This window comes from Euprymna scolopes, chromosome 18 (assembly GCF_053919585.1).
Source record: "Euprymna scolopes isolate OS-2025 chromosome 18, ASM5391958v1, whole genome shotgun sequence".
NCBI classification, from domain to species: domain Eukaryota; kingdom Metazoa; phylum Mollusca; class Cephalopoda; order Sepiida; family Sepiolidae; genus Euprymna; species Euprymna scolopes.
Genome location: NC_136499.1, coordinates 43,210,521 through 43,354,699, shown reverse-complemented (window position 1 = coordinate 43,354,699; position 144,179 = coordinate 43,210,521). Strand labels below are relative to the sequence as shown.

The 144,179-nt window shown below is 34.5% G+C and overlaps 3 protein-coding genes across 5 annotated transcripts in view; 1 reads left to right on the top strand and 2 right to left on the bottom strand.

Moving 5' to 3' along the window:
* Positions 1–45,415: 45,415 nt before the first annotated feature.
* Positions 45,416–96,405, bottom strand: LOC145297591 (uncharacterized). The gene is made up of 3 exons (XM_080143641.1): positions 90,610–96,405; positions 55,783–55,866; positions 45,416–45,575 (listed from the first exon to the last, which is right to left on the bottom strand). Exon 1 carries the CDS (start codon positions 95,789–95,791, stop codon positions 91,127–91,129), a length of 4,665 nt encoding a protein of 1,554 aa, XP_079999767.1. The 5' UTR covers positions 95,792–96,405; the 3' UTR covers positions 45,416–45,575; positions 55,783–55,866; positions 90,610–91,126.
* Positions 96,406–97,545: 1,140 nt separating this feature from the next.
* Positions 97,546–116,785, top strand: LOC145297596 (purine nucleoside phosphorylase LACC1-like). Its single transcript, XM_080143654.1, has 3 exons — positions 97,546–97,727; positions 101,051–101,736; positions 115,811–116,785. The coding sequence occupies exons 2-3, from the start codon at positions 101,062–101,064 to the stop codon at positions 116,387–116,389; spliced, it is 1,254 nt and encodes a 417-aa protein (XP_079999780.1). The 5' UTR covers positions 97,546–97,727; positions 101,051–101,061; the 3' UTR covers positions 116,390–116,785.
* Positions 116,786–129,283: 12,498 nt separating this feature from the next.
* Positions 129,284–144,179, bottom strand: part of LOC145297592 (nucleolar protein 6-like) — a 94,688-nt gene continuing 79,792 nt past the window's right edge. For all 3 annotated transcript variants that reach the window (XM_080143643.1, XM_080143642.1, XM_080143644.1), the window contains exons 18-23: positions 141,917–142,069; positions 139,971–140,068; positions 137,405–137,622; positions 132,794–132,979; positions 131,695–131,796; positions 129,284–129,607 (exon numbers count right to left, since the gene is read on the bottom strand). In XM_080143643.1, coding sequence (XP_079999769.1) covers positions 129,449–129,607; positions 131,695–131,796; positions 132,794–132,979; positions 137,405–137,622; positions 139,971–140,068; positions 141,917–142,069 — 916 coding nt within the window. In that variant the 3' untranslated portion in view covers positions 129,284–129,448. The remainder of the gene's footprint in view (positions 129,608–131,694; positions 131,797–132,793; positions 132,980–137,404; positions 137,623–139,970; positions 140,069–141,916; positions 142,070–144,179) is intronic.

The following is a 144,179-nucleotide window of genomic DNA, read 5'->3' as shown; positions in this document are numbered from 1 at the left end:
TGTTTTTCCAAACACTGGGCATTTTTCTTTTTTCATTTCATGAATTTTTCCACAATATGTACAGTTTTTTCTTTCTGTTTTTATCATATACATTTTGCCATTATTTCTTCGTAGGAGTTATTTTTATTTTGGTTGTAGGTATGTATTAATTCCTGCTCTTCTGTTCCTAGTTTTTCGAATTCACAGTATTTACTCACACTTCTTAACCGGTGTAAATATTTTACTATCGGTTCATCCGCTTCCTGCTTCATTGCCATAAACTTGGTCCTTTCAGCAATCACCAATCTTTTCTTCGGCCTTATGTTTCCCTTAATAACCTGATCTATTTCTTCAAAAGTCATTTCTTCTAGTTCTCGACGGTAAACCATTGAAGCAACCTTCATAACTGCTTCACAACCAGCGCTAGCCATGAATAAGTCGATGATTTCATTTTCCCCTCCACTGTTTTTCTTGTCTTTCAACTTTTTGCATCTCGCAGTTGCAGCGAAGCAATGAATCCATATATCTATGTATTCTGGGTCTTCAAGGACCAGAGAGTATCCTATCAGCAACGCCATTGATATGTCATCTATAACGCTAAGTAAGCATTCAACAACCTCCTGTTCTAGTCTCGAAAGACAAAGGATACCCCTGTAGGGGCATCTGTGCGGGTATTTGTGAGGCAAGGGCTGTGCAATCACCAACCACACCTCTCCTAAATCAGCACTGCTTGAGTCCAGTGACAAGGAGAAGTCCAGGACGACTGGAAATAATGCCAAGATGAGCGGAGAGCACAGACACCACCTAGAAGTCCTAAATGGTCACCCATTTTAGTACTGACCAGGTTCAACATTGCTTAACTTTGGTGATTCAACGAAAACTTGTGTATCAATGTGATTATACCGTTCAGTCATTATTTTTGTAATAAATAATTATAATTGTTGATCTAAACATCGTTTTCATCCAATTTATTTCTTCACATTTGCGTCTTATCACTCATAAGATATCACTTTATTTCGGTTATCTTTTGCATGTTGCGTTTGATTAAAATGTTTGGTTATTTGGAAGTAGGTAACATTACAGTTATCACAGAAAAGATGAGGTAGCTGTATTTGGATGGATGCATTTTGAAAGTGTGAAGAGGAATCCTATCACTGAATGTTGACAAACTAAAACCTCGATTTATTGTTGGTATAATTGATTCGTTGTACAGTTTAAGTATTTTTTTTAATTTGGTGATCATACTTAACAAATTTGGTGGTTGTCTTTTCATATTTATAAGTGGTTTCTTAAAGAGTGTGTGAGTTTGTTTTGTTTGGCGGCATTTCAACCTCTGTAGTCCATTTAATGCTAAGAAAAGGTTTAATTTTTCTTGTTTTTAGCGTGAGTTTTTATCTATAGTTTTACCTGTTATATTTTGTTGAGAAGATTAGCATGTTTTGAGAAATTTATTATTTCTTCTGGCCTGTTGTTCTTAAGTATTATTGGAATCAACACACATTGTAGCAAGTTTCAATCACAAAGGAGACCAAGACAATGAATAGGAAATAACTCCAACTTGCTTGTTCTTTCTAGCAACATTTATGGCCTCATTCTCTCTTTACCGCTGTGGCATCCCTCATGTGATTGTCTTCTCGAGCGTCCATCACACCTCGCACGTGATCGCAAGCATTCTCTACGTCTCTCACAAGATCTCAAACATTATTTCTTTCTCTTTTTTATAGTCCCTTTTTTTTCTCACTGGTGACGTCACTTTGCATGTATTTACATCCACGCATCCATGCTATGTTACACCTGAAAAGGTTCTTTAAGTTAGCTGCCTGGTTGTATGTGGAGTATATTTGTTTGAATTTGTCACATTTTGTAAGAACGTGTCTGATTGTTAGGAACTTTACATATTACATTTTTCTGAGGTCTTCTCCGTTTAGATGGTGTGAATGAATAATGTGTGTGTGGGGGGGAGGGTGTATTCCTAACATAGTGTTGCTCAACCAAGAGAAAGTTGATAGTATGCTTCTTGAACAGACAATGAATTCTGCCATTTTGGATTCAGGAACGAGTACCATCGTATGTGGAAAGAAATGGCTAGAGTGTCTTCTTGAAACTTTGCCTGAGGACTCAAAAAACGAAATTTGCTACGAAGAAGGCACAAAGTCCTTTAGATTCGTTAATGGAATAAAAATAAAATCGCTAAAAAAGATAACTCAACCATGTGTCATTGCTAAAATGAACGTTAAAATAGCAAGTGATGTTGTTGATGCCAATATCCCTCTGTTATTAAGCAAGATGGCAATGAAAAGGGACTCAGACGACTCAACTTTAATGACAATACTTTAATGATGACAAAGCGAAAATGTTTGGCAAAAGAATAAAGTTACTGTGCACCACTTCTGGCCACTACCGCATCTCTACTTGACCGGAGTAAGTTACAATATATTTTATTTCTGAACAATATTAATAAATAAAAGTAGAAAAATTTAAACTTACCAGCAAATTGCATCAACAATTCAGCCATCCCAGTGCACAAAAACTGTGTGATATTGTCAGTAATGCTGGTTTAAAAGACGCTAAATTTATGTATATCTTAAGGAAACTTCCTCTTACTTGTCAGACCTGCTTCAGATATAAAAACCTGCACTTCGACCTGTTGTAGGATTTCCCTTAGGAACTTATTTTAACCAGACTGTAGCCATGGATATAAAGGAAATTAATGGACAAAAAGTACTAAACTTGGTTGACAATGCAACCAGATATAGTGCTGCTGTCAGACTTACAAGTAAGGAAAGCTCTGATATCTTTACTGCTATCTTCAAACACTGGATTGCATATTTTGGTGCTCCAGAAGCTTTTCTTACTGATAATGGCAGGGAATTTGACAATAAATTCTTCTGAGACATGGCTCAAAACTTGAATATTGTAGTCAGTACCACTGCTGCACAGTCTCCTTGAAGTAATGGATTAAATGAAAGGCATAATGGTGTTCTGGGAGAAATGGTCAAGAAAACATTAGAAGACGTTCAGTGTAATTTTGAAGTTGCACTATCATGGGCTGTCAATACCAATAATGCACTTCACAATTCATATAGCTATAGTCCTAACTAGCTGGTTTTTGGTAAAAATCCTAACCTGTCTTCCCTTTTGAATGATCAACTTCCTGCACTAGAAGGTGTGAGTACTAGTCAAATTATTGTTGACAACCTCAATGCAATGCATGCTGCAAGAAAAGGTTTCAAAGAGTGTGAAGACTCTAAAAAATTGAGATGAGCCATCAGGTGAGGACCACTATAACTAATCAATACAAAAATGGTGACCTTGTTCTTTTTGAAAGAAATGAATCTGATAGATGGCTTAGTCCCGGTGCAGTCATAGGCTGGGAACATAAACAAGTACTGGTCAAACATGGAGTGACATATCTTAGAGTACATCCCTCATGCTTAATTTTATATCCTGATACGAGCGACTTGTTTCGAAGAGAAGTATTGATTTTCCCTTGCTATATTCTTTCTAATTCATTTCCATTTTAAGGATTTCTTCCTTCATAGAATGGACTAGAAACGACACACACTCAGAATAGATGGTACACCGATTCTAGACTTTTTCGAATCCAAATAGTTATCATAAACTTCCTCATAATTAATCAAGGAATTAAATTAATTAAAGGAGAAAACTTGAATGCCTATTAGACATTGTTCTCGAGTGTCTAGGGCCTTTCTGTAGAAGAGTTCATCAGAAAAACCTGACATGAAAATACTTTGGTTTGCAAGTAAACACTTACTAAATATTCAAAATCACATAATATTCACGGCCCAAATAAGATCTTGATATGGCTAACCTACATTGGTTTTTACGAGGTATGGTACATCTTCTCCAAGTGATGCTACCTCAAGTAATAGCACAAAGCTGGATATTCCATTAGACTAGATAAATTCTTGTCCTGGAATCCAGTAAGATCAAGAAACCACAAGGAATATAGACTATAATATTTTTTAATGGTCAATTGTGGAGAGGAAAAATTATGTTCTTAACTTCCTTACTAACTCAGCATTTGAATGGTAAAGGAGAATTTTAATAGAATATTTGAATATCTATGTATTTCATAGAGAGATTAAGTGTAAGCTCTAGGAAAGGGATCCCTTGAATTCTGAGAGCTACGATGAAGTAAAATAAAACAAAAAAGAGAAAATCAAACTCCATACCAGTGATTGTTCCTCATTTTTCGGCTATCAATCATTCTATTTAATTAACCCTTATCCTCGATTGGCCTTGATGAGTTGATAAGTTGCAATTTAAAAAATTAATGTCAAAAAAAAAAAGAAAGAATGTGGATCAGTACCTAAAAAGGAAAGAAAAGTTGACAGTAAAGGCATTTGGTGGTTTGCATTATTTCGATTATTCAGACTACTGTTCTCATCGTGAGTGTAATTTTCACAACGTTTTGACCAATGTAATCTCCAACCTTTTTCAGGTGTATCTTGTCAAACTCAGAAATCTGCATGGAATTTCAAACGGAACTCTTTACATAATTCACTTATTTCATCAGCCATGATCAGGTAAAAGTCTTAAGCAATTTGCAATTGTATTCTGAGTACCGCTTGCATTGAGGATTGAACCATCAACCTCTAGAAGAGTGTCATTTAGAACTGAATTTTACTTTGTACTTTATTTGTTACTTGTCTGGGTGCCTGGATGCCTGGCATTACCTGGATGTTTAGACGTGTGTGTTGAACAAAAAAAAAAAAAAGTGGTAGTAGGCAGGCAGAGTTGAACCCACGACTCAAAGGTGAAAAAAAGTGAAAAGCAATCTGACGTCTTACCACTACTCCATGATGCGACCGGAAGTTAAAATTAGGCAAAGCCAATCCAACCGATACGATGACTTGCAAAATTGCTCACAAAAAATCGACCCCTCCTTATAGAAAACTGCCCAGTTGAGGATGAAGGAATTACTGTTTTTGGCCAATTTTTCGATATTTGTTGTCCAAGACATTGAGCTTCAAAATGATACACATCTCGTCAAAATCGATCGCCTCTGTCAAAAGTTTTAGGCAGATATACATACATACATACATACATACATACATACATATGTAGGGGACTAGGATATATAAATACCCCAATCCCGTTACAAAAGAATAATGAAACGAATGGGAATTGAAGGAAACAAAGACTCAGGTAATGGATAAGATAAACGTCGTTTATTTGCTGTTGAAAGAAATGAACATTTTAGTTATAACATGTCCGCGCGTATGTAACCAATGTCCGTTGCAGGACTGGTGTTGTAGCAAGAATAGGAAATGTGTTTTCATCTCAAGTTCGGGTCATTATTGTTTGTTCGCGCGTGGGAATTGAAGTGAGTGTTGTAGTGGAAATGAGAATCCAGCGTGTAGGCAAGGAAGAGGATTTTAGAGTTGTCATCAGTTAGTAGTCAGCTACGCGAAGGTGTTCTTAGTGGCCAGTAATAGATGGAGAGAGAAAGAGTGAGAATGTATACATACAGTCATTAGCTCGTGCCCCATACATAGTAGGAAGTGGACATGAGGTACGCGTGCGCGCGCCGAAACGGCGGCGGCTTGTAAGCCCAACCTCTCTCGTTGAGAGTTGGTTCTTAAGAGGATTAGAAACAGCTTATCGCCTTGTTTTTATACTCGTTTCCAGAGTGTATTTTGCGCATGTGTATTTCCTTAGAAAGCGGAAGTGACGTCGTCCATGTGCTGTGTTCGTGTTCGCGTGTGTGAGTACATGTGTATACGTAAGTGTGTGTGTATATATACGTGAATGTGAGTGTATGTACGCGAACGTGAATAAGTGTACATGTTGGGACGTGGGCGCATATGTTTGTGTGCGCGTATGTATATGACAGCTTGAAATATGAATGTGTGTTTTGTGTGAGACTTGAAAAAGGCTCGTACACATACATTTGAACAGACAGGTGAGATTTATATTATAGATGTCACAAATCCTTATTCAAATAATACAAATTATCAATCCTCATGTAAAAATTTTAGATACATAAGCATAAGTGGTAGTTGGTCTAGTTGATGAAGATATCTAGTTGATAATGAGACAGCAGAGGTTAATTTTGAGATTGGGGTGTATCCAATCCAGTCGAACATGCGACAAACCTCAGCACTAACACACTTTCTCTTTCGCTATGTTTCGTTCTTTCTTCCCCCCCCCCTCTCTCTCTTCTCTCATTAAGTCCAACGATTGAAGTCAAAGAAAGCTTCCTCAACATATGTTGAACCCCTAACAACATCTAAGGAAGAGACCAGACTACAGATACAGATTAGAGCTTTAGATCAAATGGGTGGTGCATCATCTCTCCTCCCCCCACTCTTATTGACATGGAAATCTCCCCTTCTGAGGCCCTCCCTCCTGTTTCAGAAGTACCTTGGCTTTAATGGAAAAGACCCAACCGCCTGAGAACAGGAAAATGGGGTGATCAAAATCTGCTATGACCAGATGGGGGCTACAAAACTGAGACAACCATTTGTGAATATGAAAAAGAGGGCCATACGATGAAACACTGTCTTGTCTACTGCACAACCGGTGCAACTTGAAAGATCTTGCAGAATACAAAAATAATGCAAAGGACTGCATAAAAAAAGTGGGTAACTGTTGTATGATCACGTTTCAAGGACACACAAAGAAGAACACTACAATAATCACTTTCTCTTTTGCTAAAGCTTTAATAGGATGTGTACATAATTTATACATGCATTTAAAAGAAAGTGAAACATATATTTTACACTCAACTTTCGTTCATTATCATTTTAGTCTTTTATTTCTATGGAAGATCCTTGACTGACTGGTTCCTCCTTGTAAAATATTTACAGCGAGAACTCGTCTTTCTACCACAACAGGAGAAAAACTTTACTTTTTTCTTCCACATGCCTATCGTCGGATGAAATATCCATAAACAAAGCTTCTTTCCACATTACATGGAACACATTACCATCGGACTGCTTCCCTGCAGATTACAACATGGTCGTCTTTAAATGAAATGTCAAAAGATTTCTGTCATGAACTGTCCCCACAAGTGTTCGAACTTGGTCCACCTCAGCAATCATTATTAATCCTCTCATAAGGTTGTTCATCTCTAAACTGACAATCATTTTATTTCATCAACCCTTATCCTCAAATGGCTTTTAGCCTTGATGAATGATGGTCCATTAGTAACAAAAAAAAAATATTTTTTAATTGTTTAACAACAATAAGTAGAGACAGAAAAGGTAATGTATCATGAGTTGTCGTTCTTAAAGCATGAAACGCTAAGACAAAATTACAGCCGTTGCATGCAACTTATTACCTTGCCCTAGAAGTGTGTGTGTGTGTGTGTGTGTGTGTGTGTGTGTGTGTGTGTAGGGGAGTCGTTTTTTGATAAAATAAAAGCAGGACCTTAGTAACGTATTGTTTCGTCTTAGCATTAAACTCTATGTGTTTCCATTCTAATAGTCATAACTGAAACGATTCGAACATATACATGTAGTGGAAAAAGCAGTTATCAAAAGTAACGCCAAAGTATATCCATACATGATACACCGACTTTACTTACGTTGTGTTGAATAAACAAAAGTTAAAAGTCAAGAAGGGAAAAGATAAGAAATATCAAAAGGTCTAAACGGAAAAAGTATTGCTTTTTGGTCGTATGTGTGTAGACTTGTTATGAGTGAATTCATGAGAATGTAAGCTGTCACTATATTTTTAATACTTTGACTGTCATTACTGACAGTTTGTTTGCCCTCCAAGTGTTATAGTATAGTCGACCTTAAGTGCTAAAAAGTAGAAAAGAAAAAGGATAGGTAACAAAAAGAAATAGAGAATAGGGGTTTTTAGTAGGCAATAGGAAGATAGACAAAAGAAACTTGACATGGGATTGTTAGTCAGGTTGTGGCCATGACTAATAGAAGGATCGAACAATGAACCCGAGATATATTTAGATCTGGTTTGTGGGTATCTTAGAGAGTGGCTATGGGTTAACAAGAATAGAAACAATTGACGGACAACAAAGTTGGAGTTAACGATAATATCCGGTTGGGAGTGTTTAATGACAATAATAGTTAACAACACAACGATCGAACGACGACAGTCAGAGTTGAGAATTGAAAGTTGGACGTTTGAACAGTTGAAGACAAATCGTGATTTGAGCCAGGTCAGGAAAGATTTAGGAATCTGAGATGAATTGATCAAGTAACAAATTCGACAGAATGAACATGTAAACACTAGCATTTAGAGGGTCGAGGATGTCACACATGAAGCCAGAGTCCAACAAATATATGCATAAAGTATCGGAATTTGTGTTTCTTTTGTGTCCTGTGTTTTAATTTTATTTGTATACTTGTGATCCTGTGCACTCCCATTCATGGCCATTAATGCGTAAAAGACGACAACACGACAACATAAGTACAGTAGATGAAGAAGAAATCAGCGGCACACAATGTTGGGATCGGTGCCTTGTGAGTGGAGTCTAGGGATGTATGTTGCAATTGAAACGGTTGCATTTACGAATGATTTTTCCAAATGGCAACTAGAAATAATAAAACGCTTATCTTTTGGTAATTATGTTTTTTCACTGACAATCTTCCAAAGCTCATTACTGAGTAAAAAATGTCTATTCAATATATATATATATATATTTTTTTTTTTAATAAAACGAACAAAGTTAGATTATTTAAACAATAAAACAATATACCCTTAAAAAAACATCTGCAGAAATTTGAATGTTTATACCTTCAAGTTTCAACATAAAATTCAGTGCATATTTAGAATTACACTTCCATATATTACACTTTTCCATAAAAATAAAAAAAAAAATACAGAAAAATTTTTATGATGTACATACTCGTCACGGAATAAGGATTTCATATTCCAAAAATCACATGTATTTGGCTAGTAATTTTTCTAGTTGGCTAGTAAACGAAAATATTTAGTTGCCAAAGGTCAACTAAAGATAAATTTGTCCGTAGAACCCTGGTGGGGGCCTCATAGTGTCATACAAGACTATGTATAACGGTATGTTGTAAATAAAATAGATTAATCTGGCAAGTTTAGTCTTTAACTGTCTGTCATTGATGAGACTGTTTCGATTCTCGCTTATATAGTCGACATGAACTGTTTCTCGACTTTAAACTCTTTGTGATTGGTTAAAATCTGATCATGGCAACGAATCAAAGTTGAGTATTTTGAAAGAATTGACCAATCAGTGTTAAGAATTTAAACCAAACAAACCTCTGATGTTTACTATGTCATTCTTTGGTGTTGTTATTATTGTTGGAACAGTGGTTCTAGGTTCCAGAGTTTTATTTTATGAAATTAATAAATAAAAAAATGAACATATAAACGTTTGTGTTGTTTCATGACCAAGAAAGAAAATCTTCGTGGCAACATACACATGGTAAGGTGAGGATTTCATGTGTTTTTAAATTTTCTTCGGGGAGGAATTGTAAATAATCGTCTCTATGTACAAATACTGGACCGTAATAAGTTAAAAGAAAGAAAAGAGTTGAAAAACGTTGAAAGGTCTACAAAGAAAGTGTTGCTACATACGTGTACATGTGAATTAGTTCATAAGATTGATAAGCTATCGCTATATTTAGAAGTAAGTGGTAGGGGAACTTGGGGCAAAACGAAATACTTAAGGGGAAAAGAACTGTCGAGTCAAAGGTAGCATTGACATATAAACCATATTCTGTGTACTGAACATTCAAATTATTGGAAAACAATGCCACAACAACAAAAAAAGATGAGAAATTATTTTCAAAAGAAATACAGATGATTTATTCAGCTAACTGCATTGTCCCGTTTTGCCCCAAGTACGGGGTAAAACGAGACGGATCTTGGTGTGAATAAGTCAGCCTTCACAGAGCGCACGAATGAAGATTGGGGTCTTGTTGCATTCGTCTAGACCTGCACAGCTGTAGTGTGTGGGGGTCGCCTGGCCTTTTTTTTGGGAACTGACTTCCTCCACAAATAATAAAAATAAAAATAAGAAATCTTATGTGCAACACAAACGGAGGTTTATTTCCGGAATAGAAATAACAAACAATAACAAGTTAAAACATAGTTCTCAGTATTTCAGAGTTCTTTTTTTTGAGTTCATATGAAAGATGGAGAGTCTCTTTTTTGTGTGTGCTTTGAATGTTCAAATATGTAACATTGACAATATTAATGTTCGTCTGTTAAAAGAGAGTATTAATGCGCGGAGCAGTGGAAATGAAATAATTGATGTTTGCACGCGTGGTAAGTCCATATGAGAAAGCGTTGAATGAGTCGGAAGAGTTTAAAGAGACGAAAGAATGCTCGAAAGGCTAAGAGACTAAAGAGATAGATTTTGTGTTTGTGCATGTTTATATTCGGTTTGATCGGCTGCAAACGAGCTCTAGAAAATCAGTTTTAAAATGTGTCCTAGGAGGAATTCCATTGGACGGAAGACATCACATGGGGTGCTTTTAACTAGGTCCGCACCTTTGGTATATAAAGGTCACGCCAGAATTTGCGTGGGTGTCATTTTTCATTTTTTTAACGCGCCGAACAATCAATTGCACTGCGCGCCTAAATTGTATTTAACGATTTTAAATTTGAATATTAAACTGTGCCAACTGGCACAAGTGTGCCATTTCCTACAGTCCCCTTGACATGCTACCCAGCTTTCTGCACTCTCAGAGTACAGTTCGTCACAGATCAAAATAGATAAATTTTGAATACTTACCCCTTTTTGATGTACGGGGCTGAATAAAACAATGGTAGACGTTGGCGGCAAGTCGTTACCATGTGATCTCTTGATCAAACTCCTCACGAAAGAGCTCTTTGTGTCTTTTAGATTTTACTAAGAAGCACATCAATAATTAATATAAGTGATAAAACGTGGTTATAAATCTTATAAGTGACAAAGGAAGAAAATGGAGGATATTAAATGCCATTTATGTTATGAATGGGTCACCAGTTAGCAAATGCTAACTAAACACATTAACAGAGTGTTTTGAAAATAAAAAATTTATGGAAAACAAGATTAAATAACGAAACATTGATATATTAATAGGATAGCGTGTGTATTATTTACTTTGTCTGTTACACTTACATCCGATTGAATGTTGTTTAATCGTTATGGATTTCCATTTCTTGTAATAAATAATTTTTACCAAGAATTCTTCATAAGTTTTGGTTTCGGTTATAGCTGATGACACTCGAGTCGTTTATTTTTTTTATAAATAATTTTATCAAGAATTCTTCATAAGTTTTGGTTTCGGTTTCAATTATAGCTGATGGAACTCAAGTTTATATATATATATATATATATATATATATATATATATATATATATATATATATATATATATATATATATATATATATATATACAGGAGGCACGTAAAAACCCTGGAGACGTACCACCAAAGATGCCTCCGAAAAATCCTCAGAATTAGTTGGAAGGACCGACGCACCAACACCAGCGTCCTGAGTGAGGCTGACATTCCCACTATCACCGCTACTGTTGCTCAACGCCAGCTCAGATGGACTGGTCATGTTGTCCGAATGCCGGATCTCCGCCTCCCAAAACAGATTTTCTACTCTCAGCTTGTTGAGGGAAGGCGTGCCCAGGGTGGCCAAAAGATGAGGTATAAGGACAACATCAAAGCAAATCTAAAGCGGTTTCACATGGACCTTAAGACATGGGAGGACGTGGCTGGGAGCAGGTTGGCATGGAGGAGCGCTGTCCACAAAGGTGCTGCGCTTTATAGTAGTGACCTAAATAAAGCTGCTGAGGATAGGCGCAAGCACAGAAAGGACAGATTATTAACCAGACACACCCAACCCCACCCCACCACCACTACCTTTATCTGCCCAAATTGCACAAGACAAATTGGGTCTAGGATTGGGCTCTATGCTCACCTGAGGACCCACAGAAGCCACAACGGAGGACAGTCTTACTCGGACACGAGTGACCGCCGATGATGATGATGATATATATATATATATATTTTATTTTTTTATTTTTTCATAAGTTTTAGTTTCGGTTTTGATTCAAGCTGATGCACCCAAGTCATATAGATATATTGTTTTTTTGTTTGTTTTTTTAAATCACAACTTTATAATATATAAAAAATCGATAGAACATTAACTCTATAATAATATATACGAATTCAGCAAACATTAAAATATCATATTTAAGCATATTTTATGACTGGGCTACACCAGGCGTCCCTGCTAGCTTAATTAAATACTTTTGCAGTTTTAGCAGAAGAGCTACTATAATATCAGAGTGTCTCCATTTACGCTGAACATCTACAGAATGCCAACATCAGTATATTACATATGAATTAGGCGTCTGTGGAATTTCCACATGTCCCGTTAGTTTATATAACTATGATTTTACAAGGAAATAAAAGAAATCATTTTAGTCAACAAGTGTTAATTTGGACAAGTCTATGCAAACTCCTGTCTGTGCATAAGCAGTTTGGTTTGGTTGTTTAATTTTACAGCACATCAACCCCTTTTCAGGTTATTTATGCCAAATCTAATAATTCTGGAAAAGGGCTTTATGCTTCTAGATTTTTATATTTTCAAATATTTATTTATGATGTTTGTTTGGTTATTTTGTTTTATGGAATGTTAGGTTATTTAATGTCGAATCCAATAATTTTGGAAAAAGTTTTTATGCTTCAAGTTCTTTATCCCTTCAAATATTTATTCATGGGGTTTGGGTTGGTTGTATTGCTTTATGGCATATCAACCCTTTTCAGATTATTTAATGCAGAATCCAGTAATTTGGGGGGGGGGAAATTATGCTTCAAGTTCTTTATATCTTCAAATATTTATTCATGGTGTTTGGTTTCGTTGTTTTGTAGAGGAAAATTGTTGCTTTTGTTTTTGACTTAACAGAACATGATTGAGTTCTGCAAATGAAAAGGAAAACACAATAACATCAATGTTTGGTGCATTTTAGGTGAGGAAGCCAGTATCTTCAGACAGCCTGATCTATTAGCACCAGATCAGTGCATAAGCAGACATGAGGCCTAAGGATGCGTATGTCTGTATATTTGCTAGTGAGAATATGTGTATGTGTGCAAGTAATAGGCAGCATGGCACTGTGTATGTGTGTTGGTTTACCTTTGCTATTTGCCAGATTCATTAGTGTGGAAATAGATTGTGTGAGATGAAGAAAAACTGTATGCTTTGTTTTTGATTCCCACTGGCTAAAGGCCTAAGGTGTGGGGGGGGGGGATGAGCAGAGGTTCTGTTTTTCTTTTGATATCTGCTTACCTAGACTTGCTCTCATTAATTCATTTGTTCCGCTTCGCTTCTATCGAGACTTTCAATTTCACATTGACATGTTATATTTTGTATTTAAATCAAATAAGGCTCCTATTCGTTCAAAATTTTTGTGTGACTTTGTGTGAAAACTTTTGCTTGGTTTTGAAAGTGAAGAATATAGCATATCTGAACCAGAGAAATAAAGAGAGTTGCTACTCAAGCCATTAGATTTTTGGTTTTCGTTTGAATCACATCAGCCGTTGCTATAAGTCTATGACTGTAATTAGCATTGTTTTGCTGAGATGTCTGTATCCAGAAGCTATGCCAGTTTGTTTGTGCACCAAAAATATGTGTGGTAGTTAGTAACAGTGTTGTGGATTATATACTTTCTGTAACTAGGGGAGTAGAAAGTGGACTTTGGGTTTACTTTCAGAGGTCTCATAACCCTCACTTCCCTTTTGTCACAAAGACACACAAAATCCAGGAAAGTCACTCCACAATACATTTTAAGAATACATTGGATATTCAATGCAGAATCCCTGAAAAAGATCAATTGTAAAAGATAAAACATTATGCAGAAATAAATCAGAAATTTTATTTACATTTAAAAAAGTAAACGTTTTATGCTTATATCAAGTTAATAGAAGGCAATGCAATGCAGAGGTGTAACGGATCAGCTCAAACTAAAGCAACTTAAGATTTATAACAGTGAAATGCTCATTCCACCTGTTTATTAATACACATATTATGCATATATGTATGTTTTTTATATGCTTATTACATTAGATTATATCATTACTTATAATAATATAATAATAATTATATTATTACTTATAATAATATAATAATAATGATTATAATAGAAAAACAGAGTCCATTCTAACATTAAATAACAACTTTATTGATTATCTTCATTAGTATGCTCGTAGAAAAACGGTTAGTAGTAGAAACGTGAGTCCATGTGTATGGATGGGGATAAAACATTAGATAGTCCTGTGGGAGAAGGATTTCATGTATGTGTGGTTGAAGCTATCGTTCGGTGGTAGCCATGATGGATTCTTTGTCTTCTTCTCTTGACTATCAGACCAAAAGTCCGGGTTGGTTCTGTTGAGTCCCAGGAGAGAAGTTGGGAGACAGATCCGAGCCCTGTGAAGAGTGTTGCTGGTCTAAGAGCCAGAATGAAAGAGAGAAAGAGAAAGAGAGTTGCCGTGGTTTAATCTTTATGACCTTCGTCATGTCTTCAGCTCGCCTGATACAAGGCGCTCCAAAAGTCTCAAATCCTCATATCTGCTTAACTATAATATGTTCAGTAGTAAAATGAAAGTGATGTCATTTTAAAGCTAAATGCAACACGTTTTATGTAATTTTGCTATTGATGTTTAAATGAAAACATCAGTAGCAAAATTACATAAAACGTGTCGCATTTAGCTTTAAAATGACACCACTTTCATTTTACTACTGAACATATTATAGTTAAGAAAGGGTTTTGTGTGCTTAAATTTGCAAAAACTGAATCATGGGCATGTGTTCAGTATGCATTTCACAAAAAATTCAGAAAACAACCTGGGAATTATTTTCCTTGGCCGTTCTTTTTCTTTTCCCTTCTTTTAAATCATCGTGAGCCCATGTAAAATCCCTGCAATGTTCGGAGTTAAATAACGCTTCCCAAGTTTAATCGGACTTCAACTTTTTCATTACACAAAGAATGACATTTTTTCATCTGCCATGCTATAATAAAGTCTAGTGTGTATTTATACATATTTAAATAAATATATGTACTTCTGTCTCATTATGCAAAAAGTTAACGAGTAAAATACATGCTTTTTTTTTGTTTGTTTGTTTTTCTAGCCTCAAATGAAACAATTTCAAGTGGTGAGCAGAAGTGAGAAAGCAAATAGCAAGTCAGACAACCACATCAGACTTATCTTGCCACTTGAAATGAATTTGGAAAGATATTCTTCACTTTTGTAATAAAAAAGTCAAAGGTGGGCATTTTTTTTTATTTAGGTCATCAGAAATGCTAATAATTTAAACATAATTTAAATTACTGCTGTAATTCTATGATTTTTATATGAATATATTAGTAATATATATATAGACAAATAGCAAGTGCGAACACTGACGAGCCATAATTATTTTCCCATAATTTTTGATGGAAGATATATATTAGTTTTATTATAATTATTTCTTTAGCATGTATATTACATTTAAAAATAAAAATTCTTTTCATTCTAAGAGGGGGATAACCTTGAAAAATATAAAAGTTATTTCCCTTTCCATTTATATATCAATCTACCTGTAAAGCTGAGGTTTTTTTTTTTTTTTTTTGCTTCTCTCTCTCTCTCTCTCTCTCTCTCTCTCTCTCTCTCTCTCTCTCTCTCTCTCTCGTCCTAACACTGATGTTAAACTCCTACCTTTTCTATTTAAAGAGTATTAAAATTAACTTTTTTTTCTTTTTATTATACTCAGTCATGGATATACGAGTGATTACATGAAGGTTAACTGATCTTCATATTTCTTTTGAAAAACGAACGTTAATTATGTAACTATTAATTTTTTTTAATGTTTTCTGATTAGATGATTAGTTTTCATTAAACTATTAAACTAAATTCTGTTTATGCATGGTTTCTACATTCTGCATAATTACATAGAATTTAAAACAAAAACGTTCTAACACATGGAAATGTTTGCACACACACACACACACACACACACACACACATATATATATATTAGTGACCTTGGCAGTGTGTGTGCAAAAAGTCTCTATCAAACTCTTCTCTGAATATTTGGTCTACAGATTTTAAATTTGATATATTAGGTAATTGGACCTGTAGCACATTTTTGGTTTGGTTTTTAGCTGGAAAAAATTGCTCTTAAAGGGTCAAAATTAACAAAAAAACAAAACAGTTGATATCGGCAGGTGTAGTTGACTAAACCTGTTTGCATGCCAAAAATCTACAATCATAGATCAAACAACGTTATTTTTTAACTATTTTTATGTGTATGAGCATGGCCAGAGGTCAAGAAATAAGGCTGGAGAATTATATGCTCTGGGTTCAATTCTAACTGATGGTACCCAACTCATTCATTTTTTAAAAATTTTCTAAATCACTATATATTGAGTACAATATATTAATTGATAGAGGTTTTACTTTATAATAATAAATACAAAATCTACATGAATTAAAATATCATATTTAAGTGCATTTTACAACCGGGCAATGTCAGGCAACCTGCTAGCATATATATATATATATATATATATATATATATATATATATATGTGTGTGTGTGTGTGTGTGTGTGTGTAAGAAAGAGAGAGAAAGAGATGTATGTATGTATGTATGTATGTACGTATGTATGTGTGTAAGCCCTCTCCTCTTTGGTTAGAGCAGGTAGGAGCTGCTAGAAAGGACTTATCCTGCCTTGATAGAGTTCAAGATAGACTTCGTAGCCTCGTAGGAAATGTCCTTTTTTCTTCCCTGCAACCTCTTTCTCACAGAAGAGATGTTGCGAGTTTGTCTTTGCTTTATTGTTATTTTCATGGCAAGTGCTTGACTGAGCTTCAATTTACGGTCACTCCCCTCGCCAAACTTTCACAAGAAACACTCGTCTAGCTGAAAACACTCAATGTATATATCAATAATTCCCCCCACTCTTTATCTGTGCCTAAACCTAAACGTAGATTCCATGAACAAAGCTTCTTTCTTAGAACTGCACGCCTGTGGAACTGTCTTCCGTTTTCCTACTTTCCAGCTGATTACAATATGGTTGTCTTCAAGTTCAATGTAAACAAGTTTTTGATGAGCCGTTCCACTTAAGTTAACAAATTTATCGAATTTCCATTACTATCGATTACTATATTGTCCAATTGACTACTGTACACTCGGTAACCCTTATCCTCGAGTGGCCTCTGGACCTTGATGAGAGGTGATGCCTATGTAAAAAAAAAAAAAAAAAAAAAAGAAGCACGATTCTGAATATTAAAAAGGAAATACCTTTGAAAGGGAAATAACTTTGTCAACTCTACAAGAGGTACTGTAGTATCTTTTCTGGTGTCATGATGAGACTATTCTCCCAGGTATTACCCATTCATTTGGACTAGGGACAATGTAGTATATATTCATATACACTAGCAAAAATGTGCAACTACGTCTCGAGTACCACACGGGAATCACCACTTATCAAGGCCCAGAGGCCACTCGAGGATAAGGGTTACTGCGTGTACATTAGTCAATGTGGTTATAGTGTAGTAAACATAGGTAGTGGAAATTTTGTAAATTGGATTACTTAGGGGAATGGTTCATCAAGAACTTGTTTACATTGGACTTGAAGATAATCAGATTGCCTGCTGCTGCTGCTGCTGCTGACCCAGCATCAGCCGCTCTGTTACATATTTTGATTATTCAGACTATTATTTTCATAACATTTCGAATAATGTAGCCTCCAACTTTATCAGGTGCATCTTGTCAAACTCTGAATCTTTACTTAGAATTTGAGAATCTATACAAAATTTTAAACTGAATCTTTCTTATAAAAAACATGACTAAGCCTTATCTTAATCACCTAAATAACTTAAATGTTTTTTTTTTTCTGATTTTTTTTTGTTTTGTTTTTCAGAATTGATACTCTGAGATTTTTTTTTTTTTTTAAGTTAAATCATTCTTTTGCTTTAACATGTTGGCGGAGGGGTAGGGACTACTATTCAATATGTTATGGTAGATTGTTCTTATTCCCGTAACCATCGTCAGGTAGAAGTCTTAAGTAAGTGATTTTTATTTTATTCTTAGTTAATATTACCTATAATGAGGAGTGAACCTTCAACCTCTGTCACTTAGAAGTCATTGTTACTCAACACCTTTATCCATTGTGTCATGTGTCAATTTTGTATAGATTCCAAAGTTCTGAACTCCAATCTCTGGTCCCCCCCTCGCCAATCCTTCAATAAAAACACCCGTCTAGCTGAATCCACTGTGAAAATTTTCCCCCACTCTTTATCTGTGCCTAAATCAGAACGTAGATTCCATGAACAAAGCTTCTTTCTTAGAACTGCACGCCTGTGGAACTCTGTTCCATCTGCCTGCTTCCCACCTGACTACAACTTGGAGTCTTCAAGTCCAACGTTAACAAATTCCTAATGAACCGCCCTCTTAAGTAAACACTTCATTAAATCTCCACACCAACGTACTGTACTTGCAATAACCCTTATCCCTGAGTGGCTTCCGGGCCTTGATAAGGGGTGACCACCGTGTAAAAAAAAAAAAAAAAAAATCATGGTGTTGTCTCACCTTCTGCTTGACCTTTATCCTCGAGTAGCTTTTGAGTCTTAATAAATAGTAGCACCTTAGTAAACAGAAGAAAAAAAATGTGTATACTAGTTAGAATTAGTTGTCACACAAGCAGACAATTTGTTGACAACTTTGCCCAGCATTCTTTCTTCAATGGCATATTCAAACAAGGTCTCGATTCTACCAGGTTTGCATCAATTTTTGATGCCAACCCAGCAGCATGATACGTTTTACTTTTAGAGCTAAAAAGGCAATCATTTAGGACATCACTTTCAGCTGTCAAGAACTGTGGAACTTACTATCAATGCTGGCACTGCAACTCAATTTGCCGAACCCAGAAAAAAAAAGAAAAAAGAAAAAAAAAAAGAGAATTGGCAGAAACCAGAAAAAAAAAAAACAAAAAAAAAACCGCTAATTATGTTCTGAATTTTGGAGATGAGGATTGATAATTTGTATTATTCGTACTATTGTTCTCATTTTGAGTGTTATTTTTACAACGTTTCGGCTGATGTAACCTTTGACTTTCACCAAGTTTATTGTGTCAAACTTGAAAATCTGCATGGAATTTGGAACAGAAAACTTGATTTAATCCACGAGGCAAGCATGCTCTCATTTTGTCAGCCATAGCTGGGTAGAAGTATTAAGTAGTTCACAACTGTGTTCTTAATATCGCCTACACTGAGTATTGAACCTTTTAATCTCTAGAAAAGTGTCACTTAGAACTGAATTGTTACTAAGTACTGTGTTACAGCACAGGTCCTTGTGGGCGCAATCAAAACAACAGTGGAACAATCAGCAAAGCTTGGCAATGGGCACATTTCTTCTGTGGTTAGGAAGAAAATAATTGTGGTAGATCAGAAGGTTATTTGGTAGTTAACTCATGGTACTTTTCTGTCATGGAAACTGAAATGTCAAATAATGCAGTGATTGAGTGAAAATCGTCACCATGTGTAAAATTTCTGCCTTGTGTTTTTTTTTTTTTCATGTAATATTTACGTTTATTTACTTATATATTGAAAATAAATAGAATAGATAACTTTATTTATTTATTTATTTATTTTTTTTCAAGATTGCAATTTCTTTTTTTCAATATTGCAAATGATTTTTAAAATATATTGTCTGAATAATAAATTAAATACTTATTTATGTACATTTGTTTTTTGAAAAACTAATGTGAAAACCTGAACCGATTAAAAAAAAAAAAAAAAAAAACTTTTTAGGAAACATCATCTACTGGATTCATATTTATTATATAACTGGCCTGGGTTCCCAGCGTTGCCCGGGTGTTTGGAGGTGTATGTTGAGCAAAAACAAAAAAAAAGGTGTAGTAGGCAGGCAGGCTCGAACCCGTGACGCGAAGGCAAAAAAGAAAGTGGAGGTGTGTGTAAGGGTGTTGGTTGAGCAAAATAAAAAAAAGGAAAATTGTGCACAAAATAAAAAAAATAAAAAATAGGAGTAGTAAGCAGGCTCAAACCCGTAACACGCCAGAGGAAAATGAGATGAAAAAAAAGCAAACTGTCTTACCGATGTGCCTACCATGGTTGTGATGTCACTGGCAGTCGAAATAACGCCTTTTAAGCGACGTCGTGAACGCGAGGGTTGAATGACTTGCAAAATATGTAAGCGAAAAATCGATCCTCTCTGTAGAAAAGTGCCCAGTTGAGGGTGAAGGAATTAATGCTTTGTGTCAAATTTTCGATATTTGTTGTCTGGAGGATTGAGCTTCAAAACGATACTGATCTTGTGAAAATCTGTCATCTCTGTCCAAAGTTTTAGACAGACACGCAAACATACATACATTCATACAGGTGAGATTTATATTATAGAAGATTTTTTAAAAAAATTTATTAATATTTTGGATATTTGTAATTTAAAGTAATCTTGGAACTGTTATCATTTAATTTTTTTTTTAAATATTCATATTTTAGGAATTATTAAATATATTCAAAAAAATTATTAAAGAAATACATAACAGTAAATAAACATATTTCATAAAAGTAAAAAAATATATTTAAAAGAATTTTTCACGTATATTCTGATATGTTAATACTGAAAAGAAACGAGGCAGATGTTTTACGCATGGTGACGATTTTCACTCAATCACTGTGTTTTTCACCATTTTGGTCTCCATGATCGAAGAGTATCGTGAGTTAAACTGCCAAATAACCGATTAGAAATTAATGTGCGAAATGAATGAACGTAATAATCCTAACCCCTTTTCTTTGTTTGTTTGGTTTACTCTTTCTTCTTATTTGCTTTTCACTTTCTTTAATGGCAATTTGGCATTGGATTTTTTTTACATCGAAATGCAATTCAAATGAATGCTAACAAGCTTTAATTGCTGCCCTTTTTCTTTCTCTGCTTCTTTGGAATTCATTCTCTTCATCATTTCAAAAGCAAATTAGTTTTCACAGGAATGTGTTAATTAAAATATTTTTCAACCAATAAAATCGTTTCAAACTCCAAAAGTAACAAGTTTATGTCAAAATAACAAACCGATACAAACTTAGAAACTCCCATAAAACAGTAACAGGATGAACTGAAAATAAAAATTTTTCCATGGTGACACTTGCAACATGCCTTAATACTCAACAACATCAATAATGTTCATCTTAAGAATAGCTGACTGGAGTTCCTCATGCTGAAATGCCTTTAATACTACATCTTCAGTGAACTCAGCCACCCAGAAGATAAACTCACACACACGCATATGCAACGAAATTTTGAAATAACTTTTCTGATACTTTTTTTTCTTTACTTTTCTTATTCAAGAACTTTAAAACTTTCAATACTTTGGTCTTTCAAAGTATATTTTACATTTTTACAGTAAAATTGTTGATATTAATATATTTTGTTTCTTAATTCATGTTTTCTCATTTTCATTCCAAAATTCCTGCTGTGGAGTTTGCACTTGCCAACTGGTGACCCATTCATAACATTCATGTTTTATCCATGTTTTTAATTCGCTAATTTCACGACATATATGTTAATTATATTTTCCAAATGGATCGATTAGCAGAATACATCAGTTTTTCCATTGAAAAAAAAAAAAAAAAAAAAGGAAGGAATGGAAAATTATAAAGATGTAATAAAATAATAACATAAAAAAATATGACTGGACATTTATTTCTGGTTCGACTCTCAACAAACGTTTCTCATTAACTCAAACCCACGTTATAATTTAAGGAGATTAGAAAGGTTTACTTTCGGCAATCTTGTAACTCTCGCTTCACTTATTTTGTCCTTTGGTTTGCACATTTCAGGAGTGTTGTTTCTGACAAAGGGGGAAGAGTTGTTGTTTTCTGGATCAGAATCTATTCCATCTAACACTTATCATTGGCAAGTTTTTGACTTTGAAGTACTATTTTATTTAACTGCTTATGGCAACCGAGCTCCACATACAGGCGAACACACGAACACAAAGCTGGTAACATTAAGGTAAACTTAATTATCGCCTTTTAATTCTGGCAATGCCATTCTTTGCCACAAGGGGGCAATATAGCCTACTTCCACATCCAGTTCATATTGTTCTTACTCTTTCTTCCTCGAACTATGCAGATTGTGTTAAAACTGCTCTCCTGTTTTGCACTCACACAATGCACATTTGAACTCTCACAAAATACTCTTGAAATAATAAGTAATATTTTTTCTTGTACCTTTTTGGTAATGAACTGCTTAACATTGCACTTGTATCCATTCTGTAAATACAAGTACATTGGTTGCAAATATAATTTCTGCAAATTTTGTGTACTCAATTCTTGGCAAAGGGAACCATGCAACTTTCTCTTTATTCGTCTACTTAACAAAAATGGGCACCATTTGCCCGCTATATCTTTACATCAAGTGGCTTCATGCTTTGATAGTAGTAGGAAACCCTTGCTGAGAGTCGAACCAGAAATAAATGTTCATATTTTTTTTATGTTCTTATTTTTTTACATCTTTATAATTTTCCATTCCTTCCTTATTTTTTTTTTTTTTCAACTGAAAAACTGATGTGTTCCGGTAATCAATCCACTTGGAAAATATAATTAATATATATGTCGTGAAATTGGCAAATGAAAAAGATCGGTAAAAACGTGAATGTTATGAATGGGTCACCAGTTGGCAAGTGCCGACTCCACAGCAGGAATTTTAGAATGAAAGTGAGAAAACATGAATTAACAAACAAGATATATTTGTATCAACAATTTTACTGTAAATATGTAAAATATACTAACCTCCTAAAATACACTATGTCTTGATTTTTCTAATTGCCACTGGATCTCTGCTGTTATAGTAAAAATGGTGGATCAAAGACTGTGATAATGTGATGAACAAAATACAAAAATATGCACAACTTTAAATCTTTTGTGTTCTGAATGTCATGTGACTATTGTCACATGACAATCTTTATTTCACTTTTATCGTCATGACACTCGGGCTGAAAAAAAAAAACAAAAAAAAAAAAACAGACAGCATATCTATTATTTAATTGGAATTCATTATTGAGATGACTATTATTTATTAATTTATTTATTGCAGACTGTTATCCTCATCTTTCTTAATTGTTTTACAAAGTTTCAGACAAGTATTCCTCTGCCTTTCATCAGGTGGTAACCGCGACGGGATAGGAACTCCGAATCTCCTAACTGCATTCTCAGCAATTACTGCCATCCATAGTTGTTGTCGTCTCACCACGTTTTTGGCCAAGTAAGCATCTAACCGGCTTTGGGTAAGATTGAAACCGCTATCATCAGACAATTCTCACCTGGAAAGACATTGAATCTCTACAGTTCCAGTTGAGAATTGTCTGAAGATAGCGGTTTCAATCTAACCCAAAGCTGGCCAGAGGCTAACTTGGCCAAAAACGTAGTGAGACAACAACAACTATGGATGGAAGTAATTGCTGAGAATGCAATTAGGAGATTCAGAGTTCCTATCCCGTCGCGGTTACCACCTGACGAAAGCCAGAGGAATTGTTGGCCAAGACGTTATGAAACAACAACTAAGAAAGATGAGGATAATAGTCCACAATAAATAAATAATCAGCATATCGTCCTTTTTTTTCACTGATTCTTTCAATCTGATAGATGGGAGGTGGATACCTTATTCATCTTATCGACACCCCTTTACGTATCCATGTTTTCCTTGCATAGATATATCTCTCTCACTTAACAATTAACTCCAAATCAATACATATGAGAAACTTTCTCCTTTAATTCTTGATACCAGTGTGCAACATCTTTTCTTTCACATCATATGCAAAAATAAATATTTTTTGAACATGTTTAACCATTTCAGCCATCAGAAGGATTTTTAGGGGAAGTTGTTTGTAGGCACCGCTAATAAAATAATTGTCGAACACAAAAGCACAGAACAAATAACAAAACCCTTTTTAAAACAAAACAACAAAAGGATTTATTTGGACAGGAGAAAGTTGAAAAAGTTGGACTGTTTCCGGTTTGAAAAGGAATGAATAGAAGGTTCTTTGGGTCTGTCAGTAAAAAAGGTTCTCTTTGTGAAGTCCTAGGTTGGCAGCAGTTATTTTCAGTGAAAATCGTCGAAGCTGCCATGTCGAGTGGACAGGCACAAAGGAGAAAGAGAGATGTCTGGCTTTGCTGTTAGTCGGGTTCTCTCTGCTGGTTGACTGTGTTTTCCAAAAGAAGCAAAAGAAGTTCCTTAAAAGACAAATGAATCAAAGCACCTTGCCAGCTGATTGGTCAGTCATTGGCCAAATCACTCAGCGAGGTGAGGAGGGTATTGATTCACAAGAGAAAATAGATCATTTGTGTCTGCTACAGATTTCTATTTCAGCTACTCTCCCATGAAAAATGGCTCAAATATAATTTTTGCATTTGCAAAAGTGAAAAGTGGTAGTGCCTCTTTGCAGGTCTCGGACAAGTAGGTGACCATCCTGCACCTCCACAGTACGCCCTCTTCTCATTCAAACATTTATTTATTTTTTCTATACATACAGAGATATATTACTCCCTTTAAATCTAAAACTTACACCGCTTTATACACAATCATCCATAAGTTGCTTTTTTTTTTTTTTTGTAATGTTCTTCTGTATTTGGGAACAAAGATTCAACTCAAAGTTGGACACTTTATAAAACTACCAGTGATGGTAGCTAAGTGGTCAATGACACAGACTGAAAACCTGGGTGTGCCAAGTTTGAATCATGTTCCTTTCACAGAAACACTTATCAAACCCACACTTAACCTTGTGTCTAATCTCTTGAAGGGGAGGTAAATAAAATAATGTATGCTAGGAGCAAACTGTGATATTTGTTCTGATACTACACTTCATCTTTTCTGTTCTTGGTTAGACAGAGATGATAATTGCCAACCCAACATCATGGAACTCTTGTCTTTTTAGAATGGGAGAGCTACTCATTTAGAAGTCCTTCGAGACTGAGACAATGCTAATTTTAGTCTGAATCTGGAGTCCTCTTTTTTTTTTTTTTTAGAAAGTTTAATTTTCTCCACATGAAAAAACTGACCTTGTATCTAACTGCCCTCGTGGAGCGGCAACTAAATAGGGGATTCACTTTAGAAAAGTATAAAAAAACAAGTAAAAATAATAGAATTAAAATCAGGGTTGTGGAGTTGGATAGTCATAGTTTTTGGAAGGAGTTTGACTCCTAAGAATGCTTGGAGTCAGGGTTGTTTTTAAAAATCAGAATCCAGTTATGACTGAAAATTTGAAAACTTTTGGCTTGGAGCAAAGTGGGTAATTCAGAATTTTAACTCACTGTTTTTAAGGAAGTAACTTTATTTTTGTAGAATTGTAAGAAAAAAAAAGATATTTTTTAGCAACAAAGTTTTATAAAATTAATAACAAAAAATGTAAAATGCAACAATATTGTAATTTTCTTAAACAAAACATTTGAGTAATTTGCAAGAAAAAATTTTTTTTTTTCAACTACTTTAGTAAAAAAGAACCAAGAGTTAAAATTCTGAATTGCAGCAAAGTATAATATCTCTTCTGTCCTTGGTCAATAAAGGAAATTCTTCTCAACTGCGACAATTTTTATTTTTGTTCCAATCCAAAATGATCGTGTTAGGAAATTGGATTTCCACCCCACATTAAAAACCGACCTTGTATATAACTCTACCCTTATGTGGAGGTAAGTAAATAGAGACATTATATAGTACTGGTTCTTGTAAAATGTTTTCATTTTAGTTCAGTTAGTCTTCAAAGATCACAGGTGTCCTCGATAAATCAATCAAGTGAACGATTTATTTATGAGTTTTATTTTAGCAGACGTCACGTCTTGCAAGTTTCTATTTGAATATTTGGTTGATTAAATATCCTTTTGGCAGGATGCCCTGACAAGTCCCTTCTACAAAGAGATCGAAGACATGATGCTGATATCTAGTAGTTATTTGCGGAAACAAATAGCAATTAGAGAAACAGCCTAAGAAAAAAAAAAAAAAAAAGAATGTGCTGATAAAGTTAATGAAATTGGTTCAGCTTTTTTTCATAAAATGAACAATAACCGTGCACGCACGAAAATTGTGAGGATCTATGAATAAAAATAATAAAACTCCTAACCGGATGTTGACTTGTCGGGTATTACATACAAAGTGTACAAAAGCATCTCGGCACATTGGCTCCATGCACCTTTCTGGTTAGAAAAAGTAAACCATTAAAAATTAATCTGATGAATGGGAAGCATGCATACCTAAAATAAAGTGTGAACAGCCAGCATGTTGGGAGAGATAAGTAGCCACGAAGAAAGAAAAGAGACCAAGAGAAAATAAGAGACAGACATAGCGTCAAGCGAGAACAAAAACCTGCTTTCAAGGTTAAAGCCAACATACTTCTCTGCTAAGGATTACTACAAAACCACCAAAAACTGAAGAGTAGATATTTATCTTAAGTAAAGGTCATTATTCCCCCAGCAAAAGGAATAAATACTCTTACAAATATTTGTCTTTCAATTTCAATGTTTCTTTTTCCTTTCCAAGCATAAAACCGAACTTTTTAACACTCAAATTTGAACCAAACTTTTATTATGTATAAAAGCTACCTCAAACGTTAAATGTTTCTTGTTAGTCCCGTTTTTTTTTTTTTTTTTTTTGTATGGAGTTTTTATTGCATGTTTTAACACAAAACAAAACCCATAAAATAAAGGCATAATTACTTTATCTCAAAATCCACATACATTGCAAGTGAATGCATCGTTATTAAAAAAATAAAAATAAATTTACATTTACAAAGCTGAAAACTAAAATACAAGCAAAAACGATGACATTATATTCAGCAATATTATTTGTTACAATTAATTTAACAACAGAAAAAAAATTACACCACTAAGTCATAATTGCAGTCGTTTTGATTTTTTATTTTTATCACAAGTTTTAATTAAAGGGGAATAACTCATGACCCTTTAACGTGTCTAAATATTCGGTGAGTAAGCCAAAATTCTTCACTGTAGAAGTCTTCTTAGTTCGATATAAAAAAGAAATCTTACAAAGAAACGAAAAATAATTTTGATGACTGAATTTTTCTTAGCACAAGAGGAGGAGAACTAACATGTTTACGAATATATTAAAAGTAATTTTGAGGACTTTGATTTTTTTTTAATTATTAAATATGATTTAGTACACAAAATTAATAAATTATTAGTAAAGACAAATGATAATTAATAATTAAAGGGAAATAACTCATGAACTGATTTCTTCGCTTCAATCTATCATTAAAAAGAAAAAAAAAAAAAAAAGAATTGCCACTCTGAATAGTTCCTTTTCCAGACTAAATATTTTTACGAAAAAAAAACAAAAAAAAAAACAAATCTTCATGACAATAAATAACATAACAGAAGAAACAAACAAAAAATAGGCTGCTTTGAAGGAAGTATTAATATGTTACAATTGAAGAAACGCCAGTGAAATGAGTGGGATATCATGACATACATAGAAAATTCAATAATTTTATATATATATATATATATATATATATATATATATATATATATATATATATATATATAAAATAAACAGTACCAATTTATATACTAACACGGTGCCTGTCAATTTCAAGTGAGACCACTCACTATGCTTTTTATTTCATATGCAAACAATTCTCAACATAAAAAATTACAAGAATACGCAAAGTAATTAAATTTATGTAAAATTAATTCTCTAAATTTTTTTTTTCATTTTTTCTTAAACTTTTTCTTCTAGGGGATGGGACATCCAACCAGATGTTTGACATTTACCCCTATTTTAGTGAGTCCAACCAAGAGATCTTTTCAGGATTCTAGCCGTCCCTTTCAGTGCAATCGTTTGTATTTCACTTGCACTTGGTTCACCGGGTATGCTTGCTATGTACTTTTTAAAGTTCTTTTTCATAAGCCCAGTTGCTCCTATGATGACTGGTATAATTGAAACGTCTTTTAATTTCCAATTTCAAAATCAAGATATAATGATTTAATATCATTAATTTTGATCCAAATCTATTATACGATTTTGATTTTGGGGTGAAAGTGCGCTGGTTGACCACCGGAAGACTTATCTTTAAAAAGATGCTTATTAAGGTTTATTAAAATTTTTTTAGATGTATTCAGGCTTGTTGTGAACGAATATCACATTTAAAATTAGTCTAATAGTTTTCTCTGGCTGCCACTATTCCAAACTTTGCTTATGACGGTAAAAAGTGGTTACTGAGCATGATCAGTAACAGTTGAGGGTCAGTTTTCACCTGTAAGATTTTCTTTCCAATTCTTTTTTTAAGTCTATTTTGTTCCCAACTTAAAACACACACACGCACATTTTTACCATCATTACAAACTTAACATTTTTTTCCAATTTTATACAAAGAATTTCCATTTATTATTAACTTTTCTACAACTTTAAAAAAAAAAAATTATTTCCTCTCCAGATTAAAAAAAAGTCCATATTTTCCAACTTAATAAAAAAAAACAACAACATATTTTTACCATCATCACAAGTTTAACATTTTTATCCAATTTCATACCAAAAATTTTCATTTTTTTAAAAACTTTTCTACAAAAAAATTTCCCCCCAAAAAACTCACATTTTTATTAATATTTACTTTTTTTTATGCATTTTTTTTTCTTTTGCACAAGCTTTGAGTATTATTATTATTATTATTATTTATTTATTTTTGTTTATTTTAACCGTAGCTATAAACTAGGAAAATGTGGATAGTAGAAAAGGGTTACAAAAGTAAAATAGCTGATAAATTATCTGCCCTTAGATTGTTTCATGTAAGGGAGATAATTTGAAAACACTTTAGATCCTTGTATTATGTTGATTAATTGGACTATTATTCTCATATTGAGTATTATTAGCACAACGTTTCTGTCGCTGCGACCTGCGACCTTCTTCGGATGTTGAAAACATGCTTCTTTTTCTCTACTAAGGAAAAGCGGATTGGCTCTGCATTACAAGAATTCGAACTGTGGGTTTAAGAGTGGGTCCGTAGATCAAAGATCTTTAGATCCTTTTTAATGGATTTTTAAAAAAATGTGCAATTTAAAAATTATATTTGGTTTATGATTTTGGATTGTGTGTAAAACTTTAAATATGCTAAAAAAAATCAATAATTTAATTATTTTATTTAAGTTCACCATTTATAAGATCAAGTATTTTTCCAGGGCGTTAACTAAAAGTAAATTAATAGAATAAATTAGCAATAAAATTAATTTTTTCCCGTTAAGATTTTTGTTCCTTAGAAGCACTGGTTGAGTTTGAATAAAATAAAATACATATTATATACGTTTGAAGCCAAAACAACGCATTATTACAAAATAAACAGACATTTATTTTGTTTGAAATTTATATTGAAATTCATAAATATATTTCGAGGCAAAACTTCATCTTCAGTATGTCTTTCTTTTTTTTTCTTTTTTTTTTTTTTTGTCATGAAAGACATCATATTGATTCTAGTTGATGATGTCCAAGCCATATATTTTTGTTTTTAAACTTTTGAAGTCACTATTCTATATTGGGTACAATATAATAATCAATAGAGAATTGGCTCTATGATAATAAATGGGAAATTCGCATAAATCATATTTAAGCATATTTTACAATAGGGCAAGGCCAAGCGGCATGCTAGAAATTGAATAACTTGTGAATTGTTTCCGTCTTGTCATTAGGAAACTCGTCACATGATAATCTACAGCAAAACCCTTAAATCTTGAGCTAAATAAAAGATTTTTTTTTGAATTTTTGAGATGAAGATTGATAATTCATATTATTTGGATTATTCAAACTACTATTCTCATCTTGTGTATTATTTTCACATTTCGGTTGATGTAACCTCCCACCTTCATCAGGCGTATCTTGTCAAATTCAGTAATCTTTCTGTCAAACTCGGGAATTTTCATAGAATTTTGAATGGAACATGCTACTGCATGGATTAAAGAAAGGTTTCTGTTCGAAATTTCTGTTCAGATTCCAGTGTTTAGAGTTCGACAAGATATACTTGAAGAAGATCAGAAGTTACATTGACTGAAACGTGAAAATAACAATGAAGATAGAAAAAGTAATCTGAATAATCCAAATAATTCACAAAAGCCGTTTGATTTTTATGATAATATATTTAAGCAAACATCAAATTACAGATTTTTTCTTTCATATAAACAGGCTTAACAGCAGAAGAAATATAATCTAGTGACATTTAGTGAAAAATCCTCGGAAGTATGTCACAGGCACAATGATTTAAAGTTCTCGATGTTAATGAAAAATAAAAGTAACAAATTCAAATAAAACTTAAAATAGCCGAATTAACAGAAAATGGTTTGTACCGATATGCATAAGGTCATGAAATAATTATGTATGCATAAAAAATTATTTTTTGAATTATTTAATCTAATCTATGGTTGCAAGGAACAAACCTCAAATAATCACAAAACTTTTATCAACAAATTTTATCGTAGCAAATAATCATCTAATTTTATACTATTTTGAAAATACATTTTTAAAGATTAATTCTGAACGAAATTTGTGTTTGTGTGTGCGTTTTTTCCTACAGGAAGAAAGATGAGAGTATGTACATAAAACCTAAAAGTATATTTATATATAAAGTTTTTCTAGGAAGACAATAAAAATGGTCCTGAATTATTAAGAGCATTCTTATGGAAGCTATGAGGACAGAAATCTTAAAACTTTAAATATATATCCTATTTCAATGAAATTTAAATCATATGCATGAAATTGGAAGGCAATAGAAGTAGTCTCTGATTTCTATGTGCCCCTTTGTGTACTGAACCCCTACATACCCTCTAAAGAGATCTATGGGACCAGAATCCCCTTAAACCTTCAAATATGTATATCTGATTTTAAAGAAATTTAAACCATATGTATAAAACACTTATTCAGAGAGTGTTCCAGAATTCCCATTTCTTCCAACTATATTAGGGGACTAAAAGGGGAGAGACAGAAAAAGGAAAAGAAATATGGTATTATGAATATAGTGAAAAAAGTACATAGTAGTGGCCTCCATTCAATTCTGAGCAATGTTGCATCTTCCTGCTAACATTAATAAAAACGTTTATTAAAACAACTTTTAATTGCATTTTTTTTTTTTTTAATACAAATACCTTTTTTTATATGGCATGATTACACTGACACACCGGTTCCCATTAAATCACCAAAGTTTAGCACATTGAGCCTTGTTAGGGCTAAATAGGTGACTATTTGGGAATACCAGGTGTTGTATGTGCTCTCTGCTTATTTTGGCATTGTTTACAGTCGTCCTGGACATCTCCTTGTCACTGGAATCAGGCAGTATCGACTCGGGAGAAATGGGATTTGGGATTAAGAAACTCTTGCTTTATAATTTCATATGCAGGCACTCTTACAAGGGGTATCAATTGCCTCTGGAGACAGAACAGAGGTCATACAATACCTTTTTAGTACACCACTGAAAAAATGTTGCAAATAGGCAGTGTTTTAAATGAGCCAAAATTAAAAATATGCATTCAAATATACGACTTAAATAAATTTATATCTTTAAAAAAAAAAAGAAAAGAATCTTAGCAAACCTCAAAATATTAACAAGATTTTGTCAAGTGTTAAAATATTATCCTAGTCTTATATTTAAAGTGGCATTGTCACCCATACTGATAAGATCCTTTGATGCTCGCACCTATACATTGACCACTCACTGGCGAAATGGAACCTTTATGAAAGAAGATGTAATTTTTATTATAGAGCACTGAAAAAGAACCTCTTCTTTTATGAATGAGTTTGAGCTGAAGTGGTTCCTTTTTGAAAATAGGGGAGCCAGCTCAAATTTTGGGCATGTGAGTAGGAGCAGCTCAAAAATTAGTAGAGTGCATACAGCTCTGCACAAGTTAAAACATTTAATCCGGTATACAGAATTAATAACACCAGACAAGTTTTAAAGCCTAAAAAAATAAAATGATTGGAACCAAAAGAGACAACATTTTAAAAATTAATTATTTATTTCTGTTGTGTTGTGTTCAATTGAAGAACACATTTCACGTCGTCATAAAAACTAAAAAAAAAAAAAAAATTATTTAACCTCATTTAAATGAAAAATGAAAGAGTTGTTTTTTTACCAGATCATAATCATTAAAAACATTAATGCTGTCATTCTGTATTTATTAGCATTATAAATAAATACATAAAATAAAAATATTATGACCACTTTATCTAAAATTGCAAAAAAAGCCCCCCCCCCAAAAAAATAAAAACACAATTATATTTTAAGTCAGATTTTTATCTTTTGATAAATAATTTGGTTTCAACAATTTGTTGAATTATATTCACAAATGATAAAATCAAACTATTTCTTTTAATTAGAAATTAAAAAAAAAAGAATTTAGCTTGCCTGTTTGTTTCTCTTGCAATCCCTTTTTTCTTTTTGGCAGGCTAGTGTTTGAATGTTCTGTTTGAAAAGTGTTAAAGTGTAAAAAGAAATTTGCGTAGTCATGTAAAAAGAAAAGAGTGTAAAAGGAAATTTACCGTAGTCACGAACGTTTTCGACTTCCATAAATCGTCCTCAGATGAGTGACAAATTAAAAATCGTGTTGGTGAATTTATTGAAAAGATGATTAAAATCAATTAACATCAATATGAAGGAGAAGGCACGCTTAAGTGCTTTTAATGATTTTAATCGTCTTTTTAATAAATTCACCAACGCAATTTTTAATTCATCACTTGTCTGAGGACGACCTATGGAAGTTGAAAACGTTTGTGACTACAGCAAATTTTTTTACACTTGAACAGGACGTTCGAACACTATCCCGCAAAAAAACAAAATGAATTGCAAGAGAAACAAACAGGAATTGTCGCTGCTCTTCAATGAAACATGTATTAGAGAAAAATACTGCCCAAGTATACTAATTACACACACACACACACATATATATTATACGCATATATCTATAAAAGTGAGAAGTGTGTGTGTGTGTAAGGACACTTCTCAAACTATATACTCAACGAATTTTTGATCTACAGACTTGAACTTGGATATATAGCATATTCAGAAATGTGGAAAACTTTTTAATCGGTTTTTATCTGGTGAAAAAGGTTGCTAAGGGGTAAAAATCAGCAAATTGGTACATAAAGGTCGTCAGAATTATTTGTTTATCAACTATTTTACGACTGCGCATGTGCGGTTGAGAAACATGACAGCTTCTTTATGTTATGAATAAGATATTTTTGAAAAACACTTTGTATATGTCATATCAAGCTGGTGTAATGATTATCATATTTGACTCAATGTCTTTAGGTTTTGGTTTCGATCTCAGCTAGAGTATTTTTTTTTTTACTTACAAGAAGTGAACTGTTTAGAAAAAAAAACATAATATGCACATGCATCAGTTTCTGTATTAATTAAATAATAATTATTTATGCATATCTTATGACCGGGCAACGCCGGATACATCTGCCAGTATATCTATAAAAGTGAGAATATGTGTGTGTGTGTGTGTGAGAGAGAGAGAGGACATTTCTTAACCTATATACTCAAGGAACTTTTGATTTACAGACATGAAAATTGGTATATAAGGTATCTAGGCATGTGAAATACTTTTTAAACAGTTTTCATCTGGAAAAAGGGCTTCTAAGAGGTCAAAATTGAAAGATTGATACTTGGTGTGGGGGGGGGGGCATCATCGGATTTTTATCTGTTTGTCAACTGTTTCATGAGATTTGAAAACACTTTTTAAAGATCATGGCAAGTTGGTCTAATGGTTATCATACATGACTCATTGTCTTTACGTTTTGGTTTCGATCTCAGTTTGTGTATTTTTTTTTTACCTACAAGAAATGAACTGTTTAGAAAAAAATATAATACTTGCATGCACATCAGTTTTTTTCCATTTTTTTTTTTTTTTTTTTTTAAAGGAATTTAACATTACGTTTAATACTGGGCAACACCAGGTACATCTAGTATATATATAAAAGTGAGAATGTGTGTGTGTATGAAGACAATTCTCAAGCTATATACTCAACCAAATTTTTGATCTACAGACTTGAAATTTGGTATATATAGTATTCAGACATGTGAAAAATTTTTATTGGTTTTCATCCGAAAAAAAAAAAAAAAAAAGGACTGCTAGGTGGTCAACAATTGAACATTGGTACGTGGAATCATCAGATTTTTATCTATTTGCTAAATGGTTCACGAATATGCTTGTGTGAATGGTTAACATTACAGATTCCTTATGGTAAGAATAAGTAAGTTTAAAAAACACTTCTTGAAGATCATGTCAAGCTTGCCTAATGGTAATCATATAAGTATATTTTTTTCATTTTTTTTTTTTACTTACAGGAAGTGAACTGTTTAGAAAAAAAAACATAATACCCATATGTACATGTCCCAGTTTCTTTCCGTTTTTTTGTTTGTTTTTTGTTTTTTTTACTTCATCTTTTTAAAGGAATGTAACGTTACGTTTAATACCGGGCAACGCCAGGTATATCTGCTAGTAAATATATATAAATTCACCTGTCATCTCTTTTTTAAAAAATGGAATCACCCGATCGGTGAAGACAAGATTTAAGCAAGCAAGAAAGGAAGAACGGCCGGACTGTCCACAGTTTTATAATTATATAGATGCAATGCATTGTGTCACAAAAAATGTTCCAACCTTTCACTGCTATGTGTGGTAAATGTGGCTAATTTCTATGCACTTGTCGAAACCCAATTTCCATGGAAACAAAACCAAAAAATTGTTGCAGGTGTTGGAAGAATCACTAAATTCACCTTCCTAGACAATGCAATGGATTCTAGTTGGTAAACTGACACAGCTATAAGATGATGTATAGAATCTTCAAGGAGTTGTCGATAATTTTACAAAACGTGAGAATCCCATCATAAGCAGCATAAAATGCACATGCCCGACCTGTACTTTTGTACGGCTGTGAGATTTGGTCAATGACAAAATGTCAAAATGGCATAATCCTGGTCGCAGCATATTAGATGAAAAAAAAATTGCCAGTTTCACTGTTCAGGCCTCCATGAGAAAATGTGTCATAATGACATTTATACTAGTGTGGTATAAGTCATAATGACATTTATACTAGTGTGGTATAAGTCATAATGACATTTATACTAGTGTGGTATAAGTCATAATGACATTTATACTAGTGTGGTATAAGTCATAATGACATTTATACTAGTGTGGTATAAGTCATACACCATCTACTATGATTATGCAATTCCTACTGCAATGTACGTAGAAAACAGAGTTATTAAACCTGACAAAGTGATATGGGACAAGAAGGGGAAAGAAGCAACCTTAGAAGTTAGTGTCTCTGATGATTCTGGGTTAAAAAGAGCTGAGAGGGGAAAGATAACAAACCAGGGTCCTATGTACGATATGAAAAGAAACTGGAAATTTGGAAAGATTTCCATCATTGCCAGTAATTACAGAAGCAACCGGACTCATGGAAAAGAATTTCAAAAACTATCTGGCAAATATACCTGGTAAACGAAATGCAAGAGATTCAAACAATTGCACTGAAACAGACAGTTAGAATCTTAAAAACTACTGTCTATAACATGGTCGTTTTTAAGTCCAATGTAAACAGGTTCTATATGAGGTTCCCTCTAAAATAAATTAACCCATCCAATTTCCACCATCAGGGTACCCATTAATCCTTATTCTTGAGTAGACTTCAGGCCTTAATAAGCAGTGACTATATGGTAAAAAAAATCCCTCGGTTGGAATGTATGCAGGATGCCCTATCCCCAGCTAGAACAAAATAGTAAGGAAATTGAAAAAAAAAAAAAGGGAGGGATACAGAGTATGGTCATGTTACCTGCCATCAATATATGGTATCAAAAAAGATGCTCCAACCTTCCAGTGCTGTATAGCAGATGCAGCTAATTTCATTTGTGTAAAACATGTTGTATGCTTCAGTCGCAAAGTGGACAAGAATAGAAAAAAACTTGAACTTGCTTTTTCATCGTAGCGACATTTATTTCCTCATTGTTATGGCCGTGACGGCACCCACATAATCGTCGTATCTCGTGCGATCTCTCATATTATTCAAGCCTCTCACAATATCTTGAACGTTCTCATGTTCCGCCCTCCACGTCTCTCTCGTGATCGTCCTTTTTCTCCTTTTTTTCTTTTCTTTACCAGTGACGTCATTACACATGCATTTGCATATTGCCGTCCACGCTATGTTACATTTACAGAACTGTTATGTTAAAATCAAAACAATCATTGAATTAGAAAAATAATAAAGTATCGTTAAGCAATGAGGCATCCTTTTGTACAGCATTATGCAAATTAATAACTTCACTACTTAGATCACATACGCATAAGCAATATATAAAACAGAAAGGATGCTGCTATCATGTAAACTGGAATTAATGATATTATGTGTCTTCATCTCATTGTTAGTGTAAAAAATAAGCCCAAATTTTGTATTTATTCATACACACACACATATATATATATATATACGCTGAAGAGGAGTAACGCTCCGAAACATGCGTGTCCGTAGATTCCTGTTTTTAAAAATAATAAATAAACAAATAAAAAATACGTCCAAATAAAAAATGGGCGACTTTCTAAGAAAAACACCGGATCGCTGAGGTGGAGACGTTACCTTTAATATCGATGCCAATTGGGTCCTCTATGTTGGCTATCAAAGGAGCTTTTGTAAATCATCGCACTCAGTTCTTTCTTCTGAGCACTATAGGTATACACTTTTCAGACTGATATGCAAATAGGTATGTCGCACACACATGCACACAAATGTTCATCAATAACACACCGGTTATTTGCCCTTGTCTTAGTTTTCAATGTATCTGACAGGTGGCATCTCTACTTCCTGTTTCACATTCTCTATCTCTCTCTTGAATCGCCGATGTAGTCAGACACATTTTCTGTGCACTTCGACAGGTGATACCTTCATTTTAAGATCAAACAAGGGTAGATCCTTTCTCAAGGTAAGAAGACCAATGTCTACAACAACATTAACAAACTTGCATGAACACTAGGTACACACGCATTCACAATGAACTATTCAGTAACTTTCCTGTTCATACATATACATACAATGAATATACAAACATTTCAAGTCAAAGAATGATTATGTGTGTACACCCCCCCCCCACACATACTCTCTTGTGGCTTCTACTTTGTCCATTAAATAAACATATTCTTTGTATATATTGTAACTCAGTATTTGTTGTCTCATTTTGGAGGTCAGAGTTTTGAACTTGCATTATATTACCTACAAGATTGTCAACCATGTCACTCCTACAGCACCATAGCATTTTTTTAAAAATTATTTGGTGCCATTTTTCTCATGGTTTTATTTGTATATGTGGTAATACCAAGCTCAAACTTATTTCATCTGTGATCCTATCACAGTGATAGTATCTATCTTATCCTATATATAGGAATAACAGTACACTTTCAAACAACTTGTACTAGATGTTTACAATAAAGAATCTATATATTAATACGATAGCGTGTATGTTATTTTGTGTGTTATGCTTGCATATTTTCTTCCGAGTGACTGTCATTTAATTGTTATGATCTTCCATTTCTTGTAATAAATGATTTTACCAAGAATTCTTCATAAGTTTTGGTTTCGGTTTCAATTATAGCTGAAGGAACTCAAGTTATATATATAAATACATATATTTTTCTTTCTTCATAAGTTTTGATTTTAATTCAAGCTGATGCACCCTAGTCATATGTATATATTTTTGAAATCACAACTTTATAATATATAAAAAAAAAAATCGATAGGAAATTGACTCTATAATAATATATACGAAATCTGCTTAAATTAAAATATCATATTAAAGTGTATTTTACGACCGGGCTACGCCAGGCATCCCTGCTAGTTTAAATAAACACTTCTGTAGTTTTAACAAAAGAGCTACAATATTAGGACATCTCCAATTACGCTGAACATCCATAGAACGTCAACATTAATATATTACATATGAATGAGTCCCCTGTGGAATTTCAAAAGGTCCCAGCTCCAGCCCAAGGGAGGTAACTTCATAAAAACAAAACAAAAAAAACTTTTTTCCTTGGAGTTGCCCTTCCCTTGCATTATGTTAAAAAAAAAAAATATGTGTAGGTATCGATCCTCTGTTTCATAAAACATTTTTCACTAACATTAACAATTAGTATAGATATCCCGAAAAATTGAGTCATAGGAAAGCCTTTAAATATATCTTAGTGACCCTTGAAGATTGAACCTTCTTTATGATCTATGGACCCACCCTCAAACCCACGGTTCGAATTCTTGTCATCCAGAGCCAACCCTCTTTTTCTTAGTAGAGAAGAAGGTCGTAGGTTGCAGCGACCGAAATATTGTGCTAATAGCACCCAAGATGAGAATAATAGTCCAATTAATCAAAATAACACAAGCAAAAAAGAAACTGTTGGATATTCATGAGTGAAAGTTACTGAAGTGTACTTGTAACAAATATAACTCAGTTGTAGAATCAAACAAAAAAACTGATAATGTAACAGAGCCGCTGATGCTGGGAGCTGCAGCAGCAGTAGTGTATGACATATGCAAATTACCAAGTCGTCTCTGTGATGTGACATCACAGCAGAGACAATAAAAGACACATGTGGCAAGGACCAAGAGGAAAAGCATTGGGTGTTTTGAGGAGCAATGTTTGAGACGTGATGAGAGAAGCACATGTTCGAGACACATGAGTGATGTCACAGCAGAGACGAAAAGTCACACACTGCTGGAGAAGGAGAAATGAACTGTTTAAACATTTTAGAAAAAAATGTGTGGTTGGAAATACCAGATATAAAGGCTTTTGTTAGAAAAAAAAAAGAGAGTGAGTCAAGTTTCTTTCATATCCTCAGTTTCTTTGAGAGATATATATATATATATATATATATATATATATTTATTTTTTTTAAATAGGTGTCACCACTTTGCAAGGTCACTCGAGGATAAGGGTTAAAGAGTGTGTATAGTAGTCAATGGGATAATATCATAGGAATCGTTAGTTATGTAAATTTGGTAGATTGGATTACTTAAGGGAACAACTCATCAAGAAATTGTTTACATTGGACTTGAAGACAATCAGATTGTAGTTAGCTGAAAAGCAGGCAAACTGAAGACAGTTCCACAGGTGTGCAGTTCTAAGAAAGAAGCTTTGTTTATGGAATCTACGTTTAGGTTTAGGCACGTATAACAACTGTTACAGCAATAAAAATATACAGTTTGTTTCAACATTAAATATTTGCCAGATTCGTGATAGTTATTAGCTATGTTTTTTTCTTGTTTTTGATTTTTGAGCGATTATAGAGACTATACATTTTGGAGGCTATTTTGGGGGGGGGGTTTAACTTAACAGAATTGACACTACTTTTGTTTTAAAGTAAAAATAAATGCTTTAAATAATGTTAAAACAAACAAAAAAAAAAAAACTTCTCCAGAAAGGTAGAAGAGTAACTTATCTTGCCTTTGGTAACATTTATTTGATGTTTCTTTGGATTTTTTTTTTCATCCTGTTTTGTTCTTGTTTTTTTTTTTTTACGAGGGAGTTACCACTTATCAAAGCCTGAAGGTCACTCGAGGATAAGGGTTAATGCGTGTAAGGTGGTCAGGGAGACAACGGCCTAATGATCAGTACTGGTGGAAGTTGGGTGGAATTTGATTATTTAAGGAGGCAGTTCAATAGGAACTTATTTACATTGGACTTGAAGGCGACTATGTTGTAGTCAGCTGGAAAGCAGGTTTGCGGCACACAGTTCCACAGGCAGGCAGTTCTAGGAAAAAGATTTTGTTCATGGAATTTATGTTAAGGTTTAGGCACAAATAGAGAGGTGGGGAGTTGTGTGTGTGTATATATATATATATATATATATTAAATTGCCTTAATTACTTTGGAAAAAAGAAGGTTAAGGGTAACCTTTATGTAGAAGTAGATCTGAAGAAATGTTCTTTTATTTATCATAGGTAAAAGCCATTCTCTTCGAGTGCTAGAATGGTGGAAGTATAAATTTGTTTTAGTGCGCGTATCAGAAGACATTAGAAGAGATCATCAGAGAAGGCAGTGAATACACAATTAGTCAACAGCTTCAAGAACCATATAGACAAACATGTGAAGATGGATGCTGACACGAGACAGTACTAGTCTTCCCGCATTTTCAATCTGCGCCAATCCTTACTAACAAAAAAGGATTATATCAGGTAAACATCAAGATTAACAAGGAAATGCATCAGACTATTCATTCAAGAGTCACATCTTCCGCTTAGTGCGGATTGCGAACCCACGTGACTTATTTTTCGTCATTCCTTCCGATCCAGTGCAAGTTGGTTGATGGACGCCCAACTGTTGAAAGATATCCAATCAAAAGCATTTTCTCTCCACCTTTTACTTGGCTTTCCTCCACCTCTTTTACCTTCTAAAATACCCTCAAAGCATAACTTTGACAGGCCAGTGGTTGATCGTTTGATATGGCTAAAAAGTTAAGGGGTTTACTTTTAATTTTATCAAATAGAAGGGGTAGGGAAGTAGTTTGACGGAGGGTGGACATTTTGTTTTTTTTTCGATCAGGTGCTATCCCATAATGAAACGTATTACGTGATTTTGAAACACCTCAATGCGATTGACTAGTCGTTTAATTCATGTGATACAATCCAGGCCATGTAAAACTATTGGGAGAGCATAAATTAAATAAACTTTTACTTAAACAGTTATCGGCACCCTTTTGATTTTAGAATGGTTCTGTGTTTTTGAAAAGCCACCCAACCCAGCCCGATTCTGTGTTTCAATGTCGTCTGTGATCACTGGAGAAAGACTAAGAATGAAAACATAATACCATTTAGCAGTGGCGCCTCATAACTTTAGGTTTTGAGAGTGCTTTTTCAAAAAATTTCAAAACGTTAAAAAAATAACACAAGAAAACCCACCTGGTATTGATCGAGAACAAATGAGGACACCTGGGTATTATTACTCCCATTCCTGAACCATATGTTAACATTTTTATGCTCCTCTATATTTCTTTAACTCATCCTTTTACTCTAATTTTATTTTATGCAGTTACAACTCTCTATTCTCATTCTCCACTACTTCCTCTCTACTATTCCTCTCCTCTGCCTCCTCCTCCCAATTCTCATCTTTGTCACCCTTCCTCCCACCATCTAAAACATTCAATGCACAAACAAGCAAGACGATCAGTGTCAGTTTTAAATAGATTTTGTATTTCCAATCTATTCACATTATAAAGTGAAATTAAATCTTTTTAGAATTAGAACAAAAAAAAAAAATGGTGGTCTCATTTAGGTCATAATCTAGTCTTGATAATCGCTCAAAATTTGAAAATTTAATAAAATACTGGTATAACATTACATTTTTGTATGGTGACATTTCTTGGGTATATTTCTACCAGTATTTTATTTAATTTTCGATATTTTTGAGTGATCATCTAGGCTAGATATGGCCGTAAGGAGACAGCCATTTTTTTCATTCTAACTGAACAAATTTGATACTACTTTTATTTTTAAGTCAAAAAATGTTTCAAAACAAAAAATTATCCCGGTAGGTAGGTAAGTAGGTAGGTAGGTAGAAGTGTAACTTACCTTGCCTTTGGTAACATTTGTTGTATATCTATTTTTTTACCCTGTTTTTTTTTTTTTGTTGCTATTGTTAAAAATGGCCAATGTTTAAACTAAAAAACATCTTAAACATATAAAAATAAATGCTAAAAACCAGGATTTAAAAAATCTAATTTATAAAACTCACTATGTCTGTCTGTCTGTCTGTTTCCAATTTTTCAAAGCACAAGGTCACAGAGTGGCACAAGGCGAGTCAAATGATTGCATTTTTTTGGACTGTTCTTTTATAGGGTTTTAGTTGGTAAAAATAGCTGGTAAGGAGTACAAATTGAAAAAAAAATTGGAATTTGGCAAGTGTAAGTCAACTTAAAGTGCTCTTGTACACATGTGCAAATATACTTTTACATGTTAAAGTCTGTTCAGTTTTAACAATTTCTTATCTGTTTGATGATAGCGCAAACAGTAAAGAGTAAGGTTAGAGCATTAAATTTTTTGTTTCAGTTCTAGCTGATGATGCCTAAGTCATTTTTTTTTTTACTTTTGAAGTCACTACTAAATATTGGGTACAATATAATAATCAATAGAGAATTGGCTCTAGTATAATAAATATGAAATCTGCATAAATTTAAATACCATATTTAAGCGTATTTTACAACTGAACAACACTGGGCGCCCTGCTAGTCTAGAATATAAAACAAAATCATTTCCATTTATCTGTTTACGTCCAACTAAAACTGAGAAACTACCAAAGATACATGTACAAACCTTACATTTCAATTTAATATCACCCCAAGCTGGTGATGGTCGATAAAATCTATACTCTAATATTTGTTTGTCTTGAGGTTTATCAGGGACAAAATGAAGTAGGAGGATCAGAAAATAAATTTCTCCTTTTGTTCTTACTGGTAATTGTTCAAAAAAGAACACTGAAACTAAGTCAAATAGTCAGCTGCTTATTATCTTTTCTTTTTTCTTTATTGCTTCCTTTTTTCTTTCTTTCAGTTGCCAAAATTTATGCAAGACTGAGAAAGAGAGAGAGGCAGTCAGAGGGAGAGGTGTGTTCAGAAAGTAATATGTGTGTGAGAGAAAGAGAGAGAGAGTTGTAATTATTTTCTTAGCTAGGATTTTAGGCAACACTGGATAACCCTGTTAATTCTATAATAAAATAAACAAATGCTGATCAGAATCTCTTACGCTTTTTCATTAGTGTTTTCAGCAATTTCTCAGTTACAATGCTAACCCTAACCTACTGATTTAGCGCTTATCTATATGCACCCTCCTCTCTCTAAGTAACTTTATTGCTGTCATCACTGTATCAGATACGGTTCTTTCGGGCCTGTAGATTCGGTTTAATTTCTAAAAAGTAAAAAGTTGTTTGTGTTATTGGTTATAAAATATGGCCCACTTAAATATAGTCTGATCTTATATCATAATTAGGATCATTTAATTCATTTTTATGTAAATTATAAAATTATTAATTCCATCTACTAACTAACTAACTAATGAATTAATTTTATTCAAACAATTTTCACTACATAAATATATGCAAATAATAGGGGGGAAATTAGTTCAATCCAGCGACTGACACCCTTTCTAACTCAACAATAAACAACAACATATGCAAATAATAAATAAAATATTTATCAATATTCAAATTTTATTTTTAGCTGCAATATTTTAAGTCTAAAAAATTCTTATTTTTTACTTTACTAGAATATCTTGTTCTTTACTTTTTCAGGTTGAATTTCTTGTCCTTTACTTTTCCAGGTTTAATAAAATCTTAAGAATATTACTTTTCATGCGCGCGTTTTTCCATATAATACAATATGGCCCACTTAAATATAGTCTGATCTCAGTCACACTATTTTGTATATCATATGCAATGTACATAGATGTCAATGCGGAGCATATTCAGCATTTCTTAAAGCATGTAAGTTTTAAAAAAAAATAAATCAGCAAACACTGAAAAACGTACTACCATTGCCTCATTATTTCAATCAACAAGTATTCGGGCTATAAAATATGTTGAAAAGATAAATAAATTAGACATACATCAGTAAAAATAATATTCTGCAGCATTTAAATTGTTGCTTAGTTTGTTGCAATTTGCCTACAAATTAACTTTTGTTTATAGTTACTTCAAGACTATTACCATACAAGGCCTCCACGTGAACTCTGCAAATTAGTACAAAATTATTTGTACTTCTTATATAAAGTGGATAAAATATACAGTTTTACATGCATTTTTAAACTTAATGTAATCAAGTTAATATTAATGTGATTATTATTTTTCTCCATTTTTTTTTTTTTTTTACCTGAAATAAATCTAATGAGATAAAATAATAAGTAAAAATAAAATGAAATCTTTTTCAAATAAAACAACTTTTTTCTTCCACTTTAATATTTTAACTTTATCTTATTTGTAAGAGCATGATTAAATTGGTATTTATGTGGTCATTTAGTATATATATTTTTTAATCTTTAAATAAATTTGGTAATATAAATATATATATATATATAAATAGAAACAGGATTGTTGATTTAAAAGAAAGCTTGGCAATTGAATGTATTTACTGATCCAAATAACTTCTTGGTTTTGAAACCCATCAAAAGTTAAATGATGTTACTGAATCTGAAGATCCTGCGATATAACATTCTTCTTAGTTTCCTCTTTATGTATTAAAGTTCTGAATTTTTGAGATGAGGGCTGATTGTTTATATTATTTATATTGATCAAACTAATGTTCTCATCTTGAGTTATTTTTGCAATGTTTTGGTCGGATTGTCCTTTGGCAATCTTCGGGCATGTTGGTTGTTGTTTAGAAAGAAAAGAAGAAAGTTACAGGTTTTTGTATTCTGTGAGTTAATCTCTATTTTATAGTTTTAGTTTCAGATTTGTGAAAAAATTGGTTGACAAAGGGGAGGCAACTCTAATAAAGATCGCTAGGGAATTATCTCCCTTTCATCTGCAAAATTTTAATGATATACAATCCTTGTTTTTTTTTTTATAATTAGAGACTTCAAATGCTACCAAAATCTAGGCTTGATCTGCTTAGTAATTTTTTTGTTTTTTTTAGCATATGTGTTGCCTTCTTGAGTTGCCTAACCCTTCACATTGCATCCCCATCAATTATTTTGACCTCATTCCACAAAGGGAAATATGTTCCTTTTTCATTCCATATGTGATCAGCTTTCTTATGTAGCTTTATTATTTTTGGACAAATGCACATTTTCTTTTAGTTAAGTTTATTTTATTTATTATGTATGAAAAATTTCTATTAAAAAAAAAAACAACATTATTTTAACCATTCATTTTCTTTTCCATTTATTTAATTTATTATATTTAGAAAATATTTTACTTTAAGTAGTAATTATTTCTGTAAATAAACATATTTATTAAAAAAAAAAAAAAAATTTCTGTAAATAAATATATCCCAATGAAAATTATCAGTTTTCAGATTAAGGTAACACTGTTTATTTCTGACGAGTTTCAAAACCAGAAGTTGCTTAGATCAGTAATTATGCTTGACTGCCAAAAGCATTAGTCAAAAACTCTTGGAGTGTGATAGAATTTTACTTTGCATGACTTCATTTTTTTTTTTTTTTTTTGTAAAATATATATATAAAAAGGGTTCATTTATAAAAATAAAAATAAATTAAAAAGGCATTATTTTGCATTATGGTATGCTAAAAGCAGTAACCACATCTTCCTTCCTTTCATATTTTGAAGACTTTTTTCTTCCTTTTTTTTTTGGTTGCTTTTCCTTTTTTTTTTCATTTATAAAGGTATATTCCATTTGGTTATAATGGATCCGGGAATGATTTGTCTGATATCTTCATTTTTTTTTGTTGTTGAATACTTACAAATAATAAATAAAATAAAAACAAAAACACTCAAGAACACTTCCACACAACAATGGCTACATTGCCTCCAAAAAACATATACAGTAAGTTTTTCACTTCATGAGTGATTTCAAATCCATAACCTTCACCCACCACAGCATGCCATGAGGCGCCAAACTTTTTGTCCATTGTTTCTTTGATCATTTTGGCAGCAGTCTGAAATTAAAAAAAAAAAAAAAAAAAATGATAAATAAATAAAAATAATCTATTTCTATTTACTTACTTCCCCATGAGGGCAAAGTTAGACCCATGGTCGGTTTTTTAATGTTGTGAAAAAAAAAATCCAGCTCTCCAAAAAGGAGCATTCTAGATTGAAACAGAAATAAAACATACCTCAATCTACAAGGATTTCTCCTTCACTGACCAAGGACAGAATAGATAAAATGTAGCATTAGAACAAATACGAGATTTTGTTTCTACCCACCCCAAAATAATTTGTTATAGTAATTGTAAAAAAAAAAAAAATAAATAAATTTATTTTTTTCTCAGGTGCATCAGGGATGGTTTTCAGTAAAACAGTCTTCATTGCCAATATGGGTTCTGCATCATAGTTTCAGACAGCAATCACCACCTGATTCCAAACCTGTCAGGCTCACTTCTTGAAAGCTTAATGCTATGCTCATCAACATTTCCAAAATTTAGGAAGTGACAAATTCTAACCATTCTTCTAGAGAATGTTTGTCAATGAAAATAACCCTTACTCACTCAGTTTCTATATAATCCTTTCTCTCACTTTGTCCTGTTTACGATATATATACTAGTTGAGTTACCCATCCTAACTTGGGTCCATAATATTATAAGAAATTTTTTTTATAATTTTCAAGAAAAAATGTGAAAGAAAGGGAGATAGTGATCAGAAAGAGACGTTTTCAATTTAAAAAAAATTTAACTGGCACTGCAAACTCACTATTTCATATCAAAATAGTTTAACCCAAGATAAATGGGTGACCCAACAGTCTCTTTTTTAAAATTTGCCGAGGTTATTTCCCTTTATTTAATAGTTAAACACATTTTACAAATTTCACGTTTAGATTCATTTTTAGACGATTTTTATAGTTAAAACTGTTTGCTCTTTTTGACTTTCAGTTTTTGTTCTGCAGACGGGACGATGGTAACAAGCAAGATATGGTCCCTTCTGATTAATGATTATCTTTCTCTCAGATAAAGTGAATGTCCCACTCTCTTTCCCACATTAAGAATGGTTTAACCATGTCTAATTATCCAGCCAAATGGGCAGCAGAAACCGGAAGTCAAAAAGAGCAGACAATCTTGACTATAACCAACTATTGCTTAGCACATTTGAACATAAATCAAAATGACTCATGACACATGTTATTGTGTTGCGAACGATTTTTTTATATTCTGCAGCTAACACAAGATTAACAAACGTAATCCCTATTGTTTTATTCGTGTTTTGTAGGGTAAGTACAGATGATGGATGCTTTTCTAAAAGCAAACCTTTGTTTTCATTTTTTTTTTAAATAAAATTGTAACCACATGTAGAATTTGCATCATCAACCTGGAACTCCCATCATGTTCAGAACATTGACTGAATTGAAACATCTTGATACTGACTTCTTCTTCCACCATTTCTATTTCTTTTAATTCTCTTACTTCTTATTTTTCTATTTCTTCATTTTCTTCAATCTTCAATGCAGGCTATGCTAGGTTTATAATTGCAAATTAAGACTTCTAGCTGGTCATGGCTGACGGAACAAGAGTTTGTTACTCCTTTGAATTAACTAAACAGTTCCGTTCCAAATTCTGTCCAGATTCCAGAGTTTAATAGAAAGATTCCCAAGTTTGACTAGATACACCTGAAGAAGGTCGAAGGTTAGAGTGACTGGAATGGGAGAATAACATTCAAAATGAGAACAATAGCCCAAATAATCCAAATACTTAAAAACCGTTTACTCTAATGTACTCCTGAGTATAACCTTGAAGTAAATCCTACACAGAGGCTCTAGTTTTGGAATTTTGAGGAATATAGTCTCATCTCTTAGGCATCATTACTTCCAGATTCATTGTTGCAGAATGATGTGATGTCAGAGTGGTAGCTTCCTTCAGTCTTGACAGACTATGGATACCCACTGTAAGGCTGCCTGCATGTGAAATTTTTGTGGCAAGAGTTGCGCAATCTCAAACCATACCTCTCCTGATTCGACATTGTTAAATACCAATAGCAAGTGGAGGTTCAGGATGACTGGAAACAATGCCGAGATAAGCGGAGAGCACATAAAGTACCTAAAATTCCTAAATGACCACCTATCTGGTACTAGCCAGGCTCAACGTTGCTTAACTTCGGTGATCTGATGAGAATCGGTGTGTCAGCGTGATTATGCCGTAGTCAAAGTATGATTTTAGTGGTCGACAGAAGTCAAGAAGTAATGTCGTTCTGGTAGAAGTTAATGTGATCACTTCTCCAGCTAGACTTTACAGGTATCAGATGGGTAGGGAAGAGCGAGTGTTAAAAGTAATTTTGATAGCTACATAACCATGTCTAATTGTTTCAGTTAAATATATTCCTCTCTCTTATGTGCCGATATTATGCCGCCTAAAAACACTTGAAAATACTCCAAAGAAAGTGAAATGTGATGAATATTTATTAATTGATGTATAACACCTATTGTTAAATTTCAGAAAAGTTAGAATTATCTGAATTTTCACAAAGGTTTTTTTTTACTCCCTTTAAAACTAAATCAAACTAAATATTGGCTACATTATGTTCCCTTATACCTAGTAGGTGTGTTACAAAATTCATAATGATCAGTTAATTAGTTTAGGAGCAAATCCTGTATATACAAAGATATAAAAATATACACATAGGGAAATCCGGGACAAAACAAGATACTCAGGTGAAAAATACCTGTGGCGTTAAAGGTAACATTGCCATATAAGACATATTCAATTTACTGAAAAGTATTGTAAAACAATGCAAAAATAACAAAATAATTTTTTTTTTAAGAAATGCAGATGATTTATTCAACATCCATAGTGTTCAGTTTCACCCCATGCTTAAGGTAAAATGAGGCAGGTCTTAGTCTACGTACCTCATAAATTAAAATTGGAGTGCTGTTACTGTTCTCATCTAGACCTACAGTGTACCCATCTCCTACAATCCCATTGACAGACTACCCAGCTTTCTGAACTCTCATAGTACAGTCTGTCTGTGCGTCTTATTCCTGGCACTGGCTCTGGGTTGGACAAAGGTAATATTTGGCTGAGCTGACACTTTTACCTTTACCTTTGGCTTGCATATTTGGCACCGTCATCTTTTTCTTCATCAAAGATTTCTTATACAGAGATGTGAGAGTAAGAGTCTTCCCTTTTGGCCATGACACTCATTTGATGATGTTTGCGTTGAGAAAAGGGATGATGGCTTGTGGGAAAATGCCAAACGCTGATTCCTTTTGATTTTGTGCTGTAATGGAAGGGCTGGAGGCTGAGGTAGTTGGAGGGCTGGAGGTTGAGGTAGTGGGAGGGCTGGAGGTTGAGGTAGTGGGAAGGCTGGAGGTTGAGGTAGTGGGAGGGCTGGAGGTTGTCCCACTGCTTTGTCCTGTTTTACCTTGACACATGCTTGTTCACAAAGCTTCCATACCACATACTTTCAGGCTTAAAAAGGTCAAACTGGTGAACCATTATAGGTCCCAGAAATATCTATCAGAATGCTAATTCGGTGCAATGTACAAACCAGAAGTTGGTAATTGTGCATATTACGAACCGGATTTCTTGTAAATGTCCGCTCGGGTTTGACCAGCACCTTATGTCGCAGTCAGAATATGCCAAGCATCGTCAAAATGCTTGGGAATCCATTCATATTGTTTTGTCTTTTTTAATAGTATTTTCAAGTTAAATTTAATTTTATGATATTTTTGTTTATTAAATTGTTAGGTGAAAGTACAAGATAGTTACAATATACCGTCCCTATGTTAAGAATGGTTTTCTAAATAATAACTTTATTTCAATGTGGTAAGATAGATGCACAAGTACGCACAATTGTTGGTTCAGCCATACTGGACATTTACGAGAAATCCGTAACGACATTCGGTTCGTACAAGGCACCAGTACCGATTTAATGCTTGCTTGACAAATTTGTATCGTTTTTGTTACGAACACGGTTACAGAAGAACCATAAAAATATATAAGTTTCAAATACATATCTCTTTTCAATGGACAGAGCTGAATTAAACAATGCCAGACCTTGCCGTTAACATGGTACCACGTGATCTCTTAATCAGACTCCTTGCAAAAGAGCTTTTTCCTTCGGGACAAGATCAAAGTGTAGTATCTGTTCTTCAAATGCTGCACTTCTATTTCTTGTTCTCTTTCGGTGGAGGAGAAATCCTTCACGACTGAGACAATTTTTATTTTTGTACCTTTTCTCCACGTTAAAAAACGACCCTGGTGTCTAACTCTGTCCAGTGGGGAGGCATAGTAAATAGGTACTATTAGTATTTCATTCTACCCCACTATTTGGTTTTACTCCAGGTTCCCCTACTTAACTTTTTATAACTAGCGATATTGTAATAAGTGGTAACACAAAAAAAAAAAAAATTATAACTAAACTTGGTCCAGTTCACAAGGGGAAGGACAATAAAACATGAGAGGAAGTGCTTAAAATGAATAAGAAGCCCTCCCACTACCTCAACCTCCACCCCTCCCACTACCTCAACCTCCACCCCTCCCACTACCTCAACCTCCAGCCCTCCCACTACCTCAACCTCCACCCCTCCCACTACTTCAACCTCCACCCCTCCCATCATCACATCATCAATGCTTTGAATATGTTTTAATTTATGTTCACATAATAAATATTTTTGTCTTTCAGGTGTGAATATTCAACAAGGTGTTAATATGGAAGCTTTGGAGTATAGAGCAGTGATCAAGTTTCTTACTTTGAAAGGCAACACACCACATACAATTTTGGAGCAAATGACATCAGTATACGGACCGGCTGCCCCATCGTATAGTGTTATTAAGTACTGGCATCAGTATTTCAAATGTTACCGTAACTCCCTAGAAGCAGTCATTATTCCTGGCCATCCGCATACAACCACTGATGCCAACATGATCCAACAATTATTGGATACTCAGGAGATTACTGCATCTGAAAATTAGTGGAATGAGTCAAGTTTAACGTAACATCTGCAGAAAACAGAAAATCATCCATGAATAAGAAAAGGAGGGATTAAACTGCGTCTTAACAGCAGTAAAAACAACAGCAGCAGTTGCCGAAATATTTTATGTTTATTGGTTGAAATACTTAATACCGATTGGTTAATTTGTTCTATGGCATATCAACCCTTTTCTGGGCTACTTAATGCTGAATCCAGTAATTTTGGAAAAAGTTTTTTTTGCTTAAAGTTCTTTATATCTTCAAGTATTAATTTATGGTGTTTGGTTTGTTTGTTTAGTAGAGGAAAACTTCTTTTTTTTTGCAGCAGAACATGATTGAGTTTTGCAAAAGGAAAGGAAAAAGAACACTAACATCAACTTGGTGCACTTAAGGTTAGAAAGCCGGTATCTTCAAACAGCCTGATCTGGTATCAGCAGGACTGATACTAGACTTTAACCAATCAGAAAGAATCACTTTGGTAGCAGAGCACATGCTAGCATTACCTACATAACAGAAAACCCAAACATGGCTAGCAGTGAGAGACTAAACTTGCCACATGAATCTATCTCAGTTACAACAGTGTTATCAAGTGCTACATATACTCCTTGCAGGAAAACTAAATATCACTTTGCTTGGCTACAGGCTGTGATTAAATACCTGATCGCTGCTCATAAGCAAATAATTAAACATTTGTACAAACCTCTGAATTTGTGCAGCATGTAGGATCCGGTCATGGGTAAATAATAATAATAATAATAATAATAATAATAATAATGATAATAATACTAAAAACAATGGCTGCTGTATCTAATTATATGCTGGAAAGTGTCAAAGTGACAAGATTTTTTGTTATATGCAAATGAGATGCTACTGGGTTGAATAAAAAGCTTATTTTTCAGAGAGGCACGAACTTGGTGTCGTGAGTTTGGACAGCAGCATGACAAATCTAACATGAAAATTGTTAGTTGAACGTATGGAATAGTTAACAATCTAGTTTTGAAAGTATAGAATAGTTAACAATTGAATATTTAACCATGCAGGCATCTCAGCAAGCAACATGAGGCAGCCATGGACTACTAACTTACAAGTCCTCACACGGAGACAAAACACTATCTTCATCTAGACATTTTGAACTTATTAACTGTTTAAAAGGCATGCAAACTCAAGGATTATCAAAATAAGCTAATACCTTTTTATTGATTTGTTAAAGTCCATCTTTGTTGATATGTATTTTATAAACTTTCAAACTAGAATACAATAGAATACTCATTCTGTCAAAAGTGACAGAGAGAGATTTAAAATTTTTTGAAACTATCAATCAGGCATAGAAAAAATAGGCAACATTTTTATATCAAAATAACATTTAAATTCAAATAATAAGCTATTTATACTACCAGTTTAAATGGTTTTTTATCAAGGGAGGTAACTCTTGAACAACTAATCTTTCCATACACCCATCAAACAAAGATACAAGATCCTCAAAATGTTTGCATTATATAAATGCAATTTCTTATGTTGCTTAAAGATGAATATATGTAAAGATGAATATATTTGAATAAATTTGTTAGTTTTTAAAATTTATTTTTCATGCTATTAACACTTAAAATTACCTTTTGGAAGAGGCTCAAAATGTGTGACAGACCTTGTGTTGGTCTAACTAGACACTGCGTCAATATTACACACTTAATATATAAAGTAAAGCTAGTAACAAACAATATAGATTTATAATAATCTGGTTCAATTAAATTTTTAAACCCTAATCATCATCATCATATCCAGTTTAATACCTGTTTTACACGCTGGCATAAGTTGGACGGCTTTAAGAAACTGTCTTACAAAGTAATCTACCTCTAACTAGGTCTTTACTTATCTTTCTTTCTCATTCATTTTTAGTGCTTCCTCTCAGGTTTTATTGCCCTTCACCCTGTGAACTGGACCTGCTAACTCAACTGTCCTACATCTTCTAACCGAAGAACTCTCATCCATTCTTTCAATGTAGTCATAATATTGAAGTCTCCAATTCTGTGCACATCTGTCTATACTGCCCAGATTTAATCTTCCTTAGAGGTCATTAAAACTGAGCCTGTCTTTAAGGTTCGTATTACACATCCATTGTATTATTTTCATGCTATTTCTCTCCATGCAACACATGTCCTCAAGAATAATTTTTAAAAATTATAAGAATGAAAGCAAAACTCCCTGATAACGTGGCATGAGGATACTTTTCCCTACCAGTAAACCCTGAATAAATACTCAAATTCAAATAGTATTTGCTGCCCAAATAAGATCTACTTGGTATGGATAACCCACAGTGGCTTTTATGAGGAACTAGCTTGGGTGCCCGGTGTTGCCCGGGTGTTTGGAGGTTTGTGTTGAGCAACTACAATCTATGGTAGCACATCAAAGACCGTAAACGACCAAATTCTCTCTGATTCGCTCTCCTCTGATCTTGAGCATGTGGTACAATGGGGAAAGAGGTGGCTGGTTTCTTTTAATGCATCTAAAACCAAGCTTCTATCTCTACATCATCAACACTCTGATGCCAATCTGGCATCAATTGAAATGAACGACTCTCGTCTGTAGGAGGCTTCATATTTTGACAAGCTTCTGGGCTTGACCTTTACTTTCGACCTGAAATGGAACACGTATATCAAATCCATTGCCAAAGTCGTTGGAAAAATGGTGAGATTCTTCTACCGCTTCAGTAGATATCTCACTCCTGATGCAATTCTCTACCTATATAAAAGCCAGGTACGGCCAACGATGGAGTACTGTTGCCACATCTGGGCAGGAGCTGCTAGAAGCAGCTTATCCTGCCTTGACAGAGTTCAAAATAGACTTCGTAGCTTAGTGGGGGATACCCCTTTCTCTTCTCTGCAACCTCTTTCCCACAGAAGAGATGTTGCAAGCTGGTCTCTGCTTTATTGTTATTTTCATGGCAAGTGCTCATCTGAGCTTCAATCTACGGTCCCCACCTCACTAAACTTTCACAAAAAACACTCGTCTGGCCAAAACCACTATCAATAATTTCCCACACTCTTTATCTGTGCCTAAACCTAAATGTACATTCCACGAACAAAGCTTCTTCTTTAGAACTGCACGCCTGTGGAACTCTCTCACAATTGCCTGCTTTCCAGTCTTTCTTCAAGTCCAACGTAAACAAGTTCTTGATGAACTGTCCTCCTAAGTAATCTAATTTACAAAATTCCCACAACTTATGTTTACTACGTTATAATCACTAATGTATTAACCATTATCCTCGAGTGGTCTCTGGGCCTTGATAAGTGGCGATTCCTGCATAAAAAAAAAAAAAAGAAAGAGGCAGACTCGAACTCATGATGTGAAGGCGGAAAAAAAGTGAAAGAAAATTTGACATCTTACCGCTACTCCATGACGCAACTGGAAGTCTAAAGTGTTCAAATTTAACATAGTCAATCAAAACAAAAGATGACTTGCAGAAATGGCATTGCTTTTAAACCAACCACGAAAGCAAATTAGACACAAGGTCATTTTTAAATAGATAGGCGACCTTCGTTGTTAACTCATAGATATAATGATTTATAGGTGATATAAAAAGTTTTAAGAAGTTGTGAGCCGACCGACCGCTTCTCGGAAAAAAGCCTTTTACAGACATACACAAAAAGCGAACATACATGCATGCATTTTTGCTTTTATATTTATAGACTAGCGGGGGGGGGGGTACCCGGCGTTGCCCGGGTGTTTGGAGGTATGTGTGGTTTTGGGTAAATCAAAACACCCGGGTGTTTGTGTCGGGGGGGGGGGGGTAAAATAAAAAATAAAAATTTGGTAGGTAAGTATGAAGGATCGAACTCGAACCCTTGAGGCAAAGTGGGTAATTAAAGTGTGAAAATAAACGTGCCACATTAACCACTGGGCCACCACAAAACACTAACGGAAACACGTTTGAATTTATTTAACTATATTTAGAATTAGCAGGTGCCCGTTTTTAATTACGTAATGAGGTCAACTTTGACTGCGGGGTAGTATTTTATTTACTGCGGGAACGCTTTTTTAATTTTTTTTTTGTTTCCCAAAGATGCTGGGGGGAAAGCAGCTCCCAATAAAAAGGGGATTGTCCAAATTGAATAGCAATTGTCTGATATAAGGAAAAACTCAACATTGATAAAATCTGATTGCTTTCGGACATTTCCAGCGATCGCGACTGGAAAAATACAGCCAGAATTAGTGTCGCTTTTATTATACGAAAAAGCCTAATCCACATGCGGCAAGCGAAAAATGTTGAATATTTATCTTTTCAAAGTCAAGCAAATCAAATAGACAGGCGACCTCCGTTGTTAACTCATAAGATATTATGATTTATATGTGATATAAAAAGTTTTAAGAAGTTGTGAGCCGACCGATCGCTTCTCAGAAAAAAGCCTTTTACAGACATACACAAAAAGCGAACATACATACATACATACATACATACATACATACATACATACATACATACATTTTCGCTTTTATATTTATAGACAGATTTAAGATTCAATGCTGGCTAAAGAACTTCATTCCAAAGTTTCAAAATTTACACTTGAAGAGCACCCGTCCCAGTATGGGTCAAACTTATTTTCTGAAGAGAACAGTTTAGCAACACATTTATGTTCCCTTACATAAATGGAGGGAACTTGAATGCCTATGTAAAGGGAACTTGAATGCCTACTAGACACTGTCCTCGAGTGTCCAAGGTTAGTATCTAGTAAACATTCAAGTTTTATCCACGTGTCCAAGGTCTTTCTGTACAAGGGTTTGTCAGGACAACCTGGCATAAGGATAATTTTCCCTCCAAGTAAACCTTGACTAAATATTCAAAATGACAGTATTCAAAGCCCAAATAAGATCTCCTAGGTATGAGTGGTCCTGGATATGACATTAAACTATAGCCGATGGTGAGGCCCCAGCTTGTAGGCTTTGCGGAGTGTGGAGTCACCCTTTAATTGCCATTGCTCCCAGGTCCACTCTGACCCGGAGTGGTAGTACCTGTTAGGGTCCCAACTATGGGTTAAATAGAAACCGACTTAGAAAAAACAAATATATTCTATTAAAACATTTTTCTTCAAAATCACTGGATTTGGCATTAAATAACCTGAAAAGTGTTGATATGCCGTAAAACAAAAACAACCAACCAACTAATCAACATAGGTATGGTTAACCCACAGTGGCTTATGCAAGGAACGGTGCATCCTCTTCAATTCAGAGATATATACAACACAATATACTTACTTCATTATTATTTGAAAACTTTTCACATGCAGTTACACACAATTCCATAGTTTCTGTCTTCATTTCATCCATCATGTCCGAATGCTGGTGAAAAGAAAGAAAAAAGACATGAAATACAACTGGTCTAATAGATTTGGCATCTACGAGGTGACCCCCAAAAGAATGTCACCCACCCATGGAATCGTTAATAAAATTCAATCATATTTGGTACAAACGAACTTCAACTTCAATTGACTACCAATTTTAAGTCATGAATATCTAAAAGGTTTTTGTTTGATTGCTGTTCAATGATGTGTGGGGGACATTTTGGTGGTCGTCTCATCAGTATGTGCACGATTCACTCGTTAGCTAATTAACCAATCATTATGAACTTTTGAAGAGATGTGAACATGTGCAATGATGAATGTTTGATGAAATTGCAATGCATGTGGAATTGTAATGGATGCAAATGATGGGATTGTGATGAAGAAAAATATTTGACTCAGGGGTTTGAACATCCAAAAATTTGATTTCACCGCTTGGAAAAGTGATTGCCTTTTTTAAGTGGAGGTTCCATGCTGTGATTGTGAGCCACTTTAAATCACACAGAATTAATATCCACTCCAAATAACAGACACAGTGGGTTTTTATATCCACAGATTAAACAGCCCATAGTTCTCAAGTACTTATGCTGTTTGGCCTATGCTCAAATGGCAGATCATCTATATATATATATTCCCGTAAAATGAGCAGAAGGAATGCAGTTATAGTTTGATCTCTGTTGGTTTTTGAGATAGACTGTTTTTTTAAACGAGGGACGGGGGGGGGGCTATTGGAAGAGATGTCTGACTCGATTGCAAGTCGTTCGTCTTGTAGAGAAACCAAGTATCATTGAAAATAGAAAATCGTTATTTGCTTAAAACAAGAGTTGTGATTTTGTATAGAAAGAAAATCCTTTTGTTACAACAGTAACCAAAACCACATAATTAACACTAGTGGAATGGAGCTGTAAATGGATGGTAACATTTAATGCTACTAAGACTAAGCTGCTTTCCTTTAATAATTACAAAAGGTCTTTCCAACAACCGATAACCATGAGTAAAAATATGCGACCTGAGAATTCTTCCTTCAAACTCCTCGACTTAGCATTCACAGGCAATATGAATTGGAACAAATACATTTAGGACATTGTGAAGGCTACTGCAAAGAAGGTGGGTTCCCTCTATCACGCTAGAAAATTACTCACACCTGAGAATATCCTGTACCTTTACAAAGCCACCATTCACCCATACATGGAGTACTGTTGCCACATCTGGGCTGGTGCATCTCCCACTAGCTTCTCCCTCTTAGACAGGATCCAAAAAAGAGTTTCTAATCTAATAGGTTTCACACTGTCAACTAAGCTACAACTCTTGTCCTATAGCCATAATGTTGCATCCCTGTGTCTGTTTTACAAGTATTTGAATGGAATGTATTCTGATGAACTCATTCCACCTGTGTCCCCTCAACATACATACCTCCGACAAATCTGATTAGCAACAAAATCACACCCTTTCATTGTTGAGGTCCCTAAATACCGAAAAGCTATCTACTCTAATTGTTTTTTCTCTCCGACTGCTATACTTTGGAATTCCCTTCCTGTTATCTGCTTCCCCTACATCTCTCTCCCTAAACATGATCCCAAATAGTGGTCCCTTATGTCCAAGTGGCGATATGCCTTATTTGGGGTGAATATGACTAAAAAAAAAAAAATGGTTATGTTGAAATCAAGTCCCAAATTTGGACGAAGACAATGATATTTAGTTTAATTTAATTATATGAAAATGGGGAGAAAAGGGGTTAGAAGCCATTTGTGAAAATTTAGGTACCTCAGATTTTTATGAAATTTTTAACAATAGATCTTAGACATCAATTTATAAATATTTCCAAAACCTGAGTTTTTGTATTTTAAAGAGTTTTTAGGGGACACAATCTCCTAATTGAAAAGTTAAATGTATTAGATTTGTATTAACTTTCATCGCGATTAGACTTCAATAAAGCAAAATTCCCTGAATTTCAATCTATTCTTTAAACTTAAACCTTATATTTTAGACATTTTCTAGAATAGTGTAATGGTTTTGATCAAAATGGGAATAAGAATTCTAGACATAAGTCTTTGCCAAACATGGCGACTTTTACAGTAAAACATACCTAGGATTAGTATTTAATGCAAAAATGAGCACAAAGTTAACCATATTCGACCATCAATTTGACATAAACCACTCATGGGTTATAACTTTAAACAGCCTAGTATATATATTTCTTGAATTTATATAAAAAAAATGTATATTTTTGAAGTATAGCCATGCTTTACTTGAGTGTGTTGCTGCCATTGCTCAAAGAAATTAATTTTTAATCTTTATCAACAGAATAGATGCCACAAAACCACAGCTGCCTTTATGACTTCTATTCCAGCAATCAAAAGCCAACCTTATTGCAAAACATTTTGCCACAAATTCTACTCTCTATGATCAAGACGAATAACTTCCAGAATTTCTCCGTATCATTGAATATACACTCAGTTATATATATATATATATATATATATATATATATATATATATATATATATATATATATATATATATATCACACACACACACACACACACATTTGAAAATAAGCGTCAGTCTTTCAAGAGCTCTTTCGGCTATCATCTCATCAGGAGAAAATCGCTAACATTGAAATAATATTACTGACGAAAAAAAGAGCAATGGAGGATCTTTTATAAATTAAAGGTGCCAACAAGGATGATTAAAACCAATAATTTAATAAAGCATATAAAAAGCGATTAAAATAGCACTGCAAAACGGAAAAAAAAAAAAAAGGGTAGGTGGTCAAACTTACCCCGAAGAGATTTAACGCTTTTAACTATTCCTTCTGGCGGCACAATGAAGGTTTATGAATTGCGATAGTGACAGATTCTAAAAAAAATTTTTTAAATCGCTTTTTATGCACTTTTTAAAATTAAATTATTGGTTTTAATCGCCTTTTTAAGCACCTTTAATTTATAAAAGATCACACATTGCTCTTTTTTTCGTAAGTAATAATATTTCAATGCTATCAATTTTAATCATGAGATGATAGCCAAAAGAGCACTTGAGAGATTTCCGCTTATTTTCAAATGTATTTATAAATTCTGTACCTCCAAACATATATATATATATATATATATATATATATATATATATATACACGCACACGCATACACATAAACACACATTCTGAGTGTTTAAAAAAATGTACTCACACTCTTATCAATATTGTCTGGACAATAATGGTCAGCAATTTGGACATTTGCAAACATAATTCTTAAATTACATTTCTATTCTGTATTTGTGATGGTTTTATTATCATTTGAAGCGAGAGAACATTTTTTGCGACACCCTATATATATTAGGTTGACAAGAAAGTCTTTACAGAATTTTTAATTTTGATTTCAAATGATGTATTTCCAAATAATTTTTCGCTTTAATACGTTTACTTTATATATAATTTTAAAGAGCGTTTTTTGCTCTATTTAATCGTTTAAATTACAATCGTTTTAAAATAATTATGTCCTCTTTTCAGAACATTGCATACAAGATGGTAAAAAAAGAAAAAAAAAGCAAATTCGCACAGTTTTCTTATTTCAATTCAAGCTAGGTCAAAAAGCTACTGAAACAGCTTGTGATATCAACAAAGTGTTTGGTTCAGGAACCACTAGTGAACACAGAGCACAATGGTGGTTTAAGAAATTTTGTGGCGGCGACAAGAGTCTTGAAGATAATAAACATAGTGGTCAGCGATCAGATGTTGACAATGATCAATTAACAGAGGGGTCTAAAACCAATAAAACAACCACCTCCCCACTGTGATAGCTTAACCACGCAAAATTGTACCCCCTCCTTCCTTCCCTCACCACACCTTTCTCTAAAACCCCTACTGCTCACATTCACAAAGTATACACCCAACTTTCTTCCAGAACGTAAAGCACACACTAATATCTTATAAAAACTAATGTAATTTTGACTCCTGTTTCAATATTGATTCTTTTTTAGTCTGATGAAGTGTTACCCTTGAATTGGGATTTCACTGAAATATGCATGCACCTATGTAACAAATAATATTTGTATGATAAATAAACTAATATATATATATATATATATATATATATATATATATATATATAAGAGCAAATAGTTAATAAAACATGTTAAATAACACTTGGAAAAAGAGTTAAAAACATATTTAATCTGAAAAGGAAACACTTAACAAGTGGATAGTCCTTAATCCGCAGAGTTTCGAAGAAATACTAGCAATAGCAATAATAATAATAATAGCAATAATAATAATAATAATAATAATAATAATAATAGCAGTAATAATAATGATAATAAATAATAATAATAATATTAATGAGAATAATAATATTGCTCCTAACAGCCATCCTAACACTAAAAACACTCATTATCCCCTCCAAAACAATCGTTGTATTTTATTGTTTTTTTATTGTCCCACCCTTTGAACATAATGAACAAAATTCAAACTATTTAACTAATACAAATCAGCAAATTAATATTAATATCAGACCTCGAGCTTTTAATAGAGTATGGCGCTACTTCAACATTAATTAAGAAAAGAATATCAAACCACATTTCTTCTTTTAACAACCATAATTCTAATAATAACCAAGGTACTTCTCTAACCACTTTAATTAAAAAACTTAACTTTAATAATATCCCCTTTTCAATCAAATGGATTATCATAAAAAAAGTTAAGTCTTATACTCCAGGCTCTAAGTCATGTCGCCTCTGCACAACCGAAGCTATAACTATAATTACTTCTCCTCAAAGTAACAATATAATAAATTCTAAAAACGAACTGATGTCTTTCTGTAAACATAAGTCCAAATTTAATTATGGTAATTTTGAAATTACATAACTATTACTTTAACCTTTCAGATATATATAATTTTTTCTTTAACATTATAGTTTTTTCTACAAACTTTCTTAATACTTTATAACTTAATAATCCTTTATTTTAATTCTTTATTTCTTCTTTGCTTGGCCAGTTTTAAATCTGCAATTTCCGTTTTAGTCTTTAAATATTCCTATCTATCTAATATATCAATCTACTTACACATTCATATCCTGTATGTATATTTACTTATATTTTACTATATGCATCTACTTACATACTTACTTGCTTTATCCGGAATTTGCAGATACCGGCCATCCTCTCCTCTTAAAAATTTTTATTTTTTATTTTATGTTTAATATTTATTTTTTATATTTTTTTAATTTATTTTCTTATTTTCTATTTATTTATTTATTTATTTTTTCCATTTAGTGTCTTTTAAGAACTTTTGCTGACATTTTCTTAAGTAATAACCTGTACATTTCAGTTGACCTCCTTTTTTGCCCTATATTATTCGTACCTTTTAACATTATCCTGTCTGGGTCATTTTGACATTTGCTTTTCTAATTTATATTTAATTCTATCACCATTTAATTTCTCTCTCTCTCTCTCTCTCTCTCTCTCTCTCTCCTTCTTCTTCTTTACTGATTTTTTTAATTACACTGTTCCCGGCAGCCGTGTTAAAAGCATATCTTATTTTTCTTTTATTATTATTGGAATTTTTCCCCCCTTTTCCTTGTATATATTTGTGAATTATTCCACGGATTTCAGCCTTTCGGATTATTTTGAACCATCTTCCAATTACACGATTTCCTTGAATTTTACTTGTGCGAATGGAAAATTAAATTAATTTTCTTGGACTTACATTTTTGGAGTTTACCATCATTGGATACCTTACCTTTCACCTGACTATCCTTTCACGTGAAATCACCTTTTTCTTCACCATATTCCCTCTGCTTCACTTTTTGTTAAAAATTTTATAATAGTTGCTTACAAGAAAAATGCCTTCCATTTCTTTGGAAAACCTTGTTGGTTTGCTCAATATTTAAAAATACTGTTTATTAGTGCTTGGTATTTCAGTAAAGACCTATCAGCTTTATGCATCATAAGATTGCTTGACTGTAATAAATCAAGAAATTGCCAAACACCTAAGCAAAAATAATCTACTTATTGACCAGCAATATGGATTTCATTCTGCAAAGTTAACTGCTACTGTACTAACTGCATAGGACCAATGAATCTCTTTACAAAGGCTTCGTTTTTAAAGCAAGAGATTTCAACATCAAAGACCTTTGATAGGGTCTGGCACAAAAGGTTTCTTCAAACTGAAATGCTATGGAATATCTGGCAATATCTTGACAATTCTTTCTTTCTTATAAATCTATTAACACAAATTTAATATATATTAACAAAATATATATACAGTATAATCCTGTTGACACACAAGTTAAGCAATGTTGTATCTGGTCAGTACCAGATGGGTGGCTATTTGGGAATACTAGGGGCTGCATGTAGGAGGGTATTGACACCTTGCAAGAGCGGCAAAAACCTAACATTGTGATCTCCACTGACAGCGATATACATGTGATTGGAAATGGCTTGTGAATTTCATACTCCCGTGAAACTTCCTCCTTTGGAGGAAGCCAGTTCAACCTATCTAGGGTGAGTGCCGTCAGTATAGAGCGGTAAAAGTAGCTGCTGATGGGAAGAAATCTGAAGTAAATAGTATCATTGTCAGTGTGCCTCAAATACTGATAAAAATCTGCCCAATAAGTGTCACTGTGATACTTTGTGATACTTATTGATGGATTTCTATTAATATTGTCTAGTTTTAGACTTTTCAGCCATTACTGACACTCCGAAAATGGCACGTTCTTGTCGGCCATGTTAATTGTAAGTTTAACTTATCAACCCGGCACTACTGCTACTTGTTTTTCGAACCAAATAAAAGCTCTAAAATACATTAAAACACACAAAACTTATCCAAGTAAGTAGAAGAGTAATTTATCTTGCCTTTGGTAACATTTTTGTATATTTAAATATTTTACCTTTTTGCTTCTCTGCTAAATACCCCAAAATCACATTTGTTTTAGACCCCCCCCTCTCCCCGCCCTCAGAAAAACACCCTTTATTAACCCAAACACTAAACCTAAGTATAAGGTGGCCATAAAGTCGTGGGTTGCAATATGTTATCCGAAGTGAGTTGAAATAAATCGATCGTGAACCCAGGTTTTGTTTTGTTTTGTGCAATTGCATTTCAGCTGTTGTAACTCTTGTTGCTGGATTCTACCTTGTCAATGTGAGCAGCTGTACAGGCCATTCTATATAAGAACATTTTCTTTTTTTTTTCATGAAAATTATAGCACAACTTTAAAATAATTGTTTGTCATTGTTCAACAGTATAATCTAGAAAACTAGTAATTTGGTAAAACCACAGTTTAGTGGCCTGAAGATAATACAATGAAAAATTGTGTAAAGGCGATAAATATTGATTTATCTTGTTTTTGTTAAATATCAATAAAAGAGGAATCATTTTGAGTTAAAATCTATTTAGTATTATGCCTTTCATCTTTAGAACATGCTTGAAATGTGCACTTATGCTGAAATAATCGCTAGGAAACAAACAATGGAGTCTTCATACATAGGGAAGTTAGCGATTATTTCAGTATATGTACACATTTAAAGCGAGTTTTTCTTAAGAGTGAAAGCGTGATCTATATAAATAAAATAGCAGATGTGTGTGTGTCTGTCTGCTGGTCCGTACGAAAATATTTGACTCAAACTACTGGTCACATAACACCGAAATTAACAGGAAATAGTAATCATATACCAAGGATGGTTTACAACAAGTAAAATTCTTACTTAATTTTTACTTATTTCTGCACATATTCAAATTCAAGTCATTTAAACCGTTTTTACCTATCTGCCAATAGCTACATCAGTAGGAGACATGGTTGGAGCGCTAAAAACGTTTTGGTTTCAAATATAGCTGATGGCACCAAAGTCATTTTTTTTTTTACTTTTGAAATCACTACTATATATTAGGTACAATATAATATTCAATAGAGAATTAGCTCTGTAATAATAAATATGAAATCTGCATGAATTAAAATATATTTAAACATATTTTACGACCCGGCAAGGCCGGGCACCCATCACTAAATTTTGTCTCGAAATCCCCAACATCTTAGAATGGTCTAGTGCCTAATTTATTTTTGTATTTTTCAGAAATAAATAAATTTTGGTGTGCATATGGAAGCAGTGCCCCCAGCTGTATTCTTTTTTTTTTTACGTCTTTCTTCAATTTTTTTTTCAGCAAATTATTATCAAATGGACACTAGTCTACCAGATTATCAAAAAAAGAAAAAAGTCAATATTTAAATATTTGTAGGGATGTTCAATTTCTAATGCAATGTTCTAGTAAATCCATCACCTATTTTAGAACCACTCAACATTTTTAGGTCAAATTACGTGAATTTAGACTTTTTTCCCCCCAAGAATTTCAGCCTTTTAAATTTCGCTTTCTCCAATAATTTATATAGTATTCATTATTATTTTCAAGTTTCGTCACCCGACATTTACAATCTAAGGGCAAGAGTACCAACTAAAGACTTACCTTTAAAAAATTGATTTTTAGGCGTATTTGAGTCCGTATTCTGTATTGCGCAAAAGCAAACATGGCAACCAGTGAAAACAATACGGAATATAGACCTGAATATCCCTAAAAAAGTCAACTTTTTAAAGGTAAGTTTTTTTTTTTTTACATTTACAGCATCTCCAGCAAAGTTTATCAATTTTTGTTTTTGAATATTTCTGAATAGACATGGCATACCCACATAAACACAACTTGTTCTGTGCAATTAATCTTTTGTATTGAGCATATTGTAAACTTGTATCCTTAAAAAAAAGTTTGAATAAATCCAACCTCGGGTTTTCTGAAGAAGTAGCCATTATAAGAACTTGAATTCTAATCTTTCCCACATACACGTAAGGCAAACTGGAAGCCAAATTCTAAAAAAGGCCAAAAAGAATTTTTGAAGGTTAAACTGCTTAAAAAAAAAAAAAAGAAAAAAAAAGCACTCTTATCAATATTTAAATACCGACTTTTTTCACATATTTTTTTTATACATCTGGTAGATTAGTGGGTACTGCTATAGTTTATCGCCAAAAATGGAGATGCCATTTTTTTTCGGGCACCTGTCATCAGAATCAAAGGGAGAAATCAGTATTTTAAACTATGACCGAAGCAAAGCATGAAATAAATTACAAAAAAATTAAACTAGATAATGATTACTTCCGGAAAGAAGTAATAACTACGTGTGCCCAATCTCTCATGTTAAGGACGGCTTCCGTATTACCCCCTCCCCTCTCAGCCTCGAAAGCCGTTCTTAACATGAGAGATTGGGCACACGTAGTAATTACTTCTTTCCGGAAGTAATCATTATCTAGTTTAATTTTTTTGTAATTTATTTCATGCTTTGGTCATAGTTTAAAATACTGATTTCTCCCTTTGATTCTCACGACAGGTGCTCGAAAAAAAAATGGCGTCTCCATTTTTGGCGATAAACTAGTAGTACCGATTAGTATCCATTCAATAATAATTCGCTGACGAAATTGAAAAAAGACAAGATAAAAAAAATACAGTGGGGCGGGGGGGGGGCGCCGCTTCCATACGTGCCCCTCCCCTCCATCCCCTCATTTAACAAAAAATAACAAAATAAAACAATATTTATCGCCTGTACGTAGTTTTTCGTCGGATTATCTCTAGATCACTAAACTGCGGTTTTACCAAGAATTTATATTTTGGGGGTAATAAAAAAAAAAAAAAAAAAAAAGATTGTTTGTTTATTTTTGATTCGTCACCTCGGTGGCATTCTTGAATACAAACGGATGACGCCGAAACGGTGAACATCGTGACACACACTGCACTTGCAAACAAGGCATACAAGTATGAAAAGACGGAAGCTGATAACTTTATAGAATCGCTCCCGTTTCCAATCTTAGCAGTAATTTAAAATGTGAACGTCTGCGATGGATTTAAATAGAATATTCATTTTCAATGGAGCATTGCTCCAATCCATTGGAGCAAAACAAGTAGAGAAAAATATCAGTTTGAAACTAGGAATAATTATGCAAGTGGAAAAAAAACTGAGATGGATGGGGCACTTTTGTAGTTTAACATTCCTAAGCAAATTTAGAAAGCCATTCTCAACATGGGGAGGGGAGGTTTTGTTAATTCTTACGTTACACGGACGGAATTCTCCTAAAATGAAAACAATTTGATTGTGGGTGTTAAACTGCATTAGTGCAAAAAAATATACTTATTAAATATGAACTTTATTTTTTCCAATTGTATTAAACAATTTTAGATTTTTAAGTAACGTTCAATACTGAAAACTTAATAAAATAAGGTGCTTGTACAAAGAAAGGCGACAGATCGATTAAAAAAAAATAAGATTGCAGAAGCAGGGGACATAACTCAGTCTTATTAATTTAGAAAGTATATTTTAGATTATTTTCAATATTTTATTCGTTTCGATATAAATTTACGAAAACATAACTGGAAACTATTCAAATTTTAATTTAATTAAAATACTCTTTTTGCAGTTTGTTTTTTGAATAAATTGGTACTTATACACTAATTTATTTAAAGGAAAGCCATTCTTAACATGGGGAGGGAGGATGCTTAATCTGTACCTTTCAAACATCTAAAAAAAAACATCTTCCATCACGATTTATCTCCCTTGTTTGATCTGCCGCCTTTCTGTGTACAAGCACTTAAAATGAATACAAAACATTAAATCACACAAACATAACACTGATGGGGAGGGGGTCTGGTTGATGGGACTTTGTGGGATGTTAAGATGTTTTTAATTTAGTTGGTGACATGCGAATAATTTTGATACAAAATTAAGAGAACTTATTTTTTTAAATTCTTTGTTTTAATTTATTGAGAAATTATAAACTTGAAAACTCATGAATTTTTAATTCTTTAAAAATAAATCTTTAGTTTAAAAATAAATAAACAAATAAAAAAATAAATAAATAATACGCACTGACTGTGCAAAGAATAACAAACCAGGAAGTGAGACTGACTAGTCATAAATAAGGTAAAAGAGAATAAAAACATTATTTCCAATTGAAGATAATTTTAAGGCTATTCTTTCTTGATAATAACGTGAAGTTATTAACTTTTGTAAATTTAAATATTTGTGAAAATTTTATTAAATTAAGGTCTTTCTGAATAATAATAATAATAATAATAATAATAATAAAATAAAAACAATTTGAATCATTCATTAAAAATGAGTCATATTTTCTTTCATTCCAAACGATTATAGTAGTACAATGTCTTAGTACAGAAATTAATAAATATAGAAACAATTTTATTGATTATATTTAAGCAGTTAGCTTTCTAAATTGCTGCTAAATTTTATCAATTAGTTTTGACTGATTTTTTGCAAGCGGTGAAAGGGCTAATTAATCACCCGTTTTTTTTTGTTTTTTTTTTTTCCGCCAAATATAGAATAGTTAACAAAGCCCACCCCACCTCCCCCATGGAAGGAATGGATTTCTAAATAACGTTATTATTTCGACGCAGTCCTCAAACTACAGAAATATCCCGTTTAATGTTTTGGTTATTTTAAAGCCATGTCTCTCGACTTGATATTTGAAGAAGAAAAAAAACTGTAATTTTATTAATAGTGTTTTATTTCGTGATGAAAAACAAAAATGATTATTTATACCCTCGGCCCCCCCCCCCAAAACAACAGAGCATTCCTTTAGACGGTTCCTGTTGATTTTGCGGTTTGAGTTTCGTTCTGTGCAGTTCTAGGAGGTCCACTTTCTCAGGGTTCTTTGACAAAGAGTTAAGTTATTGCTAATCGCCCGAGGCGCCCTCATCGGGGAATGTCGACAGGGCTGGGGCTGCCCATGTACTTTTTGCAGGCCAGAGTGCCCATCTTCGGGGGCGCTGACTTCTCAATCCCACTTTCGATCCTGATGTTCAAGTTCTTACAGTGAGACAGAAAGTCTTCACCGGTTGTTAGCTCACTGGCCCGCAGCAAGCGTCGGAGGACGTAGCTTGAAGATAACCACATATTTTAATTAGATAATTTAAAATTAAAATTGAACAAAATGGTTAATTTTATGGTTACCAATTTCTAGAAACACACACTGGTCACAAGTCAGTAATTAAGAAAAACCAACCAACCAAACAAAAACAAGCACCTGCGGTTTCGGCTGAATGAAAGAACATCACTACAGCAAAGTTAGACACAAGATACTAGCAAGGGATCCAGCTCCCCTAAGAGGAAGGGTTAACCAGAGGAAGTACTCTTGGATGGATGCAAAGTTTGCCGGGTGCTAGTGCACTTATTGATCCGCGCTTTTTTTTAAATAATATATTCAAGTTTAATTAAAGTTTTATGATATCTGTTTTTATTAAATTGTAAGGTTGAATAGGTACAAACCACCCTCCCTATGTTAAGAATGGCTTTCTAAATAACGTTATTATTTCAGCACGGATCAATAAGTACTATTTGCCGTTATCGGTCGCATTGGTATTTCTCGGTAGATGACATCTCAGGTGGCCAGCAATAAACTAATCACTCTCTCTTAAATGAGGGAGGGGGTTATGCCTACGAGGATGACCCCCCCCCCCCATGAGGCAGAAACTGATATAAGCCTAAACAGCCCGAGGAATCAGCTTTCATCTCACTTGTTGTGTAGGTGATGATGATTCATTTATACAATTCGTTTTAAAAGATTATTATTTTACATTGAATTCAGCATTTAACGTAGTCAACAAGCTACTTGAGCATAATTTTGTTCAGTCACAAGAGATCCTGCTTCCGCGCATTACCTCCTCCTTTAGAAAGGGGAATTGATTTATCGCTAGTATCGAAGTATGTTGTCGGGGCCGATCGCGACAAATTTCGCACTCATCCAAAATACAATAAACTGAACTATCTAAGGTTGCTTTTTTTTGGGGGGGGGGGTATAAAAATAAGTCGCAGACGTCAATAACATTTAACAAACATGAAAACCTTAAACGCTAAATTCTAATTATTTTTTTATGGAAAGATTCGCGTGGTTGAGAGTGGGGATGGGGTAAAAATAAATGACCCCAAAGTGTTTTAAGACCTTTAAAAAGGTAAATTTGTAGATGACCTCCTCCCCGCCTCCCTCCTACAAAAAATTAGATTCAATTTCTTAAGCGATTACATGTGAACAGTGAACACCTCGAAAAACTTGGACGAGAGAAAAAACAAACAATTATTTTAGACTTTAGTGTATGTGTGAAGATTAGTTTCGTATATATATATATATATATATATATATATATATATATATATATGTAACTTAAAATAATCCCTGACCCTATTCCAGATTTTTAGGACACTGTACTAAGGACAGTTAACCAAATTTTTTAACACCAACATTAAGCCCGAAAAAGGTTGTAAAACCATACGTGTCGTGAAGTATCACCTAAAAAAGTGAACTCTTGCCTATACCCCCCCCCCACACACACAATCATGCAGGATTTATCTTACACGGCAGAAAAAATCGGTTAACTGTCTTAAAATGCTAGAATGGCCCTGGAATAGGGAGATCATATTACGTTAAATTTATATGGGAAACTGATCCCCCACACTAAATTTTAAAATAGTTTTTCTGTCAAGTTTTTCAGTGCGTTCACGCGTAATCGCTTAAAAAGTAGAATTTTTTCTTTTTTTTTTTTAGGAGGGTGTAAATGCAAAAATAAATAAAAGCAAATAAAATACATACCCGTATTAAAGGATAAGTGTGCGCTGCCCTTTTTGTTTCTGGTTCTTTTTTTTCTTCGGCTGTCTCAGCCATCGTTATTAGTATTTTTTTTTTTTTTTTTTTTTTTTAGTACATTCGTTCCACTGAGTTTAAATCAATTTGATTAAAAAGTATATTTAGGGATTCCTGGCTTATGGTGTTACTGTTACGTTGTTCGTTAAAGCCGGCAGAAAAAAAGTGTTTTAATTTAGAGGAAAGAAATCGTATATGCTCGCGGGGTCAGGTAAAATTTCTCCTTTTTTTTTTTTAATTTATTTAAAAAAAATTTTTTTTTATTAACTTACTTAAAGAAATGTTTCGAAGAAATAACCACTTGCCAACGAACAAGTTTGCATTTTTATTTAATAAGTAACCACTGGCGACCGTTGTTTGTTATGTTGTGCGCGCATGAGAGAAAGAAAAGGCGAGTTGGTTCAACCTGCAGACAAGCAGCGGCTTGTTTTTTGACTAAGAGAAGAGGAACAACAATATTTGTTGTACGAATCCATTAGCTGGGTTCAGGAGAAAAATTGATGTCCCCCCACCCCCCATATTTAAAAACTTGTCATTTTAGGTGACTGTCAAAGGGGAATAAGTCGAGACGAATAACGATAAAATGTCCCTCTGAAATTTATCAAGAAATTAGAAGGAAATCAGTTCGATACCTAACGATGTTGTTGCAATAAATTCGGACCTGTTTATGTCAAAAGTATGAATGAGTTAGATTGTTGCAGGGAAACATAAATATATTCTAAAGTTTTTAAGTACGCAAACTTGCAGAGCCATATTTTTTTTTTAATCTTAATTTTTTTTTTTTTTTTACCTCGCCTCCCTTATTTTGTCCTACTCTATGGCATGTTTTATGGACCATTTAATTTAATAATTAACACATAATCGGTCAATTTCAATGTAGATAAAAACAAAAAAAAAAAACATACAGTCAAAGTTTAGCGTAAACTTTATATATATAACAGAATATTAGCTTCGAGGAAGAATGTTCAAATTGAATAGTTCATTGAGGAAATGAAAGGAAAAAAAAAACAATATATATATATATATATATATATATATATTTGATATTAAAACCCCCTTTTTATATTAGTATTTATTTGCTTCCCCACGAAAGCAAAATGTAACACAAGGTCGTTTTTAACGTAGGGGAAAACCAGCTCCCCAAAAGGGGCACTCTGGTAGGGACCAAAGATAATAATTGTCTCAGTATAGAGGGTTTCCTCTCCATTGACCAAGGAAAAATTAATTTAAGTGTAGCATCAGAACAGATACTACACTTTGAGGTATCAAATCTTTTTATTTAGGTCAAAAATACAATATAAATTCAACATGAACAAAAAATTTAGGAACAAGGCTAACTCAAAAAAGGGGAAGAATGGGGATCGTTGGTCATCCTTGTCACTGTAGAACTAAACAAAAGGTTCTCTTACCTAGTATCCTCTTTCACCATAACACCGCATTCACCCTTTTGTACTGGGGGGGGGGATGTCCTACTTATAACCCTATTGTTTAAAACATTTTTTATTAAGAACAAAGAAATAACAATAATGATACAATAATTCATTTGTGTCGAGGGCAGGAGAAGAAAAAGCGATTATTAAAACCCTCCCAACCCCGTCTAATGGATAGACCGCTCGTTTCATTTCGGTTTGTAAAGGAATCTGAGGCCCTGCGAGACAGTCTCTAGGTGAGGGTGCTCTCTAGATGGGACGAAAGGAGAAAAGAAAAATTGGCAGGTCGTGGGGGCGGGGATGTTAGTGATTGATTTCTTTCTCTCTGAGATGGGTGAAATTTAGAGGTGGTCGTGGGGGGGGGGAGAAAAATTGCAATTAGGAGGGGGTGAGAATCTTGAAGGCTTCCTAGTCAGGGAGGGACGGGGCACTCACTCGGCTAGCTAAGAGGCTAAAAGTTAGATCATACTTGACGGAACTGCATGTTCCACACCTAGGCAGGGAACACGTATTCAAATTTGGCTTCTTTTTTGTGTATCCAGACTTGCTACATGTATCCAGCTTCTGTCAAATACTGCACGATGCAGCCTTTTTCTATCACATCTGATCTTGATCAGAAAAAAACACCCCCGACTACCTTGCAGTCGCGACGCCCAAATCACCATTCTCACCACAGCTAAGATCGTAATGTAAACCATTTGTCTTTTCCGGTCCCATGATAGCCTCATGTTGTCAACCATGTTGGATGCAGTAATCGGGTGAGGATGCTCAGGATTGATGCAAGTCGTCATCTCGCTGACATATGACCAGTACCAGCGGAGTTTGCAGCAATCAAAGAAGATGTGATCAATCATTTCTACGATCGTTGTTCCACAATGGGGACAAGCAGATGACTAAAAAAAAACTGGAACTGCATAGTATGTTGTTGAGGTCAATCACCAGGTCAGAGAGAACTCCAAATTGTTCAAATGACTCGAACTTGGCGCCCAACTCTACGTGGAGCAGATCTCACTCTGCTACCAACCCAAAAGCGCACATTGTGAGACGCTAGTGCCCTCCCCCATCACTAGATCCTTGTGAAGTCCTCTATGGGTAGCAGTCTCACGGTTGCTGGACCTTGGTAGTCATTTTAGTGTGGCTCAGCACTCTTTTAGGAAGGCTGATTCGCCCCACGGCTTGCGACGGCTCTCGTCAGAGGGGTTGAGAATGAGGTAAGGAAAGGCGGCAGTAAATGCTGGGTGCCACAGTTGATCTTCTTGAAGGTAGTGGCTCAGGAAAGCCAGCCTCTCGGCGTCTCGATGACACTTCAAGTCCGGCATTCCCAAGCCTCCCTGACACGGATGTTGAATACAGACCTGTCTGCACACCCAGTGTTTTTCCTTATCCCAAAGAAATAACGACAAGAGTTCAACAAGAGCTTTTATGTGTTTTGCAAGCAGGGGAAGTATGGCAAGTCGGTAAAAGATGAGAGGGAAGATGTATGTGGCACATGTCTTGGCTCTACTCTGTAAGGAAAGTTTCCTAGGAAGCCACATGTTGACCACAGCCTTCACCAATTCTTTTCAAGCTGGAGACCCGGTCTGAACCACACACTGAGGATCCGAACTGGGCTCATCCATCTAGCTGAAGGGCACTGGGAGGTTTGCGTTACCACTCTAGGCACCCAACCGCAGTCCGACAGACATGCTGTAGCCCCTGTGATTCTTTTGTATTGAGCGAGTGCCTCTAACACGATCTTGATGTCTCGGAAGTTCAACACATAGACCGTGACATCATAGGTAAACACAGATACTCTGGCGGCTGGGCTGCCAGGCAGAGCTATTCCGTGCAGGGCCAAATTTGCCTCCCCATGTCTCAGCTTGCAAAGCAGCAGTCCAAAGCCAGAACGTAAACCAGGCGCAACAGCGGACAACCTTGACAAACCAACTGAGAGATAATAAAGGGTTTCGAGCTCTTTCCGTTGACTTGTATGACAAATTATTTATATTAAAATGTTTTAATAGAAAAGAACGTTAGAACATAAACAATAATTTAAAAATAGGTCTGACCTCTAGAGTTTGACGTAGTCTAACGTAGAGGTCATTTAAGATGATGTGGATCTTAGGAGAGAGCTTGAAAGACATGTATCAGTTAGTCAAGAGTTAGTAGTCAGAGAGAGCAGATCGAGTTGGGAGTCAGAAAGCAGACGGTCGTGGACAACAATGGCTCCAAGTAGGTGAAAAATGTCAATAATAAAAGTCTAGGATCTGTGTTAAAGCTTTCCAATGGGGAAAGCATCCAGAATAAAGCTGCTGTAAATACTACCAATGCTTTGAGTTGTATGAATCTTCATTTGCACTTTTCCGAGGATCCGGCAAATTGAGACCAAAGATGGACCACGTATGTTTCCTAATTGGCCAGATGTTGAAACCCCAAATAAGTGTTATTGCCTTTGTGTTGCAAAGTATTTATGTATATTCTTATCTCATCATAATCTGTATTTAAATGTACATACACATACAACAAACTCTAGATTCAAAGATCACAACGCTAGGCAGTTATAGACGAACACATTATAAAAATTACTATTTTGTCCCGATTACCGTAAAAACACATGTTAAATGTCCATATATTTTCTCAAGCATAAAAACGCACTTGTGAGAGTGATCTTTTGATTTTAGCTTTACTGGTAGTTTAAAATTATTATTTTATTATTACTACTAGCAGTGGAATACCTTGTTTTAAACAAAATCAAATAAAAAAAAAAAAGAAGGTAATTGAAAGTAATCGTTTTTGGCATCGGAAAATGGGTACACATTTTTTTTTTAGTTCCAATACAGATTCCGTTACCCTAAAAAGTTCTGATTTTTCCAACTCCCGATTTCAATTCTGATTAATCGTCCCAACACTAATAAAAATGTTTACAAAATTGTGGGGATTTCTATCCCTGCTAAAAACTTCAATTTTTTACCCGAAAAAATGTTGAAAATGCTAAAAGAAGAAAAAAGAAAAATAGATGTTAAAAAAAGGTGGATTCTATATCTTTATTTGAAATTCTGATAAGGAAGCATATCTTCCAAAAATAAATTGAAAGAAATAAAATTATTGAAACTCATCAATTTTATTGAATGACATTCTTCCCAGATGTAAATAATTATGTGATCACCAAGCGAATTACTCGGAAACTGAATATTCACCCTCTCCTTTAGTTTGGTCGTTACATAATATAATAAAATATTTCTTTGTCCCTCAAACTCCAATTGCATCATCTCTTACGTTTTCAAATGAGGCCAACTTTTGTTATTGTTTCAACCTACCATTGTCATCGTTCAATTCAGCCTGCTCTTTTTTTTCTTTTCTTTTTTTTACTCATATTTTTTTATTACATTTTCACCCCAAACAAGGCACGTTGCCACTTTGATGTAGGAGGCTACTATCAGGGACATAAGCCACAGGGGTACTATGTAGGGAGTTGGGCAGCAAGATGTCGGTTCACGTTACACTTGAACTTCTGCATGTCAGTACAGTTGGGGAAGCAGGGACCCGGAAGGGAATTCCAAAGTCTAGCGGTTCTGGGGAAGAAACTTCTGGAGTAGAAGGCTCTCTTACATCTAGGGATCTCTACTGTGAAGGGGTGGGATTTAGCTGCTTGTCGGGTTTGTCGGGGTATTTATGTCGAGGGGGTGCAAGTGCTTGCAGTTCGTCAGAGCATTCACCGTTAAAGTACTTGTAGAAAAGGCAGAGGGATGCTACATTTCGTCGATGTTCACCCCTAACAAGGCATTTCGCCACTTGGACGTAAGGGACTACTATTTGGAACCATACCTAGGAAAGATTAACAAGATATTAGTTTACATTACATTTAAACTTCTGCATATCAGTATAGTCAGGGAAGCAGATAGCAGGAAGGGAATTCCAATGTCCAGCTGTTTTGAGGGAAGAAACTATTAGAGTAGAAAGTTTCTGGCATTTAGGGACCTCAGTAGTGAAGGGGTGAGATTTTGTTGATAAGTAGGTTTGTCTGGAATATGAACGTTGAAGGGGCACAAGTGCAACGAGTTCATCGGAGCACATTCCATTAAAATATTTGTAAAACAGGCACAGAGATGCAACATTGCGGCGATGGGACATGGTTTGCTATTTTTAATAATTCAAATTACAAATTTAAACAATGCTTTCTAAGGCAAGGAGACATTAGATATGACACAGTTTATGAATTTTCAAATGAATAATAAATAGTGATAATGGTTGTGGCCCAATTGGTATATCTTGTCCATTATATAAAGGCAGTTGTGTGTGTATTCGTGTGTATTTCTGGTTAAAATTTAATGACTACAAAGCAAATACCTAGAAAGTTCGTATTTTCTTGACTGGCGTTGTCCTGAATTAATAATATCTAAAATTTCAGAAGAATATTCATTCTTTGATCCTAAATTGATGCACATTTCATCAGGAGGGGGGGGGGGCTCGGTTTTCCCCCCAGTGTATGTACTAACTAAAGGGAAATAACTGTTTTTTTTTTAAATCAGAAGTTACTTTTCTTATGCTGATCATTCCTCAATGATTTTATACAAACGAGTTGTGCGTGTGTGCGTGTGTGTACGTGCGTGCGTGTGTGTGTGTGTGCGTGTGTGTCCATGTCCTCAGAGAAGGAATAGGTTAGAAGAGAAAAAAGAGAGAGATAAGGAGAGAGAAGGGGGAAAACAGAGGATGGGGGAAAGAGAGAAAAGATAGAAAGATGGATAGAGTGATAGAAATTTTAATAAAAATATTTTGCATTCGGCAGCGCCAGGTGATCCTGCTGGTCATCTATAAAAGATAAGGCAATCAACTAGATTGCAAGCAGATTGACACACTTCGATTTGCTTTGTGATTTCATGTACAAAAAACAATTCATGTATTACCCACCAATATATTTGCTCCTCTTTGATCTCAGCGAAAATCTTTATTGAAGTAATAGTACCTGCTATATTTTCTATGGATGCAAAAATTTCACACAGACACCAAGCATTAGCATCACACACATAAACCAGCCACAGGGAAGGAACGGCAACAAACAGTATCATCCACTTGATCAAAAATCTCATTGAAATACTTGGCAAGTAAGTGATGGATGCCCTTTTATCTTGCCTGCAACCTCTTTACTACAAAAGAGACGTTGTGAGCCTAGCTTTACTCTATTGTTTTTTTTATGGCAAGTGCTCGTCTGAGCTTCAAACTTTCACAAAAAGCACTCGTCTAACTACAACCACTACCAACTATTTCCCCTACTCTCTATCTGTGTCTGAATCTAAATGCAAATTCTATGAACAAGGCTTCTTTCCTAGAACAGCCTGCCTATGGAACTCTGTTCCTCTAGCCTGTTTTCCAGCTGACTACAACATGGTAGTCTTCAAGTCCAGTGTAAACAAGTTTTTGTTGAGCTGTCCCCTTAAATAATCAAATCTACACAATTCACACTACTAACGATCATTACGTTGTTGTCTCAGTGCCCACTGTACACTCATTAACCCTTATCCTCAAGTGGCCTTCATGCCTTGATAAGTGGTGATTCCTTTGTAAAAAAAATATGATTTAGCAGCATGACTAAATTGCTATCTCTACTCAACAAACTTTCTATTTGTACAAAATAAGAACAAAAGACATGCAACTAACGCAAATGCAACTCAAACACCCTGGTGCTACCAGATCAGGCTGTCTGAAGATACCGGCTTTCTGATCTAAAATGCACCAAACATTGATATTATTATTTTTATTCTTTTTCCTACCATACCCTGTCCTGGACATGACCTTAAACTATATCTTATGGTGAGGCCCCAGCTTGCGGGCTTTGGGGAGTGTGAAGCCACCCTTTAATTGCCATTGCTCCCAGGTCCACTCTGACTTGAAGTGGTAGTACCTGTTAGGGTCCCAACTATGGGTTAAATAGAAACCGACTTGAAAAAAAAAAACAAATATATTCTATCAAAAAATTGTTCTTCAAAATCATTGAATTCAGCATTAAATAACCTGAAAAGTGTTGATATGCCGTAAAACAAAAACAATCAACAACCAACCAAACCCAAAAACAACGATATTTCTCACTAAAACAACCAAACCAAACACTACAAATAAATATTTGAAAATATAAAGAACTTGAATTATAAGAAAACTTTTCTCAAAATGACTGGGTTTAGCATTAAATATTTCGAAAAGGGTCATTATGCTGTAAAACAAAATAACCAAACCAAATACCATGAATAAATATTTGAAGATATAAAGAAGTTACCAAAATGACCAGATTCAACTTTAAATAAATCGAAAAGGGTTGATATGCCGTAAAACAAAACAACCAAACAAAACCCTGTAATAAAATATTTGAAGATATAAAGCCCTTAAAGCATAAGATATTTTACTAAAACGATTTGATTCAACATTAAATAGCATGAAAATCGTTGATATGTCATAAAACAAAACAACCAAACCAAACACTGTAATTAAATATTTGAAGATATGTCATAAAACAAAAGAATTTTAAACATAAAAACTTCTACTCAAATGACCAGATTTGTAGTGAAATAATTTGAAAAGGGTTGATATGCCGTAAAACAAAACAACCAAATAAGACGCTACAATGAAATATTTGAAGATATAAAGAACTTTAAACATAAAAACTTCTACCAAAATGATCGGATTTGTCATTAAATAATTTGAAAAGGGTTGATACACCATAAACCAAAACGACCAAACCAACTCGCATATGTGCATTCAAACATCCTCCAGCATCTGTCACTCAATAAATGTTATCATGATTTATTTCTCTTGATCACTTGTGTTCTGAACTTTTATTTGCTTGTCATGTAATTTACAAGGTCCTCAACAAGTTGAACATTTTGTAAGTAGGTATGTGTACTCAAACTAGATTTTTTTTTTTTTTTTGTAAGATCAATGGGTTCGTTTTTAGTTTTCCTGTTCATGTTTTTTAGCAACAAATGATCAGGTTGCTCTCAAAACAATTTTTTTTTTAAACAAAACAGTCCGTTCGTTTATCAAATAAAGATACGAGATGCCTCCAATAAGTGTCCAGAAATATTTCTACAGGCATTTAAAATTGTTGCAGATTCTTGAAAATTCAGTATGTCATTGCTATATCTCTTGTGAGATGACTAACCAATTTTTATGATTTCAAGTTCAAATCAACAACTACAGCAGGAATTGGAATACATCCTACAGCTGGTGAACTTCCAAAATGCAATCTGATTGTAAGGACACTTTAAAAGAACGATATGTAATAAAATTCTGTTTTAAACTTGGAAAACATGCCACAGAAACATATGAAATCCTTCAGACTGCTTTTGGACTATCCTGTATGAATCAAGCATTAGTTTTTGAGTAGCATAAGAGCTTCAAGGAAGGCAGGGAGTCTGTAAGGGATGATGAGAAGTGTGGGAGGAATAAGGAAGTCAGAACACCAAAGCTGATTGACCAAATAAGGAATTTCATGGATCAGGACTGCCGTGTATCTATAGAGACAATAAGTGCACAGTTTAATGTCAGTGTGGGAACTGTACACACAGTTATTTGTAAGGAACTGAAGATGCGGAAGATTTGTGTATAGTTTGTCTCAAGGGTGCTCCATCCTTGTCACAGACTATTTGACCAAGTGGGCATCAAAACCTCCACCTCATGATAGTCCAGACCTTGCTCCCTGTGACTTTTGGTTATTCCCCAAGCTCAAGAAAAACCTTAGAGGCCATCGTTATGAGACAATAGTGGGGAGATGAAAGAGGCTGTGATGAGGGTCATTGGCACACAAGAGGAATGGGGTCTTCCAGAAGTTGTTGGAATGGTACAACAAGTGCATTGCAGCCAGAGGAGATTACTTCGAAGAGGACTAGAGTTTCATGTGTGTACTATCAACAGAAGTGCCCATATGAAAAAAGGGAGGAAACTTATTTAGGGCACTTCGTATTATATAGTTTATAACAGCAACATAAGTATCTACTAAGAGATATGTGAAATATGCGTTTCTTTTTTGGGGGTGGGGGGTGGAGGGTAAATTTAATTGTTAATTGATAAAATCAATTCGAAATTGGATTTTGGTTAGGCTGGATTTTTTCTGAATTGAAGTCATTTGCATCCTGTTTTAGTTAGCTAACCATAAGTCGAGAATGATTTCAAAGCCTTTTCATTGGTTGTTTGAGATCATCTGATCATGTGGCTTTCTGCTTGATCTTGACTACTTCCTCCTCTCAATCAGGCAATTTCAATCAATAATGATTTTTTTAAACTTCTGATTTCTTTGCATTTGATAATTTTAGGGTTAGCAACTGAGGTGATATTCCAGCATATTCCGAGACATTTCATTGTTGCATTACCTCCCCTGTTTTCTGAACGGTGATAGATGATTTAGCATCCCCGACAAAACATCTTCCAACGGATACTTTAACTGAAGAAATTTATCACATTCTTACACGAATTATTATTATTATTATTATTATTATTATTATTGTAGTTAGTAGGAGTAGTAGTATTTATTATTATAAGTAATTTGGTGAAAGAATGATACTTTTCTGTAAAAAAATATGTTTATTTACTTTTAATAATGTTTCACATAAAAAGAAAGCTAGCAGCTGCAAGAAATAAATATTACACATCTATAATATAAATCTCACCTGTCTGTTTAAATGTATGTATGTATGTCAGGTCATTTCATATGCTACTGGTACCATGTAACTCAGTACTACCTGCCTCATAGTGGGGTCACCGGCGACTAAACTGGTTCCCCCACCAGACTTGTTTGGTGAGGAGGGTGGCTAGTCTCCCTGAAGGATTAAAAACAAGACTTTCCAAAGGGCGAATGAACCCTTTTTCGGGGTCAATGGCCAACTAGCACCGTGTGTGTTTGTGTGTATGTATGTATGTGTGTGTTGGGGTGGAGAGGGCTCCCATAAGCCGTGGTGAAGGCAACCTTTCTAGGAGAAGCAAATCTCTGATTTAAAAAACCATAAAGCGAGAGACCAGTATCCGCATTAAGCTAATCTGCAGTTTAACTTGTTGTTGGCTATCTTGCTCTTGCTTGTTGCTGGATCTCAAGATTTTGAACCGAGACAGAGACTTAGCTGTTGTACAAAGCTAAGACTCTGTAACATCATCTTTGTATAGACACTCCCGCAGGCAATTTGTCTATTAAAATGCTCCTGTGGTGATGAAAGTCAATTTTGGGCTCATGGACTTTAAGGGTCTAAGGGAGTGGCACTCGTCTGACAAGACGTTGCAATCATCATATATGTATGTATGTATGTTTGTATGTCTGCCTAAAACTTTCGACAGACGTAACGGATTTTCACGAGATTGGTATCGTTTTGAAGCTCGACCCTTCAGATGCCAAATATCGAAAAAAATGGCTAAAAACATTAATTCCTTAATCCTAAACTGGGCACTTTTCTACAGGGATGGGTCGCTTTATTCGCCGATATTTTCGAAAGTCATCCCCTCTTTTCGATTGACTTAATTTAAACCTACCTCACTTCCGGTTTGGCGATGGGCGTAACAGCAAAGACATCACTTTTTTTTTTTTTTCACATTCTTTTCCGCCTTCATGGTATGGGTTTCAGCCTGCCTACTATTTTTTTATTTTTTTTTTTTTGCTCAACACACACCTCCAAACACCTGGGAAACACCAGACACCCAGTCTAGTTTATTAAATAAAAGTAAGAATTGTTCACATTGGTCCACTTATCCAAATCATCTATCACCGTCTAGAAAACAGGGGAGGTAATTCAACAATGAAATGTCTCAGGGAATATGCCGGAATGTCACTGAGGTTAAGTAAAATTGTGAACATGATGTGGGCAGAAGCTAAAAAACGATGTAGTTGGTAGATACGACTCTAACTTTGATCAAAACCAGATTTCACACATATATATGACATTCTATTCAGTGTCATTAAGTCTGGATATATTTATTTTGTGCTTCTCCAGAATAACCTCAATTTCTAAAATAAAAACAAAACAACTCTATTATGTACTTACCTGTTAGGGTAAAAAAAAGACTACATCAAAATTTATGCAAATTCATTCAGTATTTTTGTTTTTAAAATATAAATCCTCGTACAAATTTAGAAAGCCATTCTTAACATGAAGAGGTAGGTGATGTGTTTAGTTTTCTCTTGCTGGAATTAAAGTTTGAAGTTATGTCTTTTGTATATTAACCTTAATAAAGTCAAAAATGGCTGCCAAGAGCTTTCTTTCACTGATAAAATTTTATTTTATTTTTTAAAAACAAAAATACCGGATGAATTTGCATTATTTTTGGTGTACTGCTTTACATGTAAGAACACAATAAATATATATATATATATATATATATATATATATATATATATATATATATATGCATGTATATATAAAAAAGGCTTCCTTCAGTCTTGACAGACTATGGTTACCCACTGTAAGAGTGCCTGCACATGAAATTTTTGTGGCAAGAGTTGCGCAATCTACAACCACACCTCTCCGTAGTCAACATTGTTGAATACCAGTGACAAGTGGAGGTTCAGGACGACTGGAAACGATGTCGGGCTAAGTGGAAAGCACATACAGCGCCTAAAATTCCCAAATGGTCACTCATCTGGTACTAGCCAGACTCAATGTTGCTTAACTTCGGTGATCTGACGAAAACCGGTGTGTCAACATGATTATGCCATACATTATATATATATATATATATATATATATATACGAGCAAACAGTTAATAAAACATGTTAAAAAAACACTTAGAAATGAGTTAAAAACATATTTAATCTGAAAAGGAAACACTAGATAAGTGAATAGTCCTTGATCCGTGGAGTTTCGAAGAAATACTTTCCTTCTCATCAGAGGGTAGGAATAAGCAAAATGCTTTATATATATATCTATAATATAAAGCTGAATGTCTGTGTGTGTGTGTGTGTGTGTGTCTGGTCACGAATAGGCTTCTATATGGTTGATTATTTTAAAAAACTGATTACATATAATGATAGAAGATATATCGAGACACAGGAATGGGTATGTTTGATCTGGCAGAACAGTGGTTCATTAAAATTGTGGGGTCTGCGTTCGTGCCTGGTCCACAAAGTATGGAAATAAAAAATTTAAAAATTTTAAAAAAAAACGTTTACAAGTGTTTCTGATATAGATGTACATAAGAATACTTTGATAAGTATGTTTTAACTTAAGTAGGGATGGTATAATAAAATTGTGGGGTCTGCATTCGCGCCTGGCCTCGATAGAATGGAAATAGGCACAAACTTTAATAAAGACTTTTCATATCTATCTGTGTAAGTATACTTTGATAATTATGTTTCTGTTTGAAAAAATATGGTATAATAAAATTATGGGGTGTTCGTTCGCACCTGACCTTCATAGAATGAAAATATGTCACAAAGTTTAACAAGGTTTTTAATATAGATCCACAGAATATTGTGATAAGTGTTTCAGTGTGAACAGGTATGGTATAATAAATTATGGGGTTTATCTATTTTATTTTTACTTTCATTATATTTTGCCATTCTATGGAGGCCAGGCGCGAACGCAGACCCCACAATTTTACTATACCATCCCTATTTAAGTTAAAACATACTTATCAAAGTATTCTTATGTACATCTATATTAGAAACACTTGTAAACGTTTTTAAATATGGAATAGTGGGCTTCATTTTGCCTTGGAAATTGATTCTCATAAGCATCAATCTGAACTATAAAAAAATTATTATTTTTACAACATGGAGATGATATAGACAAAATCTGTATGGTTTTCATCTGGCAATTGATGCTGAAGATGAAGCTATTCATGCCCTAACTTGTATTTGTCTAAGTATGCTCTTGGTTATTCTCCAGAAACACATGTAAGATTCGTTTTGCTCCAAAATTGACGTTAAATCCTTCTATGATATAACTTTGATTTTTAATTTCATTTATTTATATATATATACTAGCAGTTCAGCCGGCTTTGCTCGAGCCCTATCATAACTTTATGTGCATATGTATGTATTAAAAATTTGAATATGTACGGTAATACCTTTCTATATAATAGGTTTTCTTAACTACCATAGAGAAAAGTTGGTAGAGACTGCAGAGGTCGAATTTTTTTTAACTTTGACCCCAATTATGACTCCTTAACATTTATTCTTTTGGGCTCAAATCAAATTTTAAAGTTAGATCCATGTCCAAGTAACCTATATCTAAAATTTCAAGTGTTTAGACCCAAAATTAGCGAAAGAGTTTGGTAGAGTTCTCGAAAATCAAATCGTTAAACTTTTACCCCCTTGACAGCCAAATTTCTGTCCGAAAACTGATTAAAAAGATTTTCCCAAATCTCAATACCCCTTATGTCAAATCTTGAGTCTGTAGACCGAAAATTGACAGAGTTATTTTTTAGGGAAGTGTACACAGACAAACAGACAGACACAGACATTTTCACTTTTATAGATATGTAGATAGATTGCATTTTTTAAAAAATAAATATTAATAGGTTTAACTAATGAATACTGAGCTTCATTTTGCTTTGGAAATCGATTCTCACAAGGATTGATCTGAACTATAAAAAGAATTGCTTCCTTATATTCCCGTACACACACACACACACACACACGCGCACGCGCGCGCACACACACACACGCATGTAAATATATTTGGTAGCAGTATCATTACGATTTTAAATCATTTGAAGGAAGAGGAAGAGGAGGCGGAAGAAGAAAAATATTATTTCAGTTTTTGGCTAATCATCTTCAAAGAATTCCGACTTTATCTCTAGATAATTTATTTCCCTGCTGATGATCGCCTGCCAAAATATCCAACCAAAGGAATCATTATCAGGTCTCATGTTGATAAAATATCTGCATTTCTCGTTATGCTTTGCGAGTGTGGAGGGAAAGGAGTGAAGGGGGGAGAAGTTAAACAGACATACAGACAAAAGTTGACAGACTGAAGAAAGTCTTAGATTTGAAAAAGAAAACAAACAGTAAAAAAGTAACACAATAAAGTAATTTTTAAGAAAAAAGTTACAACTTTATACATATACTAGCAGGACCCGTTAACCGACGTTTCCCGGTGGAAGCATGCCCCTCCCCCTCATAAAAAAGTTTAAGTACAGCTGTTGTTGGTATTGCCCAACCCCCAACCCCCTCATGTTAAGAACGGCTTTTGGAATAGACGCTCCCAACATCCTCATGGTAAGAATGGCTTTTGGAATGGACATCCACAACCTACCCCTGTTAAGAACAGTTTTCAGAGTAAACACCCCATTTTATGTGTGTGTGTGTGTGTGTGTGTGGTAGGTGCAGGTTGTCAAAATATCTGCTCCAAATTTAATCTTGATAATCATTGTCATGATCTCCATGCGCAAATAGTCTGAACCAACCTTGAATTTTTGTGTGTGCAGTGTTGGTTGAAAAAAATGTAAATGTTAGGTACTTACATATTTTTTGTTACCGTGCTGAAATAATGATGTTATTATTTTGAAAGCTATTCTGAACATGTTAGAGGAGTGTGTTTTGTAAGTAATCTGTGCTTCCACCCTAAAATTTAATAATCACATGGTGTTCAATAATAATGTTATTAAATTTTTCCTGTATAAAATTTCTGAAGCCTTTATAATATAGACAAATTGTTTATGTCAAAATGTAGAAAAATACTTATGTTTACATCAAGCGAGATATCTGTGTTGACCTTCAAGATCCCCTTTTAGTTATAGGGTATGCGTAGGTCCAGAAAAATAAAACAGTAAAAGAAAAAATTAACCTTTTTAGTGACATGCAATATGGGTTCTGTTCTGCTAGATCTACAGCAGATGTGCTTGCAGTTATATCTCATAGGATTAGCCAATCTCTCGACTAAAGTATCCTTTCCAAGGCAATTGCTCTGGACATATCAAGGCCTTTAATAAGGTATGGCATAAAGGTCTACTTCACAAAATCTCCAGCTATGGTATAGCTGAAAATGTCTTTTCAATTATTAAATTATTTCTCTTTGATAGGTTCATAAGCGTAGTGGTTGATGGGCAGAAATCAGAAGCTCATAGAATTAATGCTGGGGTCCCTCAGGGGTCCATCCTGGGTCTAACTCTCTTCCTGATCTGCATCAATGATCTTCCAAATCACATCCTTAGATCATTCGTAGACATTTATGCTGATAACACTACCATCTATGGCAGCACATTAAAGGCCGTAAATGACCAAATTCTCTCTGATTCTCTCTCCTCTGATCTTGTGACTGTGATACAAGGGGGAAAAAAGTGTCTGGTTACTTTTAACGCATCTAAAACTAAGCTTCTATCTTTATATCATCAACACTCTAACGTTTACTCCTGATCTGAAATGGAACACGTACATCAAATCCGTTGCCAAGGTTGCTGGAAAAATGGTGGGGTCCTTCTATTGATCCAGTAGATATCTACCTGCTGATGCAATTCTTTACCTATATAAGAGCCAGGTACGTCCAAGGATGGAGTATTGTTCGCACATCTGGGCATGAGCTGCTAGAAAGAACTTATCCTGCCTTGACAGAGCTCAAAATAGACTTTGTAGCCTAATGGAGGATACCCTTTTCTCTTCCTTGCAACATCTTTTTCACAGAAGAGACGTTGTGAGCCTGTCTCTGCTTTATCGTTATTTTCATGGCAAGTGCTCATCTAAGCTCCAATCTATGGTCACCCCATCGCCAAACATTCATGAGAAACACTCGTCTAGCTTAAACCACTATCAATAGTTCCCCCCACTCTTTATCTGCGCCTAGACCTAAATCTAGATTCCATGAACAAAGCTTCTTTCTTAGAACTGCACACCTGAGGAACTCTCTTCTGTTTGCCTGTTTTCCAGCTGACTACAATATGGTCGTCTTCAAGACCAATGTAAACAAGTTCTTGATGAGCCGTCCCCCTTAAGTAATCCAATTTTAACAAATTTACACTTCTAACGATTACTATGATACTATCCCTTTGACTACTGTACTCTCTTAACCCTTATCCTCGAGTTGCCTCTGGGTTTTGATAAGTAAATGATTTTTTTTTTCAGTTTTATTTTTTTTTAATTTTAAATTTCGCAACTGTAGTTTCTATAAAATAAGTTTGTGGTTAATCACATTGATTAAACCTAACGGTATTTTTTTTACAAGAAATAGTATTAAAAAAAAAGTCATATTGCTTAATATTCAAAAAACTACCTATTTGTGTACAATGAGAATGCAGTATATTTTTGTTTCAACGCAAATAGGTCACAAATAACGTAGGTAGATGATAATGTTTTATTTTATTCGGAAAACTGCTTATTTGTGGACAATTTATATGCAATCTTCTTTGTTAAAACGCAAGTAGTTCACTAATAACGTAGGTAAACGATCATTTTTATTTTATTGATTTCGCAACTGTATTTTCTATAAAATAATTTTGTGCTTAAAACGCAAATGCATACCCAATGTCTTAAGTAAAGCGAAATTTTATTTTTTTAAAAATAATTTCTCCACTGTATTTTTTATTAAGTAAATTTCTGCTTGTCGTAGGTAAATCAATGTTTGTTTAAAAAAATAATTTTGCAAATGTATTTTCTATAAAATAGTTTTGTGCTTATGCGAATAGATTACTGCTCCTCTCCCCAGTCATTTTTGTACAAAATAGTCATAAAAGATAATAATAATGCTCAAGAAACAATTATATTGATTAAGAGCATATCTGAGAAAATTGACCACATCCTGTCTGCTCATCCTTCGGCTAACATTCACATTTGTGGTGACTTCAATGTCCACAATGTGGAACGGCTGATCCACTTGAACAAGACAGACAATGAGGGGAGGTTCTGTCATGATTTCGCCACTGCATATGACCTCACCCAGATTGTTCATGAATCCACCCGTATGCCCGATACTTCTGGTCAGTATGCTAGCCTTCTAGACCATTTTCTCACAACTTCCCCTGAGCTATGTCCATGTTCCGTTCTGTCTCCTCTGGAATCTTCTGACCACTCGGTTGTATCAGTTAAGATAAAAACGAAATGCAATAAGTCTTCAGACGTACCTCTTCACTGTACTTTATATTGATACTCTACAGCTGACTGGGATAGCTTCCGTACATTTATATCTGATCTACCTCTGAATTCCATGTTTAAAAAGGATGTATCCTCTATAGTATCAGACCTGACCGAATGGTTAATCATAGGCATAGACCGATTCATACCATCCAAAAAATTCCAACAAAAACCTAACAGCCAGCCATGATTCTCCCCAGAATGTGCTGCTGCCATTGCGCACAGAAATCACTTTTTCCATAGCTACCAATGTAATAGATGCACTGAGACTAAAGTTGCTTTCAGGACTACCAGCAACCACTGTAAAAGAGTAATAAAAAATGCAAGAGAGCTATATGCTCAGTCCGTTAAATCCAAAGTAGCTGAGCAGCAGCTTGGTTCCCACCAGTTTTGGCAAATAGCAAACAGGATCCTGAACAGAAGCGTGCATTCTATCCCAACCATCATCAATGGATCTGAGGTCATCTCGTCAGCATCAGACAAGGCCAAACTATTTGCCAAGAACTTTGCAGCTAATTCTATCCTATGTGACGAAGGCCATCAACTCCCCATATTTCCTCCTATAACAGACAAGACGCTATGCAACATATAAATATCTGTGTGTGATGTCGCCAAGCTAATTAAGAACCTTGATTCCAGTAAAGCAACTGGCCCTGACGGCATTCTAATTATAGTACTGAAAAAGCTCCAACCAGAACTTGCCCCCATACTTACAAAACTGTTTAAGCGTTGCCTTAAAGAGAAGTGCTTCCCAACACCCTGGAAAACCTCATCAGTATGCCCTGTATTTAAGAATTCAGGTGATAAGTCGTCTCCCTCTCAGTACAGACCAATAAGTCTCCTGTGTGTCATGAGTAAGTTGCTGGAATCTATATTAAATAGAGAAGTAGCTAACCACCTCAGCAGAAATAAGCTACTTAGTGACATGCAATATGGTTTCCGTTCTGCCAGATCTATAGCAGATGTGCTAACGGTTATATCTCATAGGATTAGTGAATCTCTTGACAAAGGCTTCCTTTCTAGGGTAATTGCTCTTGACATATCAAATGCCTTCGATAAGGTATGGCATAAGAGCCTACTTCACAAGATTTCCAGCTACGGTATAACTGGAAATGTTTTCTCAATCATTAAATCATTTCTCTCTGATAGGCTTATAAGAGTAGTGGTTGATGGGCAGAAATCAGAGGCCTGCCGTATTAATCTGGAGTCCCTCAGGGATCCATTCTGGGCCCAACTCTCTTCTTAATCTACATCAATGATCTCCCAAATCACATACTTAAATCATTTGTTGACATCTATGCTTATGACATGACCATCTATGGCAACACATCAAAGGCCGTAAATGACAAAGTTCTCTCTGATTCTCTCTCCTCTGATCTTGAGCGCATGGTACAGTGGGGAAGACGTGGCTGGTTACTTTTAATGCATCTAAAACCAAGCTCCTATCTTTACATCATCAACGCTCTGATCCCCATCTGGCAACAACTGAAATGGATGGCTCTCGTCTAGGGGAAGCTCCATGTTTTGATAAGCTTCTGGGCTTGACCTTTGCTCCTGACCTGAAATGGACCACGTACATCAAGTCAGTTGCCAAGGTTGCTGGAAAAATGGTGGGATCCTTCTACCGCTCCAGAAGATATCTCACTGCTGATGCAATTCTCTATCTATATAAAAGTCAAGTACGTCCAAGGATGGAGTACTGCTGCCACATCTGGGTAGGAGCTGCTAAAAACAGCCTATCCTGCCTTGACAGAGTACAAAATAGGCTTCGTGGCTTAGTGGGGGATGCCCTTTTCTCTTCCCTGCAACCTCTCTCCCACAGGAGAGACGTTGCGAGCCTGTCTTTGTTTCAGCGTTACTTCCATGGCAAGTGCTCGTCTGAGCTCCAATCTCTGGTCCCCCCTTGCCAATCTTTCATGATAAACACCTGTCTAGCTGAAACCACTGTCAAAAATTTTCCCCACTCTTTATCTGTGCCAAAACCAAAACGTAGATTCCATGAACAAAGCTTCTGTCTTAGAATTGCTCGCCAGTGGAACTCTATTCCGCTTGCCTGTTTCCCACTTGACTACGACCTGGATGTCTTCAAGTCCAACATAAACAAATTTTTGATGAACCGCCCCTTAAGTAAGACACTTCATCAAATCTCCAATACTAATGTACTGTACACGCAATAACCCTTATCCCTGAGTGGCTTCCGGGCCTTGATAAGTGGTGACTACCTTGTAAAAAAAAAAAACTTATTGAAAAACTACTTATTTGCGGACCATTGCAATGCAGTATTTGTTTTAATCATACTATTTCCCCTAAAGATTACCAGAAGTTCGGTGTATTAAATGTATAGTAATGATATATAAGATTTAAAATAAAAAATACCAAAAACCTTTGGAAAAATTAGAACTACTTCCTCTGTAGATGATGACGATCATCATGATGCCTTTCCTAGGATGCAATATATGGTTGTAATATAATGAATAAATGTGTCTATGGCGGCGGTCCAAAGTTAGAGAAGATGGCTGATAATAGTTCAGCGATAATAAATTTGTATGTGCCACCTGTTCTTGCAAACCTATGCTAATTTGGTCCAGAGGAGAATTTCTGTGCCTCTTTTATTATATATATATATATATATATATATATATATATATATATATATATAAATTCAGATGTGTTCAAAAGTCAAAACTAATGAAGACAACGAGGTTGTTAAATAGTGCTCAATAAAAAGAGCGGAATATTTCTTTTATTAGGGGTAAACAGTTACATATGGTCGCTACAAATAGCCATCTGTTTCAGTCAAAGAGACTTCATCAGGCGACCTGGAACCTCACGATGCAAAAGAAAAAAATTGAGTTTTTGTTTCCTTCAATTCCATTCGTTTCATTATTCTTTTGTAACGGAATTAGGATTTATATAACCTAGTCCCCTACAATACACATATTGAACAAAAAATTACCTTGACGTTGCAATTAAAAAAATGATATAAATTTAATATTATGTTTTTTTTTTTTAAATAGCGTTTTTTCGAATTAATATATACTATAATCAGCTAAATTGCCAAGAAAAAGAAACCTCCTAAAATTAATTAATTTTTAAAAGATTAAAACAATTAAAATTCCATTATTTCAAAATGTTCGGTTACAACATAGATTTTTAATTAATTGTGTTTAATTTTTTTAAATATTAAGTTTTAATATAAACATGACTCTTGTCAGCTATTTTATCGCCAGATTAAAACCAATTTGAAAATATTATTGCACAAATATTAAGCACTAGCAGTATTACCCGACGTTGTTCGGGGGGGGGGGTGATTTAATGCCATCTTAATGATTAATTTCTGTACATTCAGTATTTTTTTTTTTTGTAATCCTTAAATTATTTTAGTAAAGTTGGTTATATTGACGTCTTACTGATCAATGTAGCTTCCACATCTGATTTGTCCCCTTAGCAGCTATTCTTCCAGCTCAAAACCAAATACTATGGTAAGGTTTTGGGAGCCATGATTTCTTTAACTCTATGCGAAAGAAACCACAGGTTCAATATTGACCATCTATTCGTTTTAAGAATTTATGTCGTTGTAGCTGTATAGTTTTACAATTAGTCAACTATGGCAAAAAATTCCTTACCTTATGTTGCCGGGCATAGTACTTATGCTTGGTTGATGAGGTCTATGTTTTTTAGACCAATGTCTTTGAAACTTCTGAATCACATTTTCACTAATATGTGTGCAGACTGTTTTGCAATTTCTTCAGGATCAGTTGTTTGTTCAATGGACGTTCAAAAAACAGAAAAATAATTTACTGTTGTACTGCTAAAATGTTATTCCATAGCCAATACAATTGTTTAGGGTTGATCAGAATGAATCTAATTATGCAGAGTTGGCAACCAAATAAAGACGAAAGAATTATAAGGACCGCAAATGCTTCTGAATATATTTAAGGGCACTCTAGGTTTTGCCAAATTCATATTTTCACTCTATTTCTCTTTCCATAGAGGTTACTGTGTAAATACATGAAATTGTTTTCATTTTGTTACAAAAAAGAATCCAGGTTAGTGAATTCTTTACTGGGTGCTGGCAAAGCTTTAGAAGGAATAAACACGGTTAATAGAGAGGAGAAATTGAGGTGTAAAATTGTTGAAAAATTATAAAACCTCTTTGTAAACAACATTTTTAGCAAGTGTTTTAGGAGAAAACACAAAGAGTTTGGATTGTGAGCCCACACGTGAGGCAGCTACATAGAGCTGACCGTGAGAAAAACATTGCTCCTGTAAATGAATGCCTGCAACGTCAAAGGTTTGGCCCTGGGATTTGTTGATGGACATCGCGAAGCACAGTTTCACAGGGAACTGTGATCGCTTGAAGTAAATGCCCAGGTCTGGATTTGATGGATATAGGGGTATCCTCGAAATTAGCACTGTCTCTCCTTTTCCACAGCCAGTCAATATTTTGGCCTCGATAATATTAGGTGACAGGGATGTTACCACGAGGCGGGTTCCATTACATTGCTTTGGTGGTATGAGGTTACGAATGAGCATTATAGGAGCTCCAACCTTAAGTCGGAGTATGTGGGGTGGCAGGCCAGGTGGTTCTAGGGAGTTTAGCAACTCCACCGTGTAATCAGCCAGATCAGCAGTATCAGGTGTGCGGTCAATGGATTTATAGACACGTTCCTCTCCCGGGATGAGTTCCAAAAGTCTGTAGTTAATCGCATTGACGGAGGCGTTTTTTGGAGCCAGAATCGCTCTCGTGGCGAGCCAATCAAAGTCCCTGTAGTTTTTCTGAATGTTCTCGAAAACTGCCTGGTATAGGTGGGTTGGCGTTTCAACGATGGTTGATATGTGTTCAACATTTGTGTAATCTTCAGTGTCTGTGGGAGTACGTCCTTCACCAAGTTCCAGAAGTGCATTAGAGAAATTAGCAGCATCTGAGTTGCGGCTAAGGTGGACACGCATATTTGTTGTGAGTTTTAAATGGTGAACTTGATCCCACAGTATCGACGATTTCAGGCATGCTTGAACAGCATCAGCGCGTGTCCCTTTTGGGACAACAGGAAGTGTTTGTCGGAAATCTCCACACAGCAGAACTGTTAATCCACCCATGATGTTGTCACAGTTGCGTAAATCTTGAAGGGTCCTGTTCAATGCTTCCAACGCAACTTTGTGCGCCATCGTGCATTCATCCCATACGATGAGTTTGCATCTGCGTAACAAAACAGCTTTATCCGAATTCTTTTCGATGTTGCATGTTGGGAATTCAGTTTGTGTGTAGTTGATGGGCAATTTTAAAGCTGAATGTGCCGTTCTGCCATCAGGGAGTAAAGTTGCAGCAATTCCAGAGGTTGCAACAGCTATAGCGACAGCTCCACTCCGTCGCACATGGGCAAGTATTAATTTGGTGACAAAGGTTTTTCCTGTGCCACCAGGTGCGTCCAAGAAAAATATTCCTCCACGGTTCTGTTGAACATTTTCATTGATCATATGGTAGACGTTCAGTTGTTCAGGCAACAGTTTAGGCTCATTCTCAGCAATGTACGCATTAAGTTCTGTAGGTGAGTAGCATATTTCACGCAGTAAATTTAGGCTCAAACTATTCCCTTCATGGCAGATGGGGGCAGGTAGGCCATATGATGGTAAAGTGGAACCACCAATTTCCAAAAGGAGGTTTTCGAGGCAAATTAGCCCTTCATTGTAAATCACTTGGGAGTAGTCTTGCTCCACCGATGTATTCTCAAGTTGGGCTCTTCTGGAAATGTCTTCGGTCATGAAGTTACGAAATTTCATCCATAGATGTTTTGGATCGCTCAAGTCACACCATACTATCATAATTGCAAAGAGCGACCGTAGAGCATGGGGAGATTTGAATAGACTTCCTTCTGTCATGGCGGCATCCCACTGAGAATCGTTTTCAAGTAGTCCCAACTGGGAGCATGCATCACGGAAGGTTTCACACAGGACGCCATCGACAGTTTTTATGTCATCAAAACTTATAGGGCCACGGACTTCGTGAAGGAGAAGACGAAGATGGAAGCACTCATGTTGACGTGGTGGCACTGTGTAAACTCGCCCGAGACAGGAATCATATTTAACCCCTGGGAAGCCATCGACAGGGTCTCCACACTTCCTGCGAGTCCACTGTTTGTTATTCCAAGTGTAGTAGGAAGGGATCTGTGGATACAAAAGCGTCTTTGCAAACTCATCATGGCCGCATAGTTTGAAGAAGGCAGTAAGCGTAGTTTCTGGTGGATGCTCCACCACCTGATTAGCAGTGCCGGCAGAAAAGTAAACTCTTTGCCCATTTTCAAGGTGAACAGCGAGTTGTATAACTGCAGGATATCTTTGGTGCAAGGGAAATGAGTAAAAATGCCATACACCTTCACCGCAACACAGGAAACGTCCAATGACATGAGCAGATGGCTCGTCTCGAGAACCGTCGCGCTGAACAGCAAACGCTGCAGCATCGCTTCCCTTTTTGATGTATTTGCAGATATATTTAATGGATTTCACTGAGTGACAGAACTCCACATTGATGTGCGATTGGAAAATTTTCGTCAGCAAGGGACAGTACGGTACTATCCATCGGTTATCAACAGTGCTCCGACCGACTATCATCGTATGGCCGCCATCACCTGGACTCCGTCGCCTGTAAAGTGGGTAACCATCACCTCCTGTTTGTGTAGCATTGACAAATCTCCGTGGGTAGCCGCAAGCGCACACTGATTTCTTTTTACAGCATGATTGAGCTTTCTGGCCAGGACCACAGGGTCCATGAACCATCGTTGCTTTGACAATTTCGTAAAGCTGTGGGTCTAATCCAGGATCGGGAATCTCGGCTGAGATAATTTTGTCAATATCAGTGGATTGAATCCGTTCACACAGCCAGATTAAGATATGGGCATGCGGAAGGCCTCTTTTTTGCCACTCTACAGTGAATATGTGGCACCTTACTCGGCCGTAGACTTCACCCTTGACTATAAGATCCATGAGTTTGCACAATTTAAGCCGGAAAACACGGGCAATGAGATCAGGTCGGTCGTAGTGTTCTTGACCCAGAAACAGTTCATCTCGTATTTCTTCCCATGATGGATTGCAGGTGAAGGTAATAAACAAATCCGGTCGGCCATAATAGCGGACGTACGTCATTGCGTCTTGTGTGCGGGCATGCATATAACGCGGGCCACCGATGTATGTGGACGGAAGAATTGTCAGTTTTCCAACAGTGTTAGGGTCAGTTTCATTTCTCATGCCATCGTGCAGATGTATGTATGAAGACGACCGAAGCTGTTTTTGGTGAACCCGAATATATAGGAGCCTTTCAGATTCCATTTTTGCTGCCATGTCGACTATGTATTGTTGCAGAAGAGGTCCACTCCGAAGGAGAGTGTTGAAATCGTCGTCGCGAACCATCAGTCTGTATGCGTAATATGCTCTGCATGTAATAGTTTTGGGATTGATGGTCGTTTGTCCCAAGTTTTGTTGACATGGTATGTGAAAATGGTATCCATCGTCACCGTAAGGAAATAGTAGGGGATATTGTAGTGCGTCGTATGATCGATGCATTTCATGTATTCGCTGTAGACGTCCACCCCTAGTATGAATAACTATGTCGCGTTTGTTGTTGTGCTCACCCTGGATGACTGCAGAAACCTCGTTGCAAGTGGGAGCATTGAAGCGACGCTCATGTTCTCCTGTAGGACGTTTGTCTGCGTTAATAACGATGGAAAAATTAGGCAGAGGAACATTCTGTAGTGCATACTTGAAACTTTGAATATATGGGTTCGTTTGGTGGAGCATGTCTTGAAGCTGCAAAACAATACTGAGTTGTCGTCGATCCGAACTGTCGTTTGTCTCGGCTGTAATAGCTAGTCGGTTTTCAGCTTGTTGGACGTAGTCACTTACGAAGTAGAGTTGTAAAAATGATGGTTGTACGGTCTCATCAGGTAAAAGGGACCCTATTAGATGGTAGACTTGGCCTTGCACCTTAAATGCGGGATTCCAGCCGCTTTCACGGACAATGTTTGCACCAAATGATGTCATTTGGAAGTAGCAGTTGAAAAGTGGAATGGATTTCCGAAAATATTTAGATTCATCAGTCATGCCCAAAAGTAGGTCTCGCAGTGGTTGAGGTAAAGTCTGTAGGGATGGTAGTTTAACTTTACCCGAAGAGCAGCATAGGCTTGGAGGTTCTGCCGGCCATTTTTTAGCTTTGCAGAATGAACATATGCAATTCATCGAACCAATGCTAAGATCCTGCCGGGTAGAGAAGTCATAGTTGGCATCATAGTTCAATGCTTTGCGTAACCAAAACTCCGGTGAAGGGCATATGTTGCCGCGAGAGGCATGAAATCTCCGAGTAACAGCCTGAACTCGTATCCTTCGAGCTTCTGGTGGCTGAGATGACCGAATGGCGGCTCTGGATGTGTTATCTCGGGCAAGTCGTCTGACCCTCGCTTCAGTAGATTCAGCAGCTCGTGCTGAAGCTGTGGAGGCTGCGTTAGCTGCTCTCCGCCGAGCTGTCCTTTCTGTAGATTCGTTGGCCCTTGCAGAAGAGGTACTTGCAGCATTGGCTGCTCTACGGTTGGCCTGAATCTCTGCAGTTTGTGAAGAACGTAGTTGAGCCATGGCTGAAGCATGTCTAGATAAACGATAAGTCCGTTGAGTAAGTGTTTCAGAAGATCTGGTCTGAGACATGCGCTGTGCTTCGCGAGAACGTAATAATTCTACTTCATCGTAGTCTAGGCTTGCTCTGATGTTCCTAACAGTAGTCGCTGCTTTCGTGCGCCTTCCGAGCTGATTTTTTTTGGGTGGCATTGTTGCGAAATTACTCTGCGGGTGTGTGTGGAATTGAAATGGAATGCTGCCGAAACAATTGTTGAAAGAGTCAATATTTAGGTAGTGTGTATGGTATAAAATAAAATAAAAATAAAGGCAATCAGTATGTGTAATTTCCCCAATACATCAATGTAGAAATATTGGGATTAAAATGTACAGTTGGAAAAACCTCTATATTTATATAAATAAAACAAAGTAAGATATACGTGAAATAAATGAATTTGAAGGTACAATAAATATGTATAAATATGTATAAATGTATGGTGTAAAATCAAATGAAAAAAATGGATGTCCAGGAAAAAGGCAATCAGTATTTGTAAAGTCCCCGTTACATCAACGTAGAAATATTGGGATTAAAATGTAAAGTTTTGAAAACCTCTACATTAGGTGTCAAAAATTGAAGATATAATAAATATGTATAAAAGTATGAGAAGATTAAATGCGAAAAGTAATAATATTGAGAAATGCTTTCTAAATGCATAAGTAATGTAAATGTAAAAATAAACAATGTTGTATTATTGTTGTTATGAATTTTTTGTTTGTTTGAATTAGAAAAAAATGTAAGTTACCGTCTGCTCGAATTTGTTAAATGTAAATGTGTGCGTCGGCAGCGAGTAGCAGTATTAGTAGGAGCAGTTGTAGTAGCAACTATTCCATAACGTAGAAGGGTTAAGTAGCGTTGGTCGCCGTTGCTCGCCGTTGCTAGGCAACGAATTGGAGAAATGGCCGATCAAATCGGAAATAGCAAATAAATAAAAGCATTGTTAATAGTAGTTGATGGTGATTTAGGAAAGCTTTCCGATGCAATAGGTACCCGTAAACACACCCAGACACACTGAGAACCTATGTGTAAAATTTCATAAACGGACGTGCAAGGGTTTTTAAATCCATAACGAACGAACACATACACACACAGGCAAAGTCACATTTATATAATTGTAGAGATTTTGTAGCCCCCCCCCCTCATATTTTGTATGTCTCTATTTACTGAACAAAGTATGGAACCCCATAGGTAACCAAATGAACATTCAGTAAAACCGTATTTCATATTTAATATACAAATGTTTATAATATTATTAATCGTTAAACTGTGTAAATCTTAAAACCTAACAAAATTATAACAAAGATTAATTATTAATTGCAGTTTGAAAAAAATAAACAAAGGGTTTAAAAAATCATTAAGTCGCTTCTGCTTTTCCATAGTTCGTATAGTTAACACAAATCTGACGTCACGGAAACATGCGGTCCATTTTTCACAATCGTTTAGCAGACATTACAAAACATGTAATCTCCTAAAAAAGTAGACTCTCATTTCCATAAGAGAGAGAGAGGGGGGTAGTATTTTAATTTATTGCTTAATTTTTAATAAACAAAAAGAAAAGAATTTAATTCTTAAAAATCTAGACTTCATACTTTAACCTGGTTTCTTTTTTATTTGGTACGTGTATGCAGAACAGTATATACCGTTCTATTTTTAAGATAGGATTTTCAGGTTAAATTCAAACGGTTAATTTGTTGCTAATCGTCTGGAGCGTCTCTAACGGGGAATGCCGACGAGGCTACCCGGGCATCTTTTACAGGGCTAGAGTTCTCCTCCTCTGGAGAGCTGATTTTACAATCCCACTTTTCGACCCTAGAGTGTCACATTTCTCCCTGTGGGAGAGAAATAAATACCATCTTTTTGGATATTAAATGTGAAAGTAAATGCCCCCCCCCCCGTCCCAACACCTCTCATGCTAAGAATGGAGTTTTAAATAATAACGTTATTATTTCAGCACGATCCGTAATCTGCATAAGTACTTTATTTTATTTATTTATTTATTTATTTATTACAATACTAGCCCCGCCCACAGTGCGGTGCATATGAAAGTTACTCTTAGTTATTTAAACTAATAACATTGATTTAAAACAAGAGGTAAGTGAAGTGTTATTCTCGCCGTAAGTTATAATAGTGTACAATCATTTTGTTTATGAGGGAAAAATCACTGAAAAACATAAAAATATAATTGGTGTAATTTTTTCTTTTCTTCAAAATTTTAATGTCATTTTTTTTTTTTTTTTTTTTTTAAGCGGAAGACGGTTAAATTCTACCTTTTGCCCCCACACAGTCAACAGAATATATATATATATATATATATATATATATATATATATATATATATATATATTAAATAGTTATATTGAAGTTTATAGCTTTAAGACGGATGCCAATCAACAAAATAAGTTTTGGTTCAATTAATAATTTAATGACCAAACAATATCGTCAACCTAATTATTAAGGTATTGATTTAAGTATTAAATTATTGATGGAATCAAATTTGATGTTTATGCAGAATAATACAGACCGTGCTGAAATATTAACATTATTTAGAAATCCATTCTTAACACGGAGACGATGAAGGCATTCTTTACTTTCACCCAACAATTTAATAAATTATAGCTATTGTAAAAATGAAATTTAACTTGAAAAAACCTATCTAAAAAAATAACACGATCCGTATTCTGCGTAAGTTCTACAGATTTTTATAAAAAGTATAACTAATTTGGTTAAGACAATCTTGTTTCAGTGACAGCCATCTTAAAACTAAAAACTTCAATATAATCTTTTATTTATTTATACATTTATTTCGTGCGATATTTTCACATCAACATATAACCTGAAACATTAAAAAAAAAAAACTCATTATCTGTGCCTAAACCTAAATGTAGATTCCATGAACAAAGCTTCTTTGTTAGAACTAACTGCACGCCTGTGGAATTGTCTTCCGTTTTCCTGCTTTCCAGTTGACTGACTAATGGTTGTTGTCTTCAAATCTAACGTAAACAAGTTCTTGATGAGCCGTCCCACTTGTAAACAAAGTTACCGAATTTCCATTACTAACGATTACTATACTGTCCAATTTCTACTGTACACTCTTTAACTCTTATCCTCGAATGGCCTCTTGGCCTTGATAAGTGGTGATGCCTATGTAAAAAAACAAAAAAATATATATTTTAAACTTTAAAATTTACTATTGTAACTTTAACGTAAAACGATCACTCACTTCATCATCAGTAAGCGTTATTATTGATCCTCCAGTTCTTAACCATGTAGTGGGCGTAGCCGTAGCACAGAACGGATAACCATTTTCGTTGTATCTTAAATATGTTAGCTGGAATAAGCTTCGTAAAAAGACGGGCGTTTATCACACGACTACCAGAGTCACACACACTTAAATTCTCAACTCTTATCACAAATATCAATGTGTATTATTTTTAAATACAACGATAAATATGTGTACTTTGTGATGACTGAATCGCAAAGTGATTCCAGTAAATTTTTATTTAAATTCCAACTTAACAATCATCTTTACAGGTTTCCGAGTGTGCTGAAAACGAATATTGCATTTAAATTTGCTGTGTATTTTTGGCGCATGCGCCCCAAAAATATGCGCGCTCTTGCGCGTACACAAATGGCCACCAGTAATAACATAAAGAATTACATTGATTAAGATTCAGAAAACTTGCTTGTTTTGTGAGAATAAAATTCTCACATAGTTTAGAACTCTGGCAGAGCGAAGAATAGACACAACTACAAAAGGCATACTTACGTGGTTGATTAAAGCCGGTCATCTCTTTTTCTCAGTTGCAAAATTATGTTGCGTCATTTTGTAGATCAGCCGAGCATGGTAGTTAATACTTCGTAAGAAGTGGTAGGTAAAAAATATTTGAACATTTTCAATAGTTCTTGATTTGGATTCTTTAATCAACATTCCAATAGAAAAAGAGGCGGATAACTCTGTCGAAGAGGTAAGCCCAAAATCAACATTCTTTGCTGATTAGAAAGAAGATATTATATCAAGAAAGGTACTCTTACCTTAGTAGGTTAAATTGTCTTAAAGGCACTATGACAATTGGGTGCCAAAAGGCTCTTAAATTAATAAGATGAGTCCATTGTGCATGAAGGATTTGCTCGGACTGAAGATTTTCAGTTTAAACTTGCTTGCGCGGGATAAAATTCAAATCAACCAATGAGAAAGGCTGTAATTAAAACAATGTGTTAAACCAATGAAGTGACATGATTCAAGTCATGTAATTTCTTACAGTTTGCGGCAAACTTAAATGTGATATTCGTTTTCAGCATACTCGGAAACCTTTACAAGCTGTCATTTTAAAAGTGATTGTTAAAGTAGAAAGGAAGTAAAAATTTACCGTGATTCCTATGAACACAAAAATTCAAATAACTATGATTGCTCACACCCTTTTCTTCTCCACTTTGTTGGAATTTGCTTCCTTTCTCATATCCCAAAGCTGACAACTTTTAACGTGAAGATGTTAAAGCAAAGTATTTTCAGCCAATTGAAATTTTTTCAAAACCCAGAAAGTAATACCTATATGTGAAAGTAATAAGTCAGTGCAAAGTTAAAAACTTCTATAAAGCGAGAAAACTAATAAAACTAAAACCAGAGATTCCACCAGCTTGAATGAAAGAAACTCAAGAAGGCTTACCCAACACTCCTTCTTGGCCTGTGTGGCAAAGCAAGAGGACTCCATGATTCACATATTCAACCTTTCATTACAAACACGTACAAGAACAAAGGTAACACATACACAATGCCATGCGGCCAAATACTCAAATGCATACATATTCATACAATGAACATTTTCATTTATGAACATTTACTCACATTAAAATAATTTTTATTTCTTATATAAATCTACTACATAATCATGTTACCTGAATTGATTTTTTTCAAGAAAAGTTTTAAAATAAAGCTGTAGTGTTTTTTTTTTGGGGGGGGGGCAACATTTTTATCATTCTACATTGTACTTTTTAGCTCTCAGTGTGCTGACCATTGTTGGGATGCAACAAATCCTGCCTGGGATTTTGACCCTGGGTTCGATGAGGAAACAAAGAATCCATCATGGCTACCACTCGACCCTAACTCCAACACCCATACACGACTTCTTTTCTCTTCTTACAGGGTTGCCTAACTTTTCCATCCATACAAATTGACTCGTTCTATGGCCGACCCTTTTCTACATTTTTACAAACAAAGATGATCAATAAAGTTGTCTTTAAATGTTAGAATGAAACTTTTGTCTCTCTATTGTACAAAGGTGAACTTTGTTGTTATTTTAATATTTGGTATATTGGCGCCACATTGTCTTTCTACTGTTTCGGGCTTGTTAAATTCTTAAACTAAGTTGTTTTTTTTTTATTAATACTTTTCTTTTTTTTTTTATTGTTTTCAATAGTACCAACAACGATGATGCAAGAAAATCTGACCATTATCATCGACTGCAGTCGGGCGGAAGCAAAAACAACAGAAACCTCAAAGTTACAGACTTTATGTTCAAATCTCAAAGAGAAATACCATCTTTCTATTTGTTATTTAATAGGCTCAGAAGAAGCGTATGAATATTACCAAGAACTTTCAAAGGATTTGAAAAACTGGACGTCCAGTGAACATATAGTCCGAGCACACTCTAACCCCAAGTTATTATTCCTAGCAAAACGGTATATTGACGATAGAAATTATAATGACATCCTTATTTTATCTTTGGCAGTTTTTATTCCAAATTGGAAAGCATTGGCTTCGGTTCTTTTAACAGCATCTGCTTACAAAATCAAGTTTGAGAGTTTGGACGCAGAACAAATCAAAGAATCAGATGTAGATATGAATTTAGTTGAAGATGATTGTCGCAAGATGTTAATGACGATCGATACAGAAGAACCGATAAAGATTTTAAAATCAAATCTTATTCCCAAAGACATTTTTTACCATGGTTTTTCAACTAGGCTTGGAGGTGTTTCTAGCATCCAAACTTTGAAATCTTTGAATCTTTATTACACTTCTGCAAAAAAAGACCCCAAAATTGTAATTGCAGAGAACATTCGTAGACTGGCTGATGCAGGAGGATTCCGACCGGAAAGCCTTCAGGTAAGGTTTGAATTGTCTGCTTTATTTTATACTAAAAAAAAAAATGAAGTTAAAAAAAATTTTAAGAACTGAAAGAAACTGAGATATGTGCATGCAAGTACAATGTGTTTTCTAAACAGTTCACTTCTTCTAAGTAAAAACGAAATACTTGAGCTAAGATTGAAACCAAAACCTAAAGACAGTGAGTCAAGTATGATAACCATTAGGCCAGCTTGACGTAATGTTTAAGTGTTTTTAAATCTACTTATTTTTAATATAAGGAATATATATGTGAATGATTCGTGCATGCACAGTTGTGAAACAGTTGACAGATAAAAATCCAATGATCCCCTCCCCCAAGTACCAATTTTTCAATTTTGACCTTTTAGCATCCCTTTTTTTCCGGATGAAAATCAATAAAAAAGTTTTCCACATGTCTGAATACTCTATATGCCAAATTTCAAGTCTGTAGATCAAAAATTCGTTGAGTATATAGGTTGAGAGTTGTCTTTACACACGCACACACATATTCTCACTTTTATAGATATATAGATAGATAAACCCTTTTATAGGTTACTAGCTGTATTCATCCGGTGTTGTCCATGTGGAGATATATTCCTTGTCGGAAGTTTTTTTTTTTAGGAAAAAAATGATTTAAGATAGTCATGTTTACAACTTTTATCTTGAAAGAAAAGTTAAAAACATTGTAAGGTGAAGTAATCTAATTTATTAAACTCACTGTGTGTGTGTGTGTGTGTGTGTGTGTGTGTGTGTGTGTGTGTGTGTGTATATCTGTCTCCATTTTTTTTTCAAAGTGCATCTCTTCCAAGACACAAGGTCACAGAGTTACACAAAGTAGGTAAAAATTGATTGCATTTTTTGTGAACCGTTGTTTTATGTTTTTTTTTTAGCTGGTAAAAATAGCTGCTAAGGAGTCAAAATTTAAAAAAATTGGAACTTGGCAGGCATAAGTCGACTAATTATGTTATTTGTACACATGTGCAAATATATATTTTATATATTAAAGTCAGTTCATTTTAAACTATATCTTATCCATCTGACAGTAGCTTAAACAGTAACGACTACAGCCGGAGTAGTATATGTTTTGGTTTCGATTCCAACTGATGGCATAAGTCATTTTTTTTTTTAACTTTTGAAATCACTACTATATATTGGGTAAAATATTGACTCTATTATAATAAATATGAAATCTGCATAAATTAAAATATTATATTTAAGCGTATTTTATGACCGGGCAACGCTAGTAAAAAACAATTGTTAGCATAATGGTGTTAGTAGAAAAAATTATGTTTCTGATATGTCCTACTAAAGAGATATATTCGTTTCAAATAGTTGAGTGAGCTTTGATACATCTTTGAATAATAATCAAGTATTGCTTTACTATGTACAGCATGATCACATTGACACATTGGTTCTCATTAAATCACTGAAGTTAAATAATGTTAACCCTGATCAGTATCAGATGGATGACCATTTGGGGGTACCAGGTGCTGGATGTAGGAGAATATCAACACCTCCCTGCAAGAGTTTCAAAAACCTAATGTCGTCATCTCCCCTAATGGGGATATACATGCGACTGAGAACCACTTGTGAATTTCATGCTTCCATGAAACTTCCTCCTTTGGAGGAAGCTGGTTCAACCTGCCCATGGTTAATGCTGTTTCGGTAAGTCACTTTACTGAATGAGTGTTCATGGTTGGAGCTGAGGCTTGTGGTGTACCTTTCGATGTCTCTCCCAGGTGGTCCTACCAGTCAGTATTTATGGCTTAACCAGCCAATCATATTCTTGTAAGAAGGAACCTGGATGCACTCATATTTTTTACATCAATTTTTTTACAGGTGTTAGATAGCAAAGGGGGGCCTGGAGAAGAGGGGGCCCTAAAAGAAGGGAAGAGCCTAAAAGTGGAAATCAAAGATCATGTGACTTTTACCTAGAATAATGGTTCACTCTCTCAACCCCTGGTCCTCGATATGACCTTAAACTATATACAGTGGTGAGGCCCCTGCTTGCGGGCTTTGGGGAGTGTGGAGCCACCTTTTAATTGCCATTGCTCCCAGGTCTACTCTGACCCGGAGTGGTAGTACCTGTTAGGGTCCCAACTATGGGTTAAATAGAAACCGACTTGAAAACAACAAACATATTCTATTAAAAAATTTTTCTTCAAAATCTTTGGATTCGGCATTAAATAACCCGAAAAGGGTTGATATGCTGTAAAACAAAAACAACCAACCAAACTAAAAGTGGAAATCAAAGATCATGTGACTTTTACCTAGAATAATGGTTCACTCTCTCAACCCCTCGATATCTATAAAGCACATGATGCAAGGTCTCTCTGGCAATTGTGTGTTGGAACACAGGTGGCTAACAGGTGGCCTGCTTAAATGGGTTTGGTACATTTCAGCATGGCCGATCTAGCGCCACCGATTCAGCATGTGCCGATCTGGCGGGGGGGGGGGGGCAATTAGAACTTTGTTGTTATGGTCAAAGTTTTTTTAATATTTTTTAAAAATTAATTCAGTAAGCAAAGGTATTTTTTTCTTTGAATAAAATTGAAATCTATATATTAATACGATAATGTGTGTGTTATTTTGTGTGTCACGTTTACATTTTTTTGCTTCCAAGTGTCTGTCGTTTAATTGTTATGCCGTTCCATTTCTTGTAATAAATAATTTTACCAAGAATTCTTCATGAGTTTTTGTTTTTGTTTCGATTATAGCTGAAGGAACTTAAGTTATATATATACATATATTTTTTTTTCTTCATAAGTTTTGGTCCTGGATATGACCTTAAACTATATCCAGTGGTGAGGCCCCAGCTTGTGGGCTTTGGGGAGTGTGGAGCCACCCTTTAATTACCATTGCTCCCAGGTTCACTCTGACCCAGAGTGGTAGTACCTGTTAGGGTCCCAACTATGGGTTAAATAGAAACCGACGTGAAAACAACAAATATATTCTATTAAAAAAATTTTCTTCAAAATCTTTGGATTCAACATTAAATAATCCGAAAAGTGTTGATATGCCGTAAAACAAAAACAACCAACCAACCAACCAATCATAAGTTTTGGTTTTGGTTTCAACTCAAACAGATGCATCCAAGTAATATGGATATATTTTTTTTATTTTTGGGATCACAACTTTATAATATATAAGAATCGATAGAAAATTTCCTAATCTTCATAAATATCATATTTAAGCGTATTTTACAATCAGACTCGGCCAGGTGTCCCTCCTAGCTTAGATAAATACTCTTGCAGTTTTAACAAAAGAGCTACAATAATATCAGGTAATCTCCATTTACGCTGAAAATCTACAGAAGGACAACATCAATATATTACATACAAAAGAGTCCGCTGTGGAATTTCCACAGGTACCGCTAGTAAAAATTATTAAAAGAAAAAATTTTAATTTGATTTAAAAAAAAAATGACTGAAAAAATAACCATGTTTTATCAAAAATACGACACAAAAACAAATAACAACACTCTTTTCTTTTCATTGTTTCGACTTGAGTATATATCCGACACAGACACAATTAATCAACTGAGAACCACACCACTCCACATAAAAACATATAAGATATCAATGGATATATACCTGAGAATCAAAACAAGAAAAAGAATATGCTGTTGTCATAGCCCTAGTTATTAGTGCAACGTTTTGGTCGGGTTGTAAGTCACAAGGATAAGAATATGTAACACAGGCTGCTGTAAAATGGCAAATGGCTTTATTGAAATGAATTTCAATTATTTAATCTTCATAATTCTTTTTTTAATGCATTTTTCACTGCGGCTATAAATAAGATTGGCTATGTTGGTATGTAGATCTTACTCTTGCTCCCTCAGCCCTTATCTTGATTTTTGGATGTTGAATTAATTCATAAGAAAATCAAGTTGTTTTTCAAAATGTTTCTGTATAAAATTCAATGGAGTTAATATTCCCCTTTTTTATTTTATACTAGCAGGCCGCCCGGCGTTGCCCGGTCGTAAAATACACATAGATATATTTTAATTTATACAGAAATTGAGACATGTGCATGCGAGTATTATGTTTTTTCTAAACAGTTCACTTCTTGTAAGTAAAAAAAAAAAAATACTTGTTGGGGTCAAAACTATCACCTAAAGTCAGTGAGTCAGGTACGATAACCATGACCTTGACGCAGTCTATAAAAAGTATTTTCAAACCTACTTATTCTTAACATAAGGAATTTCTCATGTGAACCATTAATGCACCCACATTTGTAAAATAGTTAACAAACAGATAAAAATCAGATGCCTCTCCCCCCACTTATCAATTTTTTAATTTTGATCCCTTAGCAACCCTTTTTTCCGGATGAAAACTGATTAAAAAGTTTTCCACATATCTGAATACAATATATACCAAATTTCAAGTCTGTAGATCCAAAATTCGTTGAGAAGTGTCCTCACACACACATTCTCACTTTTATAGATATACTAGCAGTTCATCCCGGCTTTGCTATGTACTGTTTATAACTTTATGTGCATATATATATATATATATATATATATATATATATATATATATTAAAAAGTTTGACTCCTGTCTAGGTAACTTACATCTAAAATTTCAAATGTTTAGACCCAAAATTGGCGGAGGAGTTTGGTAGAGTCTGCAAAGGTCAACTCTTTCAACTTTGACCTCTTGGCAGTCAAATTTTCACCCAAAACCTGATTTAAAAGCTTGCTGCATGTCTGAATATACCCTTTATGTAAAATTTCAAATGTTTAGATCGAAAATTGGCTGAATACTTTGCTAGAGACTGCAAAGGTCAAATCTTTTGAACTTTGACCCCTTGGCAGCCAAATTTTCGGTCAATAACTGATTAAAAAGCTTGCCCTATATCTTGTCACGGTTCGAAAGCCGTGGGAAGAAAATGGAGACCCCAAAGGGGATGCAAGTCACAGTGGATGTAAGTTTATGGCGAGTGGTGAGAGAAAGAGGAAAAAAGAAAGAAAAAGGAGTCGGAGTTGGCATTTTCAGTGAGGGAAGACAATGTTTTCGTTTTTTAGCTTGTGGGGTGAGCGGTGAAAAAAAAAAAACCGAATAACATCTTAAAAAGGAAAAAAAAAACGTTCTATAGTTGACTCTAAATTAGTCATAAAGGTTTGTGAATTCTCCTCCTCTGTTTCCTCATCAGAGACTTTTGTGTTATTGCAATCCTGGGTTATTTTTTGTTTGTTTGTTTGTTATTTGTTTTATACAAAAAAAGGGATAAATAAAGCCCATATAAAAGAAAAAAAAAATTATATATATATATATATATATATATATAATATATATATATATATATATAAACTATATTTCTGCTTCCAACCTCCTCATTATTTCATATTGAATGTTTTTTTTATCGCCTTTAGCATGCTCGTTTCTCACTGTTTTGATTAGACTCGGGAAAATTTGATAGGCGATGAGATTTGCTTACACTCGACTGGATTGGAGACCAGTCGTGTAGCAATCTCTGGTGGTAAATCTCCTTACCTTTCTTTAAGCCAGGTGCACACAGTAACCTAAGTCCATGTGCTGGAATTAAAATTACTGCTGTGCATTTAAACCCGAACCAGGGATGTAACAGTCTGAATACACTTTATGTAAAATTTCAAATGTTTAGACCAAAAATTGGCTGAGTAATTTGGTAGAGACCGTAGAGGTAAAATCTTTTAAAACTTTGCCTCCAATTTTGCCCCCTTAACATTTATTGTTTTGGGCTCAAATCAAATTAAAAAGTTTGATCCATGTCCAAGTAACCTACATCTAAAATTTCAAGTGTTTAGACCCAAAATTGACGGAGGAGTTTGATAGAGTTTTTAGAGGTCAAATAGTTGAATTTTGACTCCTTGACAGTCAAATTTTTGGCCGAAAACCGATTAAAAAGATTTTCCCAAATCTCAATACCCCTAATGTAAAATCTCGAGTCCATAGACTGAAAATTGACACAGTAGTTTGGTAGAGAAATGTACACACACACACACACACAGACAATTTCACTTTTATGGATATATAGGTAGATTTTTATCTTTATTTTAGTTTTCAATTACACTGATAATATTATTTATGGATGCCCCACTCCACTCTCTTGATCAAAACATGATCACCAAAGGCATGTTTACTGGTGTACAAGTATACAACAAAAAAATAAAACAACACAGACTCATAACAACAAACAAAAACTCAGATAGGATGTGTAATGTCAATGATGCTCTGAGTTTGTGTGTGTGACACTGTCATAAAAAAGAACCCCGAAATGCTAGCGACTGTATCATAGTTGTTTCTATCTATTAGCTAGGATCAACTGAGACTACTTGTCTGTCGACACTCGCCAGCTCATATCGATGAGTTTATCAACTACAATACAATCTCTGCTGAGTTCTGACTGACACCCCAGTTTTACTCCATCTGCTTCCATCTGCTCTAAATCTGACTGATACATATATTTAGCTTTGACTGGAAATCCTAAACTTCAGTCTTATGAGCACAATTTCTATTTACATTTAATTGTACACCTTTTCTGTTTCCATAAAAGAACAAATAATTTTCTAAGAAGCAGTTATATTTCTGTCACCCAAATACCACATTTACCTTTGTTTATACTAGCAATGGGACGATTCCAATATTTTTCCCAATTCCGATACAATTCTCAATTCTGATCCTAAAATCGCCTAAAAAGAGTAGAATTTCATGGGGTGAATGTGGGTGATTTAGCTGAGAGGCCTTATCTACATTTTAATGTAGCTATAATTTTCTGACAAACTTCTTAATATTTTATTTTTTTATGCATTGTATACAAGGTTTTGATGAACTTATTGTGAGGTCTTCATCTATATTTTTCACTTGTGCCATTTTTTCCTACTTATCCACTTGTGCCATTTTTATCTGTGTCATTTTTTCTGGTGCCATTATTATGATGTATACATTTTAGTTTCACTGATAGTTTCAATTCATCATTTTATCATTAAGGAAAATCCGTGCAAAAGTATGAACATTAAAGAAATAGAATTTGCCAGGTGAAGGTCGAACGACAGCATTACGAATAAGCAAACATGTCTTCATAGCTCAGGCATTAACATCAAAGGAGCAGTAAATCGTAAGCTAAATTATTTGGTTTTGATTCTTAGTGGTGGTGTACAAGTCATTTCTTTTAAACCTTGTAAATAATTACTATATATTGGGTACAATATAATATAATAATAAATACGAAATCTGCATTAATCAAAATATCATATTTAAGCATATTTTATGACTAGGCAATGCCGGGCAGCCTGCTAATGGTGTAATATTTCTTTTAGTTTCACTGGTAGTTTCAATTCATTATTTTATCGCCGTAACAGCAATTGGAAATGAAGTTGTAAACAAAATAAAAGTTAAAAGAATCGTTTTTGGAATCGGAAATTAGACTCAAATTTTTCTGGTTCGATACTGATTCCGATACTCCAAAACGTTCTGATTTTTTTTTTTTTTTGATTCCCAATTCTAATTAATTGTCCCAACACTAATTTATACATTTCATATATATACCTTCCGTTTGTATATACATATGGATAATATTTCTCACAAAACTCTTGAGATCAAGTTGTATTCTTTGAAACCCTCGTCTTACACCAGTTGACCATCATTTCACAAAAATACATTTTTTTTTTTACTTGGAAGTTACCACTTATCAAGGCCCGAAGGCCACTCAAGGATAAGGATTGATGTAATGAATGTAAGGTGGTAGTGTAGTAATTGTTAATGGTATAAATTGAGTAGAACTTGATTATTTATGAGGACGGTTTAAGAAAAACTTGTTTACATTGGATTTGAAGGATACCATGTTGTATTCAACTGGGAAGCAGGCCAGCAGAACAGTGTTCCACGGGCAGGTAGTTCTGGAAAAGATGCTTAGTTCATGGAATCTGCGTTTATGTTTTGACCACAGTAAGAGAGTGGAGGAAATCGTCTATAGTGGTTTTAGCTAGTCAAGTGTTTTTTGTGAAAGTACGGTAAGAGAGGGGCGATAGATTAGAGTTTAGTCAAGCACTTACCATGAAAATAAAGACAGAACAGAGACAGGCTCGCAACGTCTCTTCTGTGGGAAAGAGGTTGCAGGGAAGAGAAAATGGCATCACCTATTGGGTTTCGAAGCTGTTATGTAACCTGCTCAAAATATGTTAGAATATACATGTGCTCTCTGCATTTTTACCTCGTTACCTGGTCACATGCCTTATAAAGTTCATATGCCTTATAAATTTTTTGTATCTTCTATAAATATAAAAGCAAAAATGTATGTATGTGTGTATGTGTGTTCGCTTTTTCTGTATGTCTACAAAAGGCTTTTTTCAGAGAAGTGGTCGGTCGGTTCATAACTTCTTAAAACTTTTATATCACATATAAATCGTAATATCTCATAGTTAACAACGGAGCTCGCCTGTCTATTTAATTTGCTCGACTTCGGGAAGATAAATATTCAACATTTGTCGCTCGCTGCATGTGGGTTAGTCTTTTTCCTATGACATCTTGGGAAAATAAAAATAAAAAAAAGCGTTCCCGCAGTAAATGAAATACTATCCCGCAGTCAAACTTGACCTCATTAAGTCATTAAAACGTGCACCTGCCAACTCCAAGTAATTAAATAAATTCAAACGTGTTTCCGTTAGCATCTCGCGGTGGCCCAATGGTTAAAACTGTCGCACTCTTTTTTTTTTTTTCACACTTTAATTTACAACTTTGCCTTAACGGTTCGGGTTCGATCCTCATACCTACCAAAACAATTTTTTTTTTATTTTAACGCCCCGGATTTTTGTTTTACCCAAAACCACACACACCTCCAAACACCCAGGCAATGCCGGGTACTCCTCGCTAGTCTCTTATAAAACCTGAATAAGAGTTAATTCTTATTCTGTCTAAAATATCCCCCGTACACCTTCTCATTTATATGTATTCTTTATGTTCACGGATCAGACTGGTCCGTGACAATGGCATTTCACAAGAGCTGTAATACTCCTTTCAAAGTAGCACTAAGATTTATCCTGGCTTTGACAGTTTCAAGAGCCAAAGTTTTTGTAACCATAGCAGATTTAACTGCGAACAAATATCTTTCAATGTTATTCTGGCACTGCCCGGGAGTATTTCTGTTTTCATTTTTGTTTTGCTTGTTCAGCCACTCCTATTTTTGCCTTTTGTTTTAATTTCTTGAAAAAAAAAAATGTTTTTGCACTAAAAATTCAATACTTATGCAGAATATTCTGGCATATTTTGGCCAGGTTGCATAACTGCTGGAAGATACTGAATGAAAACTTGGTGGGCATCTATTTATTTATTTTACTGAAAAACGATGCTCAATGTCCAAAACGCTAGCAAACAATTAAAACTTAAAGAAAAAAAGCATAATTATAATTGAAAACAGTCATGGTATGGGTATTTCAATGAAAAATCTTGTGCAATTTATGAACCGTACTGAAAGAATAACTTTATTATTTAGAAAGTCATTCTTAATGTTAATATAGGGAGGGGGTCTTTTTCAACTAGTCTGTACTTTCAGTTAACAATTTAATAAACAAAAGATACAATTTGCCAATTATCGGCTGCTGTTTTGCTATTTTATTGACTAAGCATTCCGGAAGCTTCTATAACCTGCCTCAAATATGCAGACGATAATACGGTCCATATTCTGCATGAGTACAACGATTCAATGTCATTTAAAAAAAAAAAAAAAAAAAAATCAGCTTTACAATAAAATCGATAATTTCTTACGAAAATATTTAAATTTAGATACCATAAATATATATTTTTTTAATTAAATAACTATTAATTCTTTTAATTAGAACTTTTGTAAAAATCATATTTTATTATTGTATCATTTTGTCTATAGTAGCATTAAACTCTAGCTTAAGAGGTTATATCTTAGAAAAAATTCTAAGATTCACCCTGACACTTAAATTGTTATAAAAAAAACAGTATAAAATAGGTACAAGCATATAAAAACATGGATGTTTAATGAAGGAAGAAGACATTTACCGTATATACTTGTGTATATGTCGATCTTGTGTATAAGTCGATGTGCATTTTAAGGCCAAAAATTGTGTCATTTTAGGTATTACCTATATATAAATCGACTGTAGAGCCTAGACAAGTTAAATGGTCCATCTCATGGCTCTTTCTTGCACAGATAATTTCTTTTTTTGGCGTTTTTTTGTAAGACATGTTATAAATTGTTTCTCAGCATCCGTGAGCAACAATATGTACATTTATGCAAGTGTGGTCTATTCGATTTTCATATATGACACATGCAACGATGCCCTCACTGATTCCGTTCCAAAAGACAGTCCCACAGAAGAGGATTCCAAGAATGATAACTAGGACTATGACAACAGCATATTCTTTTCTTTGTTTTGATTCTCCGGTATATATCCATTGATATCTTATATGTTTTTATGTAGAGTGGTGTGATCCTCAGTTGATTAAGTGTGTCTAACTGTGATGGATATATACTTGAGAGTAAAAACAATGAAAAGAATATGCTGTTGTCATAGCCCTAATGATAACCCACTTGACAGTGATGATGATCTTTATGATGATATAACTAACAGCATTGAGGAGTGGACGAACTGTTTGGGGCAAGCAACCAAGCAACAGTGAGTGCGATAATGACTTTGAAGGCTTTGAATAAACTTTTTTGTTAATAATGTTAGACTAGTATAAAATGCTGGATATTTCTTGAATACAAAAATGTTTGTATGCTTACATAATTGCAGTATATATATATATATATATATATACTGCGTAGATTGAGGCCTACTGTGAGGATTTCCTCACTTTATGTAAACATACAAACATTTTTGTATGTTTACATAATTGCAGTATATATATATATATATATATATATATATATATATATATATATATATATATGTACTACGTAGATTGAGGCCTACTGTGAGGATTTCCTCACTTTATTCAGTATTTTCCAGTAACTAGGATTGCAGTAAATTTTGTTGTTTACCACTTTCATAAAAAAAAAAATAATTAAAAATAATTAGCTGCTTAAAAATTTCAGCAGTGTTGACTTGTCAAGAATTACGCTGGAATTATCCTTAGGGCTGAACTGTCAGATGCAGGTATGTATTTTATTCAAAAGAAACTAGATGGTGGGCCGTAACATTAATATTGTCGTTTATAGGATTTTTACTAGTGAACTTTGGATAGAAGATATATAATAAACACTACATTTCCTAACCTACTAAAAAAAAAAACGTCATATGATCACTGAATACATTATATTGAACTTAGGCCTATAGCCATATCTAGAAAGTGAACATTGCAAAAGCTATTCCAATCATTATTAAGCCTCCCACTGAAAAATCACGCATGTGCTTATATGCTGGCAAACACACTGCAGTGGGGGTTGGAAAGAGTGCGATTAATTACTTGGATTACCGAGTACACAAAAAAAATGGGGTTTTCTATATTATGATCGAGCACCAAGTTGCTCTTTAATAACATTTCCAAAAACATTACATATGTATAAGTCGACCCCCCCACCCAATAACCTTAAAATGTCTTCCAGATATTCGACTTATACACAAGTATATATGGTATATACAGGGTGGAACGATAAAATTATTGCCCAAGAAAAGACCTTTATGGCTTGTCCAATCAAAAGCCATCTCTCAGGTGAGCTAAGCATCTGATAAGAGATTATAAAAGGGGGTCACCATTATATGAACTTTTCTCTGTTCCCTACTAACAAGACACTTATTTCACACCTCATAAACTCTCTAACCTTTCTGTCCATTCTTATAGAGTTATTCAAGTACTAACACCCTTCTCTTTTCTTTCCTTTTTATTTACACCACAGCAAAGATGACTCAATAAAGTTGCTTTGAATATAAGAAATGAACCTTGTCCCATTTTCTATGATATAAAAGACAAGATAGCCTTCTTTAAATGACCCTATACCTAATCATCTAATACATATTGTTGCCTTAGTAATGTGTACTCTGACTATTCCCCTTTTTTTCAATCAATCATGTTTATATTTGCACATGAACAGACTTCAAAAAATACCATAACTTTATAAATATTAGGACTTTTGCGAAATTGAAATGAATTTTTTAATTAAATAATTTTTGGTAACTAAATTAATTGAATGAAATGCTTCCAAATTAAAACTTTCATTTCAACATTAAATCAAAGGCAGACAATACCTTGTTTGACAATTTTATTTCAGATATTAACAACTTTCTTACCAGATGTCTTCAAATTAGGATCAAATAAAGAGGGAGTTCATATCACAGGTTGGTTAACAAATCACACTAATGTCTTGTTCTTACATCTTTTTTTGACATTTTTATTCTTGAGTGCATATGCTTTGTTATTATTTTTTTTTAAATGAAAGGAAACACATTCACATCACGCATGATCCAGGATTATCTCCCCTGATGTGCTCCTCATTTAAATTTTTTACTTTCTCTTGTACAATAAGAATCTAAAAATAAGTTATATAAAACAAGTGTGTTGTAATGCGTAGATTTACAAACATTATATGTATTATTTGGACAAAAGCTCTTTGAATAAGCTAAAAGGTCTCCACTCTAAAAGGTTTCTTTGCTGGAATAAGTATTTTCAGAAAGAAATTGATGCAAAAAGTTGTGCCAATAAAAGTGGAAGATACAAAGAAACAGTCTTGTTTAAATTAAGCATCCACATGACATACAGATTTGCTATTTATGTCTGACTTTGAAAGTTCGGCTAGATGATTTTATATATATATATATCTAATGTAAATAATTTCCAAATAGTGTTTAATGATTTCATTAATTATAGAATTAATTTTAGGGAGAAGTATTTTTCTAGACACCTATATGCAGAAATTTCATATGTATATATAAAATGACCTTGTTTGTTTTGTCTGTGTGAGAAACAGTCTCAACCAAACTACTCTGTCAATTTTTGGTCTACAGACTTAAAACTTGATGTATAGGGGATTCAGGCCTGTGAAACAAATTCGATTTGGTTTTAGTCAATAAAAATAGCTGCTAAGGGGGTCGAAATTTTTAAAAATTGGAACTTGGCAGGTGTAAGTTGACTCAAAGTGCTTCTTTATGCATGCACAAATATACATTTATATATTAACGTATGCTAATTTTTAGAGTTTTGATATTCATCTGTTATTAACAAATAACACTGAAACATTAAATGTTTTGGCTTCGAGTCTAGCTGATAGCACCAAAGTCATATTTTTTTTTTTTTTAATTTTGAAATCATGGCTATATATTGGGTACAATATAATAATCAATAGAGTATTAACTTTATAATAATAAGTATGACATCTGCATGAATTAAAATATTGTATTTAAGCTTATTTTATGACCGGACCATGCCAGGCAGCCACTACTATATATTAGGTACAATATGATAATCAATAAAAAATTGTTTCTATAATAATAAACAGGAAAATCTGTATAAATTAAAATATATTTAGGCATATTTTACGATTGAGTGACCTGCCAGTAAACAAATATAAAAGTACATTTAAAAAAAAATGACTTATTCTGACTACTGTTCTCATCTTCTTCCAGTTTCGACTAATGTAACCTCTGACCTCAGGAATCTGTATGGTTTTTTCGTCCCGAGGAACAAGGAAAGACATGTATCCAGGGTATAATGAATAAAGTGCTAAGTAATAATTAGTTTTAAGTGACAGTCTTCTAATGGTTGAAAGTTTAATCCTCAGTTCTAATTACTTGAGACTTCTACCCGGTCATGGCAGATAGGATGAGAACAATATACAATGTACTATCGTGGATTAAATAAAATGGTTCAGTTTGAAGTTCCGTAGATTTTAGAGTTTGACAAAACGTACCTAAAGAAGGTTGGAGGTTACATCGGCCAAAATGCTCTGAGAATAATGGCTAAGGTGAGAACAGTAGCCTGAATAATACATATTATCAAACCTAATCTTTAATATTCCGAAAGATAATACAAATCCTATATTCTAATTTTACTCTTGCTCCCATCACCCTTTCTTTTTCATTTTTTTTATTTTATTTTTTTTAAATTAAAATTTTAAAATTTATTTTTAGGTTGCCAAAGTTGAACATGGAAACAAAGTCTGGGAAATTGGCACAAGTCAGTTGGAAAATTATGACGGCTTGATAACCACTGAAAGTGACATTACTATTGCTGCCCCGGGGGCAGACTGTCTGATGCTGCTTTTTGCGGATCCTGTCCAGAAGATATGTGCCGCTGCTCACAGTGGATGTAAAGGCACGCTGTTGAAAGTGGCTGAAGAAGTGGTGAAAAAAATGATTTCTCGAGGTTCAAACCCCAAGGACATCCGGGTGGCTATCGGCCCTGGCGTAGAAGGGCGATGTTTGAAGGTTAGCCTAAAAGAGGGAGACACTTTTGAAAAATCGTTTCCTAACTGTTTGGTTCCGCTAAAGAATCCTGAGAAAGTCGGGTTAGATCTCTTTAAGATAAATCGTGTTATTTTGGAAAGGAATGGAATCTTGCCTGAAAACATTGACACCGAAAGTGCAAGTCTTTGTACAGTTTGTAATCAGCAATTCTTGTACTCTTATGAAAGAGATCGTAGACCTTTTGGGAACCAAATGGGCTACATTGGCATTCGTAAACCAGAAATAATGAGGGAAAAGTGTTAATGTTGCAAACTAGCTGAAGTACCTGTCTATGCTGGCTTTTAATTTAAAAAAAAATAATTATAGCCAAGATTAAACGACAAGAACATCTATTAAATATTTTTCATCCCATTTTTGTTTTTCGTAAAAAAAATATTGCATTCATGATCATAATCGATGTTAATAAAAGAATCAGTAAAAAAAAAATAAATAAATAAAATAAAAAATGCTTTCGCAAAAAACAAAAGTTCTTTCTCTCAGGCAACACTGCATTTAAACAAACTTGCTTTATCTAGGATGTTGAGCACTTTTGGTTCACTACATACTGCTTATCAAATGTGATACTGCAATTTTACATTTATTGCTACTAAAACCACTTAAATAAAATTAAGGATACCCCCAGAGCACTAATAAAACTACCCTTTTCGAGTTTCTTGCATAATCTAAAGTTAAAAACATTTGTTAAATATTTTTGATTTATTCTATTTTTTATTTATATAAGGGTCACCACATATCAAGGCCCGAAGGCCACTCAAGGATAAGGGTTATTGAGTGTACAGTAGTCAATGGGATAATATAGTAACCGTTAGTTGTAGAAATTTGGTAAATTGGATTACTCAAGGAGACGGTTCATCAAGAATTTGTTTACATTGGACTTGAATACAACCAAATTGTAATCAGATGGAAAACAGGCAAATGGAAGAGAGTTCCATAGGCGTGCAGTTCTAAGAAAGCAGCTTTGTTCATGGAATCTACATTTTGGTTTAGGCACAGATAAAGAGTGGGAAAAATTACTGACAGTGGTTTCAGCTAGACAACTGTTTCTTGTGAAAGTTTGGCGAGGGCGGACCATAGACTGGAGCTCAGACGAGCACTTGCCATGGAAATAACGATAAAGCAGAGATAAGCTCGCAATGTCTCTTCTGTGGGAAAGAGGTTGCATCCTCCACTAAGCTGTAAAGTCTATTTTGAACTGTGTCAAGGCAGGACAAGCTGCCTCTAGCAGCTCCTGCCCAGATGTGGCACCAGTACTCCATCCTTGGACGTACTTGGCTTTTATATAGATAGAGAATTGCAGCAGCAGTGAGATATCTATTGGAGCTGTAGAAGGATCCCACCATTTTGCTAGCGACCTTGGCAACTGACTTGATGTATGTGTTCCATTTCAGATCAGGAGTAATGGTGAAGCCCAGAAGCTTGTCAAAACATGGAGCCTCCTCAAGACGAGAGTCATTCATTTCAATTGATGTCAGTTAGGGATCAGAGCATTGATGATGTAAAGATAAAAGCTTTGTTTTAGATGCATTTAAAGTAAAAAGTCACTTTTTCCCTATTGTACAACGTGCTCAAGATCAGAGGAGAGAGAATCAGAGAGAACTTTGTCATTTACTGCCTTTGATGTGTTACCATAGATGGTAGTGTCATCAGCATGAATGATCTAAGTATGTGTTTTGGAAGATCATTGATGTAGATCAGGAAGAGAGTTGGGCCCAGGATGGACCCTTGAGGGACTTCAGCATTAATACTGTGAGCTTCCAATTTCTGCCCATCAACCACTACTCTAATGAAACTATCAGAGAGAAATGATTTAATAATTGAGAAAACATTTCCAGCTATACCGTAGCTGGAGATCTTGTGAAGTAGGCTTTTATGCCATACCCTATCAAAGACCTTTGATATGTCAAGAGCAATTGCCCTAGAAAGGAAGCCTTTGTCGAGAGATTCGCTAATCCTATGAGATATAACCGTAAGCACATCTGCTGTAGATCTAGCAGAACGGAAACCATATTGCAGGTCACTAAGAAGGTTATTTTTGCTGAGGTGGTTGACTACTTTTCTATTTAACAAAGATTCAAGCAACTTACTTATGGCGCACAGGAGACATTGGTCTGTACTAAGAGGAAGATGACCGATCACCAGAATTCTTAAATACAGGGCATACTGATGAAGTTTTCCAGAGTGTTGAAAGCAATTCTCCTTAAGACAATGTTTAAACAGCTTTGTAAGTATGGGAGCTAGTTCTGGTTGAAGTTTTTTCAACACTATAATTGGAATGCCATCAAGGCCAGTTGCTTTATTGGAATCAATGTTCTTGATTAGCTTGGCAACATCATGCACAGATATTTGTATGTTGCATAGCGTGTTTTCTGTTACAAGTGGAAATATGGGGTGTTGATGGTTTTGGTCGTATAGGGTAGAATTAGCTGCAAAGTTCTAGGCAAAGAATTTGGCTTTGTCTGATGCTGACGAGATGACCTCAGGTCCATTGATGATGGTTGGGATAGAACACATGCTTCTGTTCAGGATCCTGTTTGCTACTTGCCAAAACTGGTAGGAACCAAGCCGCTGCTCAGCTACTTTGGATTTAACAGACTGAGCATACAACTCTCTTGCATTTTTTATTACTCTTTTTGCTGGCAGTCCTGAAGGCGACTTTAGTCTCAGTACATCTATTACGTTGGAAACAATGGAAAAAATGATTTCTGTGCACAATGGCAGCAACACATTCTGGAGAGAATCATGGCTGGCTGTTAGGTTTTTGCTGGAATTTTATGGAGGGTATGAAGCGGTCTATATCTACAATTAAATATTTGTCAGGTCTGATAATATAGAGGGCAGATTCTTTTTAAACATGGAATGCAGAGGTAGGTAAGATATAAATTTATGAAAGCTATCCCAATCAGCTATAGAGTATCAATATACTGTATGATGGAAAGGTACGCCTGAGGACTTATTACATTTCATTTTTATCTTAACTGATACAACCGAGTGGTTGGAAGATCCCAGTGGAGACAGAACAGAAGATGGACATAGCTCCGGGCAAGTTGTAAGAAAAAGGTCTAGAAGACTTGCATACTGACCATCAGTGTCGGGCACACAGGTGGGTTCACAAACAATCTGAGTGAGGTCATAAGCAATGGATAAATCGTAACAGAACCTCCCCTCATCATCTGTCTTGTTTAAGTGAATCAACCATTCCACCTTATGGACATTGAAGTCTCCACAGATGTGAATGTTAGCCGAAGGATGAGCAGACAGATATGCTCTTAAAGATAGTAACTCCGCTGTTGTGGGGGTGATAGAGGGAAAATATAAACGCAGTGGTGTAAGCAAGTGCAACCTGGAAGCATTTATAGGGTAAATTAGGGTCTTCTCTGGAGATGTCCCTAGCACATGGAAAGCCATCTTTAATATAGGTACATATTCCATGCCATGGAAATCTTGGGGGTTAGATTTTAATGTTAAGATAGAGTACCTTTAATTACAAACTTATCTAGAGAAATGGTCGGTCCAATGCTAATTTCTCTTAGCAATAATAGGTCTGGTTTAGTCTCCTGTAATTGGATTTCAACCTTTGGAAGGTTGAGATGTAGATCCGTGAAGTTGGAGAAGGAGACATGGCAGTGGGGGTCTACGTTGGAAGATGGAGTTCTGGGTTTATTTGTGTATTTTTTCTGGAGACTTTTCATGAAGTTTTGGGATTTGTGGGACAGGTCGACAGACTTGGTTAGAGTAAGGTAGAGAGGGAAAGTAAGAGAGAAAAAGAAAGGAAGAATTTTTTTTTGTAGCACATGATAAGGTAAAGCCATAACAATTACCCACTAATATGGCATAGAGAAAGAGAAGCTACTGCATGGTTCCGAATTCATTCACCAAATGACAATACAGCAGCCCTAGTACTTTGCACCTGCTGATAGGACAACCTCCTTAGTGGTTAATCCAAGGTTTGGGTCCCTGACTATCAGGCAGATAACATCAGCCCAGACCCTTACTAGTGACATAGCCACAAGGATAGACATAGAAAGAGAAAATTTCCGACATTTCAGGCTACTGTTCATGCAAGACTGCCGACCTAGAATACAGCTTATGCTTTTCACTTTGTCAGAAAAATCACTCATTGAAAGAGGACTGAGGAACAAATAAGGAGAAGCAAGAGTTACAGGAGCTGCTGATAACGCATCCACAATGCATTATCTACTCTCCATAATACAATAAAAATTTGCATTTATGATGATGATTGATATTGATCAAGAAATAACTTAAATGCTAAAAACAACAATTGTGAAATTAAAATCCATAAAATATTGGAACTGGAGTCAAATGTCTATCCGCCACCAATCAAACAAAAATAATTTTAAACCAACTTGAATAAGTTTGTGGTTTAAGGATTATTTTACCTGTCCGCATAAATTTAAAATAGCTTAGCTGTTTAAAATAGAGACACAAAAATCTATTAATACCATAGTACCATTAACATATGTATGCATGAACATACATGTGTCATGGTTTCCAGATTATAAATTATTCGATCAGGAGATTCTATTTATTAAAAAGGAGGATATAAGTCATAACATACTACGGGCATTAAATTAGCATATCTGTATACTAATTTAATGTTCATAGTATGTTATTACCTTCTATCTTTCCTTTTATCTCACGATCATAGAAGACGCAATGTAAAAAAAAATATTGAAAATAAAATATCACTTTTGGGCCGTATGTGAAACTAAAATATCTTCTTGGTCTTTTGGCCAGGATCCAATAGTAGTGTCTGTTCTGTCTGAAGATGATATAATGATATTGTAGGGTTTCTGTTTACGTCGGGCGTCCATACAATGGAAATATGTCAGACGCTTAAAAGGATATTGGAGATAAACCATACTAACCAGATATTTTCTGACACTACATTAACCAGATTACTTAGATAAATACATTTGCAGTTTTAACAAAAGGGCTACAATAATATCACAGTATTTCCATTCATGCTAAATGTCCACAGAATGCCCAGCAGCAATATATTACATATGAAAGATTCTGCTGTGGAATTTCCACGAGTTCTGCTAATATAAAAATATTACACATTAATCAAATATTTTTTTCTCCATTTTTAATAATAATAAAAGGGATTTGCAAAATATAGTTAAAATATAATTTTTCTCCTGGTTAAGAAATCCTTAAAAAACACCTGCTCTATCTAGAATATTAAGCACTTTGGATTAACTTATATTTATTGGATCATTATTGGATTAATTTATAAATATTAACTACCGGATATCACTTACCAAATATAATACTACATTATTATGATTCCTAGGTTTAACAGACAGAAGTTTTTTGCCAAGCAGCACTGTGCTTAACCACACCTGCTGTATCTAAGATGTTGAGCACTTTTGGATTATGACATACCACTTACCAGATATAATATAGCAATCTTACATTTATTGCTCTCATTTCAAGCACTATTGAAATTACGCACAATTAAAGATGCCCACAGAGCACTACTAAAAACAACTTTTTCAGAGTCCGAAGAGAAGCTTAAAAAAAATGTTTAATAATTTTGAAAAGAAAATGCAAAGTTATTTTTGTATGGAACAAGCCAAACATGCAAATTTATTTTCACCATAACTAATGCTTGTGCAAAATTAAAAAAAAAAAATACAATGCATCATTATTGAGAAAAGTGCGAACAAATGAATGAACAATTTGGGGGCAATTTTACCTTTATAATGCCCCTGGGGGAGGGGGGGGCAACAAGAGTTATCCTGGAAAATCCATTCTGGCAAAAATTTACTTTCATAATGACTAATGTTTGTTCAAAATTAAAAAAAAAATTCCAAGGCATGGTTATTGAGAAAAGTGCAAACGGACTGAGTGAATTACTAGGTCCAATCTCTCTTTTGTTGGGAAGGGGGGGGGGCAATAAATTGAAATTACAGGGTGTTCTTTCCAATTATGTCTAACCTCTATTTGATGAAATATGCTTCCTAGCTCCCTTAGTAATGAACTTGGAGAATCAGAAACCCTTCCATTACCTTCTTTGGTTTATTTTGCATAATATTCTTTTAGATGTCATTTAAATTCTTTAACCTTTCTATAGGGCACAAACACACAGACATCAAATCTTATATAGATAGAAGGTAGATAGTAACAACAAAGATCATCAAATTTGGCAGACGAGTATGTGCTTTAGTGTTCAATAAAATGCTTGGTTATAGTCAGCTAACATACTTCCTAATTTCTGATGTAGTGGTACTGGAAGCTGTGACAAGGCAAATCAGTTGCTTCACTTTTATTGATCCTCAGTATTTCTATTGTGAAGCAATTTATTGAAATAAAGTATAAAAAAAGGGCATTATTAAAATATATACAATAAAAATTAAAAAAATTATTCAGATAAAAATAACACAAATAGTCTTTATTTGCACCAATTTTATGTTTTCAATAATTCTTTAAAAAAAAAAATAAATAAATAAAATAAAACTAATTTTAATAATTCTTAATTAAAATAAAGACTGAAAAAAAACTTTTCAATGATTATTAAATAATTCAAAAAAAAAAAAAAATACATGTACAGGGTAGATACAGGCAAGAGAGAAAGACCCCTCCCCCCCGAAAAAACTGATTTGCCTCATCACTGCTTCCAGTAGTGCTACACCGGAAATCCGGAAGTATATTAGCTGGCTATAACTAAATGTTTTGACGAAAGTTATGGAAATGAAACTAAATAAAATCAACCAACCAATGTTAATTAATTTTTCCCAAGTGGTTTATCCTTTGCTTATTGCTTTTAATTCTGTTATTATATAAAGGGCCTAACCTGACCTAAAAATCGAACACGTATAGTAAATCCATTGCCAAGATCGTTGGAAAAATGGTGGGATCCTTCAACCGCTCTAGTAGATATCTTACTCCTGATGACTCCTGATGCAATTCTCTACCTATATAAAAGCCAGGTACGGCCAACAATGGAGTACTGTTGCCACATCTGGGCAAGAGTTGCTAGAAGCAGCTTATCCTGCCTTGACAGAGTTCAAAATAGACTTCGTAGCTAAGTGGGGGGATGCCTTTTTCTCTTCCCTGCATCCTCTTTCCCACAAAAGAGACGTTGCAAGCCTGTCACTGTTTTATCATTATTTTTATGGCAGGTGCTCATCTGAACTTCAATCTATGCCCCCCCCCCCTGCCAAACTTTCACGAAAACACTAGTCTAGCCAAAACCACTATCAATAATTTCCCACACACTTTATCTGTGCCTAAACTTAAATGTAAATTCCATGAACAAAGCTTCTTTCTTAGAACTGCACGTCTGTGGAACTCTCTCCTGATACTTTGTGCTATTTGGCCTTTTGGCCAAGATCAAAGTGTAGCATCTGTTCCGGCAGATACTGCAAAGCTATGACTAGCAAAGACCATATGTGGGGGTAACCCCACATATCTGACCTTGGTCACTGAAGGGGCAACCCTTCATACCAACAGTTTCTAATCCAGCTCCCACTTCCCTCCTCTCGGGAGATGGATCCCCCCTTCCCCCTATCTCCACATTAAAAACGGCCTCCTGCCTAATTTGCTCAGTGGGGAAGCAAATAAATAAAAAAAGTGTAGTATCTGTTCCGGCAGATACTGCAAGCAAAGACCAGATGTGGGGGCAACCCCACATACCTGACCTTTAACCAGCTCCCATTTCCCACCTCTCGGGAGCTGGTCCCCTTTTTCCCTTCCCTCCTCGCATTAAAAATTGGCCTTGTGCCTAATTTGCTCGGTGGGGGAACAAATAAATACCTACTGCAAGCAAAGACCATACGTGGGGGCAACCCCACATGTAAGACCTTGGTCAATGTAGGGGCAACCCTTCATACCAATTGTTACAATCCAGCTCCCCTACTCCCCGGGGAGTTGGTCCCCATTTCCCCTTCACTCCTCACTTTAAAAATCGGCCTTGTGCCTAATTTGCTCAGTGGGGGAGCAAATAAATACCTCAAAGTGTAGTATCTGTTCTTCAGATGATGCACTTCCATTTCTTGTTCTCTTTCGATGGAGGATCAGTCCTTCACGACTGAGACAATTTTTTATTTTTGTACCTTTTCTCCTGGTGTCTAACTGTCCCATGGGGAGGCATAGTAAATAGGTACGATTTGATTGTCTTCAAGTCCAACGTAAACAAGTTCTTGATGAAACGTCCCCCTAAGTAATCCAATTTACAAAATTCCCACGACTTATGTTTACTACGCTATAATCACATTGACTAATGTATTACTCATTAACCCTTATCCTCGAGTGGCCCCCAGGCCTTGATAAGTGGCGATTCCTGTGTAAAAAAGAAAAGGGGGGGGGGCAATTGTCTGCATGCATGTCTGTGCGTGCGAATATTCAGCTAGAAATCCGAAATTAAAACAAACACTTACAAAGCTACTATATTCTTGATTGGCATTGCCTTGAATGGATATTTTTTAAATTTAAAAATAATTATTCATTTGTCACAGGTCAATTAGGTTAGATTCTTTTTAGGCAGAGTCGGCGGTTTTTTTTTCAGTGATTTTATGTACTTATTTGGAAAGAAAATATTGCCCAATAAAAAAATATAAATATTTGTTCAAATTCCTTGCCAACTCCAGACTTCAACTGTAATCTTTTCCATCCATTCTCAGCTGTCAAAAACTTGTCTGTTTTCCCCATTCGCCCTTTCCCAGCAGTCACTGTCATCATATGCAAATTAATGCCATATGTATATTAATAAGCCATTTATAGACAAAAGTTTTTCTTTCCTTGATTCCAAGACCCGACAGGATAAACAGAGGCGCCGATGCTTGTGCAAGTCACATTCTGCATTACTTTCGCCAGACTCATTCCTCAAGTAATCAATTATATAAAGGAGAGGAATAATCTGCGCAGGAGAAGAAAGAGGCAGGGTTCGGTGGAAAGGAGGGAGAAAGAGAGAAAGGGTGTAGAGAGATAATTTTAATTGCATTTTTACCTTGAGAGCTACCTATTATATAAAAGGAAAGATGTCTGTATGTCCAGCTAAAAGTAAAATAACTGCACAAGATATGCAGTGGATAGATTTTTTGCTCAGTACTGCCTCTGACAAAACAGAGGGTGTTGCAGCAGTAGATAACATACCAGAAGGTGCTAAAGTCTTGTAGGGACAAAACTGTCATCAGATGCCCCTACATTTTCCAGCAAGACCAAAATTATAAGCGTTGATGCTCAACGATGTTACTTACCACTGCTTACCCTCGTAACCTGAGTGCAATTTCTTTGACTATTTCTTCTGAGCCACAAACTGCCAACTCAAGACTGATGTTGTGGAGGTGTTTGACTCTATAGTAGGCACAGCAAAAAAGCAATAGAAAAAAAAAGGGGGGGGGCAAAAATAAGTTAAAAAAAAAAAAAAGTTAAAATCCATTATTCTTGAGCAACTTTTTTTTTTTTTCCAGAAAGATAAAAGCTTGATTTTTATCATATGAAAAGCAGAATAATATAAAACCTTTTCTATTTTTAATAGAATTTTAAATTAAAAAATAAATAAATAAAAAATTCACCGCAATTTGTCTTGATGGGTAACACATTTAAATATTTTTTAAAAAGGTTTTTGAATCAATTTTTTTATTTTTTGTCTAAATAAGATGTAGGATGACTTGCTATAAGAATATGCAAAAGTATTATAATATTAGTACCTGAATTTCAAATAATTTCATCTTTTATCTCAGTATATAGAGGTCGCGTGGCGAAATTAGAAAAATCCCAAATTTAACGTTACTTTTAAAGAAACTATGGTAGCCTTTACAAGACAAAAATTCATTTAGTCCTAACGTTTGTTTTGATGATTAAGTGAAGAATAAGGGTTTAATTTTTTTTCATAAATGAGATATATATACATACATACACACAATAGAAAAATGCAAGCATGAAAAGAATTGATTATATAATGTTAAATTTAATTAAAAAAAAAAAAAAAAATTCTTAATACTGCACTATTTTAAGTCAAATTTATATTTTTTACTAGAATATCTTGTCCTTTTCTTTTTCCATGTTTAAGCTTAACCATATTACTTTTCATGCTCGCATTTTTCTATTGTAATCATCTGCTTTCGTTCCCTCTGTTTCACTTGTTACTTCTCTTTTCATGAGCTGTGAATGAGTAGCAACACTAGTCGCTGAAGCGACATGGTTGCTATGGAAACCAGCCATAAAAAACGTCGCTCATCTTACAATATTTTATGATTTTGAACACCAGTAAATTCATCATAGCATTTGTTTTACTGAACTAAAATTGAATTTTATTTTCACAGCTGAGAAGGTGATTTATAAATTGTAATAATTGTTTGAAATTTGGTTGAAAAATGAGTGTGCAGTGAAGCTTTAAAGCAATTCTAAATAACTAAAACTGCTACTTAACCATATATTCAAACACTACTGTGTATGAATGATATATAATTTGTTGCCTACATAACTCACAAAGTTAAGCTACGGTGAGACTGGTCAGTATCAGATGGGTGACCATTTTGGGAATGTTAGGCACAGTATGGCTTCCCGTGTAGCAGGGATATCTCTAGAGAAGATCCTAATTTACCTTATATGTGCTTCCGGGTTGCACTTGCTTACACCACTGTATTTATATTTGCCCACTATCAGCCCCATAACAGCGGAGTTACTATCTTTAAGAGTATATCTGAGAAACTATACCACATCCTGTCTGCACATCCCTCGGCTAACATTCACATCTGTGGTGACTTCAATCTCCATAACGTGGAATGGCTGACCCACTCAAATAAGACAGACGATGAGGGGAGGTTCTGTCATGATTTTGCCATTGCTTATCACCTCACTCAGATTGTTCGCAAGCCCATCCGCATGCCCGATACTACAGGTCAGTATGCAAGCCTTCTAGACCTTTCTCTCTCAACTTCCCCTGAGCTATGTTCATGTTCCGTTCTTTCTCCTCTAGGATCCTCCGACCACTCCATCGTATCAGTTAAGATAAAAATGAAATGTAATAAGTCCCCAGACGTACCCCTCCACCGTACTGTATGCCGATACTCCATGGCTGACTGGGATAGCTTCCGTACATTCATATCTGATCTACCTCTGCATTCCATGTTTAAAAAGGATGTGTCCTCTATAGTATTAGACCTGACCGAATGGTTAATTGTAGGGATAGACCGATTCATACCATCTAAACAATTACAACAAAAACCTAACAGCAAGACATGGTTCTCCTCAGAATGTGCTGCTGCCATCGCGCACAGAAATCACTTTTTCCATAGCTACCAACGTAATAGATACACTGAGACTAAAGCTGCTTTCAGGAATGCCAGCAACCACTGTAAAAGAGTAATAAAAATGCAAGAAAGCTATATGCTGTCCGTTAAATCCAAAGTAGCCGATCAGCAGCTTGGTTCCCACCAGTTTTTGCAAATAGCAAATAGGATCCTGAACAGAAGTGTGTTTTATCCCAACCATTATCAATAAAGCAGAGGTCATCTCGTCAGCATCAGACAAGACCAAACTATTTGCATAGAACTTTGCAGCTAATTATACCCTATGTGACCAAAGCCATCAACTTCCCGTATTTCCTCCTATAACAAACAACACGCAATGCAACATACAAATATCTGTGCATGATGTCGCCAAGCTAATTAAGAACCTTGATTCCAGTAAAGCAACTGGCCTTGAGGGCATTCCAATTATAGTACTGAAAAAACTTTAACCAGAACTTGCCTCTATACTTACAAAACTGTTTAAGCATTACCTTAAGGAGAAGTGCTTCCCAACACCCTGGAAAACTTCATCGGTATGCTCTGTATTTAAGAATAAGTCATCTCCCTCTCAGTACAGACCAATAAGTCCCCTGTGTGTCATGAGTAAGTTGCTGGAATCCATATTAAATCTTTGCCAATCTTTCACGATAAACACCCGTCTAGCTGAAACCACTGTCAAAAGTTTTCGCCACTCTTTATCTGTGCCAAAACCAAAACATAGATTCCATGAACAAAGCTTCTTTCTTAGAAGTGCTCGCCTGTGGAACTTTGTTCTGTTTGCCTGTTTCCGACCTAACTACGACCTGGATGTCTTCAAGTCCAACATAAACAAATTCCTGATGAACCATGAACCGCCCCCTTAAGTAGACACTTTATTAAATCTCCACACTAACGTACTGTACATGCAATAACCCTTATCCCGAGTGGCTTCCGGGCCTTGATAAGTGGTGACCACCTTGTAAAAAAAAAAAAAAAAAAAAAAAAAAAAAAAAAAAAGAGAGAGAGAGACAACACTTGCATCTAATATCATGCTGGGTCGTCTTGACGTTGTCTTGCCATCAGGTACAAGTATTTCTGGATGACAGTGTGGCACATGCAAGTCCCCACACTTAACTAAGTCAAGCACAAGTCACAGCATCATCAGATAGTTAACAAACCAGTGATGCTCCTATTTACTTGCCTCCCCAAAATGGGTCACTCTGGATAACAAACATAAAAATTACCCCAGTCTAGAAAGATCTCTTTCATTGAACTAGGAAAGGATAGGTTAGTTTAGCATCAGAACAGATAGTTCACTGATTTTATCCACAAAATCAGTGATGTTTGTGACTTTCATCGACAACGATGGATGACATAATCCCCCTCCCCCTTGTGGTTACTTCTATCCTTTAAATAGTTTTTTTAATGTAACCAAACAGGCAAATATTATTTTTTGAATAACTGAATTAAATTATAATTCCAAATGCCATTATGTTATTTTTGCTATATATTTTTCCTTCATACCAATTTCTATCACACTTTAAATTTTTCCTAGTAAATACCTGTAAATAGAAATAAATTAAAACTGCTTTTTTCTGAGACTTGTTTTACATCAACCATAAATAAGTGTGTGTGTGTATATATAAACTCTTAAATAATTATTGTTATTGCTTCCTTGAATTTCATTGAATTTCAATTCATCTGATCTAAGTTAAGCTCAAACTTTTCCACCAATTAGATAAAATAGCAGTTTGTCTTCAAAACATCAATAATGATAAATTTTATTCTCTCTTAAATGACTCCCAAAAGAAATCAATATGTCTACTGAAAAAAAAAAAAAAAAAAAAAAAAAAAAAAAAAATCACCTTAAAAGAATTTCAGTAAAAGAAGAATCAAACAATTTAAAAATGTTAAACTTTAATGTAAAAAAAATACTGCATTGTTTCCTTTTTCCTTTTTAGGAAAATGTTAATTTGGAAATGGATTTTATAAGTACAAGAACATTCATTTTTTTTTTTAATTTGATGTTGCATGAAGTTGATGGCAGATATTCAAACTCTTCAGATCAGTTGAGGAATGATTGTGTCTTCAGTGTGATATCATGAAGAATGCCTTTCCCCATGATCTTAATGTCTTCGATAATTGCTTCAATGTTTGGAGCAGTCTCAACTGACTTGTTGGATTTGTCACTGTTTATCACCATCTGCATGTTGCAGTCAGACACCTGAAATTTAAATTAAAAAAAAAAAAAAAAAATCATAAAAACTCTAGCAATTTGGAAGCAAGACGTTGCTTGAAAAAAATTCTGAATTCAAAGAAACAGAATTTTGTCTTTTCTGATTTACAAAAAAAAAAAAAAAAGAAAAAAAAAAAGTGGAATTCTACTAAACAGCGTTACATCCATGTTTACATTTTACTTAAATGACAAGTAATATCATTGTTGTATGGCACAATCACGTTGACACACCGGTTCTCGCCAGATCACCAAATTTAAGCAACAATGAACCTGGCCAGTACCAGATGGGTGACCATTTGAGAAGACTAGGCGCTGTATATACCTTCTGGGAAGGTTCTGCGTGAGGCCAGCACCCTCACCCTGAAAAAAAAAAAAAAAAAAAAAAAAAAACTCCTCGCTACAAAAGCATCTACAATGGCCTATGGAATATCATTGTTATCCCATAACTTTCATAAATTCTTTACTTCTATCTCCTCATGCTGTGTTATTCTGGTCGCTTTCTTCCTTACCGTAATTTAGAACCTTTGGAGCAATAAGTATATCACCCCCCCCTCCTCCCCTCAATTGATGTTTTTATGTGTCATGATTTCTAATATTACATGTTATGGATTACTATATAAAAAAAAAATAAATGAATAAAAGAAAATTTTATAATGGTGACTTGTCTATACTTAATGGTTCCCACATCGTATTAAACTTATACCAAGTCTGCCCAGGATATGCGCTGCTTCTTTGAGACGTCTTGCTCTCCATCATTCTTCTGTATATAAATTTTACTTCATCTCATATGGGTAGATAGTTTTCTCTTCCTCTGTGGTAAACCATACCAGACTTCAATATCTCCAATGAAATAAAACATAATTAAGCACTTTGATCATTTCTCGTCATATTCAGTTTAAGATTCGTTTTACATGTGGCATGTAGTGGATGGATTTTCTTCTAAACTAACCTAGCTAGTTTAATTTAATTCGAATTCGTCATCAAAATGAGTATTATTTTATTTACTTATTGCGGACTATTATTCTCATCTTTCTTAGAATGTTGTTTCACAACGTTTCGGCCAACTATTCCTCTGGCCTTCGTCAGGTGGTAACCTATCCAGTTGCGGTTACCACTTGACGAAGGCCAAAGAAATAGTTGGCCGAAACGTTGTGAAACAACATCTAAGAAAGTTGAGAATAATAGTCCGCAATAAGTAAATTAATAACCTGGCCAGGATTTCATCCCTATTTCTTTTAAATCTGTTTCTATAACTTCCTCCCCTTGTTTTATTATCCTTCCTCTATGAACTGGACCTGCTATCTTAACGGGTTTACATCTGCTAACCCAAGAACTCTTATACATTTTTTGAACATAGCTATATCATCAAAGTCTACTCTTCTGCACATATCTTTCTATACTGTCCAGATTTAACCTTATAGGGAGATATGTGCAGATCAGGAGACTTTGAAGGTATGGCCACATTGAAAGAATGGAGGAGAGTTCTTTGGTCAGTAAATAGAGAGCAGTTGAGGTAGAAAGTCCAGTTCACGGAGAGAAGGCTAAGGAAAGCATGGAAAGAAGTGAAAATAGACGGGAGGTGGGTGGGGTGCGGGGGGGGGGGGATAGAGAGAGAGAGAGAGAGAGGGGGGGGGGGGTAAATAAAGACCTGGTCACCAAAGATATGTTAGTTTAGAAGTCAATTTCTTAAAGCTGCCCAACACATACCAGCATGTAAAACAGACGTTATACCAAATATGATTTTTTTAAAAAGTAAGATACTAAAGCCAATGACAAAAGTGTTGTTACAGAACATGCGTGGGCAATACCGGGTTGGTACAGCTAGGGCTACGAGGGTGGGGGGTGGGGTGTACTGTTGTCTTCAGGGATGTGTCAATAGGCTCCTTTTGACTTCATTTCTTATCAAGTATCTCAACTTTTGGTCAAGCATCCGTAAAAAAAGAAAAACTAATTATGTACAATGAACTGATTGAAAAAAGAAAAAAAAAAATGTTGCAGATGCATGGGCAAAATTTTGAGGATGTACTGATAATTTAAAGACGTATTTGTAGAAATTAATTTTCTCAGTTACCTACCTTGAACGATTTGTAATTGAAAAAGTTAGGTTTCCAAACAATGCCGATCACGTTACTGCCATAGGGATCATGGAAAAATAATGCAACATGACTGAATGTACTCTGAAAAAGAAAATGGAAAATGTTCAAATGCAACAAGGATTTGTTAAAACAATTATTTTTTCTCTTGAGTTTGAGTCTTAAATTTTTATCTGGTCACATAATTTTGCTTCAGGAGGTAATGTCTGGGAAGATGGCATCATAACCACGTAACAGACATTACCCCTCCCATTAAGCATTGAAAGATAGTACAATTAATAAAAGGAATAGTATAGTTTTGTATCAGCAATAGATAGTACAATAGAAGCTTCAGTGTCCAGAATATGACATTGAACTACAGTGGTTAGTCTCCAGTTTGATGAGGATGGAATCTTCCCTCAGTTGCTATTTAAAAAAAAAAATTTTTTTTTTAAAAACTTTTCTTTCCCACAAATAGGCATACAGCCATTGGAATGTATGGGGCTATCGTGGTAGGGGCCAGATTTAGAGAGAGGGTAACCAAAGTAGGTAATTGGCCAGCAAAATGTTTGTTTAAATTAAATCTAAATTCGTCTGTTGGTGCAGTCGTAGAGAACAAGAAGGAGGAAGGTCATTCCAAAGGTGAACAGTCCCAGAAAATAGGATAGTAAAATAGAAAATCTTTTGGCATCTAGGAACCTCTACAATGAAGGAATGCAATTTGGCCACTAGATGACTGGGTCAGGGTTTTTTTTGTTGAGGATGTGTAAGTGCAACAAGTTAATCGGAACACATTCCGTACAAGTACTTGTAAAATAAGCACAAGAATGTGGTGATGCAACAGGGATTAAAGCCAGGCAGACAGCAAGAACCCTACTTCCAAGTCAACCTAGATCAATGGTGGCAGTACCTGCCAGGATACTATCATTGGATTAAATAGCATTCAGGTATAAACATACATTTATCTCATAAACAATTATTTGAAAAGATATTGAGAAACTGAATAAAAACGATTACTGAATTTGGCATTAAAATATGAAAATGGCTGATATGTCAAAACAAAATTCATCAAACCAAAAAACAAAAAGGGACTTGAATTTACCTTTAACTCTTTTAGGAAATGTTGGTTGGGCTCGTAATCAACAACTGGTAGATTATTTGTCAAAAGTTCCAGTTTATCTTTGTTGGAATTGTATTTACTATCAACTGCTTGTCCAGGACGTCCAAGTTGGTTGGTATTTAGATAAAGTACCATATCAAAAGGTTCCAGGGATGTTCGAAAAATCACCTAATAAAAGAATAAAAATGAATTTGTAAAAATTAATTTCAAACATTTAGAAATCAACTAAAAATTACGAGTCAGATTAAATTTATAATAATTAGCAGAACCTGTGGAAATTCCACAGAATGAGAAGTACATTTAATCAACATGTCTTGATAAAGTTGATTTTTTTCTGGATAGTGCAAAAAATTATTTGGAGCAGAAACACCAATAACACATAGCAAATATGAGTTAATTCACATTTCTATGAAAACAGTGTCCATTGTATTTTTAATATAGAACTGACTCAAATGAGATAAGTGAAGAATAAATACCCAGAAAGTAATAGTGTGCTACATAGTTCAATACAAATAATAAAATCACATTGTAAGAGACAATATTTAATTTACTCCTTCAGTACGCCACTTTTTGGCAGACAATGTTTTTATTTTTCCCTTGTTTCTTCCGAATGTTTATTTTTACATAATGTTTTGCTAACTTTCTTTGGTGAAAAAGTGCCACAGGTTGAACTTACAGGTTCCTTTCTCACACCATTATAACAATGAACATAATTTCATTATTATAATGACATTACATAGCATTACAAGTTGATATTTTTCTTTTTAGAAAATTATTATTTTATCAACTTGCATGAAAAGAGCTATGTAAAAGATGCTTAAAACCGTTTGAATTATGCTAATACCATCAGTAGTTCAAAAGTTATGAGAATTTTTAGTGTCAAAATTCATGCTTTTCAGTGGACATTTTTCTTTAGAAAAAGTGGACTAAATTACGGACCTCAACATTCCAAGAAATTCGGTAATTTCGCCACCATTTATTTATTTTTCAAGCTATTCACATGAAACTTTGTACTCTTATGTAAAATTATGTGCTCTTTCTGATTATGCAGTCAAATCTGATATATCTTTTTACCATAAGCCATGAATTATAGATTAAGATTTCAATTTTTTTTAAACCGGCGCATGGTATCATACAGTGGGTGTCTATTCATGAACAAAACTAAGTATGATACTGGTATTTAAATATAGCTTAACTGGGAGTAGATATTTACCCGCCTCCCCACCAAAGGAGAGCTTTATTGTGGGTGTAGCCATTGTATGCCTAAGGAATATTCATGGCCGGTATTTACTACTCCCCTCAAAGAAAAGAAAAAAATTGAGTAGATATGAATTAATCTCAGAAAATTTTTCATATAGATTTTGAATTTCTGTAAAAGATGGAAATTCCCATAGTTGACCAGAACTTATGCATTTTGGGACCAGTTCAATTTTCAATTTTGTAAATCCTCTATCTGGCCCAAAATACACCCCTATTTTCTGAGATGCAACCGTAATCTATATGAATCCTGGGTGTAGCTTTCACAGTACCAGGATACCAGGAATCCTGATAAACAGCTGTATATTCACCAGTTGATGGTAATTTTTGTAATTTCTATTGTTATTTTACTGAAACTTTGCTCGGTTGTAACTTTGCTTCCTGTGGTCGTAAAAATATAAATCAAAGTCCAGTAGAGATGGACTTCTTATGCTTATATAGCCTGTAAAATTTCAGCCATATCCAATCAAATTTGACCCTGGGTATGTGTATCCAAACTTAATGTATGAAAAGTAAACATTGAACAAACAATTTCCTTTTTTGCTGTCATTTTTTACTGCTTTTCATTTTTAACTTTGAGCATAAAAGAAAAATAAATTATCATTGGAATGCTTATTCTATTCTCTTTCTATTAATGTAATTCTTTTAAAAATTGACCCACAAACAAAAAAAAGATATGACTTGTTGAAGCACATTAGGTATGTAATATTGCCAATGTCCACGAAAATACAGCATACGCTTTTAATGATACATTACAACAATAATATATTATAATTATAATGGTATTTATTAACATGAACAAAAAACTTAATTTATTACGGACTGTTATTCTCATCTTTCTTAGTTGTTTCACGTTTCGGCCAACTATTCCTCTGGTGGTAACCGCCGCTTACTTGGCCAAAACGTGGTGAGACGACAACTATGGATGGCAGTGATTGCTGAGAATGCAGTTAGGAGATTCAGAGTTCCTATCCTGAAGCAGTTACCACCTGACGAAGACCAAAGGAATAGTTGGCCGAAACGTGAAACAACAACTAAGAAAGACGAGAATAATAGTCTGCAATAAATAAATAATACTCATCTTAATAAATTCATATATATATATATATATATATATATATATACTCGGGGTTTTTTTATATTCAAAAGTAATGGACTAATGAATTCAACGAGGTTGTTAGATAGTGCTCAATAAAAAGAGCTGATAATACTTGTTTATTGTTATATAAACATGCTCACATCCCGCTGCTACAAACAGCCACTTGTTTCAATCAAACAACAGATATCATCAGGCAGCGACTTGACTATTCAAAAGTTCAATGAATAATGGATTTTTATTTTAGGTAGGAACTCTTTAGAAGTTGGAGTTAAAAAACTTAAAACACAGGACTTTAATTAAATAAAAAAGTAAAAAGGGAGAGGCAATTTAAATAAAGTTAAAAGATTACAATGGGGAGAGAGTGATTGAGAAGAAAAAAAGGAATAGAGACAGAAATAGAGAAAGAAAATATAGAGAAAACAAAATAGAGAGAAAAAGAAGAGAGAAAATATATACATATATATATACATATACACATACACACACATATACATACATATATACATATATATATATATATATATATATATATATATATATATATATATATATACATACATACATATATACATACTTTACTTCCATATATATATATATACATACATACACATATACATACCTCACCTCTCCTCTCCCCCCCCCTCCACATCACATATATATATATATATATATATGATATGGAGAAGAAAAGAAAAAAGAAACAAAGGGTTATAATAAAGAGAATAAGAACTAGAAGGAAAAGGAAAGAATAATGAGATCTAGTTAAATAGAGAAAGAGAGAAAGTAAGAATTTGACAGTATATAGAAAAAGAAAAAGAAAAAGAAAAAATCTGCGTGTCAACACATTTAGGAACAATTATACAATTCAGTAATGAAGCATATTATTACAAATACAAACAGAAAAAGTCAAGTCGCTGCCTGATGATATCTGTTGTTTGATTGAAACAAGTGGCTGTTTGTAGCAGCGGGATGTGAGCATGTTTATATAACAATAAACAAGTATATATATATATATATATATAAAAAATGATAAACGAAGCTACATCAAGGGGAGGTCACTCATTCATGTTCAGGGTTGCCAGATTGGCCTTTTTAAAGCCAAATTTAGTAAATTTGTCCTTTTTTGAAGCAGTTTGCCCTTCAAATATTGTATTTGTCCTTTTCCATATCGTAACATATGGACTAAGGAAGGAAAGACAGAATATTATACAGATTAGATTTGAAGAATTCAAAATAATCTGGTGCTCTGAATTTTCTCAAATAGAAGGAACCTTGAAAGATTTTGTAAATTTCATAAGATCCTGATAATTGCTGGAACCAATCTATGGTTAGAAAATTGTTTTTTTTTTGTCCAAAATTTCCTATATTTAAAAAAAGAAAAAAAAAAAAAAAAAGAATTTTGATAGAGTCTGACATAAAGGGCTACTTTATATTTCCAGCCATGATGAAATCAAAATATATTCCAAAACTCATGTAAATTGATCAAGTCGTTTTATGTAAAATAAAATATAGTTTTAGGCGTATCCGAAGAGTGACTGTCTCGCCTGCCATTTTAAAATGTTAAGCAATAAAAGGGATATATTCAACAATTTATGCTTACTAGATTTGTATTGTAATGTTGACGAATTCCCACTAATCGCTTAAAAATGATTTTCTTTATAAAATTAAAACTTTAATTTACGTAATTTTTGGAATATGATCTTTTCATTTCATCACAGATACATAAATCATACAGATTTTTTTTATTTGTTCTTTTTTTTTTTAATATGGCAAAATTCTGGACAAAAACTGAAAATAGTGTCATAAATGACATATCTAGAAAATTGAATTGTTAAATCTAACAGTGATATGAGACGAGGGATAAAGAAGCAACCTTAGTTGAAGTGTCACTAATGATGCTGGCTTAAAGGGAATTGAGAGGGAGAAGCTAATGAAATATCAAGGTTTATGTATGACACGAAAAGAAATTGAAATCTTGGGAAGATCTCCATTTCAGTAATCATAATAGCAACTGAGCTAATGAAAAAGAACTTAAAATTATCTGGCAAATAAAACTGGTGAACCAAGTGCAAGAAAAACAATATAAGGGATAGTTAGAATCTTGAGCTCTTTCAGTTAGAGTCTCTAAAATAGTGTATATATCTTCGACATCCAGTAGGATTCCCCAAACAAAACCCAAATATAAGAAGATTTTGAAAAAAAAAAAAAAAAAAAAAAAAATACAGCTGCTATCTTACTTTGAAGTCATTCTGCGGTTTAGGGTGTGACAAATATTCATTCAAACTGAACAAACATTGTTGGGCAGTGGTTCGAAGGCGATTGAGTATCATTCGATTGGGATTCTCTCTAGTCCAAAATGAAAGGCTCTTAATATCAACTGGGGTACAGATACACATTGGAGGTAAACATTCACGGGATGTATTAAACTTCTTTTTGATTTCCAAGACATCTGTAGCTGAAAATAAAAAAATTTAAATAAAAGCATTTGATCAATAAGAATTTAACCTGCTTGTTTAAAAAACTAAAAATACTAATTGTTGATTTTTAGAACACGTCTCGTTTTGATTGAGTAAAAATGATATATAACAATTCAAAATAAAACAGGAAATCTATTTGATGTACTTACATATCAGGCAAAAGTAATTGCACACAAAAACTTATGGAAAATTATCTAGTAGAATTTTAATAAAAAATAAAATTTACTATTTGGAAACAAATTCTTAACCACAAGACCATGGCGTCTTCTGATTAGAAGGGAGATAATCTACGATATGCTGATTCAAAGACGCATGATAGGGTCACTTCAACACATATTTGGGGGGAAAAAAAAAAAGTTATTTTTGTTTTGTGAGGTAATGGGATTTTGCCCAATGTTTAGGTAAGCTTGATGCTATAATCATTGCATATATAATCATTGCATATATTATGATTAAACTAGTAACATATCACAGTCGCCAGAAAAAAGACCATTTCAGAAATGGTCCAGACTGTTCAATCTGGAGCAAAGGGTAAAAATCTGAAAATTAAATTTCCTTCAATTTCAACTTGCGATATCTCATTTATTTTGAGGAGTTACTTTGATCCAAGAACTTCAATCCCTGCGTCCTCGATGGCGTGTCCTGATCATCTAACCTTTCAAGATAAACTGTCTGTTGCACTAGGTTTCCATATTGGTTTGGCAATGGAGGCAACGGCAAAGACATCACGATTTTTTTTTTTCACATTCTTTTTGTGGTACGGGTTCGAGTCTGTCTGCCTACTACCAATTTTTTTTTTTTTTTTTTGCTCAACACACATCTCTAACACCCGGGCAATGCCTGGCACCCAGGCTAGTCTTATATAAATGCTTAAAGTTGCACTTCCAGGTCTTTTTTCAAGAAAAAAATAATAGGATTTTGCTCAATGTTTAAGCCAACTTAATCTAATAACTATTACTACCATTATGATTGATTTTAATTTACCATAAAATGGTATTACATTTATAAGGATTTTTTTTTATTTATCTGTTCATAGTTACAGTTACATACCGTAAAGTTTGGCTTTGACATTAATAGCACAAACTATGGCAAATTTTTTAATTTCACACAAACTTTGAGTGGCCATAATTCGATGGCTAATTATGTTAGCAATATAAACTTACTATCATGGTTTACATTATCAAAAATTTGTGCCCACATTAAATATTTTTCTTTTTTTCCTTTAGATATTTTTGGTTTGGGATACCTACTTTTAGATGTCCAATTGGGATTTTACCAGGATTTCAAATTTTGTAAACTAGAATTTTTTCCCCCTTTAACTGTTAATGCTCTATGCAGCACTGATTGGAGGTAATGTTTGCATTCCCATTTTGCTTAATGTTTAATGTATTTATTTGCTTCCCCACCAAAGCAAATTAGGCACAAGGTCGTTTTTAATGTGGGGTAAAAACTAGCTCCCCTAAAAGTAGGCAAAAAGGGGGCACTCTGGTTATCAAAAATAATAATTGTCCCACTATAGAGGGTTTCCCCTCCATTGATTGGTACAAATTATCTTAAGTGCAGCATCTGCATAACAGATACTACACTTCGATCCCGGCCCGAAGGCCAAACATCTTTTCTATTTATTTTGTTTAAATCTATTTTAAAATATGCTTAAAATTTTCCAAGTGAAGGGAAATAACTGTGCTTACTTAGAGTTACACTTATAAAAAATCTACAGAAAAATCTTTATGATGTACATGTTAGTCACAGATACCATATCCTCAAAATTACATAAATCGATCAAGTATTATTTTTCATTTTAGAAAATCAAATTTTATGACAAGCTGAATAAGAGCTACTAGGTGCCACATTTTTAATTTTATCATAATTCAAGGGCGACAATTTAATTTGATTCAGAGATTTTGTTTGTATTCAAAATAATTAAGCTTTTTTAATCACTAAAAATCAAAACAATTTTCTTAATTAAAAAAAATTACTTAATTTATGTGATTTTTGGAATATGACACTTCAATCAATGATGAGTAAATAAAGATTTCTTTAAAAATCTAGTTGAATTATAAAGAAGTACCAATAACTTACCTTCTACATTGGCATAAGATAATTACAAAAGATGATCAAAGAATAAAGTTGGATTTTTGAATATTTACTTAATTAAAGACTTAATAGAGAGTACATGACATAATAGAAAAAAAAAAATTGTGTTTTTTTAATCTTTTTTTCTTTTTAAAAGCAAGGATTAATCCAACTTACATGCACACAGGAGATTAAAAAAAAAAAAAAAAAAAAAAAGGCACAAAGAGCATAAAACAACAATAGTACTAACCTGCAAATTCCTTATTTAAATCTACTAAAAGTGGCGTAGTCTCCCAGTCAAATGTTGATAAGAATTGCAGAAATCTATTGAAACCCGTTACAAGGGATCTGAAATTAAAATATTTTTTTTTTGCATTAAAAAAAAAAAAAAAAAAAAAATTATTCCTAAAAGTTTAATTTAATGCAAGTTAAAAAGTTATTGCAACACATTTAGTTTGTTGCTGTCTTATTCTAAATCTGTTTCAACTAATAAGTAAAAAAAAAAAAAAAAAAAAAAAAAAAAAAAAACGTTATCCATTATGTCACAGGTCCTCATGTTGCTCTCTTCTGGAGGTTGAAGGTTCAATCCTCGGTGCAGATGAGACTCAAAATACAATTGCAAATTACTTAGGACTTCTACCTAGTCATGGCTGACAGGACAAGAACATGCTATCTCTGTGGATTAAATAAAGAGTTCTGTTTGAAATTCCATACAGATGCCAGAGTTCACAACCTGAGTCAGAGGTTACATTAACCAAAGCATGGTGAAAATAACACTCGATGAGAACAGTAGTCTGAATAATCTAAATACAAATTATCAATCTATGACGAGATCCCTGGCGACACCGGATGATCTTGCTTTTCGAATGGAGGAGGAGAGGGATGGGTGAGGAGGAGCAGATGTTTGTGAGATTCCTGTCCACGAAAAGGAGTGAATGTTTCAATGAGAGAAGAAATAGTGAATATTTCGATGGGAAATAAATAAATAAATAAAAATGATAACGAGATTCTCGAGGGCAGAAAAAGCAATACAGGGTCGTTTTCTGGTTTAGGTTAGAACAACAACGCAAATTATTAAAGAAATAAGATCCTATCGAAAGGTACGTGGGGGGGGGGGTGATGCGGTCTTACTGGCCGACACCTATAGGAAGTTAGGGTCAGAGGGGGCAATACAGACTCGCCAGCCGAGAATGGTTGACTCATGGAAATAAATAGTTGTCGCTTATCACATCAGGGCCAGGGTGGGGTCTTTAAGAGAAAGACAAACGAGAATTTGTTTCGAGATAATGGTTGGTAAAAAAATCTGTTAACAACGAAGAGGTTGTTTTTTAAAACCCTGTGGAGTGACACGGTCGACCTCGAGGTGACTAAATTATTGATAAGTAACACCTCAGTACAATGAGGGTTAAAAATTGGTATAGATAAAAGCCGAGAGAAGGAGTAGAAATTAGGGAAACAGAGAGAGAGAGGAAATTCAAAAGAGGAAAAAGGAAAGGGAATACAAATTGATACGATAAAAGAAGAGAGAGAGGAGAGGGGAAAGGAAGAAAGAATAACCCCAAAAAGGTGGACGGAGGAATTACTGTTTTGATAAAAACAAGACACTTAGCTAATTGGGGTCTTGTGTTCGCTGATCCCTGCCCGTGGACGGACGGTAGATGAAGAACGGAGAACTTGAGAAAAGAACCAAAACTGCCAGCCCCTAAGTTGCATGACCATGCAGTGTGTAACTATTATATTGTAAAGTCAAAGTCAATAATCAATTCTGTGTTAATCAATTAAGTTTTTGACTTTCTTTTCTTTGATTGGAACGCCGTTGCGAATGCAATATATTTCTCCGATAGCCCAGGTGACGGTTGGAAGCTGATTGAAAGCAGAACCGGAAGAGAGACCGACGACGACCGAAGACGAATTCGACCACTAGACGAAACCACGGGTAACGTAGCGCCACATGTATCGGCTACAGGTGCACTTCAATCACGAGCCTATGCACCTGAGCTGAGCTGCACTGGGAGGCGTTACAAATCATCATCTCAAAAATTCAGAAACATAGGGTTTGAGATGTTTTCAAACAGTCCTGTAATAGTTGATGTTTCTATTCAAAAGTACAAATTAAAAATAAAAATCATCTGTTATTCTGCATTCTAAAAATATTATCGGGGGGGGGGGGGGGGAAGAAAAAACAAACAAACTTACTTTGGTATTTGGAAAGGTTCCGGTGAGAGAAACAGATGAGCCACAATAAGTTCCACTGCAACTTCAGGTACATAACCGGATAACATATGGGCTGAAACCCAACGTTTGGCTAACCGCACAACTGCACTATAACTGCCATGTTCCAGACCAAGACTGGAAAAAAAGATTTTGATACATAAAATAGATTTCACAAAAAAAAAAAAAAAAAAAAGACACTTAAAATATGTGTAACTGGTAATTATGGGCACTCTATTCCGGCTTACTTTGAAGGAGGAAATATGAAATTTACAAGTTGTCCCTAGCAGCATTTTTATCCCCGTCATGGGAAAGATGACATACAGTGCCTAGCATTCCTAAATGGTCATCTACCTGGTAATGGCCAGGCTCCATGTTGCTTAATTTAAGTGATCCAATGAGAACTGATGTTTCAACACGATTATACCAAAAATCGTTTACATCCAAGTTATTTAAAAAGTAAAAAAAAAACAACAAAAAAACTTGACTTTTCACCAATTTTTGGTCTCTAGTTGGAGTTAACTTTGATCTGGAGTTATCACGCTTGTTTCTTCTGTTTTTTTTCAGATGGTGTTACAAGATCATCGCTTTTCAGGTTAGGCATAAAATTTAACTGCGCGTGTGTGTGTACGTGTGAGAGAGAGAGAGAGAGAGAGAGAGTTCCATATGGACTCTTAAATGGCTGGGCCGATTGTTTTGAAATTTCACACAAATGTACTTATGTGACAGGCAGTATATTATTATTTTTTTTTTTTTAGATAGTTAACGCTTTATAAAGCCTAACATCACAAGTGCGGTTGAGAAGTTTTATTTGTTGCACAAGCAGAAAGGCCCTGCATATAAAATCAACAGTATGTTATTTCATATGACAGTTTTTGTTTAGAGCACAATTGAATTATGATACTTAATATTTGCATCAGGGTTCACACAGGTTTTCAAAATTACATATATATATAAACAATGATATATTAAATTAAAAAAAAATTAACAGGAAAAGTAATTTTCATTTACATATAAAACAATGTCTGTCGATAATATTTACATTCCCTGACCAACTTATGTTTGGCTAACCAAGCGTGATTAAATGTTAGTTTCCTCATTTGTCTACACTTTTTTACTTTTAAATTTTGAATCACCGGTATTATGAATACAATAGTTACATCCCTTTACCACGAAACTCTGAGGTTATTATACATTTTTATGTATGAAAAACGTCAGATATCATGCTAAAGAGACATAACTTTTGTATCCACAATAATTAAATGTAATTGTCTGCATCTCTTGCACGGTTCACTGGGTATATTCACCAGATAGTTTTCGAAATTGCTTCTGTAAACTAGAATCTTGGGAAGATCATCAATCCAGTAATAGATCGAAGATCTTCCCAAGATTCCAGTTTCATTTTATGTCATACATAAGACATTAGTATTTCGTTATCTTCTCCCTCTTAGCTCTGTTTAAACCAGCATCATTGGGGACACTAACTTCTTTCTCCTTGTCCAATATCACCATATCAAGTTTAATAGCTCCGTTTTCTAGGTATGTAGATGTAGGAATTGCATTGTCATAATGGATGGTGTAGGACTTATTTCCAACTGTTCTTTCTGGTAAACATGTTCCAAAGACTTTCTGCTACATTTTATATTCAAACTGTTTACAGATGGTTCAGTGGAAATATTTGCACCCCCACCCCCATCTCCCAGCTTCATCTGTGTGGCAAAATTTGTACTTGTTATTGTTGAGACCCCCCCCATCCTTTTAAAAGCATTAGTCATTCAACCTTGATCTTGTGAAGACATTACCATCCTCTCTTGATCATAGTGAAAGGATTCTTTTTTCAACCATTCTAAAGAGCCTTCTTTATTCATGCATACTTGCCTTACTTCATCCAGAAAATACTTGGCATGCTGCTGGTTGATCCATTCTTCCAGTTTTTTGCATCCCTCTGCCTGTTTTACAAGTATTTTAATGGTAAGTGCTCTGATGAACTACAAAACCTTATGCCGCTTCACGTAAATACTCCTGACAAACAGCAAAATCCCACTCCAACACAATAGAGATCCTCAGATGCCAGAAAGTCTTCTACTCTAATAGTTTCTTCGCTTGGACTGCTAGACTTTGGAATTCCCTTTCGGGTTCCTGCTTCCCTGACATGCAGAAATTCAAGTGTAATGTAAACCAACATCTTGCTGCTCAACTCCCTACATAGTATCCCTGCAAATTATGTCCCAGATTCCCATGAGAACAC

Bases quoted from the DNA above. Each gene is read 5' to 3' on its own strand.
- LOC145297591 (XM_080143641.1), bottom strand. From the start codon at position 95,791: ATGCCACCCAAAAAAAATCAGCTCGGAAGGCGCACGAAAGCAGCGACT.
- LOC145297596 (XM_080143654.1), top strand. From the start codon at position 101,062: ATGATGCAAGAAAATCTGACCATTATCATCGACTGCAGTCGGGCGGAA. The intron at 101,737-115,810 runs GTAAGGTTTGAA...ATTTATTTTTAG, and splicing joins TCCGACCGGAAAGCCTTCAG to GTTGCCAAAGTTGAACATGG.